The following is a 141,676-nucleotide window of genomic DNA, read 5'->3' as shown; positions in this document are numbered from 1 at the left end:
GGTCAGGAGTTCAAGACCAGCCTGGCCAACATGGTGAAATCCCGTCTGTACTAAAAATACAATCAGCCGGGCATGGTGGTGCACACCTGTAATCCCAGCTACTCGGGAAGCTGAGGCAGGAGAGTCGCTTGAACCCAGCGGGTGGAGGTTGCAGTGAGCCAAGATCACGCCATTGCACTCCAGCCTGGGTGACAGAGCGAGACTCCATTTCCTAAAAAAAAAAAAAAAAGATCACGCATAATTCATGGAAGGTCACAGTATCAACATGAACAGGAGTTTGAAAGAAGTTAATTCCGGCCGGGCGCGGTGGCTCAAGCCTGTAATCCCAGCACTTTGGGAGGCCGAGACGGGCAGATCACGAGGTCAGGAGATTGAGACCATCCTGGCTAACCCGGTGAAACCCCGTCTCTACTAAAAAATACAAAAAACTAGCCGGGCGAGGCGGCGGGCGCCTGTAGTCCCAGCTACTCCGGAGGCTGAGGCAGGAGAATGGCGTGAACCCGGGAGGCGGAGCTTGCAGTGAGCTGAGATCCAGCCACTGCACTCCAGCCTGGGTGACAGAGTGAGACTCCATCTCAAAAAAAAAAAAAAAAAAAAAGAAAGAAGTTAATTCCAACCCACATGGATTACCATGAGGGGTTCAAGACTTCAGTGGAGGAAGTAACTGCAGATGTGGTGGTAACAGCATAACTAGAATTAGAGGTGAAGCCTTGAAGATGTGACTGAATTGCTACAATTTTATCATAAAACTTAAAACAGATGGGAGTTGCTTTTTTTAAGGGACGAGACTGGGTCTTGCTATGCTACCCAGGCTGGCCTTAAACTCCTAGGCCCAAGGGATCCTCCTGCCTTGGACTCCTGAGTAGCTGGGGTATAGGTTCGTACCATCACATCTGTCTGGAGTTACTGCTTATGGATGAGCAAAGAAAGTAGTCTCAAGATAGAATGTACTCCTGGTGAAGATGCTGTGAACTTTGTTGAAATGACAACAAAGAAGAATATTACATAAACCTAATTGATAAAGCAGTAGCAGGATTTGAGAGGGCTGACTCCAATTTCTAAAGGAGTTCTACTGTGTGGAAATGCTATCAAACAGCATCACATGCTACAGAGAAATCTTTTTTGAAAATAAGAGTCAAATTAATGCAGCAAACCTTATTGGTGTCTTAAGAAATCACCACAGGCCGGGCGCGGTGGCTCAAGCCTGTAATCCCAGCACTTTGGGAGGCCGAGACGGGCGGATCACGAGGTCAGGAGATCGAGACCATCCTGGCTAACACCGTGAAACCCCGTCTCTACTAAAAATACAAAAAACTAGCCGGGCGAGGTGGCAGGCGCCTGTAGTCCCAGCTACTCCGGAGGCTGAGGCAGGAGAATGGCCTAAACCCGGGAGGCGGAGCTTGCAGTGAGCTGAGATCCGGCCACTGCACTCCAGCCCGGGCTACAGAGCAAGACTCCGTCTCAAAAAAAAAAAAAAAAAAAGAAATCGCCACAATAGGCTTGGCGTGGTGGCTCACGCCTGTAATCCCAGCACTTGGGAGGCCAAGGTGGGCAGATCACGAGGTCAGGAGATCGAGACCATGCTGGCTAACACAGTGAAACTGTCTCTACTAAAAATACAAAGACTTAGCCGGGCGTGGTGGCGGACGCCTGTAGTCCCAGCTACTCGGGAGGCTGAGGCAGGAGAATGGTGTGAACCTGGGAGGCGGAGCTTGCAGTGAGTTGAGATCGCGCCACTGCACTCCAGTCTGGGAGACAGATCGAGACTCTGTCTCACAAAAAAAAAGAAAAAGAAATTGCCACAGCCACCCCAGCCTTCAGCAACTGCCACTCTAATCCATCAACAGCCATCAACATCGTGGTGAGACGCTTCACAAGTGAAAAGATTACAATTTGCTGAAGGCCCAGATGATCGTTAGTGTTGTTTAGCAATGAAGTATTTTTAAATTACATACATTATTTTTAAAGATTACACACAACAGCGTAAACATAACCTTTTTTTTTTTTTTTTTTTTTGAGACAGAGTCTTGCTCTGTCGCCCAGGCTGGAGTGCCGTGATCTTGGCTCACTGCAAGCTCCGCCTCCCGGGTTCACGCCATTCTCCTGCCTCAGTCTCCTAAGTAGCTGGGACTACAGGCGCCCGCCACCATGCCTGGCTAATTTTTTGTGTTTTTAGTAGAGACGGGGTTTCACCGTGTTAGCCAGGATGGTCTCGATCTCCTGGCCTTGTGGTCCACCCACCTCGGCCTCCCAAAAGTGCTGGGATTACAGGCGTGAGCCACCGTGCGTGGCCTAACATGACTTTTATATGCACTGGGAAACCAAAAAATTTGTGCAACTTGCTTTATTGTGATGTTCACTTTATTGCGGTTGTCTGGAACGGAACCCACAAAATCCCCAGGATATGCCTATACACACGTTGTCAACCAGAGGAACAACCTGGTCCTTTTCTCTCTGAAAAGCACAGCTTAAGCAACAGTAGGCTAGAAAGGCGGCAGGAGGGCTATGGGTTAAACTTAGGAAAAATCTTGGTGCCAGCCACGGGGAATACTAGGAATGACTGCTATGGTAAAATATGAACTCTCCCTAGGTAGAGCCCCACGCTACTGCTCACCAAGACAAAAAGGCCACAGGCAGCCCCAGAAAGCTCTCTGGAATGCTCCTGCACTTCCTAGGGAAGGAGAAGGTAGCTCTGAGCAGTAGCCATCAGCCTCAGGGATTTTTCAGCACCTCTAATTCTGACAAGCCTAGTGCTGCGTGCACTCTGCTTGGCCGACATCACAAGGATCACCCATTCCCCGGGGCTGGGTCATCAGATCCTATTGGGGCATATCAGGAGTCACATGAGATGGGAGAGGGAGTGAAAAACACCAACCCAAAGAACATGAAATAATTTCTAAACATTTTTATTTCAAATCTCTTTTCACCCCTCCCCAAAAAGACATGGGTAGGTACAGCAATCATAAAAAGGAGATACAAACACAAGAGTCAAATGTCTCTCGCACTGACACTTACAAAAAACTGGGAATTGTACATGGGGTTTCCAAACAGGACCTGCAGCAGCTACTAATGTCCCTTTACGAGAGTCAAACATGCCTATTAATACAGTATATACAGACACCCCATTCTGGAACTAATCTACAGGGACATCCCTAACCCCACCCCCTCTATCCCCAGAAAAATACCAAAACACACCCAAAGTGCATTTGTTTTGTTTATATCAAAACCTCTTTCCCTTTCCCCATCCCACCCTCAGACCCCCCACCCCATTTAAGATTGGCCTGCAAGTCTATTTTAACCATTTAGTATTTTTTTATAGTTTATGAAAATAAATTATACAGCAACTATTTTAATAAATTAAGCACAAAAGGAAGGGCAAAAGAGGAAAACTAAACGGGAAGACAAAAGCCAGGCCACGCTTTGGCTTGGAGGTCAGAGGGGGGCTAACGGGGACAGAAGTGGTTGCAGGGTGTGGCTCCCTTTCTGGTGAAAAATTGGCAACCACCCCGAGCCAAGAATGACACCCCTCTTCATCGAGTTTCTTAAAAACAACCAGAAACGTACAGCAGTGGCTATGCCACAGGCAGCACCAGTTTGGGCATTCCAACAGCCAGCTATCCAAAGTGGCACCTGGACCCTACCTGTCCCTTGGACAAGGTTCTGGGCCTAAGAGTGAGGGGCAGGTCCCCACCCAAGGGAGCACCAGAGATGGAGGAGTGAGACCAGGCTTCTGCTCCACCTGAGCTGGTTAGGGAGCTCAGGACGAAGCTCTGAGCGGGGCAGTGTGGTATGTGATGATCCCAGAGTCTGAGGAAGAGTGTCCTAAGTTCCTCACACTCGATCTCCAGGAGGAACTACGATCGCAGTCCAGCTGCAACCAAACATGCCCGTCTTCCCGCTGTGGCCAGCAGCTTTCTGTCTGCCCCTCCAGGCCTCTTGGCATTGAGGAGGAGCGGGTAGGAGAGGGAAAGGGAGCAGTTCCAGGTCCCCTCTAAACCCTCTAGAAATGAAATGGGAGTGAAGCAGATCATGAACTAAGCATGCAGGGCTGGCTTCCCGGGAGGTAGATGGGAGTGGGACAGGATAGCAGGTGTGGAGAGGACAGGAAGGAAAACAGGAAGAAACTGAGCGACACCTACCAGGAAGGTCAAGAACCAATGAAAAGGACAAAGACAATATGAAATCTGCATGTAAAGAAAAGTCCTTTTCTGGCAGACTAGAGAATCATCATTTTCAGTACAACTCATTACGCTACTTTCCTAACTGCAGTACCCGAGTCCCCAGTGCCTGTCTCTATGATCCAACCCCCATTTCACTGCTCCCAAGACTTTGCTCTCCATTTTCTCAAGGCCTCCGATTGTTTTGTGCTGAGCGAGAAGGCTCCAATGTGAAAGCAGGGTCTACCACAGGGACGTGCAGACTTGACCTTTGTGGCCCAACCATTCTATAGCTATCATGGCGAAGGAGGGGGGCACACTTTTCTTCTTTTTTTTCTTTTTCTTTTTTTAGTAAAAAAGGTTTTACTCCCCAGGAGCAAATAAATCATTTTCAACTACTGATAAACACTGCTGCAGTGAAAAGAAAGATGGCTACATGTATGCAATAGCACAAATTCAGTGGAAGAACAGCTGTGTTGACGATTAGAGATAAAAATCACTTCTCCATTCCCTCCTTTCCCACAAACCAAACCCAGGATTCCCATAGGGAAAATGTCTAACTCAATAGCTCCTCCCTTACATGACAGGGGGCGTGTCATTCTCTTAAAAGTGGAAACAAATGCCAGGTCTCCGCCCAGTGGAGATGCTCTTAACACCCCAACTGGTAGCAAGACTTCTGCAAATGACATACACACACACACACACACACGCATACGCATATGCACACACAGACTCAGACGTTCCAGCAGCCGTAGAGCTTTATCCCAGTGTCTTGTCCACTAACTTTAGGGCTCCAAAGCTAAGGGAGAGAGGCAGCAGGGAAGGGAAAGCTCTAACTGAAGGAAAAAGCTCCTCCTCTCCCCACTTTCTGCAGGGAGCAGAGGGCTTCAAGCATGCCATGCTTTCCTGGGAGCCCCGGGGTGAGGGCTGACAAGGCTGGATTCCAGGGCACTTCTGGTTCTACTCCCACCTCTCACCTCTAGGCCTGAGAACTAGAATTACCCCCACTCCCCAATTCTTCCTGGATGTCTGTTACAGGGGTGTCTGCAGCTATCTCCACACCATCCCCAACCTCAAGGGGGGCTTACATGATTAGCCCAAGTGAAATGTAGGGAAGTGGAAGGAGCAGGAGCCATGCGGGAGCTTCCCTTGGTCACACCTTTCTCCTCAGGGAGGCGGTGCCACCTCCACGGCTCAGGTTCCAGGATGTAACATTCACTTTACCTAGGTAAAGTAAAAGGTGACCAGGCCAAGGTCAGCACCAATGGTTCCAAAGAGCCAGCTGCCACCCACTTATCTAGTGCCCACAACAAAACCCCCACCCGCCTACTCCTATGCTCCTAACATAGCACACAAATTTCAAGTAACAGCAAGTTGTAGCAGTAGTTGTCACTGGCTCACACTGGCTCTCAACCTGAGGAAGGTTACAGTAGATCAGTCATAAACAGGTGAGGGTTATATAGGCACTGAAGCCACTAGTCTCACCCACCCACAACTTAGAAATCAATAGTGGGTCTCTAGATGTAAGCCTTTTCCAATTTGTGACTTGAAAATACAACCAGAAAGGAAATTTTTTTTTTTTTTTGAGATGGAGTCTTGCTCTGTCGCCCAGGCTGGAGGGTAGTGGAGCGATAGCTCACTGCAACATCCGCCTCCTGGGTTCAAATGATTCTCTTGTCTCAGGCTCCCGAGTAGCTGGGACTACAAGTACAGGCCACCATGCCCAGCTTATTTTTGTATGTCAGTAGAGATGGGGTTTCACTATTTGGCCAAGCTGGTCTTGAACTCCCAACCTCGTGATCCGCCCACCTCAGCCTCCCAAAGTGCTGGGATTACAGGCGTGAGCCACTGCGCCCAGACCTAGAAAGGAATACATTTAAATGAGCTCTACACAGCACTGGAAGGAGGGGTGGGCCTGGTCGGGGAGGTGAAGGGCAGGTGCTACCCCAGCTGCTGCACCTGTTCCTCTGCTCCATTTACTCTCTGACCAGGCTGCATCCCAGAGAGCTGGTCCAGCCCCATGCCTCCTCCTCATCTTCCTCTAACTGCTCTGTGCAAGGCCACCCATGCAGGCACCAAACACCCACACCTGTCTCCTCTTGCACTGCTGTTTTGCAGCCCACTCCACAGAGGAAGGACTAGGCTGCAGCCAGGGCTGGGACCAGTGCACCGACAGATCAGACACAGTTCAACATGACCCTCCCCAGGAGAAGAAAGGTGGGTGGTGAGGTTGGGTCACACCTCCTCAGTTGGTTTGTTTTGTACCTGAGTGTATGAGTTCTCCAGAAGAAACCCCAGTAACATAAGGTGTGTGCAGGTTCTGCCTCCCTCACATGGCCTGAGCTGACCATAGTGAGGCCCTGGCAATGGGCAGAAGCCTTGCTGACTCCTTTGGGCTTTGGGCTCCACCTAACCAGCATAAACCCTCGGCACTCAGGTCTGCCTGGTGGCTGAGAAGCTTCCATCTAGACAACTGCACTGGAAAGGATGCTTTAACCATGTAGCTCTAACAGGGCTGTGCACTGTTCAGTACATGCCATGCAGATTTCTGTTTCCTTGCTTTTGTTCATGTGTTTCTCATCTCACTGTCTGTCCTGCCATTAACTACAACCCAAAACCTCAGAGGCACAGAACTTTCCCAGACCATCTGTTCTACCCTGATCTTATCCACTACAAATGTCTTTAGATGGTCCTTGATTTTCTGCTTGATGTGCAGCAGTCACCTAAAAGCTCCCTTAGGCCACAGATTACGTCTTTTACCTTTTTTGTTTTCTATAGTATCTAGCACAAAGCCAGGCACACACACACTAAAAAATAATCTTAAAATTATGAGTGGTTGAAAAGGAACAAAAAAAAGAAAGCTCCCAGGCTGCATATCCGCCACCCAAGGATCTCAATGGATTCCAGACTTCAGGCTCTGTATCAGGGTGGCACTTCCTGCAAGATGGCGAGTTATATCACTTGTACTCTCAAGAGGCAACACTCACATGCTAAGCCAATTTCTGGGATCATAATCTTGCTTAATTGGTAATAGTTGGTAATACTACCATGGAAGCCAAGAAAAGAAAAGGTACCATATGACAAATCAGAGGTGGGCTGTGTTTATGGTGCAAAGCTCATCTTGTGGGCCGCCCCTCCATGGTCAGGTAATGGTGCAAGTTTCCTCCCTGTTCAGCTACAAGGAGGAAGACTGGTCATTACATGCAGGACTAAGGAAGAAGGCAATGCTCCCAGATGACGTGGTCCTATAAATTACCAAGACACTGGGGCCCCACCCAAACCATCAGGAAGCCACAAACCTGACATTAGTATCTTGTGAGATGAGGCAGCTATAAGCATGGGGAACCCAGAAAGAGTCTCACAGAACACACGCAAAGGAGTCATGAAGACCCAACAACTCCACTGTTACATCTCAATAGCAAACCTCTCCCCAGAGCAGCTCTACAAGAAAGCAAACTCACAGCGTCATATGAATTGGCCATGGCCAGCTGCAGAAACCATTAAAGACCATTGGAGTTTTTCTGCCCGCTCCTCCTGAGAGCCAGAAGACAGGCAGCTCTCAAATCGGCACCTGACAGACTTTCCAGTGAGTGGAGACCAGCAAGCTCTGATCTGGAAATGTCTGGGTTGCTAGAATGAACACAGGAAAATATAGAAGCCCTTGCTACCTCCCATCTCAGAAGTGGGACAGCAGTGATAAACCTAAAAACATGAGATGCGATGCTCTCCTCTGACCTAAGGAAATCCTGTGAGGGCTGCGTTCTGAGAGCTTTCTCTAGGAAGAGCACAACTGTGGGAGCTGCATTTCTCACCTTCCTCCACATTCCCCCTCATAAGCTGACAGGCACATGGAAATAACACTGACTCCTAAGTCATGAGTACAGTGCCATGAAGAACCTGGAAGCACGCTCCATTAAATTCAGCAGCCCATGATTGGCTCTGAACCACCCAGGTGATGAGAAAAACGATTGCCTTGACAGCCGGCAGAAGCAATAGGGATGCCGTTACCATGACCAGAGTGACATGTACAGTTATCTCAAGGGGGAATGGGTTGAGAGCAGAGAAAGAATGGGTTAACTTCAGGTCATGGAACTTAAGGAATTAAGTAAATGACAACTAGTACAGCTTCCATGAGAGGTGTTTCTGAACTCAGATTCCTAAACCTTAAAAAAGGATGCAGGAGTCACTACTTCCCCCAGCTAAGGCCAATTGCCAGGTTTTGCCCAATATTCTTTTCGAGACCACCTACCCTCCTTTCTCTCCTGCTCCTACCACAGCTGCCCATGGCAACAAGAAGCAGACTCCCCCTCCCTCAGGAACTCTCAGTCCTTTGCAAACCTCAGGCCCTTCCTCCCATCTTCCAGGCCCACGGCACAGACTCTAACTCTGCCTTTGGCACCAGCTGAATGGCCGTCCCGTCCCCTCCTCCCACCCCTTCTTTGGACCTGCTCACCCTTCATACCACTTTCAATCTAATGGGCACAAACCCCAGCTGCCTTCAAGGTGAGTTTTCCATACCAAGTAATACAAATATCAAAAACAAAACTTCTGAAAAAGAAACAGTGTTGAGACTTCTTCCAGTTTTCCAAGGAGCCCCTCCAGTCCCAAGATGCCCAGGGGTGGGTATGAGGTGGAGCCCCACGCAGAGTACGGTCATGTGCTTCTTCCAAGCCCCAGGGCTGCGTGGGGTACCGAAGTCTCTGAACAGAGAATCCCAATCTTCCCGTTCCCTCACTTTTCCTCTTCTTTTCATGGTAGCTTAATTTGGTTCTTCAAAGCTGGAGCTTGGCAACCAAATGCCTAGGTAAAAAAGGAAAAAAAATTAAAACAGTTAAACAGAATAGAACCAAAATGGAGTGAAAGAACAGCCAGGCACTGAAGGTGGAGCAACACACCTCAAAAGGAGAATGGAGCCTGGAGAGCTGAATGCTTCCACGAGGGCCACATGTGACTAGGGATGCAGCAGTGGCCTTTGTCAGGGGACCTGAGCAGCCTATGACTTGGATGACAAAACAAGGTCCCGAAATAACTAATAAATATATCCTACCACATTGCATAAATTCTCTCTTTCCCTTTCCCTTACCCCTTCATTTCCTACCCACTTTTTCTCTGAGGCTGAATTGCTCTAGGGACTGAAAAGGGAAGTGAGCCCCTGGAGTAATCCCTTTTGAACCTGGCTAGAAAGAGTTCTATATTTCTTTTTTTGTTTTGTTTTGTTTGAGACGGAGTCTTGCTCTGTCACCCAGGCTGGAGTGCAATGGCATGATCTCGGCTCACTGCAATCTCTGCTTCCTGGGTTCAAGCGATTCTCCTGCCTCAGCCTCCCAAGTAGCTGGACAGGCGTGTGCCACCAAGCCTGGCTAATTTTTGTATTTTTAGTAGAGACAGGGTTTCACCATGTTGGCCAGGCTGGTCTCAAACTCCTGACCTCGTGATCTGCCCGCTTCAGCCTCCCAAACTGCTGGGATTACAGACGTGAGCCACCACACCTGGCCAGAGAGCTCTATATTTCTGCAGCTTCTGTCAACTGGACAGGGTTGACACAGAATCACAAAGGCCACTGTTGCGTCCACCTTCCGACTTGAGACAGGCACTGTTCTCGCCATTACTCTGTAGCCTGACTCCAAACCCCCTGGCATGAAATTCCAGAGGTAACAGCACACATAGACCAAGCAGGCCATTCAGAACTCCCAAATTAAAATCAGTCTGAACAACCAGAAGTCATAAAGACCAAATTTCATACCCTAAAGACCTTTCCTGACGGGGCACAGTGGCTCATGCCTGTAATCCCAGAACTTTGGGAGGCCAAGGTGGGTGGATCACTTGAGTGAGGTCAGGAGTTCGAGACCCACCTGACGAACATGGAGAAACACCATCTCTACTAAAAATACAAAATTAGCTGGGTGTGGTGGTGCACACCTGTAATCCCAGCTACTTGGGAGGCTGAGGTGTGAGAATTGCTTGAACCCAGGAGATGGAGGTTGCAGTGAGCCAAGATCACACCATCGCGCTCCAGCCTGGGCAACAAGAGCAAAACCCCATCTCAAAAAAAAAAAAAAAAAAAAAGACCTTTCCCTTGGGAAGTGTTACATCCCCCCTTTCCAGGGCTCCTAGGGTCTACAGCAGGAGCAAGTTCAGCATTACACTTATTTTTTGCTACAGGCATCAATCCTGATGTCACAGCAAAAAGGGATCCTGGGAGTTCAGTTCAAACCTTTGCCAATATATGACTGCCCCCAACACTCAAGACAAATGGCTACCCACTGGCCTGTTCCTGATCATGCCATGTCCCTCTCAGCTGAGGCAGGGCCTTTATACCTCTAGGTCCCCTTGCCCAGAATGTTCTGCTCCAAGGCACTCCCATGGCTGGCTCCTTGATATTCGGGTTTCAGCTGAAATGGCACCTCCTTGCAAGTCTCTCCCTGACTATCTAAACTTGAGGAGTACCCCTCTACTAATCACTAAACTTTACCCAGTTTTATTTTCCTCACAACACTGTACAGTCACCTGAAATTAGCCCATTCATTTATGTTCGTGTTTGTTGCCTGTCTTTCCTTAGAAGGGAAGCTTAGTGAGAACAGGGCCTTTGCTTTGCTCAGCGCTCTATTCTCAATTCACACTGGGTGCCGAACAAACACAAATATACAGCTATCTGCTGAATGGAAGCTCTTGAGGAAAAGCATCCCAGTTTTGGACTTCTCTGCTAAAAACGTTCTTCTAAAGTTGGACTGAAATCTAGTTCCTTGTAACTTACATTCATTTTGGTCCTTGTCCACGTCTCTTTTTGCTGTGATATGGGAAGGCCTTGGAGCAGAGCATTCTGGGCAAGGGGACCTAGAGGTATAAAGGCCCTGCCTCAGCTGGAAAGGGTGTGGCATGATCAGGAACAGGCCGGTGGGGAGCCACTTGTCTTGAGTGTTGGGAGCAGTCATGCACTGGCAAAGGTTTGAACTGAACCCTCAGGATCTCTTTTTGCTGTGACATCAGGATTGTTGCCTGTGGCAAAGAATAAGGGTAATGCTGAACTTCCTCCCCACTGGAACCACAGAGAGGAAGTTAATCACTCTCTTTCTCAGGAAAACCCATCAAATGCATCTTTCAGCTATCCCTCCCTAAAACCTCCATGCTCCCGGTTAATCACATTTCTTTCTAGGCCATTTATTCCTATATGATGAAGTTTGAGCTCTCCAATGCTACAAGGCCCTTCTCTGAATGTGCTCCCTGTTTATGTGGGTTCTTCTACAGCACTGCACCCACAGACATGGTCCTCTAACTGAATGGCCTAATTACTCTTCAAGGGTAGTCAGGTAGGTGGACCTCCCTAGTGCTCTCTCTACCTCTCAGCCTAATCTCAAGTGCAAAGCCATCATGCAGAGAAATCCACCTAGACACCAGACATTAGATGTTTAGTCACTTCCAAAGGCATAGAATTTGCATATAATTGAAGAAATGATGAGACTGTACATCTACTCCAGGATTCACACCAGAAGAAAGCAGTCATTGCACACTGGCAGTCAATCTTGCTTTTCACCACCACCACCAAAGTCACGGCTCCCTGGCAATTGTGTTCCCTACTCAGGAACTTGGCCCCACAATGTTCACTTTAGTGCAATTTAAAAGACTAATTGGAATTCATCTGCACAAACCAGTATTGCAAGATATTTTATGGGAAAATAAATGAGTAGAACTGTGTAATGATGGGAGAAGAGCCTCGTAGATAAATGAATTCCTTAGTTAATTCACTTATTCTCTTCAACAATTTACTTTGTAATGGCCCAAATGGAACTCTAAATAGAAGAGTGGGCTGTTTTTCTTCATCCCCATATTCCAAGCTGTGGGACATGGTGGAGTCTCACTCAAGTGCATGCCTGTTGCAATTAAAGGCATGTTTGTGTTCTCTTTGATGAAGTTTCCTTTCCCTTTAGCTTCCTGCTTTATATGCCAATTGTGTGGTATCAGGGAGATCAGCCCAAGTCCGTATGAGAGGAGGCTGCACTCTTCTTTTTATTTTTTTCAATTACCCTCTCCTTGCCAGAGGCCGCACTCTTAGCTACACTTGGGTGTCCCCCTCCTTGCTCACATTCAGTGATTAGCTTGCACATTTCCTGGCAATCTGCTTTCATGTCTGTCTGCTTTCCTCCCAAATGGGGTGTGTGCCCCTTGGGGACTCCACAGTCAGATCTTGTCATTCTATGGGCAAATGCTTGGATCGGGGCTATCCATGTTGGGAGATGCAGGGAGGGGGCCCAAGGCTCAATGCATGATGATGACTGCCCAGTAAGAAATGTGGCTGGGCAGTGAGGCGGAGAGCTCATACCCTTGGTGGCGACCAGCAGGGAGCCCCTCGCTACGTGGAGGGTTCCACCTCTTGCTTCTGTTTGGAAATGAGCTGCGCTTCCTTTAGAGACAGGTATACCTCTTCCTGAGGATCATAGTAGTAGAACTTTCGGATATAAGAGATCAGAGGTCTGTGAAAAACAAATGAGGGATATACACAAAAGGTTTTTATGCAAAATATAAAAGAAGTAACTCCTTTGTTCAACTCTTCTTCATTCCCTACATGGTAGAGACCTAACACAATTCCCATTTTCTCAGTTATTATAGTTCTGTCTTCCTTACCCTTACCACTTCTACTCTATTCTTCACAGAGACTGCAGAAGGGAGGCTGACACACACACCTTCCTCCCTCTGGCTGCAATATGACAGTTCTAAAGTTAGGTGCTAAGACACAAGAAATGTGAAAGAATGATGTCTGCAAATATTTTATGCCAGACTCTGCCTGTGAAGGTAGCTTGCAGGCCTCACTGACATTTGTTACCTCCCCACAACCCCCTTACTCATTCCTGTCCCAACCCTAAGAACCCCATTGTACTTAGGCAGTGGGAGATCTGGGATGTGATCTATCCTGACGAGCTGTCGTATCCGGAATCTGCAAAGGTGCTGGAGGGATTTGACATTGCTGAATCGGGACACTGGATAGAGCAGCTGGACAGGAGTTGGTGGCAGTCCTTCAAGAAAGAAAACAAAGAAAAATATTCAGAGAAACAATGGAGCTAACTACCATTTCTTGTATGAAGAGAACCTAGGGAGGGGAAATGGGACTTCTTTATGGTTCATATATGTATTCTGTGCAAAAGCCCCTCCACAAAGGGCTGTTGATTTCCATTTCCAGAAGAACCACCACCACCTTCACACTTAAGGAAGTCTATTCTCTGCCAAAGGCCTCCCTAGCATCACTTTTGTGTGTGTGTGTTTTTTTTTTTTTTTTTGAGACAGAGTTTCGCTTTTTTTTTTTTTTTTTTTTTTTTGGTGAGACAGAGTCTCACTCTGTCACCCAGGCTGGAGTGCAGTGGCCGGATCTCAGCTCACTGCAAGCTCCGTCTCCCGGGTTTACGCCATTCTCCTGCCTCAGCCTCCCGAGTAGCTGGGACTACAGGCGCCCGCCACCTCGCCCAGCTAGTTTTTTTGGTATTATTTTTAGTAGAGACGGGGTTTCACCGTGTTAGCCAGGATGGTCTCGATCTCCTGACCTCGTGATCTGCCCGTCTCGGCCTCCCAAAGTGCTGGGATTAAGTGCTGGGATTACAGGCTTGAGCCACCGCGCCCGGCCTGAGAGTTTTGCTCTTTTTGCCCAGGCTGGAGTGCAATGGCGCGATCTCGGCTCACCGCAACCTCCGCCTCCCGGGTTCAAGCGATTCTCCTGCCTCAGCCTCCCGAGTAGCTGGGATTACAGGCATGTGCCACCACCCCGGCTAATTTTGTATTTTTAGTAGAGATGGGGTTTCTCCATGTTGGTCAGGCTGGTCTTGAACTCCCGACCTCAGGTGATCCACCTGCCTTGGCCTCCCAAAGTGCTGGGATTACAAGCGTGAGCCACCGCGCCCGGCCTGGGTTTTTTTTTTTTTTTTTTTTTTTTGGAGACAGGGTCTCGTTCTGTCACCCAGGCTGGAGTGCAGTGGCCCAATCTCAGCTCACTGCAGCCTTGACCTCCCAGACTCAAGAAATCCTCCTGCCTCAGCCTCCTGAGTAGCTGGGACCACAGGTGCATGCCACTGTACCCAGCTAATTTTTGTATTTTTAGTAGAGACGGGGTTTCCCTGTGTTGCCCAGGCTAGTCTCAAGCTCCTGGGCTCAAGCAATCCACCTGCCTCAGCCTCCCAAAGTGCTAGAATTATAGGCGTGAGCCACTGTGCCTGGCTCCTAGCATCACTCATAACAGCTGAGAGTCCTGCTCCTTGGAGTAGTCCAATGATGCCAAACTAGAGACACTGCTTGGACCCAAGTGGCCAGTCCCAGGCCTGAGGCTCTTGGGAAGGCCAAGAATCAAAAGGATCCCTGCTGGGAATGGGAGATACTTGTTGGACATATCTACTAGTATCCTGAGAGTGAGGACTCAGAAAAGCCGTTCAGAGGAGTCCCCACCAAATTCCAACTGGTTCAGCAGAGAGGCTGGTAAGTAGAAGGTAACAGCTGGGATCAAAGTTGACAAGCCTATTATTCCCGCTATTACTTCAAGCCAGGACACTCAGGTTTAGCCCCTCTTATACTCACCATCCACAACCCCCACTTCCTGCTTCTGAAATTTTAGGCCAGGAAACCAAAAAAAGATGATGCTTTTAAAAGAACAACCACCACAATAACTTGAGCAAGCTGGGTTTAGTACTACTCAGTGCAAACCTGCCTGCTGATTGATGCCAAATAGACTCAATGGGAGTACCACCTCCTTATGTATTAGCAGGCTATGTGCTGGGGAATCTCACCCCAAAAAGGGCCCCACGCCACAGCACAGAGACATCCAGAATGGCAGGAACACTGGGGTTCAAGGGAACTAAGAATATTTTGTTTTCAATAAACAAAGGGGCTATGGAAGGTAAACAAGATTCTTTGAGAAAGAATCTGAGTTGTAAAACCTGTCAAAGAATTCTCAGCCATTGTCATATCAAAAGACATTCTGTAGACAATTCTGTAGACACAACTGATTGGAAAATAAAATATCTACTATTATTGGGGTTTAAGTTCAAACAGGTTTTTTGTTTATTTGTTTGTTTAAGACAGCATCTTGCCCTTGTCGCCCAGGCTGGAGTGCAGTGGCGTGATTTCGGCTCACTGCAAGCTCCAACTCCTAGGTTCAAGCGATTCTCCTGCCTTAGCCTCCCGAGTAGCTGGGATTACAGGTGCCCACCAACATGCCCAGCTAATATTTGTATTTTTAGTAGAGACGGGGTTTCACCATGTTGGCTAGGTTGGTCTCGAACTCCTGACCTCGGGTGATCCACCTGCCTCAGCCTCCCAAAGTGCTGGGATTACAGGTGTGAGCCACCATGCCCGGCCCAGATAGTTTTAAAATTTTGTTTGAAGGCATGAAAACAAAACAAATGAAAGCTTGCACACTGCATCCCAAAGCTTTTTCATGATCACTGACAACAGACTTTCTGGGGGGGGAAAAAAAAAAAGAAATCAAAATATATTATTTTATTGTTACTGAGCAAGTAAGCTCATCTTAAAAACATACTCAGGCTAGGTGCAGTGGCACATGCCTGTAATCCTAGTACTTTGGGAGACCAAGGAGGAAAGATCACTTGAGGCCAGGAACTCGAGGCTACAGTGAGCCAAGATTGCACTGCTGCACTCCAGCCTGGGTAACAGAGCATGACCCTGTCTCTAAAAAAAAATAATAGTAATAATGATAACTTATTTAGTCTTTAAAACTATACTTTGAGGCAAACACCACCATCCCCATTTCACATATAAAGAAACTGAGGCCCACTGAGCTTAGAGAACTTGCTGTGGCAGGGAGCCAATAAAGTCGGCCTGCCTTGAACACCTGCCCTAAGGAAGAATTATCGGTGGCTCTACCATAGCTGAGGAACCTCTCAGCAGGGTTCTCCAGGAGGGTCTCTAGAGTGCCTACACCTCTGCCCATCTAACAAGGAGGTTGTCCAGGACACAGCACTCTGGTTCATGACCAGCCTCTCCTAGTCCTCTGCCTGGCACTCCCACCCCTTCAAAACTAAGTCTTGTATTTTGAAGCCCTACTGCTCTCCTCCAGCCACATGGTTGGTCCTCTCAATTAAAAGAAAAGAAAAAGAACTCATACGTGAATTTTTCCTTGAATATATTTAACTCAAGCGGTTTTAAGAAATAATTTTGGGTTCAAATGCCTCTTTGAATTTGTCCTGTCCCTCACTGGTATTTATATATTCTTTAGTAAATTAAACTATGGCAAACAGAAAGCTTTGGAGGGTTGGCTGTAATATTGGTAAACTCAACATGATGTTTCAGAGATAAAAGTAATTTATATATCTAATAATTTATTCCCAAAGATAACACTGTGCTGAAAGAGATCACGATAATATACAACATACAATTATCTGATTGTTTGCCTACTTAAATTTTAATGACCACATATACTTGCCTATTTAATCATATTACTTTTAGCCTTTAGGTTTACAAATAGCAATTTGAAACCTGTTAATTTTCTGATATTCTCTGGTGTTTATCTGACCATTTACTGTTTGCCCACAAGCGCAGAAAACGATTAAAACTCTCACATTTAAAGCATGCTAACAGAAGCAGTTAAAAATAGAAAGAATCCAGGATAAGACCCAACTGGGGTTAAAAGAGTAAGGGTAAAGTCAAACATTAATCATCAGTAACTTTCTTCCAGTCCTCATGGGCACAAACCTAGTCTGTAGCCATGCACTATTTTTCATTTGTCTCAACAAAGACCATGTTAGGGGTAAGAAATCTCTTCCAGGTATAAACACCCAAACACCCACGTCTTTCTGCCACACCAAAGGTTTTTCTGTCCCCTGAAGACAGAATCAGATCAGGAATCACATCTGTTTCACATTCCAAGTCTCATTTTCTTAACAGTATAAGTAAAAATAGAATAAACTAGGGAGTCTAGTTGACTTATATATAATCCTTCAAAAAGAAAAAAATAAGCACAAGGGCAATAGTAAAAGGCGGCCCAGTGCGGTGGCTCACGCCTGTAATCCCAGCACTTTGGGAGGCTGACGTGGGAGGATTGCTTGAGCCCATGAGTTCAAGATTGGCCTGGGCAACATAGGGAGACCTTACCTCTACAAAAATTAAAATTAAAAAAATTAGCCAGGCATGGTGGTGCACACCTGTGGTCCCAGCTACTCAGGAGGCTGAAGTGGGAGGACTGCTTGAGCCCAGGAGGCTGAGGCTGCAGTGAGCTATGATTGCACCACTGCCCTCCAGCCTGGGTTATGGAGTAAGACCCTGTCTACAAAAAAGATATTTAGCTAACAGTGAAGTACTGTTTTTTAATATCCCACTCCTTTCTTCAGCTTGAAACAGCTTAAGAAAAACTAAACAATAGTTTAGTTTAGTGGGAGCAGGGGTGAGAGGGCAGAAGATTCACTTTTCCTTATATTCCCTTGGGTACTATTTGACCTTTTTATCACATACATGTTATTTCAAAATTTGAAAAGAAATACATGTTATAACTAAAAAATGAGTTATGCAAGGTTACAGGATATAAGATGAATATGCAAAAAGCAATTAAATTTCTATATTCTAGCTATAAAAAATCCAAAATTCAAAAATAATTAAAATTAAGAAAGCAATTTACAATAGGATCAAAAACAAATGCTAAAAAATAAATTTAACAGAAGAAGTACAAAACTTATATTATGAAAAAATACGGGCCAGGCACAGTGGCTCATACCTATAATTCCCAGCACTTTGGGAGGTGGAGACAGGTGGATGGCTTGAGCCAAAGGGTTAGAGACCAGCCTGGGCAACGTGGTGAGACCACATCTCTACTAAAAATATAAAGATTAGCCGAGCATGGTTGTGTGCGCCTATAGTCCCAGCTACACAGGAGGCTGAAGTGGAGGGCAGATTGAGCCAGGGAGGTAGAGGTTGTAGTGAGCCATGATGGCACCACTGCACACCAGACTGGATGATAGTGGGACAAAAAAAAAAGACTGAAAGACAGAAAGAAAGATAAGGAAGGAAGGAAGGAAGGAAGGAAGGAAGGAAGGAAGGAAGGAAGGAAGGAAGGAAGGAAGGAAGGAAAGAAAGAAGGACAAACAAAAGAAAAAATACAAAACATTGTTCAGAGTTTTAAAAAGACCTAAATAAGCAGAAAGACAGCCTATGTCCATGGATCAGAAGACTTAATATTGTTGACATGTCAATACTCCCCAAATTGATGTACAGACTCAACTCCACACTCTTGCCAACACCAGGGTATTAAAATCTCAGTAGGCTTCTTTGCAGAAATTGACAATCTGATCCTAAAATTCATATGGAAATGCAAGAAATCCAAAATAGCCAAAACCATCTTGAAAAACAACAAAGTTGGAAGACTCACACTTTTCCATCTCAAAACTTACTACAAAACTATAGGAATCAAGACAGTAATGGCATAAGGATGGACATACAGCTCAATGGAATAGAACTGAGTCTGGAAATTAACCTTCACAGTTACAATCAACTGATTTCAACAAGGATGCCAAGACAATTCAATGGGGAAAGAATATCTTTTCAAAAAATGGTGCTAGAACTGAATAAAAAGAGTAAAGTTGGACTCCTTTCTCATGCCATACACAAAAATTCAAGGCTGGGTACAGTGGCTCACACCTGTAATCCCAGCTCTTTGGGCGGCTGAGGTGGGAGGATCACTTGAGGCCAGGAGGCAGAGGTTGCGGTGAGCCAAGATTGTGCCACTGCACTCCAGCCTGGGTGACAGAGAAAGAGTCTCAGTCTCTCTCTCTCTCTCTCTCTCTCTCTCTCTCTCTCTCTCTATATATATATATATATATATATATATATATATACACACACCAAACAAAAAAAAAAGAAAAAACAAAAATTAACTCAAAATGGATAGTAGACCTAATGTAAAAGCTAAAAGTTTAAGTCTCCTAGAAGAAAATATAGGCATTAAGCTCCATTGCCTTTGGTTAGGCAAACTTTTCTAAATATAACAAGCAAAAAAAAAAAAAAAAAAAAAAAGGTAAGTAAGAATAGGAACTCATCAAAATCCTTCATGCTTCAAAGAATACCATCAAGAAAGTAAAAAGACAACCCACAGAATGGGAGAAAATATTTGTAAATCACATCTGACAAGGGACTTGTATCTAGAATATATAAAGAACTTTATTTATCTATTTATCTATTTTGAGATAAAATAAAAGCTGGAGTGCAGTGGCGTGATCTTGGCTCACTGCAACCTCCACCTCCTGGGCTCAAGCAATCTTCCCATCTCAGTCTTCCAAGTAGCTGGGACGACAGGCATGCACCACTACACTGGGCTAAGTTTTAAATTTTTTGTAGAGACAGTGTCTCCCTGTCTTGCCCAGGCAGGTCTTGAGCTCCTGGGCTCAAGCAATCCTCTTGCCCTGGCCTCCCTAAGTACTGGGCTTATAGGCACCATGCCCAGCCTGTGAAGAACTCATAACTCAATAAGAAGACAGCCGGGCGCGGTGGCTCACGCCTGTAATCCCAGCACTTTGGGAGGCCGAGGCGGGCGGATCACAAGGTCAGGAGATCGAGACCACGGTGAAACCCCGTCTCTACTAAAAATACAAAAAATTAGCCGGGCGCGGTTGTGGGCGCCTGTAGTCCCAGCTACTCGGGAGGCTGAGGCAGGAGAATGGCGTGAACCCGGGAGGCGGAGCTTGCAGTGAGCCGAGATCGCGCCACTGCACTCCAGCCTGGGCGACAGAGCGAGACTCCGTCTCAAAAAAAAAAAAAAAAAAGAAGACAAACAGCTCAATTACAAAATGAGCAAAGGATGTGAAGAGACACACAGTAGCCAATAAGCAGATGAAAAGATGTTAACATCATTAGTCATTAGGGCAATGCAAATCAAAACCACAATGAAATACCACTTCATACTCACTAGGATGGCTATATTCAAAAAGATGGACAATAACAAAGTCTTGGGTGCAGCTGTTTTGGGAGTCTGGCATGGGGTTAAACATGGGATTACCATGTGACCCAGCAATTTCATGCCTAGGAATATATCCAAGAGAAGTGAAAAGATATTCACATAAACAGCTGTACATGAATGTTCAAAGCAGCATTATTTATCTCATAATAGCCAAAAAGTGCAAACGAACTAAAGAATGGAGAAACAAAATGTGGTATATCCAGAGTGGAATGTTACTCAGTCATAAAAAGGAATGCAGTGCTGACACATGCTATGACACTGGTGAACTTTGAAAACATTATGCTAAGTAAAAGAAACAAGACATAAAAATATTGTATGATTCCATTTATGTGAAATGTACCAAATTGTCAAATCCATAGAAATGGAAAACAGATCAGTAGGGGCCAGGAGGTAGAGGGAATAGGGAGTAACCGCTAATAGTCTGAGGTTTTCATTTTGGTGTGATGAAAACATTCTAAAATTGATTGTGGTGATTGTTGTACAACTCTGTGAATATACTAAAAACCACTGAATTGCACAGTATTTTTTCTCTTTCTTGAGACACAGTCTTGTTCTGTTGCCCAGGATGAAGTGCAGTGGTGTGTTCTCAGCTCACTGCAACCTCTGCCTCCTGGGTTCAAGCAATTCTCCTGCGTTGGCCTCCTGAGTAGCTGGAACTGGGACTGCAGGTGCTCACCACCGCTCCTAGCTAATTTATGGTTTTTTTATTTTTTTTTTAATCAAGATGGGGTTTCGTGCCATGTTGCCCAGGCTGGACTTGAACCCTTAGGCTCAAGCAATCTACCTTCCTTGGCTTTGAATGACACATTTTAGATGGGTGAATTGCATGTTATGTGAATTATATCTCAATAAAATTGTTAGATAAAAGCAAGGAAGGAAGGGAGGGAGAGAGGGAAAAAGAAATACCCCAACATGAAGAGCCTTCTGCTGGCCAAAGGTGAGACAATACGAGCTTCAATAATTGTAACTGTAATGAATTAAAAGCCAGTAAGTGGGCCAGGCACAGTGGTTCACACCTATGCCTATAATCCTAGCACTATGGGAGGCCGAGGCAGCTGGATCACCTGAGTTCAAGACCAGCCTGGCCAACATAGCGAAACCCCATCTCTACTAAAAATACAAAAAAATTAGCCAGGCGTGGTGGCACGTGCCTGTAATCTCAGCTACATGGGAGGCTGGGGCAGGAGAATCACTCGAACCCGGGAGTTGGAGGTTGCAGTGAGCCGAGATCGTGCCACTGCACTCTAGCCTGGGTGACAGAGCGAGACTCTGTCTCAAAAAAAAAAAAAAAGAAAGAAAGCCATTAAGTATGTTTAATTCCATGAATTTTATATATATTTATATAAAATATATATATACATATTTTTGAGACACAGTGTCTCTCTGTCACCCAGGCTAGAGTACAGTGGCGCGATCTCGGCTCACTGCAACCTATGACTCCTGAGTTCAAGCGATTCTTCTGCCCCTGCCTCCCAAGCAGCTGGGATTACAGGCACATGCCACCATGCCCAGCTAATTTTTTATATTTTTAGTAGAGACAAGGTTTTGCCATATTGGCCAGGCTGGTCTCCAACTCCTGACCTCAGGTGATCCAACTGCCTTGGCCTCCCAAAGTGTTGGATTACAGGCGTGAGTCACTGCACCTCGCTGAATTAATCACATATATATATATGATAAAAAATATATATTATTTTTCTTTTTTTTTTTTTTTGAGACCGAGTCTTGCTCTGTTGCCCAGGCTGGAGTGCAGTGGCATGATCTCAGCTCACTGCAAGCTCTGCCTCCCGGGTTCACGCCATTCTCCTGCCTCGGCCTCCCGAGTAGCTGGGACAACAGGCGCCCGCCACCAGGTCCGGCTAATTTTTTGTATTTTTAGTAAAGACTGGGTTTCATCGTGTTAGCCAGGATAGTCTCAATCTCCTGACCTCATGATCCACCCGCCTCAGCCTCCCAAAGGGCTGGGATTACAGGCGTGAGCCACCGCGCCCGGCCATTAATTATAATTTTTTAAATGATCACCTTCAAAGGATGATAGGGAACCAATTCATTATCTTGAAAATTAGTAAATAAAGAAAAAGAATCAAGCATTTATCCTGCTTTTTCTATATGAATTTGGTAAATAATAGTTGAGGAGAAATGTCTCTAAAAAACTATTCCATCTAATAAATAAAAAGTGATAAAATCAGAGTATCATGATTTTGCAACTCCCAATGAACAGCTGCTAAGATCACAAAAAGAGACACAACCAGACATCATGTGTTTCCTATGGGCATGCCAAATACTGCCTATATAATCTTGCTAAAAGGATCAAGCCTGTTTTTTTGTTTGTTTTTGAGATACAGTCTCATTCTGTCGCCCAGGCTAGAGTGCAGTGGCATGAACATAGCTCAGTGTGGCTTTGACATCATGAACTCAAGCGATTACCCTGCCTCAGCCTCCTGGCTTTTTTTTTTTTTTTTTGAGACACAGCCTCCCTGTTTCACCCAGGCTGGAGTGCTGTGGCGCAATCTTGGCTCATTGCAATCTCCGCCTCCTGGGTTCAGGCAATTCTCCTGCCTCAACCTTCCAAGTAGCTGGGATTACAAGTATGGGTCACCATGCCTGGCTAATTTTTATATTTTTAGTAGAGACGGGGTTTCTCCACGTTGGCCAGGCTGGTCTCAAACTCTTGACCTCAGGTGATCCACCTGCCTCGGCCTCCCAAAATGCTGGGATTACAGGCCTGAGCCACCGCGCCTAGCCTCGGCTAATTTTTAATTTATTTTTTTGGTAAAGACAGGGTCTTACCATGTTGCCCAGGCAGGTCTTGAACTCCTGGGTTTAAGCGATCCTCCTGCCTCACCTCCCAAAGTGCTGGGATTTTAGGCATGAACTACTATTATATGTTCAGCCAAGCCTGAGTTTGAATCAGACTCCTGCTAATTTGTAAGAAATACAGAAGACAGGACAACATGCTAAACTCCAACAAGAGTATGTAATTAGTAAAATCCAGGGAAATTCTCCAGGTCAAATAGCCCAATTATTCAGTAAGTAAATTGTAAGGAAATGAAAGAAAAATCCAAGAATAAGAGATTTAAAAGATATGAATTTTTTTTTTTTTTTGAGACGGAGTCTCGCTCTGTCCCCCGGGCTGGAGTGCAGTGGCCGGATCTCAGCTCACTGCAAGCTCCGCCTTCCGGGTTTACGCCATTCTCCTGCCTCAGCCTCCCAAGTAGCTGGGACTACAGGCGCCCGCCACCTTGCCCGGCTAGTTTTTTGTGTTTTTTAGTAGAGACGGGGTTTCACCGGGTTAGCCAGGATGGTCTCGATCTCCTGACCTCGTGATCCGCCCATCTCGGCCTCCCGATATGAAAATTTTTTTAAATGAGCAACATCAAACTATAGTGCTCAGGGATACACATTTGGGTGATAAAAGCATTCATGGAAAAATGAAAGGAAGTGATTATTATAAAGACAGTTGTAGAGATTAGTATGGGGAACACGGAAGGATTTCTGGAGCGTCTGGAAAAGTTTTGGTTCCTTTGCCTGAGTGCTATTCATCTTATAATAATATTAAACCAGCCGGGCACTGTGGCTCACGCCTGTAATCCCAGCACTTTGGGAGGCCGAGACGGGCGGATCACGAGGTCAGGAGATTGAGACCATCCTGGCTAACACGGTGAAACCCCGTCTTTACTAAAAAATACAAAAAACGGCCGGACTCGGTGGCTCAAGCCTGTAATCCCAGCACTTTGGGAGGCCGAGACGGGCGGATCACGAGGTCACAAGATCAAGACCATCCTGGCTAACACGGTGAAACCTCGTCTCTACTAAAAAATACAAAAAACTAGCCGGGCGAGGTGGCGGGCGCCTATAGTCCCAGCTACTCCGGAGGCTGAGGCAGGAGAATGGTGTGAACCCGGGAGGCGGAGCTTGCAGTGAGCTGAGATCCGGCCACTGCACTCCAGCCTGGGCGACAGAGCGAGACTCTGTCTCAAAAAAAAAAAAAAAGAAAAAAATACAAAAAACTAGCTGGGCGAGGTGGTGGGCGCCTGTAGTCCCAGCTACTCGGGAGGCTGAGGCAGGAGAATGGCGTGAACCCGGGAGGCGGAGCTTGCAGTGAGCCGAGATCGCACCACTGCACTCCAGCCTGGGCAACAAAGCGAGACTCCATCTCAAAAATAATAATAATAATAATAATAATAATAATAATAATAATATTAAACCATGCATATGATTTTTGTGGTTTTCTATTTTCTTAAAAAAAAAAGAAAGAAAAGAAATTCAGATGAAGTAGTGCTGTCATGCCGCTCCCCCTCCGCAGCGTATCCAAATTGGGTGAGCCTTTGGATTCAATTACCATTTTACAGAAAATTCAGAGGACAGAGAAATATATTAAACAATGCCATGGAGATGCAATAGGTAAACTCCAGACAGAACAATATTTTAAATATATAAATTGCAAGAAAAAAAGGGAAAAAGAAATGGAGGAAGAAAACTACAAATTAAAAAAGAAGTGCTGCGGGGCCTGGTGGCTCACACCTGTAATCCCAGCACTTTGGGAGGCTGAGGCGGGTGGATCACAAGGTCAGCAGTTTGAGACCAGTCTGACCAACATGATGAAACCCCATCTCTACTAAAAATACAAAAAATTAGCTGGGCGTGGTGGCGGGCACCTGTAATCCCAGTGACTTGGGAGGCTGAGGCAGGAGAATTGCTTGAAACCGGAAGGCGGAGATTGCAGTGAGCCAAGATTGTGCCACTGCATTCTAGCCTGGACAATAAGAGCAAAACTCCGTCTCAAAGAAAAAAAAAAAAAAAAAAAGAGCTGGGTGCAGTGGCTCACGCCTGTAATCCCAGCACTTTGGGAGGCTGAGGCGGGTGGATCACGAAGTCAGGAGTTCAAGACCAGCCTGACCAACACGGTAAAACCCTGTCTCTACTAAAAATAAAAAAATTAAGGCCGGGCGCGGTGGCTCACTCCTGTAATCCCAGCACTTCGGGAGGCCGAGATGGGCGGATCACGAGGTCAGGAGATCGAGACCATCCTGGCTAACACAGTGAAACCCCGTCTCTACTGAAAATACAAAAAAAAAATTAGCCGGGTGCGGTGGTGGGCGCCTGTAGTCCCAGCAGACGGGAGGCTGAGGCAGGAGAATGGCATGAACCCGGGAGGCGGAGCTTGCCGTGAGCCAAGATTGCACCACTGCACTCCAACCTGGGCAACAGAGCAAGACTCCGTCTCAAAAAAAAAAAAAAAAAAAAAAAAATTAGCCAGGTGGTGCGTGCCTGTAATCCCAGCTACTCAGGAGGCTGAGGCAGGAGAATCGCTTGAACCCAGGAGGTGGCTGGTTGCAGTGAGCACCACTGCACTCCAGCCAGGGTGACAGAGGGAGACTCCATCTCAAAGAAAAAAAAAAAAGAACCTGGGCATGGTGGTTCATGCCTGTAATCTCAACACTTTGGAAGGCTGAGGAGGGAAAATCACTTGAGCCCAGGAGTTTATGACCAGCCTGCGCAACATAGAAACACCTTGTCTCAACAAAAAAATTGAAAAATTAGCCAACCATGGTGGCCCATGACTGTAGTCCTAGCTACTCGGGAGGCTGAGGTGGAAGGATCACTTGAGCCTGGGAGGCCAAGGCATGACTGCACTACTATACTCCAGCCTGAGTGACAGAGACCCTGTCTCAAAACAAAACAAAAGTATATTTAAAAACAAAACACTAGTATGCAATGAAGAAGTGGACAGGTATACAAACAGGGCAGGAGTGGCCATGGGCTGATGGTTGCTGGGGCTGGGTGATGGATACATAGGGTTTATTACATCATTCTGCATACCAAACAAATAAACATAAAGAAGGTAATAATCCAGGAATAAGTCTAGTTTGCAAATACACTCAAGGGAGTCTTACAGTGTTGCTGGAGGGGGTCATGCAGCCAGAGCAAGGAGGGGAGCCCAATCAGTGGCATGACCCTGTACCTATAAAATAAGGACAAACCACTTACTGGGGAGATGCCCAGGGACACTGGTCACAAATCCCCAGGAAAGGACTCCTGGCTTCCTTCTTTCACAAGCATAAGTGTAATAATCTCTTCTTAGTATGCCTAATACCTCATCAGCAAATGTTTGAGTGTTCTAATATACAAAATAATATAGAGCAGGCTGGGCGCGGTGGCTCACCCCTGTAATCCCAGCACTTTGGGAGGCCGAGGCGGGTGGATCACCTAAGGTCAGGAGTTCAAGACCAGCCTGACCAACACGGTGAAACCCCGTCTCTAAAAAATACAAAAAATTAGCCGGGCGTGATGGTGGGCGCCTGTAATTCCAGCTACTCAGGAGAATTGCTTGAACCCAGGAGGCAGAGTTTGTGGTGAGCCGAGATTGCGCCACTGCACTCCAGCCTGGGCACTACAAAGCAAGACTCCATCTCAAAATAATATAGAGCAAAGGAAAGACAGTTCTTGCTCTGGATGACCTGGCAATCAGATAGGTAAGATAAAATAACGACAAAGGGCATCTCAAAGGATATCACAAGGATATCTGAGGGGCCACCCAGAGTATCATTCAACACATATATCTTGAGTACCACCTTTATAGGGCCAGGAGAACAGCAGAGATACCACCTTAAACACTTCCTATGCACCTACATCTTAGAGACCACTGAGAAAAGTAACATCTGTTGAGTGCTTACTCTGTGTCAGGCATTGTCTTAAATATTTTACATGAGTTAATTCTTGCATTCCTCTAAACAACCCTATAAGTTATGTACTATAATCATCCCCATTTTACTGTTGAGGAAACTGAGGCAAGAGAGGTTCAGTTCATGCCTAAGATCACAGAGCTAATAACTGGCAGGACCTGGGGTAGCACTCGGTGCTCTGGATCCAGAACCCGTACTTTTTAACCACTATGGTATATAGCAATGGTTCCCAACTGGGTATGATTTTGGCCCCCAGGGACATATGGAGACATAATGTGATTGTCACAGCTTTGCGGGGGCGGGTGAGTGCTCCTGGTATTTAGTGGGCAAAAGTTAGGGCTTCCTCCAATACACAGGACAGACCCCACAACAAAAAACTGTCCAGCCTAAAATGTCAATAATGCTGAGCTGAGAAACTCTGATAAACAGGGAAGACATGTCACTGAACAAGTAATTATAAACTTAACAAGCGTTACAAAAGAGGAAGTAACCAATTTCCTTAAAAAGCTGTCCAATTCGGCCGGGTGCGGTGGCTCACACCTGTAATCCCAGCACTTTGGGAGACCAAGGCAGGCGGACCATGAGGTCAAGAGTTCAAGACCAGCCTGGCCAACATGGTGAAACCCCGTCTCTACTAAAAATACAAAAATTAGCTGGGCATGGTGGCAGATGCCTATACCATCCCAGTACGGGAGGCTGAGGAAGGAGAAACGTTTGAACTTGGGAGGTGGAGGAGGTTGCAGTGAGCCGAGATCATGCCACTACACTCCAGCCTGGGTGACTGGGGGAGACTCCATCTCAAAACAAACAAAAAAGATCTGTCCAACTCAAAGCGTGTTTTTTTTGTTTGTTTGTTTTTGTTTAAGATAGGGTCTCACTCTGTCACTTAGGCTGGAGTGCCGTGGCGCAATCACAGCTCACTGCAGCCTTGACCTACCAGGCCTAAAAGATCCTCCCACCTCAGCCTCCCAAGCAGCTGGGACCAAAGGCGCATACCACCACGTGTGGCTAGGTGTTTTTGTTTTGTTTTGTTTTTGTAGAGATGAGGTCTCTCTTTATTATCCAGGCTAGTCTAGAACTCCTGGGCTCAAACAATCCTTCTACCTCTACCTCCCACAAGTGCTGGGATTACAGATGTGAGCCAACAAGTCTGATCAAAGTATGATTTTTTAAAGACATTTTTTGTTCATGAACTTTACAGATGAAGATTCTCTCAATTAAAAAGGGTATGTTTGCTTTTAGCCTGGCTCTAATAGGATCAGAGGTTTTGTGTGAAATCAGTCACACTCTCACTGCTGTCTGGTGTTAGGGGTTTAGTTTTTTTTGTTTTTGTTTTTGTTTTGAGATAGTCTCTGGAGTGCAGCGGCGTGACTTGGCTCACTCCACCTCCACCTCCCAGGTTCAAGCAATTCTCCTGGCCTTAGACTCCTGAGTAGCTGGGATTACAGGCACCTGCCACCACGCCCAGCTAACTTTTGTATTTTTAGTAGACACGGGGTTTCACCATATTGGCCAGGCTGGTCTCAAACTCCTGACCTCGTGATCCAGCCACCTTGGCCTCCCAAAGTGCTGGGACTACAGGTGTGAGCCACTGTGCCCAGCAGGGGTTTAGTTTATAATTGTGAAATGGATGAGGCCAGACTGAGATGTAATCAGTGACCTCAGATCTGCTGGGACCAGGATTCAGTATTACAATAACCCCAAACTTCAAATTTAAAAAAAAATTATATATATATTTACATTAAAAAAAAAAAAACAGGCCGGGCGCGGTGGCTCAAGCCTGTAATCCCAGCACTTTGGGAGGCCGAGACGGGCGGATCACGAGGTCAGGAGATCGAGACCATCCTGGCTAACACGGTGAAACCCCGTCTCTGCTAAAAAATACAAAAAACTAGCTGGGCGCGGTGGCGGGCGCCTGTAGTCCCAACTACTCGGGAGGCTGAGGCAGGAGAATGGCGTGAACCCGGGAGGCGGAGCTTGCAGTGAGCTGAGATCCGGCCACTGCACTCCAGCCTGGGCGGCAGAGCCAGACTCTGTCTCAAAAAAAAAAAAAAAAAAAAAAACAACAATGAGAAAGGATAAGGTCAAACCAAACTCAGGCACCATTATTTTACCAAGGGTTCCTCCCCCAGATGCTAATTATTCAATTTATTCTATTCTACTTAATTTATCTCTGTTCCTTATTTGTCACCACTCAGAACCTTCCCATTAGTCCTAGCTTTGCAACTCCTGTGATCCCTGGTATCCCTTTGACACCAGTCTTTTTTTTTTTTTTTTGAAATGGAGTCTCACTCCGTAGCCCAAGCTGGAGTGCAGTGGCATGATCTTGGCTCACTGCAACCTCCAATTCCGGGGCTCAAGCAATTCTCATGTCTCAGCCTCCCAAGTAGCTAGGACTACAGGTGTGTGCCACCATGCCCAGCTAATTTTTTGTATTTTAGTAGAGATGGGATTTCACCATATTGCCCATGGTGGTCTTGAACTCCTGAGCTCAGGAGATCTGCCCACCTTGGCCTCCCAAAGTGCTGGGATTACAGGCATGAGGCACCATGCCCAGCCTGACACCAGTCTCAACACCTTCCTACTGCATCCAGCTCTGGGAACTGAGCCAGAAAAACCTGAGATCGCATCCTAGCTCTGCAACTCACTGGACCTCAGTTTCTTTTGCTTTTCCAAAAAGAAAAAAAAAAAGGAGACTGTACTATCCCCTCAAAGGATAAAAAAAAAAAAGGAGACTGTACTATCCCCTCAAAGGATAACACTTGGTTAAATGGAATAACACCTGGCTCCTTGTAGGTGTTCAGTTTTCATCATTCCAAAGTTTGAACACACAGGATCCTTTCTGAATCGATCAAGTTAAAATCCTTGACGCAGACTAACAGAGCTCAACCTAAATGCTAATACCTACCTCCTTCCTCACCCCAATCCTCTCCTCTAATAAAGTCAAGCTTATATAATGCCTTCCCCTTTATGATAAGCAAAAGAGGGCAGCAAACAGTGGTAAAGGCTTTGTCTTCTTTGGCCCTATCCTTCAAAGTGAGGTCACTTAGGGTTGAGAGGCAACAACTCTGCTTTGCCCTCTCAACTTGATTACAATTTTAAGTCTACACAGATCTTTAACTGGAGCATTTGCACCCTCCTGCCCCCAATAAACATGGTTCTACCTTCTTCAGGTAGTTTCCATAAATGCCAGCAAACTTTCAATCTGATTACTACTACCTCTTCCAATAACAGACTGGTGGGAAATAAAGCCAAGGATTTGTAGTCGGGCCCAGGTTTGAATTCTGGCTTCAGCACTGATCAACTGAGTTAACTTTAGAGTACATAATCTAACTTTTGAGCCTCAGCCTCAGTTTTCTCACTGGCAAAATGAAGTCTTATGTATTATTTTATTTTTAAATTTATTTTATTTTATTTTTTTGGAGACAGAGTCTCCCTCTGTTGCCCAGGCTGAAATGCAATGGCGCAATCGTGGCTCACTGCAACCTCCACCTCCTAGGTTCAAGTGATTCTCCTGCTTCAGCCTGCTAAGTAGCTGGGACTACAGGCACCCGCCACCACGCCTGGCTAATTTTTGTATTTTTAGTAGAGGTGAGGTTTCACCATGTTGGACACATTATTATTATTATTATTATTTTTGAGACAGAGTCTTGCTTGGGGGCCCAGGCTAGAGTGTAGTAGCACAATCTCAGCTCACTGCAACCTCAGCCTCCTGGGTTTTAAGCGATTCTCCTGCCTCAGCCGCTGGAGTAGCTAGGATTACAGGCGTGTGCCACCACGCCTGGCAAATTTTGTATTTTTAGTAGAGGCAAGGTTTCACCATGTGGGTCAGGCTGGTCTCGAACTCCTGACCTGAGGTGATCCACCCACCTCGGACTCCCAAAGTGCTGGGATTACAGGCGTGAGCCACCGCGCCAGGCCATATTATTTTAATAGATTGATCTGTATTACCTAACTTTGAGGTTGTTGTAAAAATGTCAATATCTTTAAATAAAGAACCTGGCCAGTACCTGGCATCTAACAGGCACTCAATATTAACAGTGGCAAACACTATACACTCTAGCCCTTAATACAATGCTAAGAATCTTGGTTAAAATATCTGCAGACAGGGTACATTTGTAGAATGAAATAAGCTGTATCTGAGGAGTCCAATATTCCACAAAGTTTCTCAATATTCTACCAGTAGAGTGATGCTCCAGAGTCCAGAATACTCTCTGAGATTTTCCAGACTTGCCCACAGGCAGAGCTGACTACCCTAATCTTGCTGGTCACCGCCACATGCTTTATACTGACTTGAACATGTGCTCTCACCTTTGTCTTCCTTCCTGTCCCCTCTTTGAGACTATGACTTCTCTGAAGGCAGAAATGTAGCTTATTTTTTATAATAAATTGCAAAACAAATGTTTGTTAAATAAAAACCCCCCAAAAAGCCAAAAACTTTAAAAACTGCTAAGCAGAGTCAACTCTTATATGGAAGGAATCTAACTTTTCCCTTTAAGCAAGTCAACTGCACAAGACCCAACTGTGTTGACAGCACTGAGGCAAAACTAAATGAAGTGAGAATTAATACAGTTCACACCCTGTCATGCCTGATTTAAATCACCAAGATTACAAGAAACATTCCTGTCACCTGGCTCAATCCTGTTTCTAGTCTTCTGCCTGAGGCTCCCCTGAGCTCCTACAGTTTAGACCAATTTCTTGGCATTCTGTTTAAGAATCTTAATTTGATTCAATGGTAAAGCATGAAGTTCTCATTTTAAATTGTTTATTTTTTTGTTTTGTTTTTTTTTTTTTTGAAAGAGTCTGGGCTCTGTCACCCAGGCTGGAGTGCAATGGCGCAATCTCAGATCACTGCAACCTCCGCTTTCCCAGCTTCAAGCAATTCTCCCTCTTCAGCCTCCCGAGTAGCTGGGATTACAGGCACCCGCCACCACGCCTGGCTAATTTTTGTATTTTTAGTAGAAACGGGGTTTCACCATGTTGGCCAGGCTGTCTCGAACTCCTGACCTCAGGTGATCTGCCCTCCTCAGCCTCCCAAAGTGCTGGGATTACAGGTGTGAGCTACCACCCCATGCCTTTTCTTTTTGAGACAGGGTCTCACTGTGTCACCCAGGCTGGAGTGCAATGGCTTAATCTTGGCTCATTGGAGCCTCTGCCTCCCAGGCTCAAGTGATCCTCCCACCTCAGCCTCCCAAGTAGCTGGGACTACAGATGCCCGGCATCACACCCAGCTAACTTTTATGTATTTTGTAGAGATATGGTTTCACCATGTTGCCCAGCCTGGTCTTGAACTCCTGGACTTGAGCAATCTGCCCGTCTCAGCCTCCCAAAGTACTGGGATTATTAGTGTGAGCCACCATGCCTGGCTTAAGTTGTTTGTGTCTTACAAGTTCCTCATATTAATGTCCTTGTCATTTTGTCTTACCAACACTATAAAGGCAGATTGCTCCAAAGAATCCCCTCTTGCCCTCCACAAACTATACAGACACCTCCCTAACTTAGTGGGCAGGAAGACTATACAATCACACCAGCAAGAATAGCAACTGCCCAGTGCTCCCAAATGGAGAGAGGTCTTGTATTCATCAATGGTAGGGACGGCAAGATACAAAACAAAGAATTTACTGTTCAGCAGCAAGTTTAGTACAACATGGGCAAACCCACAGCAGATACTTCCTAACAGAGCGCAATGTGCAATTGGATTTGGCCCTTGTTTTTTCTTTTTTTGGGGGAGACAGGGTTTTGTTCTATCACCCAGACTAGAGTGCAGTGGCATGATCACAGCTCAGTGCAGCCTTGACCTCCTGGGCTCAAGCGATCCTCCCATCTCAGCCTCCTAACTAGCTGGAACTACAGGCATGTACCACTATGTCTGGCTAATTTTTTAAAGAGATGGGGGTCTCAAATTCCTGGGCTCAAGCAATCCTCCCACGTTGGCCTCTCAAAGTGCTGGGATTACAGGCATGAGCCACCATGCCTAGCCAGACTGAGCCCTCCTGATACTCGCCCTGCCTTTCTGGTAAACATTCTCTTACCTTTCCCATTCCTATGGGTAGGACCTGAGAGCTCTCACCTTTCTCCTTCACTTATAAATGTTGACATGCCTAGATCAGGGACACCTCCAAATGTCAAATGTTCACATGATGCCTGGACATCAGAGGTGGAAGCAGTTTTCTCATTCACGTGGTCAGAGAAGCAAAGATTCTTCCTCAGTATGCTGAGAGATTAACGTACAAAGGCAGGGGATTAACCACAGGACCAGGAGTGGTGGCTACAACAGCCAGGGGAAAGAAGCTTAACCATGGCCTTTTGTGGCGGTGGTGTTTTTTGACACTAAACTGGATCATACCGAAGTTAAGTTAAATAATTAACAGAAATACAGCCTTACCTGGAACCCTGGATCTTAAGAAATAGAGAAACTTTCCATTCTTGGAGTGCATAATGGCTCTCTTAATAAACTCTACAACAGATTGACAGCGGTCCTCAAACTTAGGATGACACCACAGGCTGAAGGTTCCTGCCATGGAAAATTAAGAAGTAAAAAATTTAAAACTTACTTTAGAAGATAGGAGAGGCTGGTTTGAATATTTTAACAATGATTCTCACTTTTGGGAGGGCAGTTTGGGGGCAAGCTGGCTCAAAAGTCTCTGAAGCTACCTGTTCCTGCTTATCTCACAGTTAACTGTAAAAAGATGTTGCCTTTTGTAAGACATAAATTAGATCTTACAAAGTTTTTGTTAAGTAAATACAAGTTAAGTACTCCTTATCCGAAATGCTTGAGACCAGAAGTGTTTCAGATTTTGGATTTTTTTCAGATTTTGGAATATTTGCATTATACTTACCCATTGAACATCCCTAATCCAAAACTCTGAAATCCAAAGTGCTCCAGTGAGCATTTCCTTTGAGCATCATGTCAGTGTGCAAAAAGTTTCAGATTTTTAAGCATTTTGGACTTCAGTTTAGGGATACTCAACCTTTAATAATTTCAAATCAGAAAAAAAGATATGAAATTTTTCATCAAGTATGAACATTAATGTTTAAATCACAGACTTCCTCTCTCTATATATATATGTACTTATGTATATTAAGTATAGGTACAGTCATGCATTACTTAATGAGAGGAATATGTTCAGAGAAATGCATCATTAGGCAAACATCAGAGTGTACTTATCCAAACCTAGATGGTATAGCCTACTACACACCTAGGCTATGTGGTAGAGCCTACTGCTCCTAGGCTACAGACCTGAATAGCATGTTACTGTGCTGAATACTGGAGGCAACTCTAACACAATGGTAAGTATATGAATACTTAAACATATTTATGTTTAAATATGTATCTAAACATATTTAAACATAGAAAAAGTACAGTAAAAATACAGTAATATAATCTTATGGAACCACCGTCATATATGTAGTCTATCATTGACCAAAATGTTGCTAAACAGTGTATGACTGTGTGTTGTGTGTACACATATAAGCAGGTCTTTGAATAACATTTTGTTCAGTGTTGTTTCCTTATAACTTTTTTTTTTTTTTTTAGACAGGATCTTGCTCTGTCACCCAGGCTGGAGTGCACTGGAGTGATCTTGGCTCACTGCAACCTCCACTTCCTGGGTTCAAGTGATTCTCCTGCCTCAGACTCCTGAGTAGCTGGAATTACAGGCACCTGCCACCACGCCTGGCTAATTTTTGTATTTTTAGTAGAGATGGGGTTTCGTCACATTGGTCAGGCTGGTCTCGAACTCCTGACCTCAAGTGATCCACCTGCCTCGGCCTCCCAAAGTGCTGGGATTACAGGTGTGAGGCACCATGCTTGTTCCCTTATAATGTTGATAAGAAAAAAAAATTGATTTCCGGCCAGGACCACTGTCTGTGTGGAGTTGGCACATCTGCATGGGTTTTCTCTGGGTATGCTGGTTTCCTTCCATATCCCAGAGATGTGTGTGTAAGGTGAAATGGCATGCTAAGCTGTGCCAGTCTGAGTGAGTGTGGGTGTGTGGGTATACACCCCCCGATGGAATGGTGTCCTGTCCAGAGTTGTTCTGCCTTGCATCCTGAACTGCCATGATAGGCTCCGGCCACTTGTGATCCTGAGCTGGAATACTTGGGTAAATGATTATCTAATTTGTTTTCATTAATCTTTCTTACATGTGTGTATAGTTTACATATATTTCACTGTTTAATATTAGAAGTGTTTTGGTCTTTTTTTTTTTTTTGAGATGGAGTCTAGCCCTGTCACCCAGGCTGGAGTACAGTGGCGAGATCTCAGCTCACTGCAAGCTCCGCCTCCCGGGTTCACGCCAATTCTCCTGCCTCAGCCTCCTGAGTAGCTGGGACTACAGGCGCCCGCCACCACGCCTGGCCAATTTTTTGTATTTTTAGTAGAGACGGGGTTTCACCATGTTAGCCAGAATGGTCTTGATCTCTTGACCTTGTGATCCGCCTACCTCAGCCTCCCAAAGTGCTGGGATTACAGGCGTGAGCCACTGTGTCCAGCTGTGTTTTGGTCTTTATGTAGAAGTTTGGTCTTTATTTCAGCCTGACCAACATGGAGAAACCCCATCTCTACTAAAAACACAAAATTAGCCGAGCTTCGTGGTGCATGCCTGTAATCCCAGCTACTCGGGAGGCTGAGGCAGGAGAATTGTTTGAACCCAGGAGGCAGAGGTTTCAGTAAGCCAAGACTACACCATTGCACTCCAGCCTGGGCAATAAGAGCGAAACTTCATCTTAAAAAAAAAAAATTGGTTTTGTTATGCGTCATTTTGCTTAAAGTCAGTTTCTAAGAACCTATTAATGACCTTTAAGTGAGGACTGACTGACTTATGTACGTACACTGACCCTTGAATAATGTCGGGGGGGGGCATGAACCCAATCCCAATGGCCCAACATCCTCCTCAACCCCACCAAAATCAAAAATCCACATATAACTTTTGACTCCCCAAAAACTTTACTAACAACCTACTGTTGACTGAAAACCTTACCAATAATATAAACAGTTGATTAACATATGTTTTGTATGTGACATGTATTATATATCGTATTCTTACAATTAAGCTAGAAAAAGGAATACTATTAAGAAAATAAAATATATTTACTATTGATTAAATGGAAGTGGATCATCATAAAGTGATCATAAAGTGGATCATCATAAAGGTCTTCATCCTCATTGTCTTCAAACCAAATAGACTGAGGAGGAAGAGGAAGAGGAGTGTGTCTCAGGGTTGGCAGAGGTAGAGAAGGTGGAAGGGGAGGCAGGAGAGGAAGGCACACATAGTATAAATTTACAGAAATGTTATAATTTGTCTAACTTTTTTTGCTTTTTCTATTTTTTAGAAACAGGGTCTCACTCTATCACCCAAGCTGGAGTGCAGTGGTGTGATCACAGCTCGCTGCATCCTCGAACTACTGGGTTTAAGTGATCCTCCTGGCCTAGCCTCCTGCATAGCTGAAGCTATCAGCCCAGGCTGGTCTTGAACTCCTGGCCTCAAGTGATCCTCCTGCCTTGGCCTCCCAACTGCTGGGATTACAGGCATGAGCCTCCACACTCAGGCTTGGTTTTTCATTTCTCTAAAAATGTTTCCATATGGTACCAATTCTTCTTCCACCATTTGCTTTGGTTTTAGTGCTCATATCATCGAAGGGTCCAAGTCTAAAATAACTCAAAAGCAGTCTCAAATAACCTGAACCCTTCTGCCAGATTGCCTGACATCAATGTTTTCTGGCACTGTTTCTTCTATGTCTTCTTCCTCGTCATCTGGCACTGGCTCAGAAGAACTCATCTCTATCAAGTCATCTTCAGTTAATTCCTCTGATGTGCTGTTCTTGAATTTCTCTAAAATCCCTCTCTTGAAATCTTTCACCCCTTACCTTCTATTTTTGCCATATCTCTTTCATGATTTCCTTGATTGGCTCTGTCACAGATCCTATGAAGTCACACATAATTTCTGGACACAGTTTTCTTCAGCAGGAATTTATTGTTTTCGGCTTGATGGTTTTCACAACTTTTTCTTTTGAGACAGGGTCACACTCTGTTGCCCAGGCTGGAGTGCAGTGGCATGATCACCCGCTCACTGCAGTTTTGACCCTCCCAAGTACCTGGGACTAGAGGTATGCATGACCATGCCCAGCTTATTTTTGTATCTTTTGTGGAAATGTGGTTTCACCACATTGCCCAGGCTGGTCTCTAACTTCCAGGTTCAAGTGATCTGCCCACCTCGGCCTCCCAAAGTGCTGGGATTACAGGCATGAGCCACTGCACCTGGCCCACAATTTCTTCTATAACAACTACGGCATCTTTTTTTTTGAGATGGAGTCTCACTCTGTCGCCCAGGCTGGAGTGCAGTGAAGCGATTTTGGCTCACTGTAACCTCCACCTCCGAAGTTCGAGTGATTCTCCTGCCTCAGCCTCCCAAGTAGCTGGGATTATAGGCATGCGCCACCAGGCCTGGCTAATTTTTGTATTTTTAGTAGAGACGAGGTTTCGCCACATCGGCCAGGCTGGCCTCACACTCCTGACCTCAGGTGATCCACCCACCTTGGCCTCTCAAAGTGCTGGGATTATAGGCGTTAGCCACTCCACCCGGGCAACTATGGTATCTTCAATGGAAAAATCCTTCCAGACATTCATGATGTTCTATCGGTGTCTTCTTCCACAGCACTTAAAATCCGTTGCATAGAGTACCAAGTGCAATGAGTGTGAAAGGTCCTTATGACCCATCTGATCTAGAGGCTGAATTAGAGACATTGTGTCTAGGGGCAAGCAGACCACTTTGACACCTTCAGTGTTGAACTCATGGGGTTCTGGGTGGCCAGGGGCATTGACCAATATCAAAAGAGCTTTAAAGGCAGTCCCTTACTGGCAAGGTACTTCCTGACTTCAGAGACAAAGCACTGATGAAACGAATCCAGAAAAAAAGGTTCTCATTGTGCATGCCTTCTTGCTGTACAACCAAAAGACTGTAGCTTTATAGGTAAAGGTAGTCCTGATTATTAACCCAATTGCATTTGCACAAAACGAGAGAGTTAGCCTACCCTTTCCTGCCTTAAATTCTGGTTCTTACTTCTCTTCCTTACTAATAAATATCCTTTGTGGCATTTTCTTTCCCCCAGAATAGGGCACTTTCATCTTCATTAAAAACCTGTTCAGGCAGATATCCTTTCTCCTCAGTGATTTTCCCCATGGTGTCTGGGAACCTGTCTGCTGCCTCTTGGTCAGTAGAAGCTACGCCTCCTGTTATCTTGACATTTTTCAAGTCAAATTGTCCTAAAATTATCAAACCATCCATTGCCGGAATTAAATTCTCCAGCTCTAGTTCCTTCACTTTCCTCTTGCTTTAAGTTGTCATATAATGACTTTACTTTTTCCTAAATCATATTAATCTATAGGTATGCTTTGCTTTTCTGTTTTCTTTTTTGAGACAGGCTCTTGCTCTGCCACCCAGACTGGAGTGCAGTGGAGCAATCATGGCTCACTGCAGCCTTGACCTCCTAGGCTCAAGTAATCCTCTCACTTCATCCCCATGAGTAGCCAGGACCACAGACAGGCATCACCATGCCCAGCTAATTTTTAAATATTTTAGATCTCACTATGTTGCCCAGGCTGGTCTTGAACTCCTGCCCTCAAATGATCCTCCCGACTTAGCCTCCCAAAGTGCTGGGATTACAAGCATGAGCCACTGTACCCGGCCAAGGTATCCATTTCTTATAGTAGCAATCTGGCACCCATATAAAAGCTGCATTTTCACTATGAGATTAAAAAGTATTTCACAATAAATGAAAGCAGAAACAGTGGCTTCACGAACGAATGTCTTTTCCTTTTCTTTCTTTTTTTTTTTTTTTTTTTTTGAGACGGAGTTTCGCTCTTGTTGCCCAGGCTGCAGTGCAATGGCATAATCTCGGCTCACCACAACCTCTGCCTCCTGGGTTCAATCGATTCTCCTGCCTCAGCCTCCTGAGTAGTTGGGATTACAGGCATGCACCACCACATCCGGCTAATTTTCTATTTTTAGTAAAGACGGGTTTCTCCATGTTGGTTAGGCTGGTCTCGATCTCCCGACCTCATGTGATCCGCCCGCCTTGGCCTCCCAAAGTGTTAGGATTACAGGCGTGAGCCACCACACCCAGCCTTTTTTCTTTTATTACAACAGTCCTTATGCTGAATTCACTTATCTTGAAATGGTGAACCACCACAGCTGCAGACCTCAAACTATGTACAAACTGAGCAATTTTTTTTGTGATGTTCTAACTTTTCTCTGCTTCTTAGGAGAACTTCCAGCAACACTAGTGGCACTAGTGGGTCCTACAGTATTATTCAAGGTTTACTGTATTGCACTAAACACAATGAAAACTATACAAGAACCATGAGACATCAATTTTTACTGTGATACACAATTAGCTGGAGAGATAAACGCTCACGTGGTGATGACTAGCGTCACACAGCATTTTAAGCGGATACTTGCAACACTTGAGCTCACCACAGTAGTAACAGGGAGTTGGCTATGAAACATTACAGTAGTACATCCAGTATGTAACAGTTAATTTTATGCAGTTATGATTTAATACTGCACCTTTACATTTGTTTACATTTTCTCTCAACAGTGAATGGTGCCATGTACGGTTTGTGTGCATAAGTTTTGATAAAGTTTTAACTTTTTATAATAGATTTGTATTTATTTCATGGTAGCAAATGTTAAAATAGACTAGTATCCACATATATTTTATTCATTCATAACATACCTTTTTAACTTTTTTGATATTTCTAGGCTAGTTTATCTGTAAGATTTTACAAACTGTCACAAATCTCCTAAATATTTTCCAATGTATTTATTTTTTTAAATCCATGTATAAACAGACCTGCACAGTTCAAACCCAGGTTGTTCAAGGGTCAACTGCATATACTTCTTAGAGACCATATGGGATAGTCGAGGAAAGACAGGAACAGCAGTTTTGTGGGTCTCATTCATTCATGTGTGTGTTGAGTGCAAAAAATAAATCTTTCCTTCTTTAACTGTAAAACCCCATGCCAACATATTATAAAGATCCCACCTCAAACTTTAAAATCCCAAATGGAAAAGGGAATTTGAACTCCTATGACTTAAAAAAATAAAACAACAAAAAACTCAAAAAAATGAAGCACCAGATTCCAAAGGAATCACCCACAAAAAAAAAAAAAAAAAAAGAAAGGGCCAGGCGCAGTGGCTTATACCTGTAATCTCAGCACTTTGGGAGGCAGAGGTGGGCAGATAGCTTGAGCGCAGGAGTTCAAGACCAACCTGGACAACAGAAAAATCCCTGTCCTGGCCAGGCACGGTGGCTCACGCCAGTAATCCCAACACTTTGGGAGGCTGAGGTGGGCAGATCACCTGAGGTCAGGAGTTCAAGGCCAACCTGGCCAACATGGTGAAACTCCGTCTCTACTAAAAATACAAAAATTAGCCAGGCGTGGTGGCATGTGCCCAGGAGCTACTAAGGAGGCAGAGGCAGGAGAATCGCCTGAACCCAGGACGCAGAGGTTGCAGTGAGCCGAGATTGTGCCACTGTACTCCCCTGGGCAAGAGAGCGAGACTGCCTCAAAAAAAAGAAAAAAAAAAAAAATTAGTTGGGCATGGTGGCACCCATCTGTAATTCCAACTACTCAGGAGACTGAGGCAGGAGAATCGCTTGAACTCAGGAGGTGGAGACTGTAGTGAGCCGAGATCGCGGCACTGCACTCCAGCCTGGGCACAGAGCCAGACCCTCTCTTTAAAAAACAAAACAAAAACAAAACAAAACAAAACACAAAAAAGGGATACTAATCAGTCAAGAGAACTGCAGATTTGAGGCTCTCTACCTACTCTTATAGTATAACTTTAAAAAGACAAAGACAAATGCTCCACTGCAAACTGGTAACTGAAAGGCCCATAAGGTTTCCATTAAAAATTCCAGTTATAGGCCGGGCACGGTGGCTCAAGCCTGTAATCCCAGCACTTTGGGAGGCCGAGACGGGCGGATCACGAGGTCAGGAGATCGAGACCATCCTGGCTAACACAGTGAAACCCCATCTCTACTAAAAAATGCAAAAAAACTAGCCAGGCGGGTTGGCGGGCGCCTGTAGTCCCAGCTACTCGGGAGGCTGAGGTAGGAGAATGGCGTAAACCCGGGAGGCGGAGCTTGCAGTGAGCTGAGATCCGGCCACTGCACCCCAGCCTGGGCGAAAGAGCAAGACTCCGTCTCAAAAAAAAAAAAAAAAAAAAAAAAAAATTCCAGTTATAGGCCAGGCACTGTGGCTTATGTCTATAATCCCAGCTCTTTGGGAGGCCAAGGCAGTAGAATTGCTCCAGTCCAGGAGTTCAAGACCAGCCTGGGCAACACAGTGAGACGGTGTCTCTACTAAAAAAATATTATTTTTTAATTAGCTGGGCATGATGATGCATACCTCTAGTCCCACCTACTAGCAAGGTTGAGATAGGAGGATCACTTGAACCTGGGAGGTTGAGGCTACGATAAGGAGTGATCTCACCACTACACTCCAACTTCCAACTTGGGCAGCAGGGTGAGACCCCGTCTCAAAAAAAAGAAATTCCACTTATTCAAGGAAGCAAAGTCCCTTTAACAAAAAATAACTGGTGGTCAGGTGCAGTGGCTCACACGTGTCATCCCAGCACTTTGGGAAGCCGAGGCAGGCAGATCACATGAGGCTAGCAGTCGAGATCAGCCTGGCCAACAAGGCGAAATCCTGTCTCTACTAAAAATATAAAAATTAGCTGGTCGTGGTAGTGCACACCTGTAATCCCAGCTACATAGGAGGCTGAGGCAGGAGAATTGCTTGAACCTGGGAGGTGGAGGTTGCAGTGAGCCGAGATCATGCCACTGCACTCCATCCAGTCTGGTGACAGCGAGACTCTGTCTCAAAAAAAAAAAAAGAAATTGCTTGAACCCAGGAGGCGGAGGCTGCAATAAGCCGAGACTGTGCTACTGTACTCCAGTGAGATTCCATCTCAAAAAAAAAAAAAAGGAATCAGAGAACCATTTGAAAGACCTCTCATTCCTGGCATCTTACCTATCAAAAACTTAAAGGTCAAGTATTTATTTATAATTCCCATGGCCTAGTCATTTGAATAGGTTTAACAAAATACTTCACTCTGAAAAGCTTTGCTTCATATTTTGTTTTTTGCTTGTGTATTTTAATTTTTACAAACAGCAGAACAGCAGGCAGTCCCCCTCACCTACCCCACCTAGTTCATTTCCAGGTCATTGAATTAAAGTTCCTTTCTCTTCATGTTATCTCTAAGGTAGAAGTGGGTACAGAGGAAACCATGGACAAAGCTATGCTGACCTAAACAGCTACTTCCTGCCTTACAAGAGAACCAGGCAGTATGGGCTGAGAATGGGGAAGATGCTGTGGTGCCTGAGAAGAGGCAGGACAGAGGCTCTTACCTCAGATGCAATGTCTCAGAGCATTCATTTAAGGTTGACCACCATGGGAAGATTGTGAGGGATGGGAAACAAATCCCTGAAACACCCCAAAGAGCTCTATGCTTTTTAAGTTTGTAGCATACACAGGTATTTTGACAAAGGATGTATTACCCAGCCTCAGAACCAATGACCATCACAAGTTTCTGGCCCAAGTTAAATACAGAATGTCTCGATACCAAGTCAATCCAGAGAGCTGTGTTTAACAAGTCGGCTTTTAGGTATGACTGGCACATGAAGTACCACCTGATCACAAAGGAAGAGGTACCACTAGGAGGATGGCAGATAGTCTAAAGCATGTTGATCTCACAAACTCTTAGCATTTTAATGAGTATTTCCTAAGAGACTACAACACTGACAAAAAGAGGAAATTATCACCATGCTGCCTGGGAGAAAGGGACTATCAGACAAAGAAATTCAGACACGCCTGTAATCCCAGCCCTTTGGGAGGCCAAGGCAGGTGGATCACCTGAGGTCAGGAGTTCGAGACCAGCCTGGCCAACATGGTAAAACCCTGTTTCTACTAAAAATACAAAAATTAGCCAAGCGTGGTAGCACAGGCCTGTAATCCCAGCTACATGGGAGGCTGAGGCAGAAGAATCACTTGAACCCAGGAGGCGGAGGTTGCAGTGAGCTGAGATTGTACCACTGCACTCCAGACTAGGCGACAGAGCGAGACTCCGTCTCAAAAAAAAAAAAAGAAAAGAAATTCAGAACAGAACAGTTACAGGATCAACACTAAATTCTCCTCTTTGTATATGTGATTTAACAAAGTATCTCTAGATGATAAGTTTAATTCCAAACAAAGCTTGTGAGAATTTGCCTAATGGTCCTAGGTTCTTTTTTCCTTTTACCTAAAGAGTTTTACTGGCTCAGTTCTTGGCAGCCTCTCCAACAGTTTTGTTCAGGCCCTCCTATTTAGGAGACAAGATGCTGCTGACAAGACTTTTAAATGGAACCCTTACTCTCCCTTCCCTATCCCCTCCATTTCTTTTAGTGACTGAAACAAGTGCCCATATCAATATTCAACTGAGTCTAAGATAATTTTTCCCCTATTCGTAGTTCCATTCCCATGAATCTCTTCCACAAAAAAGTCAGACAGCAAGGGCAGAGCAAAGCAAGTGGGGGAAGAAGGCTCTCTTATCAGCATCTCTTACCTCTGTAGTGCTCCATTCTAGTGTGGTGGGTGATACCCTGCGATCGGAAACTGAGGCTCAGGATGTAACGAGGATCAGAACTGTCTCGTACCAGGAAAGAACCATCTGGTTTCCCTTTCAGCTTCATCTCTGCATCTTCCCAATTCATTGGCCCCCAATACCAACCACACTATCAAAGACAAGGAGCAGTCCACTAGTTATCAGGACAGAGAAATGTCAAAGTTTTCAGCACAATCTATCTTAACATGGAAGAACCCTCTGCATTCTCTCCAAAACATTTTAATAGGTAAAAGCCACTTACAAGTGTCTCAACCATTAGCAATGAACATCACACTCACTATACTTTTAGCCCTCCAAAGTAACAGAATAATAATTCTGGCCGTGAGCTGTGGCTCATGCCTGTAATTCCAACACTTTGGAAGGCTGAGGTGGACGGATCACTTGAGGTCAGGAGTTCGAGACCAGCCTGGCCAACATGGTGAAACCTCATCTCTACCAAAAATACAAAAATTAGCTGGGTTTGGTGGCACATGCCAGTAATCCCAGCTATTCAGGAGGCTGAGGCAGAAGACTCGCTTGAACCTGGGAGGCGGAGGTTGCAGTGAGCTGGGATTGTACCACCGCACTGCACTCCAGCCTGGGTGACACAGTGAGACTATGTCTCAAAAAAAAAAAAAAAAAAAAAGGCTGGGTGCAGTGGTTTACACCTGTAATCCCAGCACTTTGGGAGGCCAAGGCAGATGGCTCACCTGAGGTCAGGAGTTCGAGACAAGCCTGGCCAACATGGTGAAACCCCATCTCTACTAAAAATACAGTAATTAGCTGGGCATGGTGGTGGGCGTCTGTAATCCCAGCTACTCGGGAGGCTGAGGCAGGAGAATTGCTTGAACCCAGGAGGCAGAGGTTGCAGTAAGCCAAGATCACACCATTGCACTCCAGCCTGGGCGACAAGAGTGAAACTCAGTCCCAAAAACAAAACAAGACAACAACAACAACAAAAAAAAAAACAACAAAAAAGAATAATAATTCTACAATTATGTTACCAAAGACCCTACCAAGAAAAGAAGAGGGAATTGGGTCCGTTAATCAATCAAAATCAGCTTAGACTGTAAACATTTCTCCAACAACCTTTATCAGGTCCAGAATTTTTTCCCCAAATTCAATTTTATTATATCTCATGGAATTAACAGCAGTAGCACACTGCTTTTGTCACTGTAAATATGGAAGAAAGTAAACTATTCTTCCTCTAAAAACAATAAATAGGGGCTGAGTATGGTGGCTCATGCCTATAATCCTAGAGTTTTGGGAGGCAGAGGCAAGAGGATCCCATTGAGCCTAGGAGTTCAAGACCAGCCTGGGAAAAAGCAAGACCAATCTCTACAAAAAATATAAATAAATTTTAGCTGGGCTTGGTCATGCGTGCCTGTAGTCCTAGCTACTTGGGAGGCTGAGGCAGAAGGATCCTTTGGCCCAGGAGTTCGAGGCTACAGTGAGCTATGATTACGCCACCACCCCCTAGCCTGGGCAACAGAGCAAGACCCTGTCTCTAAAAATAAATAAACAAATAAATAAAGGTGTGCCCAGGTACAGAATTTAGCTAATGGGAGAAGTGATCCGCCAGTCCTTAGGTACCACCTACCTTCTCCAACTCTCGAAGGCTGGCTGCAAAGCTGCTCGAGTCAGGCCGATAGAGAGGACACTGGAGGTGCTGTGGGGGTTGGCTGTGCAGGGATTCAGCTGCTCGGATGGGAGCAATCCGGGGAAATGCATCTGCAGGGCAAGAGAGTGGTGGTCACTTGTTTACCCTCACTGCTCCCAACCACAAATAGACCCTCCCCCAAAAACAGAAATGCTAACTGAAGAGGGCAAGGCATTAGAAGCTAAGCTGGAAAGGGTAGAAGCCAAAGCAGTGGGAAAGAGCTGGATGGGCTGGAACAAAAAGCTGTGTGGCCTTGTGTAAGCTGTGAAGGATGGGTGGGGGCAGTTAACCCCAGGAAAGGGGAGGGGAGCTGCTCACTAACCTGACTAAGGTGACTACTTCAGGGGCTTCACCAGCCTAGAGCGATTCCAACTTCTCCCACCTCGAAGTGAAGTGCCGATAAGGCAGCCTTGGAAATAGTGACTCGCTTACTTGCCCAGGAAGAGTAATGATTTTGCCAGGCAAGTAGAAAACAAAACTGATTTCATTCATTTTATTCCTTGGGTACTGGTAGCTGGCAAAGCAGGTGTGGGCTACTGAATGCTTGGTACTTATTTACAAGGCTGCAGTAAATACTAAAAGCTTAGAATAACCACAGAACCTTGAAAACCAGCAACATATTAAACCTCACTATCCTGAAATTAAGGCAGTTTCTTAAGTGATATCTACTCAAGGATTGCAAAACAGTCTCAGCAGCAAAGAGATGAAAAATTCAGTAGTCTTTTATCCCTAACAAAAATCAGTTTGACCTCCATAAAGAAAACGGGTTAGGAAAACCAGTTCTCGGCCTCATTTCCAAGGAGTCTGGTACAGCCAAGGGGAAAAGAGTTAAACTTTCTACTAAGCTATTATTTCCATAAATAGATTTCTCCCATCCTTCTATGGTACAAAGTATCACTCTGTACTCCCAACTCTTATAAGTCTTGCCTCTAAACTAAGCTAACCTGGGGCATGGGGTGGAGGAGGCGGAGGTAGGGGGAAAGACTGCAAGGAAGACCCCATCGGAGCCACAAGGACAGATGTAGGCAGCGTCCCACTGATATCATCTAGAAGAGAGAACAAAAGCAAGAGGTTCAGAAATGTGAGCACAGAATGAGCACGGTGAAGGCAGAGGAGAGGGAGAAGGACTATCAGGCTGCCCTCTGGGGCAGGATGGCCCAACCTTCACCCAGTCTTTTTGGACAGAGGGCAACAATCACCTTACTCTGGTTTGCTTTTGGAAAGCAGGGTAGTAAGGATATTCCTAATGCAGCCCAATAGCAGTGGGTTCAAGGCAAGATAAATGTAAATCGAATTAATATATGCACAGTATTACAGCATGCAGGTGAGACCCATTTAATTGCTTAGGGAGATGACGGGGTACTGAGAAAGAGCTAGGAAATAATTAAGTCATCATCGGAAACACAGAAGCGTGGTCAGCCCCCAGCAAAGAACAAGTCCCTGGAGCTCACCCTCCCACTAGGCAAGAAGGAGGAGAGGGGAAGAAACTATACCTAGCAGGCTGAGGCTTCTTCTTGGAGGAGGAGGGGGAGTTGGAGGGTGTGGAGAGGTCAGGCCCCGCTGAGAAATGTCCACATCCACAAGCGACACAGTTTCACCTGAGGGATTCATGGAGCAAGCAAGTTACAGAAGCGCCTTGCTCAAAGCTGACACAGAAAGCAAAGGGAAGCAAAGGGCAAGCAGGCGAGGCTGGGAGTCTGCTGCTCTCAGAAAGCTCAAAACCTAATGCCCCGAGGGCTGAAATCACCCCAACACCAGGAAGTCAATTTTTAAATTCTATCATTAAACCTTGGCCCTGTTAAGGGTCAAGGATTCTTTAGGACAAAACCATGGGACTGACAGTGGAAAACCATCTAATTCTGATTCCGTCACTGACTTACAACGTACCCTCAAACAAGAGGTCTTCTTTATCCAATAGAACCCACACCATTTATTTTTTCAGAACTGTGTATCAATTTCTGCCTTAGGAAGCAAGCCAAGTGGCTTGTTATATGCCCAAATAGACATGGAAAGCAAGGGCCAGAAAACCTAAGAACTGCACGGTAAGCGGAATACAGATAAAGTTCCCAATGTTAGTCCTAACTTCTTCCTAGAGGGCAGTCCATATCTTAATTTTCCAGAGTATTCACGCATAAGAGAATCTACCTGAATAAGATATCTGTTCTTAATATTGAGGCTACAAAGGCCGAAAGTACAATTTATATTCCTAAAAATTAACTACTTTCACAGTCAGACAAAAGTCAAGTAATCTAAGAGGCAGCTTCTCCATAGGAAGTTGGTGGGAGGAGGCACATGGCCTCTCTTCTTCCCAGCATGTCATGCAGTTCTGTTCCCTGCCATATATAAGACTCCTTGCCACCCAACTCTGTCTATTCCCTCTCCACTTGAGTCATGAGAGGATGAAGGGTATTTTATTAATATTAACACAAGCTGATAGCCAGGAATAGGGTTATTTTGGCAGGCCTGATCCACAGGTCAGAACTCAGAATTTCTCTAATTTAGCCCTTAGGGTGTTCCTTCCAACACCTTTTTTTTATTCAGGGCTGAATGAGTCCCTCGGCTAGTATTTTAATGTTTCCCCATTAAGAAAATGAGGTGACCAATATTTACCAAAAGGACAGAAACTGGATTTTCAGAACCTAAATACACAGTCTTTTTTTACAAAGGTCTTAAATATTAATTAAGATAAACAGAAAAGCTCTTCTAAAAGTCATCAGTGAGACCCGGTGCAGTGGCTCACGCCTGTAATTCCAACACTTTGGGAGGCCAAGGTAGGCGAATCACTTGCACTCAGGAGTTCAAGACCAGCCTGGGCAACATCGTAAGACCCCGTCTCCACAAAAATAAAAAAATTAGTCAGGTATGGTGGTGCATGCCTGTAGTCCCAGCTATTCTGGAGGCTGAGGAGGGAGGATCATTTGGGTCTAGGAAGTTGAGGCTGCAGTAAGCTGAGACTGCACCACTGCACTCCAGCCTGGGAGACAAAATGAGGCCCTGTGTCAAAAATAAACAAACAAAACTCATCAGTGGAAGTTCTAGAAAACTGGTACCAGACTCACCACACAGCTTGGTAATTGAGAGGCTGGCTGTCCAGAGCAATGCAATGGGGCCAGGCAAGCATGTTTCCTGACAGGCCAGAGCAGTCTAGACTGTTAGTAGGGCACTTAACATAAAGGATGTCATTCCAGAGGGCTGAGGCTGACCTGAACCTCAAACCACAAATGTAGGTAGTGTTCCTTTTTTTTTAAGACGGAGTCTCACTCTATCACTCAGGCTGGAGTGCAGTGGCAAAATCTCTGCTCACTGCAACCTCAGCCTCTCAGGTTCAAGCGATTCTCCTGCCTCAGCCTCCCGAGTAGCTGGACTACAAGGTATGTGGCACCATGCTCAGCTAATTTTTTGTATTTTTAGTAGAGATGGGGTTTCACACCATGTTGGCCAGGCTGGTCTGAAACTCCTGACCTCAGGTGATCCACTCACTTCAACCTCCCAAAGTGCTGGGATTACAAGCCTAAGCCACTGTGACCGCGACCAGCCATGTTCCTTACTTTAAGGAGGAAACAACTATTAACTAGAAAGACATGCTATCACAACATAAGATTTTTAAATTCTGGGCTTGGATAAGAACAGAGACCTCCTTCTCCACTACAGTAGATGTCTATACAGGTACCAATTCACTTGTTTTGACAGTTCACAGCAGTCTACCCAGCTGCAGGTCTCATTGGCCTGCTTAACATTTTCCTGGAAGCATCCATTCCCAAATCATATGTCTTCCAATCACCTTTTTGAGGGACATTATATCCAAAGGAGTTTGAGACTGAGATTTTTTTTTAAAGGCTTCTCAGTCACAACCAATGAGAAGTACTCAGTTTCTGAGACACAGGCAGTGTGGCAAAGCCCCACTTTTCTACAGCTTATTCATGCAGGAGCTTCACATGTGACTGACATAATAGAAGGTCTCCATCTCTGAAAAAGCTCCCTACGAAATGAGAAGGCAGTTACCCATCATCCAAAGGAGATTCTACAGTCTTCCTAGTTTAGCAACTGTGTTCCCTGCTGCAAGAGGGCAGACTTAAATTAGATACAATAAAGAACTCTAACAGCTGCAGGAACTGCAAGCCCCTAAAAAGACAAGAGCTCATGTAATCCCCTCTGCCCAAAAAAGTCTTCAAAAATAGACCAGATAATCATGGATCATTTTTATGAGATAACCCATGAACTCCCTTGGAAGCAGAGACAGAAACTGTATGACTTCTAGAGAGTCTTTTATGCACTGTAAGCCCATAAATTTGTAATTCCTAGTTTTAATTTATATGTGATGACCCTGAGCTAAGCACTGCATAACTGCTAGGGCCACCCAGGTCACCCAATTACCAACAAGCAGCCTCTACCTCCAACTATAAAGCATCCAAAGTCAAGAACACATTCCATACCATAAAAATAGCCTCATCTCAAACCCACTAAGCATGGAATGAAGGAAATAACTGCAGACACGCCTACAGCTCCCTGTGACACATCTGCAAGTGTTTCCCAACAGGTCTCAGAACACCCCTGTTTTCAGATGTCAGAAGACAGAAAGATATTACCCTTACCTGTGAACAGGGGGCTGAAGGAGACTGGAGAAAAGGCACTTTGAGTTCTTGTCAACCTGGGTTTCCTAGGGAGTGAGAAAGCAGAGAGGGAATAGAGGGGAGAAATGAACACATACGCATTTAAGTCACCACAACACTCAGTTCCAGATGCACTGAAAAATAAAGCAAACCCTAGTCGTTGTCAGCAACACTCTTGTAATAAAGCATAAAATAAAGGGGAAGAAGGAAATAATTAAGGCAATTCCTTAAATAGCTTTGGCTACAGAATTCACCAGCCTACAAAGCAATGAGAAATCCCTTTGGAGCTCACCATACCCAGTACATTAAAAGAGTAAAACACCTTGAGTGGTAATTAGCAAGTCCATTTCAAGAGGAAGGAAGTCTGATGCAGAGCTGACTTCCATCTGGGAGCCAAGAAAAAGGCTCTTGACCTGAACAGGCACCAGCTCAGAGCAGATTTTCTCTCTGGGCTTGCCTGTAGGATAGGTCATTCCAAAGTGAACCAGGGAACAGATTCTGACCTGAGAATAGCACTGTAGGATGCACATGCAGTCTTCAACCTTGAAGACCTCTGATTTCCGCACAATTGCCCCAAGGCATGAGTCAAAGCCATCAGCTAGCTACTAAGTGGGCCTCCTCAGATTAGGGGCTCTGCCTAGCACCCAAGAAGAGGGCCCATTCCTCTCTCTGAGCTGCCACTCACACGGCCCTCCCCATGACTTCTTGATGCTGTTCCAGGGAACCAGTCTGAAAACCCAGATCTTTTGGTTAATATACCAAAGATCACTTCTTACCACACTTTCAAGTGGCTTTTCAGCAATAAATGAAAGAAACTCAAAAGACTCCAATGAACACATTATGGTCGGAAGTGTGTTAAACTCAAAAAACTCACCTCAGAATGACTGAACTTGTCGAGGTGATAGAAATATAATATATGCTGGCCGAGCAGTGTCTCACAAGGTCAGGAGATCAAGACCATCCTGACTAACATGGTGAAACCCCATCTCTACTAAAAATACAAAAACTTAGCCGGGCGTGGTGGTGGGCGCCTGTAATCCCACCTACTTGGGAGGCTGAGGCAGGAGAATGGCATGAACCCGGGTGGTGGAGCTTGCAGTGAGCTGAGATCGCCCCTCTGCACTCCAGCCTGGGCGACAGAGTGAGACTCCGTCTCAAAAAATAAAAATAAAAATAAAAATAAAAAATAAGAAATATGCTATATGCTGGCTGGGCACGGTGGCTCACACCTGTAATCCCAGCACTTTGGGAGGTCGAGGTGGGCAAATCACAAGGTCAGGAGTTCGAGACCAGCCTGGCCAACATGGTGAAAAACCCCATCTCTACTAAAAATACAAAAATTAGCTGGGTGTGGTGGCGTGCACCTGTAATCCCAGCTACTCAGGAGGCTGAGGTACGAGAACTGCTTGAGCCCGGGAGGTGAAGGTTGCAGTGAACCAAGATCACGCCACTGCACTTCAGCCTAGGTGACAGAGTGAGACTCCATCTCAAAAAAAAAAAAAAAAAGGAAATATGCTATATGCTGATTATGGTAGAGATTATGATGACTATATATAAATTTGTCAAAATGAATAGAGCTGGACACTTAAAAGGGTAAATTTTGCAATATATAAATTATACCTCAGGCCCAGTGCAATGGCTCACACCTGTAATCCCAACACTTTGGGAGGCTGAGGTGGGCAGAATGCTTGAGCCCAGGAATTCGTGACCAGCCTGGGCAACATGGTGAAACTTTGTCTCTACAAAAAATACAAAAATTAGCTGGGCGTGGTGGTGTACACCTCTAGTCCCAGTTACTCAGGAGTGTGAGGTGGGAGGATCACCTGAACCTGGGAAGGTCAAGGCTGCAGTGAGTCATGATTGAGCTGCTGCATTCCAGCCTGGGTGACAGAGTGAGACACTGTCTCAAAAATAAATAAATAAATAAATAATAAATAAATATTATTTATTTTTTTATTTTTTATTGTTAACAATAAAACAGACTTAAAGAAAATCCTACCCCAGAATTAAGTGTCTGTCTCCTAGCATTGTAGCTGGCTCACCTTCCAAAAATACTCTTACCCAAAGGTCTAAATAGAACTTAAACTCTTTTCAACTATAAATTGCACCAATAAAGAGGGGCAAAAGCAAAGAAAATCCAAAATGAAATTCTATTTTAAATTATTTGATTTCAGAAGATGTTTATGCATTTATGTTTTAACATTGATGTCTGAGCTTCTCAGAATTCACTTCAAACAAAATTTTAAAACCATACCATGAAGATCTTATTCAGAAAGAGCTGAAACCCTGGTCCGTCTTTCTCTTGACCTAGCTTTACATTCCCTTGGCAACCTCTTCCGTACTTGAGGGGTCTGATGATCACGCTCACTATGAATATTCCACCCACAGCACCCACAGGAGAGGTGGCTACATAAAAATAAGATACGGCCACACAGTTGCTTTGCTCATAAAAGTGGCTCATGACTGCAGCTTAGTTCCAACGATCCAGAGGACTGGAATGCAATGTTAATTCCACTGGACATGAACTTTAGGACTGCTGAAGAGCTTCCAAGCTGATTTTTATTTGATAACTTGTGGGTACAACATTAAACCCAGCAAGTAGAAACCTAAAGCACTGGCCTTTCAAAAGGTTCACACCTCAGCCATTTGGCCGTTTGCCTCTTTTCAAAGGAAGCTGCATTACTCTGCCATCTGCCCATGCTGGGGACGAGTCTCTTCAGTGCCAAGCACTGAAGAACGGCAGGACCCAAATGCACACATCTTGCGGAGGCCTTCTCACTTCAGCTCATCTTCTCCCCCACCCCCGGCATTTTGAAGAAGAAAAATCATAGTTTCTAGGATCTAGAAAAAGAAAAACAGCTGAATCCAGGGAGAGCTGTTCGAGAGTGCCAGAATGGTTTTTCCTGGCAAATAAGGGGGCTTCATAGCTGGATGCTTGGAAAGGTAAAAGGTCTAAAGTCTAGGAGGCTAAAAGGCTACTAATAAATAGGCATGCTTCTTTCTCTCTTTGGGAAGACAAGCCTAACTACAAACCCAAAGCAGTATCTGTCTCAAGCGTCCTGAGAGCATTCTAATGGCAGTCATTCATGAAACAACCAATCTAGATGACTATAAAAAAAAAAAACAAACAACAAAGCAAGGTACTGATTAACATAAAATTGAGGATGGTGGTTACCAGGGGGAGGGATAAGATGTAATTAGAAAGCAACACTCTTCAAAGGTACATTCTATTTGTTAAGTTTAGTGAAGGTACCTATGCTTGTATTTTATTATTATTAAAAGACATACACTTTATACATCCCCTTTTGTACACATGAACCATTTGGAATGATAAAAGGCCATTCTAAGCTGACACACTATATTTTGGAGAGCAATATAATGGAATTTCAGATAATATTTTAAACTAACCCTCTATACTACATTCCCATGCTATTTATTCTTCCCCAGATCACCTCAACAAGCATTAGGGTGCAAAGTTATACCCCTGTAACTTTGCCAGTAGGCCACTTTCATCTTAGCAGCAACAAAGACTGGAGGAGTAGGGTGGGATAAAACAGCATTTGGTGGGCTGTGCTTCAGGTGACATAAAAGGACAGGGCAGAAGGCCTCAGGCAAAGGTCTTTGAGACTAGCCGTCCTTTGTGTCAGCTAAGTTACTGCCTATGCTGTAGGTAACAAAAAAACAGGATGCCTCTGTCCATTTCTACCCTGCAAATTATTAACTGTACTACAACAGATTTATGGGATAAAGGAGTTAAAAGCATTAGATTAGACAGAACAACAACACATAGACGTAACCATTGGCCGGTTTTCAAATTCCTTGAAACCTAAAATAAAAACAGTGAAATAATAATAACCTATTTGCCCATAAGTGCCCTGTACTGATGCCCTAAGACTTACACGTCCTTTTCTAAAGTAACTTCCAAATTAGGATGTCCAAATACCAGATTTTACGGCTCCAATGTACCTCTGCCCCTGCTAAAGCACACAGTGCCAAGACAGCCAGCCTGTGCCATTTCCAACACGTCATAAGCCAGTGTCTGTTCATGTGCTACAGGCACAAAAACCATGTGTTCATTTTTAGTTCCAATACACAGACATCTGTGCAGCAAGGTCAGATCCAAAACTCCATCATAAACCCACTAAAGAACCTATAGAGGGAACTTCCAGGGAAAAGCCAAGAGGCACGGTCCAAGGTCTAAAACCTTAGAAATGACGTTGGCAGAGAGAATGTTAAGGAGTAAGAAGCACGGCACGGGACTCAAATGGACAGAGATTTTTTTTAAGCCCAGGAGTTCATTATAAAAGAGAGCTGCCAACCGCAACCACTTCATGGAAAAAATAGTTAAAAAGATCAATATTGTGTGGACCCAAAACCCAAACATAAAATCAGAACTTCCTCAACACACCATAAAATCATTTTGCTCTCAGCATATCATGCTATTACTCAAAAAGACCCCTTTAGACCTGAAGACCCAAGGATACAGTGAAAAAGGTTTCTCACGTCTGCCAGGTCTGTCCACGACAGCAGGGCCCCAAATGGATGCCAAAGCAGCCTGCCTCTCTTTCCAGAATTCTATCTTTCCATCCCCCACCAAATACATAGATAGGAAACCACTACAGAACCGTCCTCCATTTCTCTACCTCACTACCATGAAGACGGCCAGTAATAGCCTCATTTGTTAACTTGGTAAAAAACTAATCTTGAAAAGTGAACAAGGTACCTATTTCCAACCAAGTGTGTATTACATGATGATTCAAAATGGTCAGATCAAATTAGATCTCTCACCAAATCCAAAGGAAGGCAATCAGTTCAACATATGAGAAACAGACATGGGAACTCCACTGGTTTTCCTGAAATAGCAATGCTAGATTACACTGAGGACCACAGGCATCAAGCCCAGCTCTTTGAATTCCAACATATGTGTGTTATAAGCCCTAGCCCAGTTCCCCAGAACAGAAACCTGATTAGTTGCTGGGCCCATTTCTTTCTTTCTTTCTTTTTTAAAGAGATGGAGTCAGCCGGGCGCAGTGGCTCTGGCCTGTAATCCCAGCACTTTGGGAGGCTGAGGTGGGCAGACTGCCTGAGCTCAGGAGTTCGAGACCAGCCTGGGCAACACGGTGAAATGCAGTCTCTACTAAAATGCAAAAAATTAGCCAGGCGTGGTGGCATGCATCTGTAGTCCCAGCTACTCGGGAGGATGAGGCAGAAGAATTGCTTGAACCTGAGAGGCGGAGGTTGTAGTGAGCCAAGATTGGGCCACTGCGCTCCAGCACGGACGACAGAGCGAGACTACGTCTCCCAAAAAAAAAAAAAAAGACAGATGGAGTCTGGCTCTGTTGCCCAGGCTGGAGTGCAGTGGCACATCATAGCTCACTGTGCCCTTAAACTCCTGGGCTCAAGTAATCCTCCTGCCTCTGCCTTCCAAGTATTGGGACTACAGGTGCGTACTACCACACCCAATTGGTGAACCCATTTCTTACCTCGCTTAAAAAGAGTTATCTAAGTTGGCCCGGGGGTGGTGGCTCATGCCTGTAATCCCAGCACTTTGAGAGGCCAAGGCAGGCAGATCACCTGAGGTCAGGAGTTCGGGACCAGTCTGGCCAACATGGCAAAACTCCAGCTCTACTAAAAATTAAAAATTAAAAAATTAGCCGGGCATGATGGTGTGCCCCTATAATCCCAGCCACTGGAGAGGCTGACGCAGGAGAATCGCTTGAACCCAAGAGGCGGAGGTTGTAGTAAGCCAAGATTGCACCACTGCACTCCAGCCTGGGCCACAGAGCAAGACTCCACCTCAAAACAAAAAACAAAACAAAAACAAATCTCTAAACTAACTCATACTACACTGAAGACAATATATCCATGTAGGTCCACTTACTAGACTCAAAAGCAACTAAAAGGAAGTTTTGCTTAGTGCTAAAATGTGGGAATTGTTAAACCTTCTAAAATGATTGTAGGAAGGGAGATGTTGAGAATAGCAAAGGGAATTATGCCCAGAGGTTACTGTAAAAGTCCCAAATTGTACAGCAAAGACTGTAGAAGCCCATAATTAACTCCAATCAACAATGAGGACAAAGGCATATACCCTTTGGCAAAAGACTGAAATTTCTCACCACTTCCAGGTCCTACCAATCAAAACAAGAGAAAAGCTAAAAATCCAACCTCATCCTCCCACTATTGCGGACTTAGGAGGTGCAGATCCACAGAAATCACAACTACCCTGGCCAGACTCACCAAGTTTCTCACAGCTGCGAGGCTGCCAGCAAGACTGGCACATAGTAAGCTGTGGAAAAGCTCACAAGCAGCACCAAATCCTAAGCATTAAAAAATTTACCAGCTCAGTCTTATTACTTATCTTCTAAAAAGCACAAACTATTCCATCTAGATTTCTTCTCAACAATCTATTCTTATAAGGACAGGAACAAGACAGTCAACACTCACCCATTTTACAGATAGGGGAAAAAGGGAAGCATGAAGACAACAAATTTGGTCATCTCCCAGCTGATGTTGGAGTTTACATGGAATCTAGACTTTCACATTCTCTATACAGCATGCTGCCTCCAAACAGCAGTCAACTAAACGTTTATACACAAATACCTAGCTCTTCTCCAATTCATCAGAAAAAGCCCTTGGACCAAAATATGTAATTCTCCAGTGCCCTGAACTAAGCTTCTTTGCAAAGCTACAGCCCAATTTGCTCTGCGGCAGAAATCTGTATTGTGCTTAGTGTGAGGGTTGGTGGCAGAGCAGCCAATGACCATTAAATTCTGCTTCCAAAGGCAAAAAACCGTATAATGTTATATGCCTTTTCCTCTTCCTAATCTGTTAGACGTAGCAGCTAATTTCACGCCACACCTCGTATTCGGCATCTCTGGAATCTCAGATGAACTCCTGGTCAACGTGGAACAAAGGCAAGACAAACCACAAGAAAATTAGCAACCTATCCTGTGTCATTACCCATAGCTTTAATCCCGCCCTCCCCTGCATCTGATGAAAATTTCATCTGTGCTGGTAAGTGGAGCATTGAATACAGAGCCTACCACAAAAAAGCTGTTTCAGCAGCCACACACCAAGATCTGAACTCCCAGCATGAATTCACTAGGAGGCAAAGGCAGAAACACTGGCCTACCTAAAGGGGCAACACACTGATTTCTTCAGAAAGTTTGGATTTGGCCTGATCTCCAAGACGAGTCCATGGCACAGCTGTTCAGAAAGGGCAAGAAAGCCAAATCCACCCAACATTTTCTTCTTGGAGTATCCAAGTTCTCTTGAAAAGAGAAGTCCATGAATGAGTGGTTCCCAGTCAGGATCAACTGGGGAGCTTTTAAAAAATTCAAACTCTTAGGCTTTTCAAAAAGCTCCCCAAGTGATCCTAGTTCATGGTAAGGTTATCAATTTATACCTGTTCTTTAGCTTTGGTTTATGGCTGCCAGTATGTCTCAAGAAGAATCCATCACGTAAACCACAACAAAACCAATTCCAATCTTTCTGAGAACCCGCTCAAAGAAGTACAAACCACAATGGCAGTTACCACAACTGTTAGCAATTTCACTAACACCAAAGTTGACAGTTTTGTAAACCAACGCTACAGATCTAACACTGGATGCCAAAGATCAGTCCACCCCTCAGAAATGCAGGAAAAAAACTCAATGTCTACTTTTGGAATTTTCATCAACTGGCCTAGAACTCATGTACCTGTCTCTACCTTGTCTATGTCTTACTGGTAGTTAGAATTCTCAAATGGCCTTGAGAGAGCACAGAACTATTTTCTCGAGACAGGCTCTCACTCTGTCACGCAAACTGGAGTACAGTGGCATGATCACTATTCACTGCAACCTCCGCCTCCTGGGCTCCAGTGATCCTCCTCCCTCAGCCTCCCAAGTAGCTGAGACCACTCCCGGCTAATTTTTTATTTATTTTTTGTAGAAATAAGGGATTTTTTTTTTTTTTTTTTTTTTTTGGTAGAGATGGGGTTTCGCATGTTGCCCAAGCTGGTCTCAAACTCCTGAGCTCAGGTTATCCGCCATCCTCGGCCTCCAAAGTGCTGGGATTACAGGTGTGAGCCACTGTGCCCAGTCTATTTTCTATTCTCACAGACAGTGGTCAGCACCCAAATTTGATATGCCAAGTTCATCTAAGGGAACAACCAGGAAAACATTAAAACTTTGAACAGATGTCCAATTGATTGCTGGCCTACAACTGCATTTGAAGATTCTCCTGTCATTTGCATGCATGAGTGTGAAGGGGGGTGCGGTGCTGCTACACAGAATAAGCAAGGCGGTCAAGATGCAACACCAGCTTTTTGCCCCAAAGGCCAAACATTTCCAGCAATCTCCCTTCCAGGGATAATGGCACACAGCCGCCTTGGAAAAACTTAAAAAGCTATGCCAGGGTGGGGATGGGGGGATGGTCTGAAACCATCTTCCAACAAGAGATGCAAACCAGCTCAGAAGTGTCATGGAGTGTGCACTCTTTAAGAGTGAAAGCTGTTTCCACAATTAGCTCTGACCTTATGTGAGATGTTATCACCTTTGGTACCAAGTCTCTGCCTCCTCCTGAAGACCCTATCTTAAGAACTGTCAGGATCGCGGTAGCAATAGATAAAAAGGGAAACCTAACAAGAAAAGGAAGTTTGTCGGCCAGCCCCCCGCCGGTCTCACCTCCCCGCGTCCAGCTCCCGGCCCGCAGAACCTCCCATGTCTGTCAGGCTCGCAGCTGAAGCAGCCAGCTCTCCAGAAGGCCTCTTGCCGGTCCCATCCCCACCGCCGGAGCCACCGTTGCAGCTCTTGGTGCGAAAGAGGCGACTGAGGCGGATTTTGAAGGAGCCCTTCCGAGAAGGACCCGCGAGTGGCCGGAGGGGCCCGGGAGGAGGCGGGGGCGGGGGAGGTTGCTGCTGCTGCTGCTGCTGCTCCCCTCTACTCAGGCGCCCCAGAGGGACCAAGTCCTGCAGCGGGAAGGGCACCGGAGGTAATTCAGGGCCTGGGGGCTGCAGCAGAAGCCGGCCGCCCCCTCCTCCTCCGCGACCCGGGCTGCTGAGCTCCTCTTCCGAGCAGCTGTTAGTCTCCAGGCTCTCGGCCTCCGATTCCAAGCCCTCCAGGACTAGCAGCGCGTCGCTCGTTTCCGTGGGGTCCTCCCCGGCCTGCGGGGCGACAGCAGGCGGCTGGGGCTGCGGAGGGGGCGGCTGGGGGGGACACGGGCACGGGCAGCAACCCCCACCGACTGTCTTGACCCCCGGCCCTGCCGGCTGCCCGAGCCCCAGAGCCGCCAACTGCGCCTCTAGTCCAGCCGCCGGGCCCCAGGTCCGCTCGAGCGCCAAGCCCGGCGGCAGGGCCTTGGGGTCCAGGGCACAGCGGTGCCGGGGACACAGCAGTTCCGAGGGTCCCGGCTCCGGGGCCGCCTCCACGTCCTCCTCCTCCGGCGGCCGACCCACGTTGCGGAACACCATCAGCTGCGGCGGCCGGGAGCCCCGCGGGCCGGGCCGCGCGAGGAAGGGTGGCGGCGGGGGGCCATGGCCCGGGGGCGGCGGCGGCGGGCCTGGCTCGGGGGCCGCCTCTCCATAGCCAAGGAGGCGGCTCAGGACGCGGTACGAAGCGGCCGCCGCCGCCGCCTCGCCATCCCGGAGCTCGGCCCCCTGCATCGGGGAGAGGGAGGGAGGAGGGCGGGCGGCTGGAAGCCGGGCTGGGGTGGGGACTAGGCCGGGCCCGGCCGGAGCCCCGCCCGCCGCGGCCCCCGGAGCGACAGCGCTAACGGCCGCCGCGGCCTCTGCCTCATAGAGGGGGGCGGGGGACGCGCGGAGCCCAGCGCGAGCCCAGGCCGCGCTCTGCCACCGCCGAGCACCGCCCCCCAAGGCGACGTCACTTCCGGAAGGGCTTAGCCACGCCACTTTCCCCAGGGCGTGCTCGCGCTGGCCTCCACGGCGAGTGACGTCGCGCGCGCCCCCGGCCGCTATTGGCGGTGAACTGTCTGTCGGCTGGCGTTGGTCTCCTTTCCCAGCGCTTGCTTTTCACTTCCTGGGCGCCCAGGCCCAGGGCATCCCATTCGGTAGAATGGAGAGGCCTTGGAAACCATGGTCTGGTCCTGGGAGAGAGCCGCTGGCCTTGGAAGCACATATGGTTCTCCCACCTATGCCGCTTTGCGATGTGTGACCTTGGCTGAGTCATTTCATCATTAATCTGTATCTCCCTCCTGGCACCCAGTGAATGTTTGTGGAATCACTACATGAATCGTGTTCTAGACCCAGTGCTGTACTGATAAATGTGTAACAACCAGCCGTCTGGGGGGAGAAAGGGAATGTATGCACATATATAGGTACATAAATTTGTCGTTAAGTTTTACTGACATAAAGGATGTGTAGTTCACAATTTACAAATAATAGCAAATTGGCAAATTCCATATAACTTTCTCACAGAATGCTTTCATTGATTTTTGCCAAACTCTGATATAGGTAGACGAACTGTGATTGCAGTTGACCAAGGAGTGTAATTGTAAACGTGAATGTTGGTTGATACAAGTGAAAAAGACAAAACGTAACCGGATTGTCAATGATGGGAGCAACTTCTTTGCTGAGTCAGAAAACAGTTTCAAATACTGGAAGAATATTTACTCAATTTTTGTGCTATTCATAATGTAACGGGTACAGACAACACATTAAGTTTTTGTTGTTGTTGTTGAGATGGAGTCTTGCTCTGTTGCCCAGGCTGGAGTGCAATGGCGCGATCTTGGCTCACTGCAACCTCTGCCTCCCGGGTTCAAGCAATTCTCCTGTCTCGCTCCAGGTAATTTTTTGTATTCTTAGCAGAGACAGGGTTTCACCATGTTGGCCAAGGTGGTTTTGAACTCCTGACCTCAGGTGATCCACCCGCCTCGGCCTCCCAAAATGCTGGGATTACAGGCATAAGCCACCATGCCCGGCCTTCTTATCTGTTATATAGGGATAAGGATTGCAACTTTGCTTACTTGCAGGCATGTTGTGAGGATCAAATAAGGTCAAGCTTTTTGTGTGGAGGAGGTGAGACTGGAGGCAGGGAGCCCACTGAAATAGTCCCAGTGGGAGATATTGAGAAATACAAGGGAAAAGGAGGAAGGATTAGCCGCAGAACTCAGTGACTTCAATACCTGAGGGTGCATTGAGGGGAAGAGGGTGGAGGGTTGAGTCCTGCAACCAGATGGACCTTTTCAGAATGGAAGTGTGTTCATAGCCTGTGATTATAATTGCTCATGGTTTCCCAATGTTCTTAGGCTAATGTGTGATCTTGTGATCTGACCCCTGTGTGATCCAACTCCTGCCTCTCTAGCCACATCCCCCGCTAAGCTCCACCTTGTTCTCTCTTCCCTGCATTCCCATCAGCCTTGCGGCAGGCTCCCACACATGTGGGCATTGCATAAGCTATTTCCTTTTCTTGCAAGACTTTTCTCTTTTTGCTTAGTAAACTCCTACTCATCCTTCAGATTGAACTCACTCCTCACTACCTTAGGGAAATCTCCCTGCCTGGGCACTTCTTCCTCCCCAGGCTCTGAGATCATTCCTTTTTTGCACTTACTTGCACAGGTGTAATTTGCAATCTGTCTGTGGGGTCAGTTGATTAAAAGCAGTCCTCCCTACTAAACTGTAAATTCTATGAGGGCAGAAGCCATGTTTGCTTTTTGCCCCTTGTGGACTCTCCAGTGCCAAGGACAGTGCCTCGAATTGTTGTTCAACCTTAAGCCCTGTGAGAGGCTCCTGAGACAAATTCTGCACAACAGAATTATCTTTCCTCACACATAAAGAGACAAACTGAAACTCACTGAGTTATTTAGCTAGAGTCACTCAGTTCAAAAGGATGCAGTGAAAATCAAAACCAGTTCTGACTCCAGAGAGTTCATTCTCTTTCCCTGGCTGCCTCTCAGGTGTCACTCAGGTTTCTGAAGAAAAGAAGAGTGATTGAGAGGGGCATGTTTACTCACGTCTGTAATTCCAGCACTTTGGGAGGCCAAGGCAGGTCGTGGATCACTTGAAGCCAGGAGTTTAACGCCAGCCTGGGCAACATAGCAACACTCTGCCTCTACAAAAAAATTTAAAATTAGCCAGGCATGGTGGTGTGCCCAAATGTGGTCTCAGCCACTCAGGAGGCTGAGGCAGGAGGATTGCTTGAACCCAGGAGGTAGAGACTGCAGTGAGCTGAGATAACACCACTGCACTCCAGCCTGGGTGACAGAGCAAGACCCTGTCTCTATATAGATAAATGAATAAAATAAGAGAAATTGCTATAGAATCACACAACACCTGAGGCCTAAGAAGACTACCCAAGATCCCTAGCTTTCTGTCTGAGAAATTCTCTGGCCTCAGAGCCCATTACAAGCCGATTACAGGCAAAGTCCGTGGCTCTTCATCGCCCTCTGCTGTCCAGCTGCTTTCCTGGCCACAGAAGAAGTGGACTATGTCGGTTATCTGGAGTATCTCTACTTGCACAGAGTGCACAGAGGTACAGGGGAACACCCCAGAGCTCTTTCCAAGGCAGGGCAAGCCAGGGGGTAGACTTTTCCCATTTCCATAATTGTCCGTTTCCGTAGCCCAGATCCTGGAAAAAACATTGAAAGTTAAATTCCGAGCAAAGAAAATGTATCTTTGCATTTGTATGACTTGAATTTGTGTTGGGTTTTTTGTTTGAGACAGAGTTTCATTCTTTTTTTGTTGTTGTTTAGATGGAATTTTGCTCTTGTTGACCAGGCTGGAGTGCAATGGCGCTATCTTGGCTCACTGCAACCTCCGCCTCCCAGGTTCAAGCAGTTTTCCTGCCTCAACTTCCCGAGTAGCTGGGATTACAGGCATGTGACACCACGCCCAGCTAATTTTGTATTTTTAGTAGAGACAGGGTTTCTCCATGTTAGTCAGCCTTGTCTCGAACTCCTGAGCTCATTGATCCGCCTGCCTGAGCCTCCCAAAGTGCTGGGATTACAGGCGTGAGCCACCGCGCGAACCTCAGAGTTTCATTCTTGTTGCCCAGGCTGGAGTGCAATGGTATGATCTCGGCTCACTGCAAACTCCGCCTCCTGGTTTCAAGTGATTCTCCTGCCTCAGCCTCCTGAGTAGCTGAGATTACAGTCTCATGCCACCAGGCCCAGCTAATTTTTTTGTTTTTAGTAGAGACAGGGTTCCACCATGTTGACCAGGCTGGTCTCAAACTCCTGACCTCAAGTGATCCACCTGCCTCAGCCTCCCAAAGTGCTGGGATTACAGGCGTGAGCCACTGCACCCTGCCAAATTTGTGTTTATTGAGCTGACTTTATGTCTAAATATACCTCTTTCACTGAGCACTATAAAAGTGGTCCTCAGCCGAGCATGGTGGCTCAAGCCTATAATCCCAGCACTTTGGGAGGCCAAGGTAGGCGGATCACTTGAGCCTGGGAGTTTGTGACCAGGTTGGGCAACAAAGAGACCCAATGTTGTGAGGATGTTGTGAGACCTCGTCTCTACAAAAAATAAAAAAAATTAGTTGGGCATGGTGGCATGCACCTGTAATCCCAGCTACTTGGGAGGCTGAGGCAGGAGAATCTTGAGCCTGGGAGGCAGAGGTGGAGTGAGCTGTGTTCATGCCACTGCACCCCTGCCTGGATGACAGAGTGAGAGACCCTGTCTCAAAAAAGTAAAAATAGAAAATAAGTTGGGCACAGTGGCTCATGCCTATAATCCCAGCACTTTGGGAGATTTAAGTGCTCAGATCACTTGAGCCCAGGAGTTTGAGACCGGCCAGGGCAACAAGGCAAAACCCCATCTCTATCCCTCGCCAAAAAAAAAAAAATATATATATATATATATATATATATATATATATGTATTTACCCAGGTATGATGGCATGCACCTGTAGTCTCAGCTACTTGGGAAGCTAAGGTGGAAGGATCCATTAAGTAAGTCCTGGAGGTGGAGGCTGCAGTGAGCTGTGATTGTGCCACTGCACTTTAGTCTGCGTGATAGACGCTCCAGCTTGGGTGACTGAGCAAGACCCTGTCTCAAAAAAAATAAAAAAGTGGTCCCTACAGAGGAGTACTAGTTAAAAACTTTTATGAAGGATGACGTAGAGAATTTAAGGTCTTGGCCAGTCACGGTGGCTCACGCCTGTAATCCCAGCACTCTGGGAGGCTGAGGCTGGTGGATCACCTGAGCTCAGGAGTTTGTGACCAGCCTGGTCAACAGGGTGAAACCCAATCTCTACTAAAAAATACAAAAAATTAGCCGGGCATGGAGGTGTGTGCCTGTAATTCCAGCTACTCAGGAGGCTGAGGCAGGAGAATCGCTTGAATCCGCTAGGTGGAGGTTGCAGCGAGCTGAGATCGTGACGCTGCACTCCAACCTGGGTGACAGAGTGAGACTCCATCTCAAAAAAATAAAGAGAATTTAAAGTCTGGCACAGTGGCTCACACATGTAATCCTAGCACTTTGGGAGGCCAAGGTAGGAGGATCACTTGAGCCCAGGAGTTCGAGACCACCCTAGACAACATAGTGAGACCTTGTCTCCATAAATTCTTTTTTTTTTTTTTTTTTGAGATGTTCCGTCTCTCTGTTGCCCAGGCCGGAGTGCAGTGACGCAATCTCAGCTCACTGCAACCTCTGCCTCCTGGGTTCAAGCAGTTTTCTGCCTCAGCCTCCCGAGTAGCTGGAATCACAGGTGTTCACCACCATGCCTGGCTAATTCTTTTATATTTTTAGTAGAGACGGGGTTTCACCATCTTGGCCAGGCTGGATCTTTTCTTCTTTTCTTTTTTTTTTGAGACGGAGTCTTGACCTGTTGCCCAGGCTGGAGTGCAAGTGGTGCAATCTCGGCTCACTGCAAGCTCCAACTCCTGGATTCATACCATTCTCCTGCCTCAGCCTCCTGAGTAGCTGGGACTACAGGCGCCCGCCACCATGCCTGGCTAATTTTTTTGTATTTTTAGTAGAGACAGGGTTTCATTGTGTTAGCCAGATGGTCTCAATCTCCTGACCTCGTGATCTGCCCGCCTCAACCTCCCAAAGTGCTAGGATTACAGGTGTGAGCCACTGTGCCCAGCTTTTTTTTTTTCAATTAGCCAGGTATGGTGGCACATGCCTGTAGTCCCAGCTACTCAGGAGGCTGAGGTGGGAGGCTCACTTGAGCCTGGGAGGCTGAGGCTGTAGTAAGCCATGATCTCACCACTGCCCTTCAGCCTGGCGATAGAGCGAGACCCTGCCTCAAAACAAAAAAAAATGATAAAGAATCCAAGGAATTTCTGAGATTCATTTGGTCATTCAACAATGGGCTAGGTTTGGGGATGCAGTAATAAATGAGACAGACACAATCCCTGCCCCTCTGGACTTTGTGGTTGGTCTAGTTAGTCTTAATCATGCCACTTTCTGAATATATGAGCAAACGCAAATAATTAAACATCTCCAAACCTGTGTTTCATTTGTAAAAATGGGTCAGTAATAATCCCCCCTTGACATGGCTATTGTGGGGAATTAAATGAAAACTTACATGTAAAGGTACTTAATAAATTCTGCAGTGCTATACAAATGTTAGTTAATACATTTTTTCCCAAGAAGCTTTTCATGATAATAACTTAATACATTTTTTCCCAAGAAGTTTTTCATGGTAATAAGTTACTATTGTCTTCACCCAGTGTGAAGTAACCAGTAATAAATAACAGTAACCAGTAATAAATACCAAGAAATGGAATAAATCACTCTCAGAAAGGCCAAAGAAAGAGCTATGGATGTGCAATACAGGTTTCTGCTCCCAGCAGTACCACTAACTGGCTGGTTGACCTCATGAATGTCACTTTCCCTTCAGTGTTTTAGTTTCCTAATTTGTTTTTTAAAAAAAAAAAAAAAACCGTCTGGGCTGTGGGCCCTGCTAGTTTGCCATCATAGAGATTCCCCTGGGGGCTTGTCCTCTAGCCCCCCCCTGTCCCCACAGCCTTGGCACTCCCACTCAGGTTGCACAGCACAATTGTTCTTTGCAAGGCTGGGCACGGTGGCTCACACCTGTAATCCCCGCACTTTGGGAGGTTGAGGCATGCAGATCACCTGAGTTCAGGTTTCAAGATCAGCCTAGCCAACATGGTGAAACACCATCTCTACTAAAAATACAAAAATTAGCCAAGCGTGGTGGCACACGCCTGTACTCCCAGCTACTTGGGAGGCTGAGGCAGGAGAATCACTTGAACCTGGGAGGCAGAGGTGGCAGTGAGCTGAGATTGTGCCACTGTGCTCCAGCCTGGGCAACAGAACAAGACTCTAAGAAAAAAGAATTGTTGTTTGCAGAGGTCAACTGGAAAGCAAGGGACATTTTTGGCAACCACCACTCATCCCTTCCTACATACACTCAATGATCTTGGACATCAAAGGTTCAAGACATTGGGGGTTTGGAGGGGGCTCGAAGGGAAGAAGCCAAGAGATGGCCTGTGCCTGCGGGGCCAGATTGCCTCGTGAAGCAGGAAGCCCATCATCGATGGAAAAGTGATGGGTGGGCAGGCAGGAGCTTTGTTCTGTGGCTTCCCCAAGAATCCATGCCCTTCCGGATCCAAGGAGGCTGGCTCAGACAGCACTGACTCGGGGCCCCCCAGTTACTGTGCCTAGCTGCAGGAAGGAGGTGAGGGGTAAGAAAACAGGAAAAAGCAAGAGAGAGTAGCCACAGTTTTCATGAAGAAAAGGAGAAGGAGCCAGGTGCGGTGGCTCACACTTGTAATCCTAGCACTTTGGGAGGCTGAGGCAGGTGGATCACTTGTCAGGAATTCGAGATCAGCCTGGCCAACATGGTGAAGGCCCCGTCTCCACTAAAAAATACAAAAAAAAAAAAAAAAATTAGCCGACCATGGTGGCACATGCCTGTAGTCCCAGCTACTCAGGAAGCTGAAGCAGGAGAATCGCTTGAACCCAGGAGGCAGAGGTTGCAGTGAGCCGAGATCACGCCACTGCACTCCAGCTGGGTGGACAAAGAAAGAATCTATCTCAAAAAAAAAAAAAGGTAGAACTTAGAATGACAAAATGAAGGTTTAAGAAGTAGAGGCAAAACTGTGTTCACTGTCTTCTCCATGCCCACCTCTCTCCCGCCACCATTGCCGCTGTGCTTGTCGACTTTGTGGTTCAGAAGGAGGCCTGGGTTGTGGGGCGGACACCTGGGTGGAGTCTCCAGCTCTGTCACAAACAACACCACTGTGGTTCTAGGGAAGTCCCTTGACCCCTCTGCAAGGAGGCTTTGTTATAGTCCCTGAGGCTGAGTAATGGTGATGGTGGTGGTTTGGGTGGGCAATGTAGGGGAGTCAGAGCTCTGGGTGTAAGTCTCTGAGTGAGCTGCTTTGTGACCTTGGGTGAGTCTCAGTGTCTGCATCTGTGAAATGGGGATAAGAAATTCACCTTACATGGCTGTGGGGAAGATTCATTCAGATAAAGCACATGAAAAGCACTTTATAAGCTGCCTCAGTCTGTACAAAGACCGATTACGGTACTATTAGGCTGTTTTTCCTACCCTCGGCATCCCCATTCTGAAATCCCGGCTCAGCAGCACGGGGTCACGGGGGTGCAGGCAGCCAGAGCAGACTGCCAGGAGATGCAGCTTGGCCCCTTAGTGTGCCTGTTGCAGTTGCTGCCAGGAGCTTGAGTGGAGCAGAGGGGTGGAGAGAGGGGCACAAGCTCATCTATGGTTGCTATGGCGCCCCATCCTGGATTTGCCCATTTCTCCTAATGGAGCAAAGGGCAGGCAGAGGGAGGGAGAGAGGGAGAAAGAGCACAACTGGTGCCTTCGTCTCCCCTTCCCTCCCCTCTCTCTCTCTGGAGCAGATGTGGGTGGGGGATGGAGGGAGCCTGGATACTGGATAGGAGGGGAGGAAAGAGTTGGGTGCCAGGATTAAGAGGTTTGAGACAGTGGGCCGCACTGAGAGAGGAGGGGGCAGGGCCCTCATACCTACATCCAGAAGCCAGCTGGTGACGTTAGAGAAGAAAAAAGCAGGCGAGCCAGCACCAGCGTGAGAGGGAGAGGGAGAGAGGAAAAGGGAATGCCAGCATAGGAAGCGTGGAGGCAGACAGCCCCCAGACTGCAGCCAGCCTCTGCCTGGGCTCTCCTGAGCCTGGATCCCAGGGTCCTGAGAGCTGTCCCAAGGATGGGCACCAGGGGAGCGGTCATGCCCCCTACTGTGTGGGGGCTGCTGGGCTGCTGTTTCATCTGTGACTGGGCTCTGGGGGGTCCGCGGCCCCTCCGCTCTCTGCCCCCTCTGTCTTCCCAAGTCAAGCCAGGATCTGTGCCCATGAGGGTACCCCCAGAGGGGGCTGAGGCCGCCCTCACTTATCTCTACTCCGGAGATGCCCAGCAGCTGTCACAGGCGAATTGCAGTGAGCGCTATGAAGCGCGTGGGGCAGGAGCCATGCCAGGGCTCCCCCCAATCCTACAGGGAGCAGCGGGCACCCTTGCCCAGGCCGCCAATTTTCTTAACATGCTGCTGCAAGCCAACGACATCCGTGAGTCCAGTGTGGAGGAGGATGTGGAATGGTACCAGGCACTGGTCCGCAGCATGGCCGAGGGGGACCCAAGGGTGTACAGGGCTTTGCTGACCTTTAACCCTCCACCAGGGGCCAGCCACCTACAGCTGGCCCTGCAGGCCACCCGGACTGGGGAGGAAACCATCCTTCAGGACTTGTCTGGGAACTGGGTGCAGGAGGAGAACCCACCTGGGGACCTGGACGCCCCTGCCCTGAAGAAGCGGGTGTTGACCAATGACCTAGGGAGCCTCGGCAGCCCCAAGTGGCCACGGGCAGATGGATATGTGGGGAACACACAGCAGGTGAGGCTGTCTCCTCCTTTCCTGGAATGCCAGGAAGAACGGCTCCGACCTGGCTGGCTGATCACACTCTCTGCCACCTTCTATGGACTCAAGCCAGACCTAAGCCCAGAGGTCAGGTAAGTGGGTTTGTGCAGGATTTGATGTGTGTGTGGGGATGTAGGAGAAGGAAGTACAGGTCCCCTCAGCTGTGCATGGACCATTTGGCACAAACATGTGCATGCCTGGAGGGCACACAGATGTGGGTGTTTGTACTCAGCTGTGTGTACTCACAGTCGGCTCTGGGAATCTGTAACTATCTATTAACACATACAGGTATGAGTGTACATGTGTATAAATCAATCCATATTTATCTGGGTTTATGTGCTTGAGCACATGCAGGAATGTCTGTGAGCCTGTGCATATACAAATAGGTATACATATGTAGCATACATCTATATGCAGGTATACACATGTGTGTAGCGATATGTCAGTATAGCCGGGTGTGGTGGCTCACGCCTGTAATCCCAGCACTTTGGGAGGCCGAGGCGGATGGATCACCTGGATGTCGGGAGTTCGACACTAGACTGACCAACATGGAGAAACCCCGTCTCTACTAAAAATACAAAATTAGGCAGATGTGGTGGTGCATGCCTGTAATCCCAGCTACTCTGGAGGCTGAGGCAGGAGAACCGCTTGAACCTGAACCCAGGAGGTAGAAGTTGCGGTGAGCCGACATTGCACCATTGCACTCAGTCTGGGCAACAAGAGCAAAACTCTGTCTCAAAAAAAAAAAAAAAAGAAAAGAAAGAGATGTGACAGTATAGACAGGCAGAGGTCTTGGCCCCCCAGGCCTGAGGAGGGAGTGTAAGAGGTAGGAGAGGTCTTGGTGTGGATGACAGTGACAATCTATGCACCAGGCTTGTCAGAGGAGAGCCGGGTGGGCACTCCAGGGGTTCAACCTGCTGCTGTCTAGCAATTGAGAGCTGTACAATGAGGCTTCCCAGGAGAAGGAAAACTCTTTTTTTTTTTTGAGACAGAGTCTCGCTCTGTCACCCAGGCTGTAGTGCAGTGGTGCAACCTCAGCTCACTGCACCCGCAGCCTCCCAGGTTCAGATGACTCTCCTGCCTCAGCCTCCTGAGTAGCTGAGATTACAGGTGCATACCATCACGCTTGGCTAATTTTGTATTTTTAGTAGAGACGGGGTTTCACCATGTTGGCCAGGCTGGTCTCAAACTCCTGACCTCAGGTGATCTGCCTGCCTCAGCCTCCCAAAGTGCTGTGATTACAGGCATGAGCCACCATGCCCAGCGGAAGGAAAACTCTTGAGGGGGCTTGGAATCAAAGCTCTTTCTGCCAAGGAGCTGGCTGAGTCCCCAGGGCCAACTCTTTTTTTTTTTTTTTTTTTTTGAGACGGAGTCTCGCTCTGTCGCCCAGGCTGGAGTGCAGTGGCCGGATCTCAGCTCACTGCAAGCTCCGCCTCCCGGGTTCACGCCATTCTCCTGCCTCAGTCTCCCGAGTAGCTGGGACTACAGGCGCCCGCCACCTCGCCCGGCTAGTTTTTTGTATTTTTTAGTAGAGATGGGGTTTCACCGTGTTAGCCAGGATGGTCTCGATCTCCTGACCTCGTGATCCGCCCGTCTCGGCCTCCCAAAGTGCTGGGATTACAGGCTTGAGCCACCGCGTCCGGCCAGGGCCAACTCTTTACACCAAGCGGCCCTACTATCCTGCCAAGCAGAAGCTTGTGATTCTCCTCCAGTAACTTACCTCCTCCCTCAACCACAGGAAAGAAGGATTGAGGGTCCTATTGGGAAGGGAGCAGCAACTGAGCCCAGGACTGCAGGGCATTCAACAGTCAACACTGCTTCTCCAGCTCTGTGTCCCCATTCATTGTTCCCAGCAGGATTCCCCTCCTGCCAGCATGCAGCCTGGCTCCTTGCCAGCTCAGCCCAGAGCAGAGACTGGGGAGCTGCTGGTCCAGGCAGTGCCAGGTCAGGGCTCCTCAATTTCATATCTCCTTTGCTGTGATCAATTCAGACCTGGCTTGGGCAGAGAGAGGAGATGGTTAACAGCTGAGCTGATCTCTGTGTGTATGCATGTGTACATGCATGAGGAAGTGTGAAAATCCTCTTCAGAGATCATCATGGCTCCTGCCATGTCTTGACATGTGCCCTCTCTCTACTCCTTGATAGAAACCAGGAAATGATAGGATATCAAAAAGCTGAGGGGTGGAGAGAACAACCTGGTAGAAATAAAATTGTTGTCCACAGAGACAGTGAACATTCATAATACTGGAGAAATGGAATGCACGCATGCCCTTCGCACACACTGCAGGAGCTGGGCTAAAGTTTGCAAAGACTGCGTTGTCCCCAGATCTAGTGCCTGTAGGGGCAGAAAAGTGTGATCCCTTTCCTCACTCATCATAAGGGTCACAACACTCCTATAACAAAAGACAGATTAACAAGAGAAAGGCATGACGAATTTATTTTTTTTTCCTTTTGTTTGAGATGGAGTCTCTCTCTGTTGGCAGGCTGGAGTGCAGTGGCATGATCTCAGCTCACTGCAACCTCCGCCTCCCGGATTCAAGCAATTCTCCGGCCTCAGCCTCCTGAGTATCTGGGACTACAGGTGCATGCCATCACGCCCAGCTAATTTTTGTATTTTCAGTAAAGACTGGGTTTCAGCATGTTGGCCAGGATGGTCTCGATCTCTTGACCTCATGATCCACCTGCCTCGGCCTCCCAAAGTGCTGAGATTACAGGGGTGAGCCACCGCTCATGGCCGTTTTTTGTTTCGTTTTGTTTTGTTTTTTTGAGATTGCCTCTCGGTCTGTCACCAGGCTGAAGTGTAGTGGCGCAATCTTGGTTCACTGTAACCTCTGCCTCCTGGGTTCAAGTGATTCTCCTGCCTTAACCTCCCGAGTAGCTGGGATTACAGGCATGAGCTACCACGCCCGGCTAATTTTTGTATTTTTAGTAGAGACAGGCTTTCTCCATGTTGTCCAGGCTGGTCTCGAACTCCTGGCCTCAGGTTATTTACCCACCTTGGCCTCCCAAAGCGCTGGGATTACAGGTGTGAGCCACTGCACCCCGCCTATTTAGCCAAAGTTTTACATGACACAGGAGCCTTCAGAAATGAAGACCCAGTGGCAGAGGCTCAGTGGCTTACACATATAATCCCAGCACTTTGGGAGGCCCAGGTGGGAGGATGGCTTGAGTCCAGGAGTTCAAGACCAGCCTGAACAATATGACCAAAACTTGTCTCCACTAAAAATAATTTTTAAAAACTAGCCAGGCATGGTGGCACAAGCCTGCAGTCCCAGCTACTTGGGAGGCTGAGGTGGGAGATCAGCTGAACCAAGGAGGTGGAGGTTGCAGTGAGCTATGATCATGCCACTGCACTCCAGCCTGGGCAACAGAGCAAGATTGTGTGTCTAAGAAAAAAAGAAAAAATAGACTCAGGGAAAATTGTTCACTGTTATGCTTAGATTCCATGAAGCATGGTCAGCCCTGTAGAACTGTGATTGGACAAAAAAGGCTATGATCTAATGGTGGTAGACTAAGTAGGGAAACTCAGCCAGGCCTCTGTTCAGCTTCCTCTTGGCCTGTCTATGTAGCATCCTTCCTCCCAGGTAGAGGGCAGGATCCCTCTGGAATGAGGGTCATATGACCTATTTACTATCAGTCAAGGCAGGCCAGAGAATTTCTTTATGACCAGCTCCTACACAGAAAGGTAGGGGAAGATGAGAGTAATACTTCTTGGTTTTACATCTCGCTCTGGGGGAGGGGGATTCTAGTGTCTATGACCTGCCTTGGGGAAGGGGAATTCTGGTTTCTAGAACTCACTTCAGCGGGGAGAAAGAGGGATGTGAGACAAGAGGGAAGGAGAAGGTCGGAGATACCTTACTTCTGAGCCCTTCTAATCTCCTTTAGTTCAAAGTCCTCAGCATGCCAAAGTGCCATAATTTGGAGCATCGTTTTCTGGGCCCCAACAACGCCCAGGGACACACATCCACTTTGGCATCCATCACTGTGCCCCTAATTGTCAATTCACTGCCGTAGGGGGCAGGTGCAGATGGACGTAGATCTCCAGAGTGTGGACATCAATCAGTGTGCAAGTGGCCCAGGCTGGTACTCTAACACACACCTGTGTGATCTCAACAGCACCCAGGTAAGGATGAGGAGGATGGGGGGGCACTACTAGAGTCCTGCCTCCCTCCCCTTTTCCCATCACTGCCACCACGCAGCTCCCAGGAGCAGCAGACAAAGCTACCCCAGCATCTCAGGGCTAAGGGGAGTTCCTAGTGATTGGCAGAGGTGAGATACCAGGCTTTTAAAAAGTCAGGTTACCTACAGCCTGCCCTCCCTTCCCCTATTCCCCCTACTCTTGCCCTCACTCCTTTGAAGTTTCAGTGTTCCTTCCTGTCTGCTCTCCTTTCTGGTACTCAGTGCTCCAGGACCCCTCCCCAGGGTGACTTCCTGAGCCTCAGTTACTTATCTCCTTTCCTTCCCCGGGAACACATTCTTCATGTAACACAGCTCTGGGCTCCTCTTGGCCCACAAAGGATGTTCCATTGGTCTGTCTACGAAAGGATATTCCATATTGCTGAAATAAATGGAATTGCTGGTTGGGGTGTAGGAGGAATCTAACCAACCAAGGAGCTCGAAGAGGCCTGGGACCGGTGAATGTGATGGAACCTGGGCCAGATGCAGGTCAATTCAAAGCTATGGGTGCAGGTGACTCACAATGATGGAGAGCACTGGCTGGTAATCACTGGGAAACTGGGAGGCCAGTGAATTCACCCACTCCATGGTTACAATCACTGCATGCTTGTTCCTGAGCTGAGCTGAAGCCAGAGCGAGCCCTGTGACCTGCTGGGGCTGGCAGGCATATTGTTCTGTGTGCACAGGTGGTCCTACTGCTCTTCAGGGAACATGTGTCTGCAGCTAGAGGTGGAGGGATGGAAAAGGACTCCCACCATCCAGTTCACTGTTTAACCCAGACACATGCACTTCTCTAGGTGTGTGTTTGTCTAATTGTACAGACTGTGGCAGGAACAGAGTGTAGTTCGGTGGTCCAAGCAAGAGGGGAAGTTGGACCACAGCTTCACAAGCACCACACACTAACCCTACTAGGTGAGGTCAGGGGCTTGATATAGAATCTTCCAAGGTTAACCCCTTCCTTTGCGTCACTGATGTCTGTTCCCAGCCACTCCCTACAATAGATCTGACCTCATTTGCTCATATTCCCTGCCTGGCTCTGAGGTCTGCTCTGTCCCCTGCCGGGCAAACATCAATAGGAGGAGGTGGAATAAAGGCTGGCCTTGGCATCCCACCAGCCTGGCATTAGCCTGGCATTAAGGCTGGGAAAAACAGTCCTGTGCCAAAGCCAGATGGTCCCTGATGAAGGAAGCTGCTCCTCTGTGGGGGCCTTTCCAGTCTATTTGTGTGCCAAAGATGGAAGCTGATGGGGACCCTTTGAAGTAGGATGTAGGCACACCAGGCGTGGCTGGGCTCAGAACTTTCCCTACTTCCATCTCCCGCAGTACCTTGCCCTAGCAAGAGCTGGGCACTAGGAAATGGGTCTTATGAGGCTCCTGTCACTGCCGGTCTGAACAAAAGGGTGATTTCTCCCTGGGCTCTTCGCTTAGGATCTCTTTGGGAAGAGAGAAAACAGCAGGGGCCAGGTAGGGTTTCCACAGAGGGAAGGCTTCCCAAGAGCTAGAGAGGGCTTCTGGAGGGATTCCCTAGTGTGGACACGAGTCCCATGGATAGGGAGGTAGATGGACCCTCCATCTCTCCCAGGAGGGAAATTTCTTCCAGAGATAGCCCCACATAAACACATACTGTGTTTGTTGTCCCCATAGTGTGTCCCCCTGGAGAGTCAGGGCTTTGTTCTTGGCCGCTACCTCTGCCGCTGCCGACCTGGATTCTACGGGGCAAGCCCCTCTGAGGGTATGTAAGTGTGATGGGGGCCAGACATGCGTTTTACAGGAGAGGCTGGTTGGGTGGGTACATCTGGGGAAGAAAGCCAGATTGGGGTGAGACACTGGGAGGGAACTTGTGGGGCAAGAGCAGAAGGTTGAGAGAGGCAGGAAAGGCAAGCAAGTTGCAGTGTGGGGGTGTCTGCACCTTCTGAGTATGAGCTTATAACATGCAAATATGATGCAAGTTGACCTCTCAAGGAGCCCTAGCCTGGTGTCACCTCTTCCTGGTACTCTTCCATCCCAAGGAAGCACCCATTCCCACTTGTCCCTGGAGCCCCAGATCACAGGAGAACAGGGAGAGGGCTGTGGTGACTATCAGGAGAAAAGGCTGGGATGTCAGGATGCTCTAGCTGGGCCCCTCTCCCTGCACCCATCTTATTCTTTATAGGGTTAGAGGAGAGTGCTTTCCAGACTACCGGGCAATTCGGGTCCCCAGAAGACAGATCTGGGAGATTGCTGCGGTGCCTGCCATGTCCTGAGGGCTGCACCAGCTGCATGGATGCCACACCGTGCCTGGTGGAAGAGGCCGTGGCTCTGCGGGCTGCCGTGCTGGCCTGCCAGGCCTGCTGCATGCTGGCCATCTTCCTGAGCATGCTGGTCTCCTACCGCTGCCGCCGGAACAAGGCAAGGAAGGCCCTACACCTCCTGCACACATGTCCGACCCGTCTCAACAGGAGACCTGAGATTACCTAAGACCAGAATTTAGGAGAAATTGGTTCTAATCTCGATTCTAAATCTAACTCACTATGTAGCATGATGCAAATGATTTCTCCGCCTTGGACCTGCTTCCTCATCTGTAAAATAAGGGCATTGAACTTGATTCAGTAAATGCCAGTTGAGTATCTACTCTAAGCAAAACACTGCCTAGGCTCTAGAGGAAGTGATCTGGGCTCGCATGGAGCTCCCAGTTTAATGGAGGAAGCAGACATGTAAATAAAATGACAGCACAGTGAGATGGGGGCAAGGATGGAGGTGTCTGTCAGCTGCCATGGGAGCTTATAGAAAGTCATTCTGCCTGAGATGGCATGGGAAAGACTTTCTGGATGTGACATGAGCCAGGCTTGAAGGTTAACTGGACACTTACTGGGCCAAGAAGGGGTACCCTGTTCTAGACAAGGGAGCAGCCTGACGCAATGCTTGAGGAATGAGTAAGATCCCTTCCAGCTCCAGCAGCCTCTGATTTGAGCCTAGGTCTGCAGCAAGGCCCTAAGTGGGACTGGGAGGAACACAGGGATGTGTGTGGGGGGATGATGTGAAACCTTGGCCTTAGCCATGTTTAGTGCCAGTGGAGTTGAGCCTGGGGTGACAGGGGGCATGGCTATGGGTAGAGAGGGCAGAGCCAGTGTTACAGGGTGAAGCCTTAGCTCAGGGCCACTGAGTTACCCTTCACATAGGCTTGAGAGCCTCTAGAACCATCGTCCAGACTCTGCTCATATGCCTCTCTCCTTGCTTCACAGAGGATCTGGGCATCTGGAGTGGTCCTGCTGGAAACTGTCCTTTTTGGATTCCTGCTGCTTTACTTTCCTGTGAGTCTGTGGCCAGAGGCTGGCCCCACCTTCCAGCATCCCCCACAGCCAAAACCTGGCACCCTCCAAGCCCCAGAACCTTTCCTCTTCTCTGCCCTCTGGAGGGGATTCAGAGACCACAGATTTCCCCTACTCATACCCACAAATGATAAGCTCTATGAGCTCTGGAGCCCCAGGCTTAAAAGAGCTCTGTGACTTGCAGTGTGATTTAGGGCAAGTTACCTAACCTCTTTGACACTTCAGCTGCTCCTCTGCAGAATGAAGGTGGTGATGGCCCTATTGCGGTGGTGTTGGGAGGATCCACAGTGTGCTTAGCATAGGCCTGGCCCACAGCAGAAGCACAGTGGAGAGCAGAGATTTTTGCCCCTTCCCACCAGGTCTTCATCCTATACTTCAAGCCCAGTGTATTCCGCTGCATCGCTCTTCGCTGGGTGCGGCTGCTGGGTTTTGCCATTGTCTACGGCACCATCATACTCAAGCTTTACAGGTACGGCCTGGGACAGACTTTGCCCTCATGCTGCTCATTCCAGACCACCCCAGCTCACTCATGGAATGGTGTTTTTCAAAGCCAGACTCTTGCCAGCCCCACTCCCCTGTACCCCCCAGGCCAACTCCCATCACCATAGCCTTGTCCTCCATGTTACTTTTTGCTGGGGTAGCAAGAGGCAGCAAATCACAAAAAGGATGGAAGGACAAGTACCTGTGTGGAGGAGAGGGCAGCAATGGACAGACACCAGGGTGCTGGTGCCCTCTTCGCAGTCCACCCAGGTCTCTGCCATCCACCCTGTGTATTCTAACCCTCGCAGAGTGCTGCAGCTCTTTCTGTCTCGAACGGCCCAGCGGAGCGCCCTTCTGAGCAGCGGGCGGCTGCTGCGGCGCCTGGGGCTGCTCCTGCTACCTGTGCTGGGCTTCCTGGCTGTGTGGACCGTGGGTGCCCTGGAGCGAGGCATCCAGCACGCACCTCTGGTGATCCGAAGCCACACTCCCACTGGCCGCCATTTCTACCTCTGTCACCACGACCGCTGGGACTACATCATGGTTGTGGGTGAGCTGCTTCTGCTGAGCCCAGCCTTCCGCTAGTCCCTGACTCTGTGCCTCAGGGATTCTCTTGTTCTGGTTCTCCTGTCTTTTCCCCAGACCCCTGGCCCAGGCTCCCCCCAGCACATCCTTCAGAGAAAGGGGTGGGACGGCTGCTGAGGCAGTGCTGGCTCTCTCCCTCCCTGCAGCTGAGCTGCTGCTTCTGTGCTGGGGCAGCTTCCTCTGCTACGCCACACGGGCTGTGCTCTCGGCCTTCCACGAGCCACGCTACATGGGCATTGCCCTGCACAATGAGCTGCTGCTTTCCACTGCCTTCCACACGGCGAGGTGAGGACGGACCCCCCTACCCACACCCCCTTCCACTCTAACACCACTCCTCACCTCTCACAGGTGAGGTGCCCCCATCCCATGCCATCCTGGCGACACTGCTATGCCTCAGCACTTTGAGGAAGGCCCCCACTTCTGGTTTTCTCCCTACCCCCCAGATGTTCCTTCTGTACTCCATGCCTGGCCCAGGTGAGGAGGCCCCCAACACACAAGAGGAGGAAGAGGACCTTCCTCCTAACTCATCACCCCTCCCAAAGCACCTCTCCAGCACCCCAACATACCCCTTTCCATGCATGCTCAGTCCTCCCTGCCTTCTCCCCTTACTCCTCAGCCATAAGAGCAGCAGTGTGTCCATAAGGACCAGGCCCTGTGGTGGAGGCAGTTAACCCACAGAGTGGGCCTAAGAGTCTGGAGCACAGGTCCGTGCTATACACAGCCAAAGAAAGTGAGCTGGAGTAGTCTGGGAGGGCTTCTTGGAGGTGGGGATTAACAGGATTGAGGTGGGACCTAAATCCTGGAGACAGCAGGAGAGGACAGAATGCCCCCTCATCCTAAGGATATCAGGGCTAGGGCTGGGGTGAAACGCCAGTGAGAAGGCGAAGTGGAAGAGGCCATTCCCACCTGTAGTAATGACCTGTGCCCCCATCCCACCCCAGGTTTGTGCTGGTTCCCTCCCTGCACCCGGACTGGACCCTCCTCCTCTTCTTCTTCCACACCCACAGCACCGTCACCACCACGCTGGCTCTGATCTTCATCCCTAAGGTAAGGCCCTCCCCTCCTGCCTGTGAGGCCAACCCCAGCCCCTCTGTCTGGGGCACTGTGGAGCTGTTGTCTCGCAGTGCCCTCTGCAGGCCAGGGTGAGGACGACAGAAGTTGCTGGGTGAGTGAGCAGAGTGCCAGGGGCCCTAAGCTAGGAGCCGACTTGAGTGGAGACACTCTCTGCTTCCAGTTCCTGGACAAGGGAAAGAAGAGCCAGGGCTGGAGGGGCTCCCTCCTGCAATTGGAAGGTTAGCGCACACTGAAAATCTACTCAGAAGCAGGTACACAGAGAGAGGTGGGAGAGCTGAAGGACCCAACTAGGAATTGCAGGGTCAGGGACTTGGAACCACCCCGCTCTCTGAGCTAGAGAAGGTCAGGGAGGATGAGGGGAGTAAAACTCTAAAGATCCCCAGAATTCCAAATCAGAGAAGGGGGTGAAGTGTCATAAAGTAAGGATGCGTTCCACAGGGCTGGTGAGTGCAGGAGTGGACAGGGAGCCAGGGTGAGTCTTTTTCCCACTCATATGCTCCCCTGCCAGTTCTGGAAGCTGGGGGCTCCTCCCCGAGAGGAGATGGTGGATGAGGTGTGCGAGGACGAGCTGGACCTGCAGCACTCGGGCTCTTACCTCGGCAGCAGCATCGCCTCAGCCTGGAGCGAGCGCAGCCTGGACCCTGGAGACATTCGGGTATGTGCCACCCTCCCTGCCTCCTTTCAATGCTAGCTTTTAGCAACGGGGCAGAGGAAGGACTGGGCCCTGCCACCTGGGCTATGTGCCACTGCAAGTCCTCTTCCCTCCAAGACCTGCCCTCTCCCTTCTCCACCACTGGCCTAAACTGATTCCCCTGACTCTATTCAAAGGAGGCCACACACACCCAAGTGAGAAGACCCCAAAGCTCCAGAATGAGATCCTGGAGGCTCAGGCCATGTGGCAAGCCAGAGGCAGGGCCGAGAGTAGAGCCCTACTCCCTCACATCCTTCACTCTCACTCAGCAGGGGCATCAGGTCGGTAGCAGACTAAGAAATCCCTCAGCTGGCCGGGCACAGTAGTTCATGCCTGTAATCCCAGCATTTTGGGAGGTCGAGGTAGGCGGATCACTTGAGGTCAGGAGTTCAAGACCAACCTGGCCAACATGGCAAAATCTCGTCTCTACTAAAAATACAAAAATTAGTCGGGCATGGTGGTGCATGTCTGTGGTCCCAGCTACTCAGGAGGCAGGATCACTGGAGCCTGCTAAGTTGAGGTTGCTGTGAGCTAAGATTACACCACTGCACGCCACCCTGGGTGACAGAGCAAGACTCCGTCTCAAAAAAAAAAAAAAAAAATCCTCAGCCCCCAGCAAAGCAGGCTGGTTGGTACCTAGGGACAGCTGTGGGGTTGGGTAGTTCAGGTGGCCACCAGGATCCCCTTTCCCTGGACCTGACAGGTCTTAGAGAGAGGAAGTTCTTCCTGGGTCTACACTGGAAGAGCATGCTTATTTTAATTTATGTGCTCAAGGGTATCATTATAGTCACCAGAACCCTAACAAGAGGCTCAGTGGGTAAGATATAAGGAGAGCTGATAATCTAAGCCCATTGTTTTATATAATCCAGAGTCTAGGAACCATTGTGGTGAACCCCTCCACCTCTACTGGGGCCCTCTTCACACCTGACTTGTTTACAGGCTCACAAAGCAGAGTCCTCCGCATCTCCCGAGTCCTTCCTTGTCCCAGCTGCCTCTGCCTGTTTCCCCCTTGTGTCCTCAGCCTCTAAGCTCTGCCTGCCCTGCATCCTGAGACCCCAATCCAGCTGAAGGGCCAGGGAGTATGGAGGGACAGCTCCACCTCGACTCTCCACTTTCTGGAACACAAGCCAATCTGTGGCCCCTATGCTGGGTCTGGGGAGAAACCCAGAACAGAAGACTTTTAAAGCCCTGTTCCATCACTTACACCTGAACACTGCACATTTCACACCCACTAGTCTCATCAATCTTATATAATGCTCTTAAGGAAGTTAACACTGGTCACCCAGGTAACATTGCTTTACAGAAGATCCAGAGGCTCAGAGGGAGGGGTCATGAAAACAGCCTCCAGGCACACAGCATATTGAGGGTCCCCAGGCTACTGACTTCTCACCAGACCACAATGCCCCAGAGAAGGGGGTACATCTGAGCCCTCTGAGCTGACTGGATCTGGCTGGGACTCAGGTTGGCAACTGGTCTCACAGGAACAAAGAGGTGAATTCTGAGAGTTTTAGAAGCAGGGATGAGATACAGCTTGATGGAAAGAGATCCCTCAGGGAAAAAGGTCTAATTAAGGGCAGACTAACAGACAGTCAGAGGATGGAGAGAGCTCACCTGCAGCCCTGCTCTCCTTCCTGCCGCCCCACAGGACGAGCTGAAGAAGCTCTATGCCCAGCTGGAGGTCCATAAAACCAAAGAAATGGCTGCAAACAACCCCCACCTGCCCAAAAAGCGTGGCAGCTCACGCCAGGGGCTGGGCCGCTCCTTCATGAGGTACCTGGCGGAATTCCCCGAGGCCCTGGCCAGGCAGCACTCCCGGGACTCAGGCTCCCCAGGCCGCGGCAGCCTGCCTGGCTCCTCCCGCCGCCGGCTCCTCAGCTCCAGCCTCCAGGAACCGGAGGGGACACCGGCTCTGCGCAAGTCCCGCAGCACCTATGACCAGCGCAGGGAGCAGGACCCGCCTCTTCTTGACTCACTGCTGAGGAGGAAACTGGCCAAGAAGGCCTCTCGAACAGAGAGCAGGGCGGTGGAGGGGCCCCCTGCCCTGGGCTTCAGGTCAGCCAGCGCCCACAACCTGACGGTGGGAGAGAGGCTACCCAGAGCCCGGCCCGCCTCTCTGCAGAAGTCGCTCAGTGTGGCTGGCTCCAGGGAAAAGGCCTTGCTCATGGCCAGCCAGGCCTACCTGGAGGAGACCTACCGGCAAGCAAAGGAGCGGGAGGAGCGGAAGAAGGCCGAGGCGGCCATGGCCAGCCTGGTGCGGAGGCCATCGGCCAGGAGGCTGGAGCGGCCTCGAGGGGCCCCCCTGTCAGCTCCACCTTCCCCTGCCAAAAGCAGCAGCATGGACAGCTCTCACCCCTCTGGGAGGCTTCATGAGGAGGCTGGGAGAAGGCTGCCTCACCCACCTATCCGGCACCAGGTCTCCACCCCCACCTTGACCCTGTCTGGGACCTGCCTGGGAGAGCCAGGGATGCTATCTCCCACCTCCACCTTGGCACCAGCTCTGCTGCCGGCTCTAGCTCCAACCCCAGTCCCTGCCCCAGCACCAGTCCCAGTACCCCCTCAAAGCCCCAACTTACTCACCTACATCTGCCCCTGGGAGAACGCAGAACTGCCAGTCAAGAAAGGAAATGTGCCCCAGGAAGGCCCCTCAGGGCCAGAGCAAGGCCACCACTCCCCTGCCCCAGCTCGAGCCAGGCTCTGGAGGGCCCTCTCTGTTGCAGTAGAGAAAAGCAAGGCTGGGGAGAATGAGATGGACGCAGAGGACGCACATCACCAGAGGGAAGCTAACGATGCGGACGAAGACAGGCCCAAGATCTTCCCTAAATCCCACAGCCTCAAGGCCCCTGTTCAGCAGGGTTCCATGCGCAGCCTGGGGCTGGCGATTAAAGCTCTGACCCGTTCTCGGAGCACCTACAGAGAGAAGGAGAGAGTGGAGGAGAGTCCCAAGGGGCAGAACAGCGGGACTGTGGGAGAGAGTGTGGGGGCACCCTCTCGATCACCCAGGCTAGGCCGGCCCAAGGCAGTGAGTAAGCAGGCCGCTCTTGCCCCCTGTGATGATGAGGAGTCCCTCCAGAACCAACAGAATGCTCACACCAGCAGGATGCTCCAAGTCTGTCAACAGGAGGGCAGCAGGGAACAAGAAGACAGAGGCAGGAGGACATCCCAGGGTCTAGGGGAGCAGAAAGCTGAGAGAGCAGGTAAAACAGGGCTTGCCGCGCTGAGGCAAGTTTCCAGGGACAAAAATGTCAAGCAATCAAAGGACGCCCCTGTTGGGTGGCAGGAACTGCCCAAAATTGGCATCCAGTCCCTGGGCAGTGTTGACCACAGGGTGGCAGAGGTATGCCCCTGGGAGGTCACTGAATCAGAAACACGTCAGCCAGATAGTGGCAACAAGGCCGAAATCTGCCCCTGGGAGATGAGTGAAGGAGCCCCTGAGTCGAGGGCACTAAGACAAGACCCAGGTGACTCCCAAGAAAAGAGCGGGGAGGCCCGCGGAAAATCGGAGCCCACGGATGTGGTTCCCATGATGCGGAAAAAGCCAGATAGGCTGGTGAGGGAGCAGGAAGCAGTGTGTCCCTGGGAGAGTGCCGATCAAGGAGGTCTGTGCCCTGGGTCAGCTCCTCAGGACCCTGGCAGAATCAGAGACAAATCTGAGGTTGGGGGCAGTGTGGAGGCCAGGAAGGTGGAGAAGCCTGGGTGGGAAGCTGCTGGCTCAGAAGCTCATACATCTGACATCGCCAAGGCAGAGCTGTGTCCCTGGGAGGCAAGTGAAGGAGGTGAGGATGGGAAACCGGCCCTAGAGGTAGTGAAGGATCTCCCTCAGGAAAAGCAGAAAACCAGGAAAGCAACCTTTTGGAAAGAACAGAAACCGGGCGGAGACTTGGAGTCTCTTTGTCCATGGGAGAGTACAGATTTCCGGGGCCCCTCAGCAGTCTCAATTCAGGCCCCGGGAAGTTCAGAGTGTTCAGGGAGTTTGGGTAGTGGCATTGCTGAAGTGTGTCCGTGGGAGGCAGGAGATGCTCCTGCTATCCGGAAAGCAGAGATCTGTCCCTGGGAGCTGGATGATAACGTGATGGGGCAGGAAATGCTGAGTCTGGGGACAGGTGGAGAATCTCTCCAAAAGGAAAAAGCCTCCAGAAAAGGAAGCTTTGGAGAGATGGGGGAACACACTGTGAAAGCAGTGCAGAAATTAAGTCAACAGCAGGAGTCAGTGTGTCCCAGGGAGAGCACGGTCCCTGGGCCCTCCAGCCCATGTCTAGACAATTCCTCATCCAAAGCTGGTGGCCAATTCCTACGCAATGGAGGAAGCAGAGCAACACAGGTGTGTCCACAGGAAGATCTCAGGCCGGAGGCACAGGAAGCAACACCTGCCAAAGCGGAAATCTGTCCCTGGGAGGTAAATGAAAGAACAAGAGAGGAATGGACATCAGCACAGGCACCAAGAAGAGGAGACTCTCAAAAGGACAAGGAGAAAATGCCTGGAAAATCAGAAATCAAAGATGTCACAGCTTGGGAAAAGCCTGAGGGGCAGATCCAAAAGCAAGAAGCGGTCAGCCCCTGGGAGAGTGTGAACCCTGGCAGCTTCTCCCCACAACCACATCCTCAAGACACAGAGAGACCCCAAACCCTTCTCCAGATATCAGGCAGTGTGGGAAGCAAAGCTGCCGACATTTGCTCTTTGGATGTGGAGGAAACCCTGACTGCGGGGAAGGCAGAAATCTGTCCCTGGGAGGTGGGTGCTGGAGCGGGGGAGGAAAGGGCTTTGGGAGCTGAGGCCATTAGGGTATCTCCAAACGATACAGGAAAGGTTTTTGCAGATCTTGGACCCAGGGAGACAGCTGTTACTGTTCCAGAGAAGCCACAGAAGCCAACCCCACAGTGGGACGTGGCTTGTCCCTGGGGGAGTGTGGGTCCAGATACTCTGGATGCTGATGGACCAAAAGCTGGGTTCCAGGAACTGGACCATATGGGGTGCAGGCCAGGTGAGGTGTGTCCCTGGGAAGCACAGGAAGCTGCTACCAGTGAAAAAGCCAAGATGTGTCCCTGGGAGGTGAATGAAGGAACTACTGGGAAGGGACTGGACCAAGAGACAGGGAGTGAATCAGCAGAGCAGAGGGAGAAAGCTCTAGAAAAGGGGAGACTCACTTCCCTGGGAGAAGACGCATCAAAACGGATGGCAAAACTGTGTCAAGAACAGGAAGCTATTTGTCTTTGGGAAAACAAGAACCTGAGGGAATCCCCTGCTCAGGCGCCCAAGATCTCAGACTTGCCCAGCAGCATGAGAAGTGAAGTGGCAGAGGGACATTCCTTGGAAGCAACAGAGAAGGCAGACCTGAGACAAGACCCAAAGGTAGGTTCCTTCCCAGAACACATAACCCAAGAAAAAGCTCCAGCTCCAAACGCAGAAGAATTCACCACCGAAGATGGGGAAAAAACAAGCCATGAGCTACAATCTGTCTATACATGGGCGACCACTGCCCCAGCAGTTTCCTTCTCCCACCCAAACAGACAGCGCCCTGACCAACCTAAAGCCAGTTCCCAGAGACTGGTCAGCACTGGGGGCAGGGCCGCTGATGTGTGTCCATGGGATGTGCCTGATGCAGGTGTATATAAACCTGACAGAAGTGCCAAGGCCGAGACCTGTCCCTGGGAAGTTACTGAAAGAATCCCTGTCAAAGGGGTGTCAACGCAGGATGGAAAAGGGGACTCTCAAGAAGAGAAAGGCAGAGCCCCAGAAAAATCAGAGCCCAAAGGTGTGCCAGTTCAGAAAAAGCCAGAGATGGCAGACTTCAGGCAGCAGGAGGCTGTGTGTCCCTGGGAGAGTCAACATGGCAAGGATCTGTCCCCACAGCCAGCCCCAGATGCTTCTGACAGCAACAGAGGAAGTTCTGAGGCAGCAGGCAGTGTGGAGACCAGGGTAGTGGAAGTGTGTCTGTGGGAAGTGGAAGAGGCTCCCTCTGCCAAGAAAGCAGAGATCAGCCCTTGGGAGGTGGGTGGAGGAGCAGCAGAGGAAAGGGAACTGGAACGAGAATCACAAGGGCAAGGAGAGATGTTTCTTCAGAAGGCAGGACCTGGAGGGACTGAAGAACACTTCTCAAAAGCAGCAGCAAAGCCCAGAGAGCAGGAGGTAGTCTGCCTTGGGGAAGGCACAGGCTCAGGAGGGCTCTTGCCCCAGTCAGGTGCCCTGGACCCAGAACTCAAAGTCAGCCCCGAAGGAGCAGGCAGCATGGGGAGCAGGATGGCAGAGCTGTGCCAATGGGAAATCACAGATCCAGAAGGAAATAAAATAAAGGGTACCATGGCAGACATCTGTCCTGGGGAGGAAACTGGAGTCCCACCTGAGGAATCTGGCCTCCTAGCTTTAACAGCAACTCAGAGAGAATTTTTCCCCACAGCTCCTGAAAAACCACTATGCCTTTTAGTCCATGGGCCTCTGGATCACTTCTTTCCAGAAAGCAAAATCCCCTGCCCCAAGGTAAGCAGGCCAGCCAGTACTTTCACTCTTGAAGGTGTCAGAGAACTACAAGGACCTTCAGGGCTTGAGCCAAGGACCAGCTTAGCCCCAGAGCCAAGTCTCCAGGAAGCTGAGGCTCAGTCTTCCTCCTTAACTGAAGACTCAGGCCAAGTGGCTTTTGAAACTCAGTATGAAGAATTCACCCCTCCAACTGTCTATCCTTGGGATTGGGAGTAACAGCCTTATTAGGTGAGGTCAAACACAGAGCTAGCTTTCAGGAGCCAAGGCTCTCTCCAAGTCCAAGTGTTCCCAAAGAGCTGAATCAAAGACAGCCTGGCCACTTCCCCTCCTTGAGAAGACCAGAAGTCAACTCATCCCAAAGACAAATTGTATGAAAAGGGTACAGCTTGGACCCCAATGGGAAGGCCCATCCTCTCTTTACTTCTAACTTTTCTTCCTGTTCGAGGAAACAAAGACTGGACACTCTGCTTCCAAGGACTCCTCCCATCCACCTATAGTACTCACAACACAAACCACCCAAGTCTGGACACTCACCCACAAAGCCGGTGTTAGGGACGAAAGGAAGTCAGCTGTGCCCAGCCTGCCTTCTCTCACAGGGAGACCCAATTCTCTGAAGTCTATGACGGAGCATTTTTTGAGAAGAAACTAAACCATACAAAGTGTTGGCAACATAGGGATGGTGGACCATAGAAGGCTATAAAGGCCACCATAGGAAGCTGAAGAGCCATTTAGTTGAAGCTGAAAGATAAATTGGGGGAAAAGCTAAAATGACTCAAAATAGGTGCCTGAAAATGCATTAAGGACCTTGTCATTTTGACTTTGAATCTCCTGTTTCTGCTTTATTGCTTCTCATACCTGCCTTGCTTGACTGCTGAAGCAGAAACAACTAGGCACGCTGACATCCTTACCAACATCTGGCATCCAAAGCAACGTGAGAGAGAAAGAACACAGAAGAAAAGCAATTTCCCCAGGTCCTCCCCACAGTCAAGGGAGCTCTTCCTTCTAGACATCCTTGTGTGCCTCTTGCTAGTTTTTTAGGGGGTCTCCCCCTCTTCCTGCCCCAACTCTCACCAGTCTCCAGAGCTCGCCTCACTGGCTCATTTGTCTCCCCCTAGCTTTTCAGCGCTGCCATCAACAGGACCTCTCTCTTTTGTCAAAGCAACTGGAGTCAAGGGGAATCTCTGGTTCTGATGCAAGACCCACCCCCCGCCACCCCCACCTCTCCCTGCCCAGGAATCACTTGCTCAGTAACAAGAGGCCACATCAATCTCCTTCCAGAGGAGCTCAAGAAAGGCGGTCCTGTACACAGCCAGCACTCTAATTCTTCTGCCCTCTGAAAGAGGAGTGCTATGGGGCAGGTTAGAAGCCTTAGGGGTGGGAAAAGGGCACTGTGGAAGACAAAGCCTTCTTTCTTAGGGAGCTCTTTCTTGGCTTGGCTCTCTTGTCTCCTCAGTTCAGGCTACCCTTGCTTAAACAGTACTAGATTACAAAGTGCTGAGATTAGATGATAATACCAGAGGAAAATGAGGAAGGAGAAAAACATACAAAGAAGTCCCAAGATTGGCAAAGGGAGGTGGGAAAGCAGGGAAGGGGCAGCTAGAGATGGCAGAGCTGGACAGGGGCACTAAAGATGGCAGTAAGTCACACCCTCTAACAGTACAACAGTACCGACACTGATGTCATTCATGGGGAGAAAAAGATGAAACAGGGAGACCAAATACCCAAAGGGAAAATGAGCCGTTAACATCTAGTCTGCATATAAATATGCTGGGTGGTTATGGGACTTCACAGAGAAAGTAACAAACTACTCCATTTCTAAAAGGGAACAGAGGAATGGAGTAACCTACTCTCCTTTGGGGACCAGATGTCCTCATTCCCTTACCTAGGGCCCTTATTCTGGGCTTTTAGAGCAGTAATTTAAGTGTGGTGTTGTTCTGGGCTCTGGCTAGTTAGCCTTACAGTTTCTGAGCTAAGGTGGATTTCGCTGTGCACCCCAAAACAATCCCGTTGGGTCTGGTCTAGCTGGAAACAGCAAAGTGGGTTTGCCGCCAAACCCACTCTTGTGAAATAAACCATGGGGAGCGGAAATAAAGAGTGCTTTTTCTTGACGCTGCAGTTGGCTCTAGCTTATTCATAATGATGATTATCTTTTTTAACATTTTTAAACAGTAACAGAAGATAGATAAGGAAAGAACAATGCCTGCTCCAAAGCTCAAGGTAGTAACACTGCAGCCTTGGGACTTTCGGTTATCTGGCTAATGCTCTGCCAGTGCCTAGGTCAGTGCTGACGCTGCAGATGGTCTCTGCCTGGTCCTTCTAGCGAGCCCCTCACATCTGGAGGCCATTTGCTCAGCTGGATTTAATCCCAAGGGGAAATGGAAATTGCACTCATCCTCTGGCTCTCTGGTGGCAGCTACTGCTTAGCTGCTATTTAGGATTATCTAGAGAACCCCGAGATATCCAGGGGAGTGGGATGAAGGTTTATTTGAAGCATTGTTTTTACATATTCAAAGGAATCAATGTATTGTTTGCCCACTAATGTGTTTTTTTTTTTTCATTTCTTTGCTTCCTTACCCTGCAAGGATTATTTCCCCTTCCTCCATATTCCCTGGCAGTGGGTCCTGCTCAAAGCACGTCCCTTCTCATTTTGCCTTAATCCAGGGCTCAAGCGAATAGGATGTGATCAAACCTCACTTGGGCAGTAATTAAAGTGATGTACACTTTAAGCCAAAAAGGTTGGGACTAAGTAGCATGATGAGAGTGGTTGATGAGAGACACCAGGGCTGTCTCTTCCCTAAGCATATATATCTTTGTTTCCATAGTTAACACTTAACAGGCTGGGCATGGTGACTCACACCTATAATCCCAGCACTTTGGGAGGCCAAGGCAGGGGATCACCTGAGGTCAGGAGTTCGTGACCACCCTGGCCAACAAGGTGAAACCCTGTCTCTGCTAAAAATACAAAATTAGCCAGGTGTGGTGGTGCATGCCTGTAATCCCAGGTACTTTGGGAGGCTGAGGCAGGAGAATCACTTGAACCTGGGAGGCGGAGGCTGCAGTGAGCTGAGATCGCACCATTGCACTCCAGCTGGGGCAACAAGAGCAAAACTCCATCTCAAAAAAAACACAAAAAAACATTTAACAGCTGCTGTGAAAACATCAGTCTTCCTTAGTGAAGCCTGGTTTGCTGCTTTGCTGAGGTAGTAGCTTTATAGAGACTGGAGAGTTAAGTTATTTATCATTGACCAGATTCCAGTTTCTTTGGACTCTACTCTCAGGACAAGGTCAGTACAGATTAATCTTTACTTTAAGTGACAGATTTCTTCAAAGAAAATTCTAAGCTTGAGAAAGAGAAGTATGAGAATTTACGCCCTATTTTTCTTTTTCTTTTTTTTTTTTTTTTTTTTTGAGATGGAGTCTCGCTCTGTCGCCCAGGCTGGAGTGCAGTGGCCAGATCTCAGCTCACTGCAAGCTCCGCCTCCCGGGTTCACGCCATTCTCCGGCCTCAGCCTCCCGAGTAGCTGGGACTACAGGCGCCTGCCACCTCGCCCGGCTAGTTTTTTTTTTGTATTTTTTAGCAGAGACGGGGTTTCACCATGTTAGCCAGGATGGTCTCGATCTCCTAACCTCGTGATCCACCCGTCTCGGCCTCCCAAAGTGCTGGGATTACAGGCTTGAGCCACCGCGCCCGGCCGTAGGCCCTATTTTTCAAGAGGAGCCCACACTGGACTGATAAAAGCAACAGTACTACAAGCTAAGTTTATTGCTGGTACAAAGTAGTTCCTCTGGCTGGGCGGTATAGTGGCTCATGCCTATAATCCCAGCACTTTGGGAGGACGAGGCAGGCAGATCACCTGAGGTCAGGAGTTCGAGACCAGCCTAGCCAACACATAGTGAAACCCCATCTCTACTAAAAACAAAAAATACAAAAATTAGCTAGGCATGGTGGTGCATGCCTGTAGTCCCAGCTACTGGGGAAGCTGAGGCAGGAGAATAGCTTGAATCTGGGAGGTGGAGCTTGCAGTGAGCTGAGATCGTGCCACTGCACTCCAGCCTGGGCGACAGAGTAAGACTCCATCTCTAAAAAATAAAACAAAACAAAAACAAAGTGATTTCTCTTGTCACGCTCAGATGACCTAGGACACATGGGCATGTGAGATCCCACACCCTTCTAACAGCCCATCTGGAGCTAAGGAACAAGGAGGGGCTGGCCTATTTTCCTCTGCACAGGTTCATACTCTTGTACACTCACCTTCAACACTGGGCTGGAAAGAACAGTCCCTATCTCCAAGTGGTGCTAGAAATCAGGGAACCAAATACTGCAGATAAATTTTCCAAATGTAACAATCTCTCCATGGTCCCTCCCTCCCCCAGTGCTTCCTGATACAGCCAATAATTAAGAACACAATCAAAGGCTGAGGGACAAATTATTTTTTTGGATTTATATTTTTCCATAAAATACAAATGCTGATTCATCAGTGAGTCAGTAAATGAAAAAGGGCCTCTTAAATATCTTATAAACACTAATTATTCTTTCCCAGTCTAGATTTCCTTAAAGTCACATCACTCACAAGCAGGCTTATCTTCCACTTCTGCCATTTGAAGGCCGGTCTATGCCCAGCCTGAACCAGGGGAAATGTACAGAACTCACCAAAATTTTACCAATACTCTGACAGCGTTTTATTTCAAACTCTGATCCCTGCCCTGTGATTACAAAGAGGATGCTGCTGGTTCTCTCTCTTAGTCCCTGCTGTGGAAAAAACTGGTATCCAATGTTCTCTGAAACATACTGTCTTTCATCTAGACTCAGAAGCTAGACAAAAAATTTAAAAAAGAAGAGTGTACATGGCCATGTTATACCTGCCACCTGCTAGGGCCCAGCCATCAGCCATGGTTGCTGAGGATGAGACTACTGAAAAGACCTGAGCAGGATGGGAGAGAACAAAGGTAGTTCTTTCTATAGCATGATGGGAATGGGAGACTTCAAAGCTTCCAGCAGCCTCATCACCCAGGCTTCACCCCAGAAGTCATTTTTGTCATCAGGCTAGCTGAGGCTTCTGGGCCTCTCCTTGTGCCTCTTCATATTCTTCTTCTGGTTTCAGCTGAGGGCCAGGGATCATCACCGTCTGAAAGAGTAGGATGCCAAGTTACCCACCAACCAAGCCCATGGCTAACCCAGAAGAACTTCATCCCCTGCTCCCACCCATCCATCCACCCACCCACCAAGCTTTCCCTTTCCCGGTGGTGCATCACCCCCTCTTGCCACTAGGGGGAGCCCAACAGAGTGGCTTAGCAGACCCCAAGTACTGCCTCAGCTCTCTTTAAACCATGCAAGCCACCTTACCTTAAGGATGGGCTGCTTAGGGGGTGCCCATGGCGGAACGATCTTGCTATGCATTCTCCAGCTTCCATATGGGTTTGTCAACTGCTTTTCGAATACAACATACTCCAGGACATCCTTGGGTACATCTTCCTGTCCATACATCAACCGGCCAAACCGGTCATAGATGGCCAGAGTCTGCAAGGATAAAAGCAAATCTGGCCTCTTAGTTTTTTTGGTGTGTGAGTGTGAGTTGTTTATTTTATTGTCACACAATCTTTTTTTTTTAAGATGGAGTCTCACTCTGTTGCCTTGGCTGGAGTGCAGTGGTATGAGATTGTCTCACTGCAACCTCCGCCTCCTAGGTTCAAGTGATTCTCCTGCCTCAACCTCCTGAGTAGGTGAGAGTACAGGCACACACTATCATGCCTGGCCAATTTTTCTATTTTTAGTATACACGGGGTTTTGCCATGTTGGCCAGGCTGGTATTAAACTCCTGACCTTGTGATCTGCCCGCTGTGGGCTCCCAAAGTGCTAGGATTACAGGCGTGAGTTACTGTGCCCAGCCAGAAAAAAATCTTTTTTTTTTTTGAGATGGAGTCTCGCTCTGTCGCCCGGGCTGGAGTGTAGTGGCCAGATCTCGGCTCACTGCAAGCTCCACCTCCCGGGTTTACGCCATTCTCCTGCCTCAGCCTCCGGAGTAGCTGGGACCACAGGTGTCCGCCACCTCGCCCGGCTAGTTTTTTGTATTTTTTTTTTTTTAGTAGAGATGGGGTTTCACCGTGTTAGCCAGGATGGTCTCGATCTCCTGACCTCGTGATCCGCCCGTCTCGGCCTCCCAAAGTGCTGGGATTACAGGCTTGAGCCACTATGCCCGGCCCAGAAAAAATCTTAATGGGTAGAAAAAAATTATCTTGGAATTCTGAATCTAGGACTATCTGATCAACTACTGACACTTTACTCTTACAAGTTCTTTGACAGGGGGCAGGGAATAAGGAGTGGGGCACAATGGCTCATGCCTATAGTCCCAGCACTTTGGGAGGCTGAGGTGGGCAGATCACTTGAGCCCAGAAGTCTGAGACCAGCTTGGACAAAATGACAAGACCGGTCTCTACAAAAAATACTAAAATTATCCAGGCGTGGTGGCATGCCCCTATAGTCCCCGTTACTTGGAGGCTGAGGTGGGAGGATTGCTTCAGACCAGGAGGTTGAGGCTGCAGTGAGCCATAATCACATCACTGCACTCCAGCCTGGGTGACAGAATGAGACCCTGTCTTGGAGAAAAAAAAAAAAAAACAGGAAGGGTGGGAGAGAATATCCTCACACATGTCTTAGTAGAGCCAACATGTAACAGTGGGAAGGCGACAGCAGCACAGCAAGGAAGACAGATCACAGTGTACCTTTTGTTACTGCTTACAGTCCTGGGCAACCACACCCAGCACTCCAGAGGGAGGTGCCCAAGCTGTGTGAAGAAAAGCTGGGAGGAAGGCAGACTAGTGCCTCTACCTGCCGGGTGTGCATGCGTACGGTGACCTGGCCGTACACGTTGCCCTGGTTCATCATACTTGAACAGCGAACTTGAACAACATGGGAGGGCTCTAAAGATTCCACGAAGCTCCAGCGGACGGTCTTATATTTGATGTCCCAGGTCATGTCCTAAGGGCAGAGGAGAACAAGTTCAACTGGATTTTTCCCTCCCTTTAAGGAAGCTGGTGCTGCCACACTGCTCTTACTTCCTGCAAGACTACAGCCAACAGGCAGCACATTTCCCACCACATGCTCTCTTGTGCCTGTTTTCTCTCGCACCTTCCCAAGTTTTGATTAAGCTATTGGGCAAGTTCACCTGACAACTCTCTCTTTATCTAAATCACAACTTCAGACCCACCTTCCCCTTTGAGCACCCTTCTCCAAATAAATGAAAACCACATTCCAAACTGCCAGCATGCCCAATACACCATCATCCCTCCCATACACTTTCATAATCTGGCAATTATTGCATGTACTTGTGTTGACTGCATACATATATATTTTTCCCACTCACCTATTAACAATGAAAAGTGGGAATTTTACAGGACTTAAGGGCTAAACTGCTACGACTGGGGAAGACTTATAGAAACTGAAGTTCTATTGATAGAAACCCAAGGTTCTTTTTTTTTTTTTTGAGACAGGAGTCTCGCTCTGTTGCCCAAGCTGAAGCAGTGGCGCGATCTCGGCTCACTGCAAGCTCCACCTCCCAGCTTCACACCATTTTCTTGCCTCAGCCTCCCAAGTAGCTGGGACTACAGGCACCCGCCACCATGCCCCGCTAATTTATTTGTATTTTCAGTAGAGACGGGGTTTCACCATGTTAGCCAGGATGGTCTTGATTTCCTGACCTTGTGATCCACCCGCCTCAGCCTCCCAAAGTGCTGGGATTACAGGCGTGAGCCACTGCACCCAGCCCCAAGTTCTTATTCTTGAATCCCTAACTGAACTACAAAGTTCTTATCCTTGGGGGTCCCTCCAAGTGCCTCACATTGCTGTTACCACTCAATATAAGCCTCACGAACTCTGGTTAAATCCTTCATGATAGTGCAGGTATATGGAGATGTGGCCTCATATAGCCCATATCCAAGCCTCAGGATGCTCCTGCAGTGTCATGACTGCTGGTTGAGGGACCTCTTTTATTCGCCAGGGCCCTTACCAGAGTCCGTGTCAAGACATTATCATTCAGCTACAAGCAATGAAACTTCAGCCTGTACCTTAAACTTCCTACACTCTCAAAACTGATCCTTCTTAAGAGAAACCAGGCAGGGCATGGTGGGGCTCATGCTTGTAATCCCAGCACTTTGGGAGGCCAAGGTCAGTGGATCACCTGAGGTCGGGAGTTAGAGATCAGCCTGACCAACATGGAGAAACCCCATCTCTACTAAAAATACAAAATTAGGCCATATGCAGTAGCTCAGACCTGTAATCCCAGCACTTTGGGAGGCCGAGGCGGATGGATTGCGAGGTCAGAAGACTGAGACCATCCTGGCTAACACAGTGAAACCCCGTCTCTACTAAAAAGACAAAAAATTAGCTGGGTGTGGTGGCGGGTGCCTGCAGTCCCAGCTACTCAGGAGGCTGAGGCAGGAGAATGGCATGAACCCGGGAGGCGGAGCTGGCAGTGACCCAAGATCTCGCCACTCCACTCCAGCCTGGGCGACAGAGCAAGACTCTGTCTCAAAATAAATAAATAAATAAATAATTAGGCGGGCATGGTCCCGGGCACCTGTAATCCCAGCTACTTGGGAGGCTGAGGCAGAAGAATCACTTGAACCCGGGAGGTGGAGGTTGCGGTGAGCCAACATCGCACCATTGCACTCCAGCCTGGGCAACAAGAGCGAAAATCTGTCTCAAAAAAAAAAAAAAACCAGAAAAGAAAAGAAAAACTAGAGACGATGTCTAGAATCTGTCCACTCAGTCACCCCAAAGTTCTAAGGAGGATGAGAACTTACTGGAAAACAGTGTTCAGTTACCAAGGTATGAAGTCGGTCATGGTCTGAGCTACAAAAGAAAACAATAAATATCATTGACTACTGCTCTTATAATACCCTGTATGAAGACTGAAAATGGCCCTGAAAATGAAAAACAATTCATTTTTATAAATGTTTTTGGCACATCTTGTATAAGCCAGGTATATAATATGCTAAATTCTAGGGGCACAAAGACAAACAATAATGTGATTTACCAGAAAACCCTGAGATCTAGTAGCAGAATAAAATTATATTACAAAAAAAAAATTTTTTTTTAATTATGTTTAAATCTAAGGAGCAGGAGGAAATTTCTCTAAAATTACCATATATCCTTAAGATGGGTACCCTCACTGGGACATAGGACCTGATTTTTGCTCTAAGTTGGTATGAGCAACAAAGTTCAACACAAGTAACAATCAATAGCTTGTTTTATCTTCTCTTGCCTCTGACCTAGCATCAGTACCATCTGGCTTGGCCTTATATCTTGTTTTTTTTTTTTGTTTTTTTTTTTTGGAGTCAGAGTCTCACTCTGTTGCCAGGCTGGAGGCTGGAGTGCAGTGGCGCGATCTCGGCTCACTGCAACCTCCACCTCCCGGGTTCAAGCCATTCTCCTGCCTCAGCCTCCTGAGTAGCTGGGATTACAGGCGCATGCCATGACGCCCACCTAATTTTTGTACTTTTAGTAAAGATGGGGTTTCACCATGTTGTTGGCCTTGTATCTTACAATCTCATCTTTGAACCTAGTCAAAGATAATCATGTCTTTCCTGGTCCTATTATTTCTCCTTTATCTTGTTGCTGCCAGAGTGGCCAAGTTATGCTGACTCTATACAGTAATGGTTAGAAAAACACAAAACAGCCGGGCGCAGTGGCTCACGCCTGTAATTCCAGCACTTTGGGAGGCCGAGACGGGCGGATCACGAGGTCAGGAGATCGAGACCATCCTGGCTAACAAGGTGAAACCCATCTCCACTAAAAATACAAAAAAAATTAGCTGAGTGTAGTGGCAGGTGCCTATAGTCCCAGCTACTTGGGAGGCTGAGGCAGGAGAACGGCATGAATCCGGGAGGCAGAGGTTGCGCTGAGCTGAGATTGTGCCACTGCACTCCAGCCTGGGCGACACAGCAAGACTCTGTCTCAAAAAAAAAAAAACCAAAAACCAAAAAAAACCCAAAAAACCCCACAAAACAGACAACAAACCCTAGCTGCTGTAGGTACAAGATTTTAGGAGGGATCCTAACTGATGAGTATCAAATCTAAGGCCATAGATTAGCTTCTTTCAGATACACACATGACTTTTCCCCAGTTTACTATGAGCAGTTTAACTCTTTGTCCCCTTTGAAAAATCTTGCTCTCTAAGCCCAGAGTGGGTAAAGGATTAGTTCTAACATGTCTATCTGCTTCCCTTTCATCTCCATTCCTACTAGGAAAGATTCCAAGTCATTTCCTCTACTGTAGGAACAGACTAGACTAGACTGAGCTGTGGTGACAAACTACCATGACTGGCACCTCTGAGTGAACTCTTCCTCCTCACTATCCTGGCATAGAAGTCTTTGGTGGAAATAAATAAACTCAATTTTCCATGAGTTCACTTACTATTTTGCAACTGAATTTACTCTGAAAAGGTAGACATCTGCTTCTGCAACATAACAGACTGAGTTAATGTAAAACTACTCCTACTATAAACATTTTAAAATGTTGGATAAAATGGGCCAGATGCGGTGGCTCACCCCTGTAATCCTGGCACTTTGGGAGGCCAAGGCAGGCGTATCATGAGGTCAGGAGATCAAGACCATCCTGGCCAACATGGTGAAACCGTGTCTCTACTAAAAATACAAAAATTAGCCAGGTGCAGTGGTACACGCCTGTAGTCTCAGCTACTCAGGAGGCTGAGGCAGGAGAATCTACTAAAAATACAAAAATTAGCCAGGTGCAGTGGTATACGCCTATAGTCTCAGCTACTCAGGAGGCTGAGGCAGGAGAATGGCTTGAACCCAGGAGGTGGAGGTTGCAGTGAGCCAAGATCGCGCCACTGCACTCCAGCCTGGCAACAGAGTGAGACTCCATCTCAAAAAAAAGAAGGAGCCGGGCGTGGTGGCTCAAGCCTGTAATCCCAGCACTTTGGGAGGCTGAGACGGGCGGATCACAAGGTCAGGAGATCGAGACCATCCTGGCTAACACGGTGAAACCCCGTCTCTACTAAAAAATACAAAAAACTAGCCGGGCGAGGTGGCGGGCGCCTGTGGTCCCAGCTACTCCGGAGGCTGAGGCAGGAGAATGGCGTAAACCCGGGAGGCGGAGCTTGCAGTGAGCTGAGATCCGGCCACTGCACTCCAGCCTGGGCGACAGAGCCAGACTCAGTCTCAAAAAAAAAAAAAAAAAAAAGAAGGACATGTTGGATAAAATGTGAAATAGACAAATACACTTTTTTTGGTTGGGGGGGATTGCACCATGGCCCTCCAGCCTGGGCGACAGAATGAGACTCTGGGACTACAGGTGCACGCCACCACACGCAGCTTATTTTTAGTAGAGTTGGGGTATCACTATGTTGGCCAGGTTGGTCTTGAACTCCTGGACTCAGGTGATCTGCCCGCCTCGGCCTCCCAAAGTACTGCAATTATAGGCATGAGCCACCATACCCGGCCAAAAAATAATTTGACAGAAACCACCGCTAAGGAAACCCAGACATTGTAATTATTAGTAAAGACACAAATCAATTGTCCTAAATATGCCCAATGAGCTAAAGGAAACCACGGACAAAGAAGTAATGAAATCAGAAAAACAATGTGTGAACACATTGAGAATATCGCTAAAGAGACAGAAATTATACAAGGGAACCAAACAGAAATTATGGAGCTAAAAAGTACAATAAATTTTAAAATTCACTAGAGGGGTTCAACAGCAGATTTGAGCAGGCAAAAATCAGTGAACTTAAGGATAAGGTAATTAAAATTACATAGTCTAAAATGCAAAGAGAAAAAAGAATGAAGAAAAACGAACAAAACCTTGAGGAACCTATGGGACATCATCAAGTATACCAAATACACATCACAGGAGTCCCAGAAAAAGAAGAAAGAAATGGATTGAAAAAAAAATTTGAAGAAATAATGCAGCCAGACACAGTGGCTCACACCTGTAATCCCAGCATTTTGGGAGGCCAAGGCAGGTGGATCACCTGAGGTCAGGAGTTCAAGACCAGCCTGGCCAACAGGGTGAAACCCTATCTCTACTAAAAAGTACAAAAATTAGCCGGGTGTGGTGGCAAGCACCTGTAATCCCAGCTACTTGGGAGACTGAGGCAGGAGAATCACTTGAACCTGGGAGGCAGAGGCTGCAATGAGCCAAGATCAGGCCACTGCACTCCAGCCTGGGCAACAAGAGTAAAGCTCCATCTCAAAAAATAAAATAAAATAAAAATAAAATGCAAAAAAGAAAGAAAGAAATAATGGCCGCAGACATCCCAAATCTGATGAAAGACATTAATATGTACCTCCAGGAAGCTAAAAAACCTCCAAGCAAGATAAATTGAAAGAAATCCATACCAAGAAACATTAAAACCAAAGTGTCAAAACCCAAAGACAAAAGAATGAATCTTGAAAGCAGCAACAGGCTGGGCATAGCAGCTCATGTCTATCATCCCAACACATTGGGAGGCAGAGGCAAGAGGATCACTTGAGGCCAGGAGTTCGAGACCAGCCTGGGCAACAAAGCAAGACCCCTGTCTCTACAAAAAATTAGGAAAAAAAAAAAAAATTAGCCAGGTGCTGTAGCACACACCTGTAGTCCCAGCTACTCAGGGGCTAAGGTGGGAAGATCGCTTGAGCCCAGCAGCTTGAGGCTGCAGTGGAGCTATCATTGCACCACTGTGCTCACTCCAGCCTGGCTGATGAAGTGAGAACCTGACAGGAAAAGAAAGAAGGAAAGAAAGAAAGAAAGAGAGAGAGAGAGAGAGAGAGAGAAAGAAAGACAGGAAAGAAACAAAGGCTAAAGGGGATCCTTCAGGCTAAAATGAAAGGACACCAGAAAGTAACTCAAAACCACAAGAAAAAAACAAAAAACACTAGTAAAAGTAACTACATAGGTAAATATAAAAGCCTGCATTATTGTACTTTTGGTTTGTAATTCCTCATTTTTCATTCTATATGATTTAAAAGGCAAATGCATAAAACAATAATTATGAATTGATGTAATGGGCACCCAAGGTATAAAACTGTAATCTGTGATAATGAAGCAGGAGAGACAAAATAAAGTGGGAGAGAGAGACATATAGGAGCAGAGTGTTTGTATATTATTGAAACTAAGTTGATATTATTCAAACTAGGTTGAACTAGCCACCACGCCTGACCGTGTTTCTCTATTTCTGCAAAAACCACTGTTGGGGACAGGCACGCTGGTTCATGCCTGTAATCCAAACACTTTGGGAGGTCAAGGCGGGCGGATCATTTCAGGTCAGGAGTTTGAGACCAGCCTGGCCACTTAATGGGAAAGGACAGTCTCCAATAAATGGTGCTAGAAAAATGAATATTCACATGCAAAAAAAAGCAAAAACATCACATACTTTTCATTACATACAAAAACTAACTCAAAATGGAGCAAAGACCTAAATGTGAGAACTAAAACTATAAAAATCTTAGAGAAAAAGAAAGGGGAAATACTTCATGACACTGGATTTGGCAATGATTTCTTCAATACGACACCAAAAGAAAAAACCCAATATGGTAACAAAAGAAAAAAACTTGATAAACTGGATTTCATCAAAATTACAAACTTTTTTGCATCAAAAGATACTATCAAGAGTGAAAAGATGGCCGGGCGCGGTGGCTCATGCCTGTAATCCCAGCACTTTGGGAGGCCGAGGCAGGTGGATCACCCAAGGTTGGGAGTTCAAGACCAGCCTGGCCAACATGCTGAAACCCTGTCTCTATTAAAAATACAAAAATTAGCCAGGTGTGGTGGCACATGCCTGTAATCCCAGCTACATGGGAGGCTGAGGCAGGAGAATTGCTTGAACCCAGGAGGCAGAGGTTGCAGTGAGCCGAGATCGCGCCACTGCACTCCAGCCTGGGCTTCAAGAGCAAAACTCCATCTCTAAAAAAATAATAAAAGTGAAAAGTCGAACCATAAAATGGGGGAAAATATTAGCAAAGCATTTATCTGATAAGGGATTAATATCCAAAATAAATAAATAACTCCTATAACTCAACAATAAAATAACAGTCTAATTTAAAAATAGACCTTTCTGGGCTGGGTGCAGTGGCTCACGCCTGTAATTCCAGCACTCTGGAAGGCTGAGGCGGGTGGATCATCTGAGGTCAGGATTTGAGACCAGCCTGGCCAACATGGTGAAACCCCGTATCTACTAAAAATACAAAAATTAGCTGGGCATGGTGGTGCATGCCTGTAATGCCAGCTACTCAGGAGCCTGAGGCAGGAGAATCGCTTGAACCCAGGAGGTGGAGGTTGCTATGAGCCAAGATCGTGCCACTGCAGTCCCGCCTGGGTGACAGAGAAAGATTTTATCTCAAAAAAAAAAAAAAAAAAAAAAAAAAGACCTGTCTTCAAAGAAGATGTACAAAAGGCCAATAGCACGTGAAAAGATGCTCAATGTCACTAGCTATTAGAGCAATACAAAGCAAAACCATGAGATACCACACTTCACACCCATGAGGATGCCTATTATAAAAAGAAAAAGGGCCGGGCGCGGTGGCTCAAGCCTGTAATCCCAGCACTTTGGGAGGCCGAGGCGGGCGGATCACGAGGTCAGGAGATCGAGACCATCCTGGGTAACACGGTGAAACCCCGTCTCTACTAAAAATACAAAAAGAAATTAGCCGGGCGTGGTGGCGGGCGCCTGTAGTCCCAGCTACTCCGGAGGCTGAGGCAGGAGAATGGCGTGAACCCGGGAGGCGGAGCTTGCAGTGAGCCGAGATCGCGCCACTGCGCTCCAGTCTGGGCGACAGAGCGAGACTCCGTCTCAAAAAAAAAAAAAAAAAAAAAAAAAAAAAAAAAAAGAAAAAGGTTGGCCATGGTGGCTCACACCTGTAGTCCTAGCACTTTGGGAGGCTGAAGCAAGAGGACTGCTTGAGCCCAGGAGTTTGAGACCAGCTTGGGCAATACAGTGAGACCCCATTTCATATATATATATATATATATATATATATATATATATATATATTTTTTTTTTTTTTTTTTTTTTTTTTTTTTTTTGAGGCAGAGTCTCGCTCTGCCGCCCGGGCTGGAGTGCAGTGGCCGGATCTCAGCTCACTGCAAGCTCCGCCTCCCGGGTTCACGCCATTCTCCTGCCTCAGCCTCCCGAGTAGCTGGGACTACAGGCGCCCGCCACCTCGCCCGGCTATTTTTTTGTATTTTTTACTAGAGACGGGGTTTCACTGTGTTAGCCAGGATGGTCTCGATCTCCTGACCTCGTGATCCGCCCATCTCGGCCTCCCAAAGTGCTGGGATTACAGGCTTGAGCCACCGCGCCCGGCCTTTTTTTTTTTTTAAAGAATAAAAAGGAAAGTGGCCGGGCACAGTGGTTCATGCCTGTAATCCCAGGACTTTGGGAGGCCGAGGCAGGTGGATCATGAGGTCAGGAGATCGAGACCATCCTGGCTAACACGGTAAAACCCCGTCTCTACTAAAAATACAAAAAATTAACTAGGCGTGGTGGCGGGCGCCTGTAGTCCCAGCTACTCAGGAGGCTGAGGCAGGAGAATGGCGTGAACCTGAGAGGCGGAGGTTGAAGCGAGCCGAGATCTCGCCACTGCACTCCAACCTGGGTGAGAGAGCAAGACTCCATCTCAAAAAATAAAAATAAAAAAAAAAGAATAAAAAGGAAAGTAATAGGTATCAGTGAGGATGTAGAGAAATTGGAATCCTTGTGCATTGGTCGTAGGAATGTAAAACAGTGTAGCTGCTATAGAAAACCATATGGTGGTTCCTCAAAAAGTTAGGGTTTTTTTTGAGACAGAGTCTCATTTTGTCACTGAGGCTGGAGTCTAGTGACACAATCTTAGCTCACCACAGCCTCAAAAATCCCTGGGCTCAAGCAATCCTTCTGCCTTAGCACCTCAAATAGCTGGGACTACAGGCATGCGCCGCCACGCCTGGCTGATTTTTTTTTTTTTTTTTTTTTTTGCGACGGAGTCTCACTCTGTCGCCCAGGCTGGAATGCAGTGGTGCAATCTCCGCCTCCCAGGTTCACACCATTCTCCTGCCTCAGCCTCCCGTGTAGTTGGGACTACAGGTGCCCGCCACCGCGCCCGGCTAATTTTTGTATTTTTTTTTTTTAGTAGAGACGGGGTTTCACCGTGTTAGCCAGGATGGTCTTGATCTCCTGACCTTGTGATCCGCCCGGCTCAGCCTCCCAAAGTGCTGGGATTACAGGCATGAGCCACCACACCTGGCCCCTGGCTGATTTTTTAAATGTTTTTGTAGAGATGGGGGTCTCACTCTGTTGCCCAGAAACAATCCTCCCACTTTGGCCTCCGAAAGTGCTGGATTACAGGTATGAGCCACCTAGCCCCTCAAAAAGTTAAACATAGAGCTACCATGTGATCCAACAACTTCAGTTCTGAGTATATACCCAAATGAATTGAAAGCACGAACTCGAAGAGATACTTGTACACCAACAATCACAGGAGCATTATGCCACAATAAAAAGTGGAAACAACCTGAATGTCCATCACTAGATGAATGGATAAACAAAATGTGGGCCGGGCGCGGTGGCTCAAGCCTGTAATCCCAGCACTCTGGGAGGCCGAGACGGGCGGATCACGAAGTCAGGAGATCGAGACCATCCTGGCTAACACGGTGAAACCCCGTCTCTACTAAAAAATACAAAAAACTAGCCGGGCGAGGTGGTGGGCGCCTATAGTCCCAGCTACTCGGGAGGCTGAGGCCGGAGAATGGCGTGAACCCGGGAGGCGGAGCTTGCAGTGAGCTGAGATCCGGCCACTGTACTCCAGCCTGGTCGACAGAGCGAGACTCCGTCTCAAAAAAAAAAAACAAAAAACAAAATGTGGTGTATATACATACAATGAAATATTATTCAGCCTTAATAAGGAAACACATGTAGCCAGGCATGGTGGCCCACACCTGTAATCCCTGCACTTAGGGAGGCTGAGGTGGGTGGATCACCTGAGGTCAGGAGTTTGAGACCAGTCTGGCCAACATGGTGAACCCCATCTCTACTAAAAATACAAAAATTAGCTGGGTGTGGTGGCAGGCGTCTGTAATCCCAGCTACTTGGGAGGCTGACAGCTGGAGAATCGCTTGAACCCAGGAGGCAGAGGTTGCAGTGACCGGAGATAGAGCCACTGCACTCCAGCCTGGGTGACAAGAGCAAAACTCCATCTCAGAAAATAAATAAGTAAATAAATAAAAATAAGGAGACACATACTACAATATATATGAACACTGAAGACATCATGCTAAGTGAACTAAGCCAATCACAAAAGGTCAAAAACTGTAAGATTCCACTTATGTGAGATACCTAGATGCCTTTGTCCATTCAGGATGCTATAACAAAAATACCATAAACCAGGTGGCTTATAAACAACATGTATTTCTCACAGTTCTAGAGGCTGGGAAGTCCAAGATCAAGATCAAGGCACTGGCAAGTCTGGTGTCTGGTGAGAGCCTGTTCCTCATAGATGGTGACTTCTTGCTGTGTCCTCAATGGGCAGAAGGGGTGCAGAAGCTCCCACGGGTCTTTTTTTTTTTTTTTTTTTTGAGACGGAGTCTCGCTCTGTTGCCAGGATGGAGTGCAGTGGTGCAATCTCAGCTCACTGCAAGCAACCTCCACTTCCTGGGTTCAAGCAATTCTCTTGCCTCAGCCTCCCGAGTAACTGGGACTATAGGTACATGCCACCACGCCCAGCTAATTTTTGTGTTTTTAGTAGAGACGGGGTTTCACCATGTTGGCCAGGATGGCCTCGATCTCTTGATCCACCTGCCTCGGCCTCCCAAAGTGCTAGGATTACAGGTGTGAACCACCACGCCCAGCCCCTCAGGTCTCTTTTATAAGGGCACTATTCCCATTCATGAGGGCTCCACTCTCATGACCTCATCACTTCCCAGAGGTCCCCCCACAGCCTATACCATCACCTTGGGAGTTAGAATTTTGACAAATGAATTTTCAGGAACACAAACATTCAGACCATAGCATCAGGATGGTTAAATTCACAGAGAAAGAAAGTAGACGGCTGAGTGTGGTGGCTCAAGTCTGTAATCCCAGCACTTTGGGAGGCTGAGGTAGGAGAATTACTCGAGGCCAGGAGTTTGAGACCAGCCTGGCTAACATGGTAAAACTCCATCTCTACTAAAAATACCAAATAAATAAATAAATAAATAAAGTAGAATGGAGGTTACCAGGTGATAAGGGAAGAGGGCAATGGGGAATTACTGCTTAGTGGGTACAAAATTTCTGTTTGGGATGAACACAATCTGGAAATGGATAGTGGTAAGAATTGTACAACACTGTGAATGTACTTAATGCCACTGAATTATATACTTCAAAATGATAAAATGGTAAATGTTATATTATGTGTATTTTACCACAAATGTGTAAAAGCTATTATTAATTGTATAATTTTTTTTTTTTTTTTTTTGAGACGGAATCTCGCTCTGTTGCCCAGGCTGGAGTGCAGTGGCGCAATCTTGGCTCACTGCAAGCTGTGCCTCCCGGGTTCACACCATTCTCCTGCCTCAGCCTCCTGAGTAGCTGGGACTACAGGTGCCCGCCACCGCACCTGGCTAATTTTTTGTATTTTTAGTAGAGACGGGGTTTCACCGTGTTAGCCAGGATGGTCTCGATCTCCTGACCTCGTGATCTGCCCGCCTCGGCCTCCCAAAGTGCTGGGATTACAGGCATGAGCCACTGCGCCTGGCCCCAATCTTATAATTTTTTTTTTTTTTTTTTTTTTTGAGACGGAGTCTCGCTCTGTCACCCAGGCTGGAGTGCAGTGGCCGGATCTCAGCTCACTGCAAGCTCCGCCTCCCGGGTTCACGCCATTCTCCTGCCTCAGCCTCCCGAGTAGCTGGGACTACAGGCGCCTGCCACCTTGCCCGGCTAAGTTTTTGTATTTTTAGTAGAGACGGGGTTTCACTGTGTTACCCAGGATGGTCTCGATCTCCTGACCTCGTGATCCGCCCATCTCGGCCTCCCAAAGTGCTGGGATTACAGGCTTGAGCCACCGCGCCCGGCCAATCTTATAATTTTTAAGATAAATGATTGTCTTTGATTTTTCTAAAATATCTATGTGTTAAAATAAAAAAATGCAGGAATACAAAATGACAAGAAAACTGTACCAACACTTTGGGAGGCCAAGGTGAGAGGACTGCTTGAGGCCAGAGTTCGAGACCAGCCTAGGCAACATAGCAAGACCCTGCAGAGATCGCACCACTACACTCCAGCCAGGGCAAGAGAGCAAGACTTCATCTCAAAAACAAAAACAAAAATGACAAGAACTAACTAAAACCCAAAAGAAACAAATAAGACGGCCGGGCGCGGTGGCTCAAGCCTGTAATCCCAGCACTTTGGGAGGCCGAGACGGGCGGATCACGAGGTCAGGAGATCGAGACCATCCTGGCTAACACGGTGAAACCCCATCTTTACTAAAAAATACAAAAAACTAGCCGGGCAATGTGGCGGGTGCCTATAGTCCCAGCTACTCGGAAGGCTGAGGCAGGAGAATGGCGTAAACCCGGGAGGCGGAGTTTGCAGTGAGCTGAGATCCGGCCACTGCACTCCAGCCTGGGCGACAGAGCGAGACTCCGTCTCAAAAAAAAAAAAAAAGAAAGAAACAAATAAGACAAGAGAAAATGGACCTATTGAAGACATAGATTTTGAAGTCATCAGACACAGATTTTAAAATAACTGTGATTAGTATGTTCAAGAAATTAGATGACAGAATAGAGAATTTTACCAGAGAAATGGACACACACACACACACACACACACAAAAATCAATGAAAATTCTAAAAGTGAAAAACAGAAAATAATATAAAATTAAAAACTCGATAGGTAGGTTAACAGCAGATTAGCTACAATTTGAAAGAAGACAGGAAGATAGATCAGAGAATATCCAGACTAAAGCTGGAGGGGGAAAAAAAAGGTTGGAAAAATATAGAAAAGAGCTGAAGACACATTTGGCACATAGTGAAAGATCTAACATATGTGTATTCAGAACTACACAAGGAGACGAGAAAGTGGAGCAGAAGCAACATCTGAAGAGATGAGTTCTGACTGAGAATTTTCCAACACTGACAAAAAAAGCACCCAAAGATTTAAGAAGCAATATGAACCCAGAGCAGGATAAAAGACACACACATGGCCCGGTGTGGTGGCACATGCCTATAATCCCAGCATTTTGGGAGTCTGAGGGGAAGGATCGCTTGAAGCCAGAGATTCAAGACCAGCCTGGGCAACAAGGCCAGACCCTGTCTCTACAAAAAAACTAAAAAATAAATAAATAAAATAAATAAAAATTTAAGAAGACATAGATAAATCATAGTAAATTGCTGAATACTAAAGAGAGAGAAAAAAATCGTTTTTGCTTTTTTTTTTTTTTGAGATGGAGTTTTGCTCTGTCGCTGAGGCTGGAGTGCAGTGGCACGATCTCAGCTCACTGCAACCTCGGACTCCCAGTTTCAAGTGATTCTCCTGCCTCAGCCCCTGCAGAGTAGCTAAGATTACAGGTATGCACCACCACATCTGACTAATTATTGGATTTTTTTTTTTTTTTGAGACGGAGTCTTGCTCTGTCACCCAGGCTGGAGTGCAGTGGCCGGATCTCAGCTCACTGCAAGCTCCGCCTCCCGGGTTCACGCCATTCTCCTGCCTCAGCCTCCCGAGTAGCTAGGACTACAGGCGTCCGCCACCACGCCCAGCTAGTTTTTTGTATTTTTTAGTAGAGACGGGGTTTCACCGTGTTAGCCAGGATGGTCTCAATCTCCTGACCTCATGATCCGCCCGTCTCGGCCTCCCAAAGTGCTGGGATTACAGGCTTGAGCCACCGCGCCCGGCCCCCTTTTTTTTTTTTTTTTTTTTTGAGATGGAGTCTTGCTCTGTCACCCAGGCTGGAGTGCAATGGTGCGATCTCGGCTCACTGCAACCTCCGCCGCCCGGGTTCAAGCAATTCTCCTGCGTCACCCTCCCATGTAGCTGAGATTACATGCATGCGCCACCACATCTGGCAAATTTTTTTATTATTATTATTAGTAGAGATGGGGTTTTGCCATATTGGCCAGGCTGGTTTCGAACTCCTAACCTTGTGATCTGCCAGCCTCGGCCTCCCAAAGCACTGGGATTACAGGCGAGAGCCACCATGCCCAGCCCGAGAGAAAATCTTCAAAGCACACAAAGTCAGCTGGGCACGGTGGCTCACACCTGTAATCCCAGCATTCTGGGAGGCCAAGGTGGGCGGATCACAAAGTCAGGAGTTCGAGACCAGCCTGGCCAATATGGTGAAACCCTGTCTCTACCAAAAATACAAAAATTAGCTGGGCGTGGTAGCGGGCACCTGTAGTTCCAGCTACTCTAGAGGCTGAGGCAGAAGAATCATTTCAAACCGGAAGGCGGAGGTTGCAGTGAGTAAAAATTGTGCTACTGCACTCCAGCCTGGGCGACAGAGCAAGACTCTGTCTCGAAAGAAAAAGATAAATAAAAGCGCACAAAGTAAAAATAAACTTTAACAAAATTTAAAAAAAAAAAGTTAATTTCTCAATAGAAACAACAGTAACGCTGAGGAGGGCAGATCACCTGAGGTCAGGAGTTCGAGATCAGCCTGGCCAACATGACAAAACCCCGTCTCTACTAAAACTACAAAAATTGGCCAGGCACGGTGGCTCACGCCTGTAATCCCAGCACTTTGGGAGGCCAAGACAGGCAGATCACGAGGTCAGGAGATCGAGACCATCCTGGCTTACACGATGAAACCCCATCTCTACTAAAAATACAAAAAATTAGCCAGGCATGGTGGCGGGTGCCTATAATCCCAGCTACTCAGGAGACTGAGGCAGGAGAATGGTGTGAACCTGGGAGGCAGAGCTTGCAGTGAGCCGAGATCAGGCGACTGCACTCCAGCCTGGGCGACACAGCGAGACTCCGTCTCAAAAAAAAAAAAAAAATTAGGCCGAGCGCAGTGGCTCATGCCTGTAATCCCAGCACTTTGGGAGGCCAAGGTGGGTGGATTACTTGAGGTCAGGAGTTCAAGACCAGCCTGGCCAACATGGTGAAACCCATCTCTATTAAAAATGCAGAAAATAGTCAGGTGTGGTGGTACGTGCCTGTAATCCCAGTTACTTGGGAGGGTAAGCAGAATTGCTTGAATCCAGGAGGTAGAGGTTGCAGTGAGCCAAGATCACGTCACTGCACTCCAGCCTGAGCAACAGAACAACAGTCTATCTCAAAAAACAACAACAACAATGTTTTGAGAAATAAAACAAGGCTGGGCATAGTGGCTCACATCTGTAATCACAACACTTTGGGAGGCTGAGGCAGGCAGATAACCTGAGGTCAGGAGTTTCAGACCACCTGGCCAACATGGTAAAACCCCATCTGTACTAAAAATACAAAAATTAGCTGGGTGTGGTGGCATGCACCTGAAATCCCAGTTACTTGGGAGGCTAAGGCAGGAGAATCGCTTGAACCCAGGAGGCAGAGGCTGCAGTGAGCCAAGATTGCACCACTACACTCCAGCCTGGGTGACAGAGCCAGACTCCATCTCAAAAAGGGAAAAAAAAAAAAAAAAAAAAATGACCAGCCTCCGTAGTCCGGGCAATGTGGTGAAATCCCATCTCTACAAAAAATATGAAAACTGGCAGGGTGTGGTGGTACACCCCTAGAGTTCCAGCTACTCAGGGAACTAAGGTGGGAGGATCGCTTGAGCCCCGGAGCCGAGGCTGCAATAAGCGTGATTGCACCACTGCACTCCAGCTTGAGCAACAGAATAAGACAGTCTCAAAACAAGAAACAAAAACAAGAACAGCCTGGGCAACATCGTGAGATCCCATCTCTATTCAAAATAAATAAATTTTTTAAAAGAAATAAAAGTAAAATTAAATAATTAATGGATTTTAGACTACAGGTTTTGGGTCCCACCTGAAGCCCAGCCACAGCAGCCACAGATCAAAGAATGCCAGCAACAGTCCATGGCTAGTACTTAAGATATTCCAGCCTCCTAATATTGATTCTTCATATTCCTAGCAGCCCTAATTTGAATGAATCAAGAAAAAGCTGGGTGGCCAGGCATGGTGGATCATGCCTATAATCTTATCACTGTGGGAGGCCAAGGGAGGAGGATTGCTTGAGCCCAGGAATTTGAGACTCGTCTAGGTAACACAGCAAAACCTTGTCTCTACAAAAAAAAATTTATTTTAATTAGCCGGGTGTGGTGGCAGACGCCGGTGGTCCCAGCTCTACTTTGGGAACTAAGTAGAGTCCCTGACAGAACCACTTGAGTCCAGGAGGTCAAGGCTGCAGTGAGCTATGATCATGTCACTGCATTCCAGACTGCACAACAGTGAGACTCCATCTCAATTTAAAAAAAAAAAAAAAAAAATGGTGGGGGGGCTGGGCGTAGTGGCTGACGCCTGTAATCCTAACACTTTGGGAGACCGAGGCGGGCAGATTGCCTGAGGTCAGGAGTTCGGGACCAGTCTGGCCAACATGGTGAAATCCCATTTCTACTAAAATACAAAAAAATCAGCTGGACATGGTGGCATGTGCCTCCAATCCCAGCTACTTGGGAGGCTGAGGCAGGGGAATTGCTTGAACCAGGGAGGTGGAGGTTGAGCCTAAATTGTGCCATTGCACTCCAGCCTGGGTGAGACAGCAAGACTCCATCTCAAAACAAAAAATTAAAAAATAAAAGTGGAGGGAGAGCTGGAAATTTTCACAGGAAATATATTCAAAATAACCAAGGAAAGGGAAATGAAGATACATAAGACAAACACACAAAAAAGATCAGGATGAATTCAGGGATCAGATGGGGTGAAAAAGGCAGCTATTCTAGCACAAGGTCCCAACACATGCAGGTGGAACTGAGACAGACCAAATGGTAGAAATTCCCAGAAGCAGAGAGGGGAGTGAAAGACAGCTTCAGTCACTAATTACTTCCAATATAGGAAGTTCTCTCACTCTAGATATCTTACCTGAAGGCAGAAAACAAATTTGTGCAAAACAAAAACAAACAAAAAACTGTGCCTAAAATAATAACTACCTGCTGAGAACAGAATGGGTAAAGATAGGAAGTTCACTTACTTGTTGAGACAAAGGTGAGCTTCAATAAAGATATCCTTAGCTTTTTCAAGGAAGTCCTTTATTTTAAAATTGGCATCATAGTCTTTTATCCTCCGGATTCTGTAAAATTAAGGCTGAGTATTACTTCTAAAGGTCTTCTCACAATTCCATAATTCACAGCTTACACTGAGCTCCATTCATGTCCATCTACTTACTCAATAATTGATTTTTTTTTTTTTTTTTGAGACGGAGTCTCGCTTTGTCACCCAGGCTGGAGTGCGGTGGCTCACGCCTGTAATCTCAGCACTATGGGAGGCCGAAGCAGGTAGATCACTTGAGGTTAGGAGTTTGAGACCAGCCTAATCAACATGGTGAAACACCATCTCTACTAAAAAAATAAAAATATGCTGGGCGTGATGGTGCATACCTGTAATCCCAGCTACTCGGGAGGCTGAGGCACACGAATCACTTCAACCCGGGAGGCAGAGGTTGCAGTGAGCAGAGATCGCACCACTGCATTCCAGCCTGGGTCACAGAGAGAGACTGCATCTCAAAAAGAAAAAAAAAAAAAAAGTAGCTGGGCATGGTGGTGCTGTCTGTAATCCCAGCTACTCAGGAGGCTGAGGCAGGAGAATCACTTGAACTTAGGCAGAGGTTGTAGTGATTGTGCCACTGCACTCTGGACTGGGCAACAGAGCGAGACTCCATCTCAAAAAAAAAAAAAGAGTCAGAATAACACTGGGCTTCTTTTTTATGAGATGGAGTCTCACTCTGTCGCCCTGACTGGAGTGCGGTGGCACGATCTCGGCTCACTGCAAGCTCTGCCTCCCGGGTTCATGCCATTCTCCTGCCTCAGTCTCCTCAGTAGCTGGGACTACAGGCGCCCACCATCATGCCCAGCTAATTTTCTTTGTATTTTTAGTGGAGACAGGGTTTTATCGTATTAGCCAGGGTGGTCTCGATCTCCTGACCTCGTGATCCACCCACCTTGGCCTCCCAAAGTGCTGGGATTACAGGTGTGAGCCACCATGCCTGGCCTTATTTTTTTTTTGAGATGGAGTGTCCGTCACACAGGCTAGAGTGCAGTGGCGCAATCTCGGCTCACTGCAACCTCCGCCTCCTGGGTTCAAGTGATTCTCCTGCCTCAGACTCCCGAGTAGCTCAGACGACAGGCACACACTACCCCGCCTGGCTAATTTTTGTATTTTTAGTAGACACGAGGTTTCACCATGCTGGCCAGGCTGGTCTCAAACTCCTGACCTCATGATCTGCCTGCCTCAGCCTCCCAAAGTGCTGGGATTACAGGCCTGAGCCACCGCACCCGGCAACACTGGGCTTCCTAACACCAACATTAGGAGTTTCAAAGACAGGCCGGGTGCGGTGGCTGACGCCTGTAATCCCAGCACTTTGAGAAGCTGAGGCAGGCAGATCATGAGGTCAGGAGATCGAGACCATCCTGGCCAACATGGTGAAACCCCATCTCCACTAAAAATACAAAAAATTAGCCAGGCATGATGACATGTGCCTATAGTTCCAGCTACTCGGGAGACTGAGGCAGAAGAATCACTTGAACCCGGGAGGCAGAGGTTGCAGTGAGCTGAGATCCTGCCACCGCACTCTAGCCTGGATGACAGAGCAAGACTCCGTCTCAAAAAAAAAAAAAAGAAGTTACGGCCAGGTGGCTCATGCCTGCTGTAATCCCAGCACTTTGGGAGGCTGAGGTGGGCTGATCATAAGGTCAGGAGTTCGAGACCAGCCTGGCCAATGTGGTGAAACTCTGTCTACTAAAAACACAAAATTAGCCGGGCATGGTGATGGGCACCTGTAGTCTCAGCTACTCAGGAGGCTGAGGCAGAAGAATCGCTTGAATCCGAGGTAGAGGTTGCACTGGGTGACAGAGCAAGACTCCGTCTCAAAAAAAAAAAAAATAAATTACAAAGACAACAGAGCAGCGCTTTTATTATTAATTCATTCATTCATTCATTCACTGAGACGGAGTCTCACTCTGTCGCCCAGGCTAGAGTACAGTGATGCCATCAGGGCTCACTGCAGCCTTGACCTCTGGGGCTCAAGCAATCCTCCCACTTCAGCCTCCCAAGTAACTGGAACTACAAGTGTGCACTACCATGCTTGGCTAATTTTCACTTTTTTTTTAGTTTTTGTAGAGACAAGGTCTCACTGTGTTGCCCAGCTGGTATTCAACTCCTGCTCAAGTGATCCTCCTGCCTCAGCCTCCCAAAGTATTGAGATTACAGGCATGACCCACCAAGCCCAGACTTTGAGCAGTACTTTTAATTGAGGAAAAAATTATTTCTATCGCAGAAGTCAATACCTGGGCAAATTATATATGAAGTGCGAGAATAAAAGAAAGACTTCTTTTTAGACTTGCAAGATCTCATTTATCCACCATGCAGCCTTTCTCAGGAAGCTGCTAGAAAATGTGCTCCATCAAAGTAATGAAATAAATTATGAAAACATAAAGACATAGGACCCAAGCAACAGGGACTACAACATAAGAGGGGGGCAAGAGGAATATTAGATCCTAAGATGTACAGTTGGCCTTAAGAGCAACTAGTCCAGATTGAAATAGGTAAGAAGACTCTAGGAAGGATTTCTTGAAAAAGATGAAATTAATAAAATATTTAATGTTGCAGGGCGCAGTGGCTCACACCTGTAATCCCAGTACTTTGGGAGGCTGAGGCGTGTAGATAACGAGGTCAGGAGTTTGAGACCAGCCTGGCCGATATGGTGAAATCCCGTCTATACTAAAAATACAAAAAAATTAGCCAGGCATGGTGGCGAATGCCTGTAGTCCCACCTACTGGGGAGGCTAAGGTAGAAGAATTGCTTGAACCTAGGAGGCAGGGGTTGCAGTGAGCCAAGATCACGCCACTGCACCCCAGCCTGGGCGACAGAGTGAAACTCCTTCTCCAAAAAAAAAATTTAATGTTTTGAATGCACAGAGAGGAAATTACATAACCCATAGTTCCATAAGCAAATGAGCAAATTAAGACACTTCACTTCAGAAAAAAAAAAAATATTATGCAGGAAAGAAAAAATATTCATAATGTACTCTATAACTTAGCCGTCAAGAGCATTTTCCAAGTTATAACAATGTAAATAGAGAATTTGATTAAATTAAAGTGTTAATTTAAGTATGTTAAAGGAATTTATCCCAGGAATGTGAAGTCGGTTTAATATTTGAAAATCAATTAATAAGACCAGGCATGGTACCTCATGCCTGTAATGCCAGAACTTTGGGAGGTCAGGGAGGGTGGATCACCTGAAGTCAAGAGTCCAGGCTGGCTAACATGGTGAAACCCTGTCTCTACTAAAAATGCAAAAAATTAGTGGGGTATGGTGGTGCGCACCTGTAGTCTCAGCTACTCGGGAGGCTGAGACAGGAGAGTCACTTGAACTTGGGAGGCGGAGGCTGCAGTGGCCACTATGGAGTCACTACACTCCAGCCTGGGCAAAAGAACAAGACTCCATTTCAAAAAAAAAAAAAAAGAAAATCAATTAATATGTCATATCAACAAAATAAAGAACAAATATCACATGATCATCTCAATAGACACAAAAAAGCATTTGACAAAATCTGACACCCCTTTATACTCTTTTAACCTCAAAGCCTTGCTTGTACTGTTCTGTTTCCCTAGAATGCTGTTCCTCACCACACTTCTCCATCTGGCTAACTCTAAAAAAATCCCAACTTTTTTTTTTTTTTTTTTTTTGAGATCATAAGGTGGATCATAAGGTCAGGAGTTCGAGACCAGCCTGGCCAATATGGTGAAACCCTATCTCTACTAAAAATACAAAATTAGCCGGGCATGGTGGCACATGCCTGAAATCCCAGCTACTCAGGAGGCTGAGGCAGGAGAATTGCTTGAACCCAGGAGGCGGAGGTTGCGGTGAGCCCAGATTGCGCCATTGCACTCCAGTCTGGGCAACAAGAGCAAAACTCCATCTCAAAAACAAACAAACAAACAAACAAAATCAAATATATGATTAAAAAAGGATTCAACACACTCCAAAGTCAACTCCCTAACTGATGTTACCAATAAACGCAGGGATGCTAAGAATCAGAAGGCCCGCCGGGCGCAGTGGCTAATGCCTGCAATCCCAGCACTTTGGGAGGCCGAGGCGGGCGGATCACGAGGTCAGGAGATCGAGACCATCCTGGCTAACACAGTGAAACCCCATCTCTACTAAAAATAAAAAATAAAAAAAAAAAAATTAGCCGGGCGTGGTGGCAGGCACCTGTAGTCCCAGCTACTCGGGAGGCTAAGGCAGGAGAATGGTGTGAACCTGGGAGACGGAGCTTGCAGTAAGCTGAGATCGTGCCACTGCACTCCAGCCTGGGCGACAGAGCAAGACTCCGTCTCAAAAAAAAAAAAAAAAAAAAGATCAGAAGGCCCATATTGGCCAGGCGCGGTGGCTCAAGCCTGTAATCCCAGCACTTTGGGAGGCCGAGGCGGGTGGATCACGAGGTCAGGAGATCGAGACCATCCCTGGCTAACATGGTGAAACCCCGTCTCTACTAAAAATACAAAAAACTAGCCGGGCGTGGTGGCGGGCGCCTGTAGTCCCAGCTACTCTGAAGCTGAGGCAGGAGAATGGCGTGAACCCAGGAGGCGGAGCTTGCAGTGAGCCGAGATCGCGCCACTGCACCCCAGCCTGGGCGACACTCCGTCTCAAAAAAAAAAAAAAAAAAAAGCCCATATTATTCTGCATTAAATACAGACTCTACTACAAAGAAAAAAATACCATCATGTTATTAAGAGAGTGATACCCAATCCAATTAACCCAAAAAGATCTCTTTGGGATAAAGTAGCAACAAGAAATTGTTACTCTAATACCAAGTCCCAACTGTGTCAGACACCTACGACATTTGCGATGCCAGAGTCTTCTTCATTCGTTCAGTTCTCTGTATCAGTCCCTCCTTTAAAAGAGATGATATGCGTGCATCACCCTCAGGAGGAATATAGGCATCAAATATACCAGCTGTAATAAGGGAACAAAAAAATTAAGAAAGCGTTGAAAGATTGAGAAAAACTCATAAAATTGAAGTAATGTACAATTGGGAAGGATTGTGGATATGAAGTAGACTAATGAAACAGACTTCCATGTAGACAGAACTATGTTACACTAGAAAAAAAACAGAACAAGGCTGGGCGCAGTGGCTCATGCCTGTAATCCCAGCACTTTGGGAGGCTGAGGTGGGCAGATCACAAGGTCAGGAGTTCAAGACCAGCCTGGCCAAGATGGTGAAACCCCTTCTCTACTAAAAATACAAAAACTAGCCAGGTACGGTGGCAGGTGCCTATAATCCCAGCTACTTGAAAGGCTGCAGTAGGAGAATCACCTGAACCTGGGGGGCAGAGGTTGCAGTGAGCTGAGATTGTGCCACTGGGTGACAGAATAAGACTCTGTCTCAAAAAAAAACAAAAACAAAAACAAAAACAAAAAACAAAACAAAAAAAGCCAGAAAGATTTAAGTCTTCTCTCAGAGCCTCAGCTTCTACTTCCACAAAATGGGGAAATTTCACTCTTGCCTTCTACAGACAGTGTGAAAGTAAGTTCAAAGAACAACTTCATGATATACAGTGTATTTAAGGCTAATCATTATTGAAGTTGAACTGACTTCATGCTTAATTAAATATCATCAATCATAGTCTAAGTCATCCCAAGTTCCAGAAGATCTCTGACAGAAGGATCCCAGGTCAGGGTCCCAGAAATACCTCACCTGTACAGGCCAGATGTATGGGATGGTCCAATTTTTCTGGAGGAATAACCAATCCTGCTTTCCGGGCATGTTCCATAAACTCTTTTTCTGTTTTAAATTTAGGTTGATAAACAGGAGGTGTGAAACGTTTTTTAGTTCTTACTGGAACTATAGCTGAGGACTGAGTCACCAGAACTGGCTGGAAGGTAAAGGAAAGGTTAGGAACCTAGAAAAAACATCTACTATCTTTTACAAACTCTAAGCAAAGCACTATAGAAAGGGCATATCCAAAGAATGCTTCAGGAACAATTATAAAACAATGAAAAATTGCATTAGGACCTTAATACTTATGGGTGTCTCTAAATAGAAGACAGTTGGCAACCTTTATTAACATCACATTTACTAAAGGCTTTCCTTTAGAACTTTCCACAGTACAGGACTATGCTAACTCTACGGATACTGAGTTGATTAAACCAAGTTTCAAAGAACTGATGGTGATAGGGAAACACCAACCCAATACTGAAATGAGCAGAATACTATTCTTTATTACTTTATTTTTATTTTTTGAGACAGATCGCTAGCCTGGAGTGCAGTTGCACGATCACGGCTCACTGCAGCCTTGGCCTCCTGGGCTCTAGCTATCCTCCCACCGCAGCCTCCCAAGTAGCTGGGACTACAGGAGTGTGCCATCGCACTCGACTAATTTAAACATTTTTGTAAAGACGGGTTCTTACTATGTTGCCCAGGCTCATTTCGAACTCCCGGGCTCAAGCCATCCTTCTGCCTCGGACTTCCAAGTGCTGGGATTACAAGTGTGAACCACCGCGCCTGGCCCTGAATGCTATTCTTAAACCATAAGCAAAGTCCTCTTGTAGGCGGCTGCTCCATATTTACTCGAGATATTTTGCTCATTCTATCGGGAGTCTCACTGGTAAACTTTATTCTGTCGTTTTAGCACCCAACTGACCAATAAACCCTTGAAAGACCAGGGAGCCTTTTCTCTCTGATCATGAGGTTTGCTCAGACAGGGGCAGTGACAATATGGGACGCCCTCATTTTTGGCTAGTCTTCAACGTAGTTCATTTATAAGAATCGAAGATTACGAAGTCCACCTTCCAACCCATTACTTGTCTCCCCTTTAACATCTCCTCGCCAAACAGACCCAAATCAGTCCGGAAAAACTTAATCCCCGTTAATTCACTCGCTCTCACGGCCTTGTCTAGGCTCTGCCCATTCGACCACTGAGCTCAGTAGCTGGGTCCTGTCCACCTCAGCCTCTTCCACGGCCTAGGTATGACTCGTATTGTCCCAGCTCACCAAGGACAATTGCACAGAGAGTATTTCCCTCGACTCTGTCCTCCTCTTCTAGCCCCTAGGGTCCTATCGACCCCGTCCCTACCCACCTGCCGAGACCACCAGCCCAAAACCCTCGATAAACGAGACAACCCTTGAGGTATGGGGGCTGCCATCTTGTTCCCGCAAAGGCCGCCGGGAAGGGAGCTGCTAGTGAAGAGCGTCGGGTACGAGAGAAGCCGCATAGGGTGGAGCTAGCACAGGAGTGGAATTTTCCAGGGAGCGCGCCCTCCGCCGAAATGTGAGCAGCGAGGACGCGCACGTGCTCGCGGGAGTGGGGGAGGGTGGAGAAGGGAGGGTGGAGTACGGCCGCGCGTGCGCAGGGAGACGACGTTGGGCGTAGGGTGGATCGCACGGTTGTCACGCGCCAGCAAGAGAGCGCTGGAACGCGAGCTGCGCCTGCGCGCGAGGCTTTCTGGCTGCCGGGGAATAGGCATTTCTGTATGCTTGGCACATTGCTGTTTATACCATTCTTTAAAAAAGGAAAGGGAGGCCAGGAGCGGTAGCTCACACCTGTAATCCCAGCACTTTGGGAGGCCGAGGCGGGTGGATCACCTGAAGTCAGGAGTTCCAGACCAGCCTGGCCAACATGGCGAAACCCCGTCTCTACTAAAATTACAAAAATTAGCCAGATGTGGTGGCACGCGCCTGTAGTCCCAGCTGCTCGTGAGACTAAGGCAGGAGAATCGCTTGAACCCAGGTGGCAGAGGTTGCACTGAGCCGAGATCGCGCCACTGACTCCAGCCACAGCTAGACTCCGTCTCAAAAAAAAAAAAAAGAAAAAGAAAAATTAGCTGGGCTTGGTGGCGGGCGGCTGTAGTCCGAGCTACTTGGGAGGCTAAGGCAGGAGAATCCCTCGAACACAGGAGGCAGAGGCTGCAGTGATCCGAGATCGCGCCACTGCACTCCAGCCTGGGTGACAGAGAAAAACTTTATCTCAAACAACAACAACAACAAAATGACTGCTATGTTTACTAAAGTAGAAGACACGTGAATTGACAGAAACATTTGTGATTTGTCATTTCGGAAAAGAGTCACAGAGCAATTACGTAATTTACTTAAGATTAGATAGATAATAACTGGCACAACTGAGATTCGAATCTAAGCAGTCTAATTCCAGAACCCATGCAGGTAACTGCTACGTGCTGCTTCACGTTCAGTTGTTAAAGGATTCGTGATGTTGGGATCATCCTGGTAAATTCAGTAGTGTAAACGTTGCTGAAAGGCAGACACTTTCCACAACTTAACCGTTGGTTATTATTCTGCCAATTAGAGCTTACAGAGCTCTTACCTACAATATTTTGCGATAAGTTGGGAGCTACAGGCTGTACATACAAGAAATTTCAGGCTGAAGTAGAATTGCTACAAAGGTCGAAGCAAAGTGCTGGGGACTATCAGAGGAACTGAAGATTGCTTTTGGGTTTGGAGATCATGTGGTGGTGGTGGTGGTGGTGTTGTTGTTGTTGTTGTTGTTGTTTTGGAGATGGAGTCTCACTCTCTCACCCAGGCTGGAGTGCAGTGGCACAATCTCGGCTCACTGCAACCTCCGCCTCCCAGGTTCAAGTGATTCTCTTGCCTCGGCCTCCAGAGTAACTGGGATTACAGGTGCATGCCGCCATGCCCGGCTAATTTTTTCTATTTTGCTAGAGACGAGGTTTCACCGTGTTGTCCAGGCTGGTCTCAAACTCCTGAGTTTAGGCAACCTGCCGACCTCAGCCTCCCAAAGTGCAGGGATTACAGGCATGTTTTAAAGCTTGACTTCTCAGTTATATTGTACATTCCTCCATGGTAAGAATTTCCCTACAAGTTCTAGCCACAGTATTGAACCTATAGCACAACACATTAATAGTGACATGAAATTAGGTGCTGTATGTGTGTGTTGAAGAGTATGTGGGGCCGTGTGGGGTGGCTCATGCTTGTAATCCCAGCATTTCAAGAGGCGGAGGTGGGTTAGATCCCTTGAGCCCAGGAGTTCGAGACCAGCCTGCTCAACATGGCAAAACCCCATCTCCACAAAAAATAAAAAAATTAGCTGGGCATGGTGGCCCCAGCTACTGGGGAGGCTGAGGTGGGAGGATGGCTTAAGCCCAGGAGGTGGAGGTTGCAGTGAGCCAAGATCCCACCACTGCACTCCAGCCTGGGCAACAGAGCCATTCAGTGCCTACAGAAGCATAGGGAAACAAGACAAAAATAGAATATATAAGCATTTAAATAAGCTATATCTGATTATTTAACAGACTCCTGTCCATCTACTCTAATCCCTAGAAAATAAAACATTAATTTTTTTTTTTTTTTTTTTTGAGACACAGTTTTGCTCTTGTTGCCCAGGATGGAGCGCAGTAGCACAATCTAGGCTCACTGCAACCTCCGTCTCTTGGGTTCAAGCGATTCTGCTGCCTCAGCCTCCCAAGTAACTGGGATTACAGACGCCCACCACCATGCCTGGCTAATTTTTGTATTTTTAGTAGAGATGGGGGGTTTCACCATGTTGGCCAGGATGATCTCAAACTCCTGACCTCAGGTGATCTGCACGCCTCGGCCTCTCAAAGTGCTGGGATTACAGGGGTGAGCCACCATGCCCGGCCAAAACATGAGTTATTTTTACTGGTATTCCCCACCAAAGTGAGGAAACCTTACTCCACGGATGAGAGGTTGTTTTGTTTTGTTTTTTTTTTTTCCTTTTTAGATGGAGTTTCACTTTTATCATCCAGGCTGGAGTGCAATAGCTCGATCTCAGCTCACTGCGACCTCTGCCCTCTGGGTTCAAGTGATTCTCCTGCCTCAGTCTCCCTAGTAGCTGGGATTACAGGCACCTGCCACTATGCCCGTCTAATTTTTGTATTTTTAGTAGAGACGGGGTTTCACCACGTCGCCAGGCTGGTCTCGAACTCCTGACCTCAGGTGATCCACCTGCCTCAGCCTCCCAAAGTGCTGGGATTACAGGTGTGAGCCCCCGTGCCTGGCCGAGATTATTGATTAATGCAGAGCATTAATATAACTTATCTTAGATTACTTGCTCCACCATTGAGTTTTATGTTAGCCTCACACAGTAACCAACACATCCCAGATCATCTCTGCCCACCCTCTGATCAGTTTCTCAGTTAATACAAACTTGTTCCATATCAGCCTGGATGAAATAATAATAGGGGAGTCAATATTATTTAATTGCTAAGAGATGAGCTATAAGTGAGTTTTGTTGTTGCTTGATTAGCTACTGTTTTGGTAAATTCATATCTTCCTACCTCATCAGCTTCATGGAAAATTGGGAGCTGGGGGCTTGGGGGGACAGTGGCTCACGCCTATAATCCCAACACTTTGGGAGGCCGAGGCAGGCAGATCACCTGAGGTCAGGAGCTCGAGACCAACCTGACCAACATGGAGAAACCCAGTCTCTACTAAAGATACAAAAATTTAGCTGGGCATGGTGGCGGGCACCTGTAATCCCAGCTCCTCGGGAGGCTGAGGCAGGAGATTTGCTTGAACCCAGGAGGTAGAGGTTGCGGTGAGCCAAGGTCATGCCATTACACTCACAAGAGCAAAACTCTGTCTAAAAAAAAAAAAAGAAAAGAAAAGAAAAAGAAAGAAAAGGAAATTGGGAGTTGTCTGCTAGAGAAGTAACACCAAAAGGATATTTCTTTTTTTTTTTTTTTTTTTTTTGAGATGAAGTTTCACTCTGTTGCTCAGGCTGGAGTACAGTGGGATGATCTCAGCTCACTGCAGCATCAGCCTCCCAGGTTCAAGTGATTCTCCTACCTCAGCCTCCCAAGTAGCTGGGATTACAGGTGCCCGCCACCAAGCCTGGCTAATTTTCTCTATTTTTAGTAAAGATGGGGTTTCACTATGTTGGTCAGGCTGGTCTCGAACTCCTGACCTCAAGTGATCCACCTGCCCTGTCTTCCTAAAGTTCTGGGATTACAGGCGTGAGCCACCGTGCCCAACCAAAAAGGGTATTTCTTAATCCTACAATCTTGGTAGTTCACATTTCAGAAAAAGCAAGATAAAAAGATCTTGTCATGATGATGGGAGCAAGAGAAGAGAACTCATTGTCCAAGTAGAGGAAGGAATCGATTGTTAGGGGCTCAGTCTTGCAAAGAACAGTCTTGCACAGAGTAGACACTCAAATATTTATTTATACAATAAGTAGATGCGAAGAATCCCAGTTAAAATACGATGAGACAGAAGGAAAAGTTGATTTCCTGTTTTTCCCAGTAAAGCAGGTTACTGGAATCCCTTGTTGTCCTACTGAAATTTCTAAATGGAGCCCAAAGAGGGCTGGGTGTGGTGGCTCACGCCTCTAATCCCAGCACTTTTGGAGGCTGAGGCAGGCGGATTGCTTGAGGCCAGGAGTTTGAGACCAGCCTAGCCAACATGGTGAAACCCCATCTCTACTAAAATTACAAAAATTAGCCAGGCGTGGTGGCATGAACCTGTAGTCCCAGCTTCTTGGGAGGCTGAGGCATGAGAATCGTTTGAACCCGGGAGACAGAGGCTGCAGTGAGCCAAGATTGTGCCACTGCATTCCAGCCTGGGTGACAGAGTGAGACTCTATCTCAAAAATAAATAAGTAAAATAAACGGAGCCCAAAGAGGATGAGACTCTCCCCATGTAAGCAGTGGAGCACATACTTACATCACTTACATTTTTTCCCCTCCCAGTGGCAGATGACATCAGAGATTGAAATTTACGAAATTTTGCATAGTAACCTACTTTCTAGGAGAAGCACAGCTGATTTGAACCAGGAAAATTCTTCTGGAGAATTGGGAAGGATCCAATTCTAAACAATATGATACTTGAATTTAAGCAAATACTAGGCTTGCCATGTGTTTACACTGAACTTCCCTTCCCTAAAGTTAGACTATGGACAGCAAAATAAGTGAATTGTCCGAAATAAGGTGGCATAGAAGAAACAAGGATCCTGACTTCTTGAGAAATATTCTCAACTGAGCTTTAGTTAGTTAATTAGTTAGCTAGAGATGGGGTCTCACTTTGTCAGCCAGGTTGGGGTGTCGTGGTACCATCATAGCTCACTGCCACCTCAAATTCCTGGGCTCAAGGGATCCTCTTGCTTCAGTCTCCCTAGTAGCTGGGACTACAAGAACATGCCACCATATCCAGCTTTTTTTTTTTTTTTTTTTTTTTTTTTTTAGTTGTAGAGACAAGGTCTTGCCATTTTGCCCAGGCTGTTCTCAAACTCCTGGGCTCAAGCAATCCTCCCCACTCAATATCCCAAAGTGTGATACTGGCGTGAGCCCACATGCTCGGCTTCAACTGATCTTTAGCTAGCAATATTAGTAGAGCTTGTTTGTCACTCGAGTTGACTGTATATGGCTTTCACATAGTGAAAGTGGTTAAGAATGCTTTAGTGCCTGAGTTTACATCTTAGCTTCACCTTTTTTCCTCTCCTATAGAAAGGGGGTTATTGGCCAGACGTGGTGGCTCATGCCTGTAATCCCAGCACTTTGGGAGGTGGAGGCGGGCAGATCACGAGGTCAAGAGGTTGAAACTATCCTGGCCAAGGGTTTAGTTGAAACCCTGTCTCTACTAAAAATACAAAAATTAGCTGGGCGTGGTAGCACATTCCTGTAGTCCCAGCTACTCAGGAGGCTGAGGCAGGAGAATCGCTTAAACCTGGGAGGTGGAGGTTGCAGTGAGCGGAGATCGCACCACTGCACTCAAGCTTGGGCGACAGAGCGAGACTCCGTCTCAAAAAAAAAAAAGAAAAAAAATGCTGGGCACGGTGGCTCACACCTGTAATCCCAACACTTTGGGAGGCCGAAACGGGCAGATCACAAGGTCCAGAGTTCAAGAACAGCCTGGCCAACATGGTGAAACCCCATCTCTACTAAGAATACAAAAATTAGCCAGGTGTGGTGGTGCGTGCTTGTAGTCCCAGCTACTCGGGAGACTGATGCAGGAGAATCCCTTGAACCCAGGAGGCAGAGGTTGCAGTGAGCCGAGATCGCACCATTGTACTCCAGTCTGGGCAACCAAGCAAGACTCCGTCTCAAAGAAAAAAAAAATAATAAGAAGAAAGGAATTGGGTTAAGTAGAATTTAAGTAGAATCATTATTAACTCATAAAATGAATTCATATATGGTCCCACTCTGGTTAGTTATAATTACTGCTTCCAAGTCCCATCATAGCCCTGAAAAGGATATAAGGAGCCTAGCAGAAACTGGTACGTGTAACTGCTCTTTGTTCTGGACACAGATAACATCTCTGCCGCCAGAGTCCACCCCAGTGTAGTGTGCCTAAAGCAAGAGAGTTCCTGCTGGATGAATGAACAAGAAGTCCACAGGAGGCCCTCAATGTTAGCTCTCTTCCCCTAGAGAGCAGTTCTTGCCTTTGTTGAAGCTAAGGCCACTGAAATGCAGGTAGCTTCCAAGCCCAAAAGTCATTCCTTATTCCTGTGCTGCAGGTCTTTCTTCTCTTAGCTGCTGTTCTTTCCCATCTATCCTTCCAGTCACCCCTGCTGCTGGGGACAAAACCTTTTCCTTTACCTCTTTCTGCTTGTCCTAGATTCCTTATTCTAAAGACAGGTTTCAGAAGAGATGTTGCTTGCTCACCTTGGCTGAGCCAGAAAAGAAGCGCATGCATCCCATTGCTCAAGCTAGGTCTAGAATTAATCCCTCACCTCTTCTTGCTCCACTTTCACCCCAGATGGCTAAATCAAGCAATAATCCTAAAAGGGAATTTCAGGCTATTTTCAACTCCCCGCACCCCCTACCTCCCACACCATGTTTAGGGAGGAGAGAGCAAAGCCCTTGGATCAGAGTAATCTGTTTCTAACCCACTTCCATTCCTAGGGATTACCGCTCCAGGGGGAGGGAGACAGAAATAAACCTAACAATTTAGTGCTAGGAACTTGGGGAAGAAGCTCCAGGAGTGCCCTTGGAGGGCTGTAGGCATGGGGTTCCAGTAGCCTGGGAACTTCTTTTCCTATGCTGGAGTACCCTGTAAAAGGATCCACAAACTTGAAAAGCAATGCCTAGTGTGGCAAGAATAGACACTCTATAAATGTGCCTATTGGATGAAAGAATGAAAAATGTGGCCAGGCGCGGTGGCTCAAGCCTGTAATCCCAGCACTTTGGGAGGCCGAGACGGGCGGATCACGAGGTCAGGAGATCGAGACCATCCTGGCTAACCCGGTGAAACCCCGTCTCTAGTAAAAAATACAAAAAAATAGCCGGGCGAGGTGGCGGGTGCCTGTAGTCCCAGCTACTCGGGAGGCTGAGGCAGGAGAATGGCGTAAACCCGGGAGGCGGAGCTTGCAGTGAGCCGAGATCCGGCCACTGCACTCCAGTCTCGGCGACAGAGCAAGACTCCGTCTCAAAAAAAAAAAAAAAAAAAAAAAAAAAAAAAAAAGAATGAAAAATGTATGGATTGTGGGCAGATGAAGGCAGAAACAATTTCCTGGTTATACCTACAACCTTTATGTCCTTGTATGCACACCAATTTATGGCTAAAATCAGTCAACCAGCAAATAAGGAAGCGTGATATAGTGGAAAGACCTCGGGATTGGGAGACAGGAGATATGGATTCTAGTACCACCATTGCCAACATTGATTTTCCCTTTGGCCTTTGGCAAATCACTTTGCCCAAAGTCACTTTGTTCTCTGATTACTAATTTTCTCCATTAAAAAAAAAAAAGTCTCAGCCAGCCACGGTGGCTCACGCCTGTAATCCTAGCACTTTGGGAGGCTGAGGCGGGTGGATCACAAGGTCAGGAGTTTGAGACCAGCCTGGCAAAGATGGTGAAACCCCATCTCAACTAAAAATACAGCTGGGTGTGGTGGTGCGTGCCTGTAGTCCCAGCTACTCGGGAGGCTGAGGCAGGAGAATCACTTGAACCCAGGAGGTGGAGGTTGCAGTGAGCCAAGATTGCGCCATTGCACTCCAGCCTGGGTGACAGAGCAATACTCCATCTCAAAAAAATCTCCCTCTAGAGTCCTAAAGGTCTACAGTCCTGTGTTATGTATATTGAGCCCCTATTAATAATGTACAAAGGCCTAAGTTCATTTATATACTGACAATGACTCATTTTGGAGGTCCCTTGTGAACCAAGTGCTTGGCACACATTTTCTGTAGTCTGTATTCCTTCCTCTACCCTTCATGACCCTGCTATACAAAAATCTACCTTCCGGGTGGGCGCGGTGGCTCACGTCTGTAATCCCAGCACTTTGGGAGGCCGAGGTAGGTGGATTGCCTGAGCTCAGGAGTTCAAGACCAGCCTGGGCAACATGGTGAAACCCTATCTCTACTAAAATGCAAAAAATTAGCTAGGCATGGTGACATGCATCTATAGTCCCACTTATTCGGAAGGTTGAGGCAGGAGAATTGCTTGAACCCGGGAGGTGGAGGTTGCAGTGAGCCAAGACCGTGCCACCGCACTCCAGCCTGGGCAACAGAGCAAGACTCCATCTCAAAAAAAATCTATCTTCCAGCTGACCATTCTTTTGGGATGCTCTCCAGTGGCTGGGTGAAAGCTTCCTTCTCAGCTCTTTGGGATTGGAACCAGGGAAGCTGTGCGAATGCAGGAAACTTCCACTAGAGGGTACCAAGGCTGCACCGGATCTCAGATTGCAGGGTGGCCTGTGCAAACCCAACAATTCCAGGATGTTTAAATACCTATGTTGAGAGATTCAGATATCTCTATTAATTCCTCATTACTGGTGGGAGGCAGGTGAGATATAAAAAACTACATATTGGGTACAATGTACACTACTTGAGTGACTGGTGCACTAAAATCGCAGACTTTACCGCTATACAAATCATCCATGTAACCAGAACCACTTGTACCCCAAAAGCTATTGAAATAAAAAAAGTTAACTTAAAAAAATTGCTCAGCCGGGTGCAGTGGCTCACGCCTGTAATCCCAGCACTTTGGGAGGCTGAGGCAAGCGGATCATGAACTCAAGAGATCGAGACCATCGTGGCTAACATGGTGAAACCTCGTCTCTACTAAAAATACAAAAACCAAAAATTAGCCGGGCATGGTGGCGGGTGCCTGTAGGCCTAGCTACTAGGGAGACTGAGGCAAGAGAATGGCGTGAACCCGGGAGGCGGAGCTTGCAGCGAGCCGAGATCGTGCCACTCCAGCCTGGGCGACAGCGAGACTCCATCTCAAAAAAAAAAAAAAAAAAAAAAGGCCGGGTTCGTTGGCTTACGCCTGTAATCCCAATACTTTGGAAGGCCAAGACAGGTGGATCACAAGGTCAGGAGTTCGAGACCAGCCTGGCTAACACGGTGAAACCTTGTCTCTACTAAAAATACAAAAAAAATTAGTGGGGTGAGGTGGCGGGCGCCTGTTGTACCAGCTACTCGGGAGGCTGAGGCAGGAGAATGGCATGAACCCAGGTGGTGGAGCTTGCAGTGAGCCAAGATCGCGCCATTGCGCTTCAGCTTGGGCAACAGAACAAGACTCCGTCTCAAAAAAAAAAAAAATTGCTCATTACCTGGTCTGTCCCTTGAAAGGCTTTTAACAAGCCTCTACTACTTAGACATCATTTTGCTTTCTTCATTTTTATTACTTCAAATCAAAGAAAGCTTGGCTTAATGAAATTCGTGGGAGCTCTGGCAACTGATGTCTTGCTCCACTATTTCCAAACTTTATTAGCCAATTACTTAAGTCCTTTGCATTTTGGTGCAAACCCATCTGTGGAATGGAGATAATTTCACAGATGGGTACACTGAAATGCAGAGAACTTACCTCATACAGCAGTTGTGAACATAAGTGAAATCATATATGGAAACATGTAACCTGGTAGATTGTAGGTACCTAAAACCGTTTTTTTTTTTTTGTTTGTTTGTTTTTCTGAGGAGCTGGAGTCTCGCTGTGTCGCCCAGGCTGGAGTGCAGTGGCCAGATGGATCTTGGCTCACTGCAAGCTCCGCCTCCCAGGTTCATGCCATTCTGCTGCCTCAGCCTCCCAAGTAGCTGGGACTGCAGGCGCCCACCACAATGCCTGGCTAATTTTTTGTATCTTTAGTAGAGACGGGGTTTCACCATGTTAGCCAGGATGGTCTTAATCTCCTGACCTCATGATCCACCCGCCTCCGCCTCCCAAAGTGCTGGGATTACAGGCGTGAGCCACCGCACCCGGTGCCTAAAACCGTTTTTGCACTGGTCTGGTCTATTATAAACTGGGAATTGAGATATTGAGGAGAGAAAGATGGATTTGCCGCCACTGAGTACCTCCAAACAAGAGACGTGACCTTTTGTCATTTTGATCTTAAGGCTTGCAGGTTTCCAGGTGCTTCAGGGCACACCCCAGCCTTATCCTTCAGCCGTGTTCTATCATCTGCAGCAGCCCAGCCATGTCGTTCTGCTGTTTTCCCATCCTGGTTACTCTGGAGGTGAGTTTAGTTTCTACTTCCTACTCGCCTCCGGAATGAAAAGTCTCATGTATGATGTTCTGCCCTGTGCTTTCTGAAGTGTCACATCTCCACCTAGCTCTGCTCTGCCCTTTTCCTCTCATCTCTCCAACAGTCACTTCTGGGGTGGAATGTGCCATCTGTTTCTGAAACTGAGCAGAAGTTTGGGAAAGGGGGAGGGACAGCCGTGTCCAGGGCTTGCGTGTCAGCAGACACGTTACAGCTGCTGCAGGGCAAACCAGGGTGAAACCACAAGCCAGAGGCCCCAGGGCAGGCAGCCGTGAGGCCCGCCCCTCGGGTTCTCTCTCATCTGTCTCACCCAGAGGTTTCCTGGCAGGAGTGGGAGAGGTTGGTATCGAGTCCTTGAGCCCTGACTCATTCCCTGACCTAGCTGGGTGTTACCCAGTTATCTCCTAAATCTCTCTCCAGGGCCCTCTGTTAGCAACACAACAGTGTCATCCTAGACAGAAGACACAGGAGGAAAGCAGACTACCTGTTTATCTCATTCCCTTCTGAGGGTCCCAACAACAACCAGGAGGTTTACAGGTTACATTACTTATAAAATGCCCAAAATCATCCTATAGAGCTACACTAAGAGATTGGCTACTTTCCAGATTTCTTTATAGAAACAATTATGCTTAACTTTCTCAAAAAAAGAATAAAATCATTATTTTATTTTACTTGGGCAGGGGAAGGGACTGAAACACTGAGCCAGGAAGTGACTGGTGATTATCACACAGTGAATCAGGGGCCTATCTAGGGACATAACTCAGGTTTCCTAACCCCACCCCAAATTCCATTCTTTCCCTCAGCTTAGTTACTTATGGACTACAGTAATGTCCTGGGCTTTCTGGACTTTACAAAAGTTCTTGTAATTGTCAAATTCCTGAGGGTTCGATAGGAAATCAATTCTGTGGTGCTTCCGGGCTTCACATGTGTCTCTTTCACAGTTTGTCCTATAGAAAACGTGAGATATATATTTGTTGCCTCCTAGATAGGTTGCCAAAAACACTTTAGATGTTATTCTTAGATTCAAAGAAGACCAATGTAGTATGTGATCCTCAGGTTAGATCTCAGAGAGAGAATATTCCATTTTTAAATCATTTGTTGCTGTTCAAGATCCTCATATCTTTGTGAGTCACTGTACCAGTAGATGCCGAAAATTATTTTCTTACCCTCTTTTTATTCAGAGGGCCCCATCTGGGCTGGGTGTGGTGGCTCGCACCTGTAATCCCAGGGCTTTGAGAAGCCAAGGCAGGTGGATTGCTTGAGGCCAGGAGTTTGAGACCAGCCTGGCCAACATGGTGAAACCCTGTCTTTACTAAAAATACAAAAATTAGCCAGGCATGGTGGCAAACGCCTGTAATTCCAGCTACTCGGGAAGCTGAAGCATGAGAATCACTTGAATTTGGGAGTTGGAGGTTGCAGTAAACCGAGATCGTGCTACTGCGCTCTGTGTAACAGAGACTGTCTCAAAAAAAAGGTCCCGGCCGGGCGCGGTGGCTCAAGCCTGTAATCCCAGCACTTTGGGAGGCCGAGACGGGCGGATCACGAGGTCAGGAGATCGAGACCATCCTGGCTAACACGGTGAAACCCCGTCTCTACTAAAAAAATACAAAAAACTAGCCGGGCGTGGTGGCGGGCGCCTGTAGTCCCAGCTACTCGGGAGGCTGAGGCAGGAGAATGGCGTAAACCCGGGAGGCGGAGCTTGCAGTGAGCTGAGATCTGGCCACTGCACTCCAGCCTGGGCGACAGAGGGACACTCCGTCTCAATAAAAAAAAAAAAGTTCCCAGTCTCTGCGGGTGCGGTGGCTCACGCCTATAATCCCAGCACTTTTGGAGGCTGAGGCGGGTGGATCACCCAAGGTCAGGAGTTCGAGACCAGCCTGACCAACATGGTGAAACCCCATCTCTACTAAAAATACAAAAATTAGCCGTGTGTGGTGGCCGGCACCTGTAGTCCCAGCTACACGGGAGGCTGAGGCAGGAGAATTGCTTGAACGTGGGAAGCGGAGGTTGCAGTGAGCCGAGATCATGCCACTGCACTCCAGCCTAGGCGACAGAGCGAGACTCCATCTCAAAAAAAAAAAAAGGTCCCAGTCTCTCCTCAACTAGGGTCATGCTTCCTAAAGACTTAGCTGGTTTCCAAGAAAGCAGATTTTAGTTTTATCCCTTGGCAGAGAAAATAGAGTCATTGCACACAGGCCAGAACATTCTTTCTGCCAGAGCTCCCCATCTGGAAGAAAAGAGAAAGAGTTTCAGAGTTTCCATAAGGGCTGCCTAAAGGGGAGGAAGAAAGAGGGAGCCATAGGGAGGGAAGAAGAAAGTTACAGGGCTGCAATCCCAAGTCTAATAGTCTGAAAAGAAAATCAGAGCCGGGCGCGGTGGCTCAAGCCTGTAATCCCAGCACTTTGGGAGGCCGAGACGGGTGGATCACAAGGTCAGGAGATCGAGACCATCCTGGCTAACATGGTGAGACCCCGTCTCTACTAAAAATACAAAAAACTAGCCGGGCGAGGTGGTGGGCGCCTGTAGTCCCAGCTACTCAGGAGGCTGAGGCAGGAGAATGGCGTGAACCCGGGAGGCGGAGCTTGCAGTGAGCTGAGATCCGGCCACTGCACTCCAGCCTGGGCGACAGAGCGAGACTCCGTCTCAAAAAAAAAAAAAAGAAAATCAGATACAGCAAGCCTGAAAACCTGGGTCAGCGTCACCACACCTCTCCCCTCTACCTAACCCTTAGTCGGGATTTCTTTTGTTCTTCACTCTTTGATCTTTCACATGTACTTATCTATCCTACCTATCTCACTTCAAAATTTTCTTTCCATTCTTTGTTCTTTATGTAGCTCCCCTCCAAATTTGTGCTCTCCCTATAGGTGATTAATAGCGGTTTGAGGTTCCAAGACTAGGTCTTTTTTGGGGTTTTTTGAGATGGACTTTCACTCTGTTGCCCAGGCTGGAGTGCAGTGGTGTGATCTTGGCTCACTGCAACCTCTGCCTCCTGGGTTCATGCAATTCTCCTGCCTCAGCCTCCTGAGTAGCTGGGGTTACAGACGCGTGCCACCACGCCCAGCTAATTTTTGTACTTTTAATAGAGGTAATTGTATATTTTTAATAGAGGCGGGGTTTCAGCATGTTAGTCAGGCTGCTCTCAAACTCCTTACCTCAAGTGATCCACCCACCTTGGCCTCCCAAAGTGCTGGGATTACAGGTGTGAACCACCGCACCCAGCCCCAAGACTACTTCTTAATACTTTTTGTTTTGTTTTGTTTTAGAGACAGAGTGTTGCTATATTGCCCAGGCTGGTCTCACACTCCTGGGGTTCAAATTATCTTCCTACCTCAGCCTCCTGAGTAGCTGGAACTACAGGTACTCACCACCATGCCCAGCTCCCAGCTACCTGATTTTCTTTTTTGAGACAGGGTCTTGCTGTGTTGCCCAGGCTGAAGTGCAGTGGCACAATCATAGCACACTGTCTCACTGCAGCCTTGACCTCGAGCTCAAGCAATTCTCCTGCCTCATCCTCCTAAGTAGCTGGAACCCCAGGCGCATGCCACCATGCCCAGCTAATCTTTTATATTTTGTAGAGTCAGGGTCTCACTAGGTTGTCCAGGCAGGCCCAACTACTTTTTAATACTTCTCAGAAAAATAGGATCATAGAGTTAGGAGGAACTTTCTCATAACCTGTGATTCTCAGAAGGAGTTTGGTGGGTCCAAGGAGCCCCTGAAATTGGATGTCAATTTTAGTACATGTATGCATCTTTCTGGCAAGAAGGCCCATAGCTTCCATTGGGTTCTCAAAGGGTTCCATGATCATACCTTCCATTCAAATTCCTGCTGTGGACCATACAGTTCAGTGTTTTTCAGAATAAGGCTGGGAACCCAAGTTAATTTTGGAATCTAGGTCATGACTTCCATTTTAAAAAATGAATAATATAGAATAGAAAATATATTGCACATCACACATAGTAAAGACATTAATTTTTTATTAACTAATTAATATTTGATTCAAAATTCATATTTATAACTTTTTGATGTTACATATATATAAAATCAAAATATCTAACCTCATTCATTTAATGAATTTTTTATTGCATATTTGCCATGCAGCAGATTTTGCTGAAATCACTGGGGAATATAAGAATGAAAGAGAAATGTTTCTGGTCCACAACAGCTCATATTTGGTAGGAAAGAGAAAAATACACCAAAAATTACAAAAGAACCATAACAGCCACTACAGAAGTAAGCACAAGGTACAAGGTGGTGCAAAGGAGAGCATGAAAGACCGTTTTGAGAATTCAGGTGGGGCCACACTGGAGCCGAGTCACAGTTGAAATGAGCAGGAATTTGCAGTGAGACACAACATTCTAGCCAAGGGGCTAGGCATGGTGGCTCACACCTGCAATCCCAGTATTTTGGGAGGCTGAGGCAGGTGGATCACTTGAGTTCAGGAGTTCAAGACCAACTTGGGGAGCATGGCAAAATCCCGTCTCTACAAAAAATACAAAAATCCGCCGGGCATGGTGGCACATGCCTGTAGTCCCAGCTACTCTGGAGGCTGAGGGGAAAGAATGGCTTGGGCTTGAGAGGTAGAGGTTGCAGTGAGCCAAGATCATGCCACTGCACTGCAGTCTGGGTGACAGAGCTAGACCCTGTCTCAAAAAATAAAAATAAAAATAAAAATAAAAATTTAGCAAGGCTTGGTGGCTCACGCCTGTAATCCCAGCACTATGGGAGGCCAAGGTGGGCAGATCACGAGGTCAAGGGATCAAGACCACCCTGGCCAACATGGTGAAACCCCGTCTCTACTAAAAATAGAAAAATTAGCAGAGGGTGGTGACACGTGCCTGTAATCCCAGCTACTCAGGAGGCTGAGGCAAGAGAATCACTTGAACCCGGGAGGCAGAGGTTGCAGTGAGCAGAGATTGCGCCATTGCATTGCAGCCTGGGCAACAGAGCGAGACTCTGTCTCAAAAATAAATAAATAAGTAAGTAAGTAAGTAAATAAATAAATAAATAAAATAAAAATAAAAATAAAAATTTGGCCAGGCGCAGTGGCTCACACCTGTAATCCCAGCACTTTGGGAGGCTAAGGTGGGTGGATCGCTTGGGGTGAGGAGTTTGAGACCAGTCTGACCAGCATGCTGAAACCCCGTCTCTACTAAAAATACAAAAATTAGGTGGGTCTGGTGGTGGGCGCCTATAATCCCAGCTATTCGAGAGGCTGAGACAGAAGAATCACTTGAACCCAGGAGGCAGAGGTTGCAGTGAGCCGAGATTGCGCCAGTGCACTCCAGGTTGGGCGACAGAGTGAGACTCTCCATCTCAAAACAAACAAACAAAAATCAAACAAAAAAAAAAAAAAAGAAAGAATATGCCTAATGAGAGATCATATTTTAAAAAGATCTCATAACTTTACCAGGTGAGAAAGAATTTGATGGAGTTTGGAGATATTATTGATGGGGAGGAGAAGACTAATGTAATAAATAATACCTGTTCTCAAACAGGTATAATAAGGCTGACAGTGTAAAACTGTCAATGTTCAACTGTTTTGATCTATAAAAATAGCAATAGATGGTGTCTCGTTATGTCACCCAGGTTGGAGTAGCACAATCTCGGCTCACTGCAATCCTCCGCTTTTGGGGTTCAAGTGATTTTGTGCCTCAGCCTCTTGAGTAGCTGGGATTACAGGTGTGTGCCACCATGCCCGGCTAAATTTTGTAGTTTTAGTAGGGATGGGGTTTCACCATGTTGGCCAGGCTGGTCTCCAGCTCCTGACCTCAGGTGATCCACCCACCTCGACCTCTCAAAAGTGCTGGGATTACAGGCATGAGCCACCGCACCCAGCCCTCAATATCTTTCTTAATATGGGACAGTCAGGGCCGGGCGAGGTGGCTCAAGCCTGTAATCCCAGCACTTTGGGAGGCCGAGACGGGCGGATCACTAGGTCAGGAGATCGAGACCATCCTGGCGAACACGGTGAAACCCCGTCTCTACTAAAAAATACAAAAAACTAGCCGGGCGAGGCGGCGGGCGCCTGTAGTCCCAGCTACTCGGGAGGCTGAGGCAGGAGAATGGCGTAAACCCGGGGGGCGGAGCTTGCAGTGAGCTGAGATCCGGCTACTGCACTCCAGCCCGGGCGACAGAGCCAGACTCCGTCTCAAAAAAAATAAATAAATAAAAAATAAAAAATAAAATGCGGCCGGGCGCGGTGGCTCAAGCCTGTAATCCCAGCACTTTGGGAGGCCGAGACGGGCGGATCACGAGGTCAGGAGATCGAGATACGATCCCGGCTAACACGGTGAAACCCCGTCTCTACTAAAAAATACAAAAAAACTAGCCGGGCGAGGTGGCGGGCGCCTGTGGTCCCAGCTACTCGGGAGGCTGAGGCAGGAGAACGGCGTAAACCCGGGAGGCGGCGCTTGCAGTGAGCTGAGATCCGGCCACTGCACTCCAGCCTGGGTGACAGAGCAAGACTCCGTCTCAAAAAAAAAAAAAAATAAATAAAATAAAATAAAATAAAATGCAGGGAGACTATTCTCTCTCTGGATCTGACAGCATGTCTTTTCATGAAACTGACTGCATTGGGTTTGGTGAGACCTGAACCCTTTTCACACAACATACTGTCAAACCAGTCCTATTCCTTCCTGTGCAATTAATTTTTTTTTTTTTTTTTTTTTAGTAGAGATGGGGTTTCTCCATGTTGGTCAGGCTGGTCTCGAACTCCTGACCTCAAGCATGTCCACCTTGGTCTCCCAAAATGCTGGGATTACAGGCGTGAGCCACTGTGCCTGGCCCATTTAGTTTAGAAAAAAAAAAAAAATTCAACTGCGCCAGGTGCAGTGACTCACACCTGTAATCCCAGCACTTTGGGAGGCTGAGGTAGGCAGATCACCTGAGGTTGGAAGTTTGAGACTCGCCTGACCAACAAAGTGAAACCTGGTCTCTACTAAAAATTCAAAAATTAGCCTGACGTGGTAGCACGCTCCTGTAATCCCAGCTACTTAGGAGGCTGAGGCAGGAGAATCGCTTGAACCCAGGAGGTGGAGGTTGCAGTGTGCTGAGATCATGCCATTGCATTCCAGCCTGGGCGACGGAGCAAGACTCCATCTCAAAAAGAAAAAGAAAAAAAAAGAAATACAAACCTCAGACAGACACAGTGGTTTACGTCTGTAATCCCAGTACTTTGAGAGGCTGAGGCAGGTGCATCACCTGAGGTCAGGAGTTCAAGACCAGCGTGGCCAACATGGCAAAACCCTGTCGCTACTAAAAAATACAAAAATTAGCTAGGCGTGGTGGCAGGTGCCTGTAATCCCAGCTACTCTGGAAGGCTGAGGCAGAAGAATCGCTTCAACCCCAGAGGTGGAGATTGCAGTGAGCAAGAGTATATCTCAAAAAAAAAAAAAAAAAAAAAAAAAAGCTGGGCACAGTGGTTCACATCTGTAATTTTAGCACTTTGGGATACCAAGGCGGGCAGATCCCAAGGTCAATAGATAGAGACCATCCTGGCCAACATGGTGAAACCCCACATCTCTACTAAAAATACAAAAAAAAATAAGCTGGGCATGTGTTGTGAGCCTGTAATTCCAGCTACTCGGAGGCTGAGGCAGGAGAATCGATTGAATCTGGGAGGCGGAGTTTGCAGTGAGCCGACATCGCGCCACTGCACTCCAGCCTGGGCGATAGAGTGAGACTCTTGTCTCAGAAAAAAAGAAAGAAAGAAAGAAAGAAAGAAATACAAACCTCAACATAGTAAACTTGCTGCCATTCAAGAGCCATTCTCCTCAGTAATAACAATATTGAGCACTAACATGGTTTTATCCTTATTTTTAAATTAAATTATTTTTAGTGTATTTTTGTTGTTGTTGTTGTTGTTGTTGAGAAAGAGTCTCACTCTGTCACCCAGGTTGGAGTGCAGTGGTGCCATCTCAGCTCACTGCAAGCTCTGCCTCCCAGGTTCATGCCATTCTCCTGCCTCAGCCTCCTAAGCGGCTGGGACTACAGGCTCCCCTAACACGCCCAGCTAATTTTTTGTATTTTTAGTAGAAATGGGGTTCCACCATGTTACTCAGGATGGTCTGTATCTCCTGACCTCGTGATTCACCCTCCTCGGCCTCCCAAAGTGCTGGAATTACAGATGTGAGCCACCGCACCCGGCCAACAAAGTCTTACTTCGTTGTCCAGGCTTGAGTGCGGTGGTGTGATCATGGCTCAATGCAGCCTTGACCACCTGGGCCCAAGCAATCCTCCTACTTCAACCCCTTGAGTAGCTGGGACTACAGACCCATGACACCATGACCAGTTAATTTTGTAAAAATTTTTTGTGGAGACAGGGTCTCACCATGTTGCCCAGGCTGGTCTGGAACTCCTGGCCTCAAGGAAACTTCCTGCCTCGGCCTCCCAAAGCACTGGGATTGTAGGCGTGAGCCACCATGCCCAGCCCTAGCACTAACATATTTTAACTCATTTAATCCTTTGGACAATCTTGTGATACAGGTACTATTATTATCCCCATTTCTTTTTATTTTTCTTTTTTTTGAGACAGAGTTTCGCTCCTGTTGCCCAGGCTGAAGTGTAATGGGGTGATCTTGGCTCACTGCAACCTCCGCCTCCTGGGTTCATGCTATTCTCCTGCCTCAGCTTCCCAAGTGGCTGGGATTACAGGTGCCCCCTCGACCATGCCCAGCTAATTTTTGTATTTTTAGTAGAGATGAGGTTTCACCACGTTGGCTGGGCTGGCCTCAAACTCCTGACCTCAGGTGATCCATCCACCTTGGCCTCCCAAAGTGTTAAGATTACAGGCGTGAGCCACTGAGCCCAGCCTGTTATCCCTATTTCATGAGTGAAGCAACTGAGGTATAGAGCAGTTAAGTAACTTGTGTAAGGTCAAATGGTTAAAAAGTTGCACTGACACTATTTGAACCTAGACAGTAGGTCTCTAGAGCTCACACTCTCAACCCCTACAGACACCTCTCTTAGATTAGTCTACTTAGGTTCATATCAAATTCTAATCTAACGCCAGGCAAAGTAGCTCATGCCTGTAATCCCAGCACTTTGGGAGGCTGAGGCGGCCAGATCACCAGAGGTCAGGAGTTCAAGACCAGCCTGGTCAGCATGGTGAAACCCCATCTCTACTAAAAATGCAAAAATTAGCCGGGTGTGGTGGCACACATGTGTAGTCTCAGCTACTTAGGAGGCTGAGGCAGGAGAATCACTTGAACCTGGGAGGTGCAGGTTGCAGTGAGCCAAGATCGCACCACTGCACTCCAGCCTGGGGACTGGGGACAGAGCGAAATTCTATCTCAAAAAAAAAAAGAAAACACATAAACTAATCTAACTTTCTTAGTGATCCCTACAATAAAATTCAGGCTCTGATCTCTACCCAGAACCCTATTTAATACACAGCCTGTTCTATTAGCAGCTCTGCCATGTAAAATGGCCTGGATCTGGCCGGGCGCGGTGGCTCATGCCTGTAATCCCAGCACTTTGGGAGGCTGAGATAGGCGGATCACGAGGTCAGGAGATTGAGACCATGCTGGCTAACACGGTGAAACCCCGTCTCCACTAAAAATACAAAAAAATTAGCCAGGCGTAGTGGCGGGCGCCTGTAGTCCCACCTACTTGGGAGGCTGAGGCAGGAGAATGGCGTGAACCTGGGTGGCGGAGTTTGCAGCGAGCTGAGATCGCGCCACTGCACTCCAGCCTAGGCAACTGAGCGAGACTCTGTCTCAAAAAAAAAAAAAAAAAAAAAAAATTCATAAACATGGCTGGGCACGGTCGCTCACGCCTGTAATCCCAGGACTTTGGGAGGCCAAGGCGGGTGGATCACAAGGTCAGGGGTTCAAGACGAGCCTGGCCAACATGGTGAAACCCCATCTCTACTAAAAATACAAAAATTGGCTGGGCTTGGTGGTGGGCGCCTGTAATCCCAGCTACTAGGGAGGCTGGGGCAAGGAGAATCGCTTGAGCGCAGGAGGCAGAGGTTGCAGTGAGCCGAAATCGCGCCATTGCACTCCACCCTGGGCGACAAAAGCAAGACTCTATCTTAAAAAAAAAAAAAAAAATCAGGAACACAAAGAAATGAAGCACTTACTGGAGTATACTCCAATGGCCTGGATCAGCCTTTGGGGTCGGGGGGAAGACATTCCTGGACTGCCTTAGCCTGTGGCAGAGGAGAAAGAATGGGGTGGGATCACAGGCAGAGGAGGGACATCAGTCAAACCCTCTCCCTCTGCAGAGGTGCAGCTTTCTGCCCTCTGGGTGGGTCCTCTCAGACAGGAAGGGAGCAGTTGGCTTAGTTGGTCTAATTTTCCCTGGAACTCAGCATACTGTGAAATTTAGGAGGTGCCTGAGGCCAATTTAGGCAAGTTCCATTCAACAAACATTTGTTGAGTCCCAACAATGGGGCAGACACTGTGCTGGATTAGAATAGAACATAAACATGTCACATGTTGTAAAAATAAAGATAAGCAAGTCAATGGCCAGTTACCTCTATAAGTGTGATAAGAGCCTAGATCCTTACAGACCTGAGTGTTTTGTTTGGAATAAGGGATGGCAAGAGGAGAAAGGGAAAAAGGGAAGTAGGGATAAGGCACCTATGACTGGGGTTTTTGGTTTCAAGGAAACAATCCAGATCAGGGAAGGAAAGAATAACTGAGTAAGGATTGCTGGCAGAAGGGAGGCGCCTTCAAGAGTATTGAGTTATTCTGCTGCAGGTGAGTCAAATACCTTACCTGTTTATCTGGAATGCTTGAGGGAAGGAAGGTATGAGGGCAAAGAGCAGTCAGGAAACCATTCCAAGATCCATTGTGTGTGTGTGTGTGTGTGTGTGTGTGTGTTTCGGGTTGTGTGAAATGCGAATTCCTGCTTTTTCTTGGCAGCTTTTCTGGAAATTGTGATGACAGCTGGTGGTGGGAAAAATCACTGAAATACAGAAATTACTAGTGACCACAGCTTTTTCTCTGCTCCAGGTGACTGGCTATCACCTGAGCCATTCCAGATGGCAGTCTATTATGGATTTTTTTTTTTTTTTGAAACAGGATCTCACTCTGTTGCCCAGGCAACAGACTGCTGCCTCCGCCTCCCAGGTTCAAGTGATTCTCCTGCCTCAGCCTTCCGAATAGCTGGGATTACAGGTGTGTGCCACCATGCCCAGCTAATTTTTGCATTTTTAATAGAGACAGGGTTAGCCAGGCTGGTCTTGAACCCCTGACCTCAAGTGATCCACCTGCCTCAGCCTCCCAAAGTGTTGGGATTACAGGCGTGAGCCACCTCACCTGGCTGGATTCATTTTTTTTTCCCTCTTGCTCATTTAATAAAGTGAGGGTATTATTGTTTTTCTGTTTTTGTGTGTGTGTTTTTTTGAAGTAGGAAGGGAGGAAGAGGCAGGTTCATTTTCCAAGAGCAATTAATGAGCATAACACATTCTCTACATTAACCAGAAAGCTTATTGTGGATAAAAAGTCTGGAAAAGAGACCCAGTCAGCAGAGAGATCCACTTTCTCATTTTGGATCTACTCCCACTTTCTGTGAGTTTTAGAAGTGCACGATCTAGGCGGGGCATGGTGGCTCACGCCTGTAATCCCAGCACTTTGGGAGGCCAAGGTGGGCAGATCATGAGGTCAGGAGTTTGACACCAGCCTGGCCAACTTATGAAACCCCGTCTCTACTAAAAATACAAAAAATTAGCCAGGTGTGGTGGCATGCACCTGTAGTCCCAGCTACTCAGGAGACTGAGGCAGGAGAATTGCTTGAACCCAGGAGGTGGAGGTTGCAGTGAGCAGAGATCTGTGCCATTGTACTCCAGCCTAGGTGACAGAGCAAGATTCCATCTCAAAAAAAAAAAAAAAAAAAAAAAAAAAAAAAAAAAAAAGGAGTGCAGGACGGCACGACCTATCTGTATGTCCGGTTTCTCATTTTTGGTGGATGAATAATACATTCTTGTCTCTCAATGACATTGTGAGAAAAGAAAACATTCAAAGTAATTAGGAAAGAGTACTCTGTAGAGATGTTATTGTTTTTAATAATTTCCTTGGCTGTGTTAGAAAAGTAAAAAGGCCATGGATGATATGCCATTTTTACCTTTTTATTAGAAACAGAATCTTGCCACGTTGCCCAGGCTGGTCTCGAACTTGAAGGCAAAAGTATTCTGCCTGCCTTGGCCTCTGGAAGTACTGGGATTACAAGCATGAGCCACCACACCAGGCTGGGAATTTCCTAAACTTTTCAAACTGTGGAGTGCAGCCCTCATTAGCCAAAGCTGATGGAGCTGAGCATAATCATTTTTTTCCACAGAAAATTAGTAGAATAAAATAATTTAAGAGCCAGAAAGAACTTTGAAGATGATCTAATCCATTACCTAATTTTACAGATGAAGAAACTGAAACACCAAGGGGTTCTAGACAGATAAAGGATTTGGGTGGCACTGTTGGAAAATCAGAGGATTTTGATAACCATCAAGGGAAAATAATGTTTTTTAATAGTTCTTAATATTTAAACAAAACAGGTGATGGAAACTCATCTGCTCTTGAATGGGCTAAGTTATGTACCACCTGTTAGGGAAGAGCTAAATGGAAACTCAAGCTTTATTTACCTTTGTCTTATTCCAGTTTATTCTTTGGGTTATATTACATCAGCCCTGGGTTTTCCAGAAAGAGATCATGGGAAAACCAAGTATTAGGAAAGAGTGCCTGTTCTGAGTCAAGGTAACCTGACTTCTGCCACTGGCTCTGCCACTTAGAAGCCACTGAGTGGCACACACTAGGTACTCAATAATTGCTTGATAAACAAGTGAAGACTGAGCATAGTGGTACATCCCTGTAGTCCCAACTACTCAGGAGGCTGAGGCAGGAGGATCACTTGAGCCCAGGAGTTTGAGGCCAGCCTGGCCAACATCATGAGACCACGTCTAAAACAAGAAAAATCACATGAAGAGGAAATGATATTTCTTTTTTCTTTTTTTTCTGTTTTTTTTTTTTTGTTTTTTGAAACGGAGTCTCGCTCTGTCACCCAGGCTGGAGTGCAGTGGCCGGATCTCAGCTCACTGCAAGCTCCGCCTCCCGGGTTTACGCCATTCTCCTGCCTCAGCCGCCCGTGTAGCTGGGACTACAGGCGCCTGCCACTGCGCCCGGCTAGTTTTTTGTATTTTTTTTTTTTTTTTTTTTTTTGAGACAGAGTCTCGCTCTGTTGCCCAGGCTGGAGTGCAGTGGCCGGATCTCAGCTCACTGCAAGCTCTGCCTCCCGGGTTTACGCCATTCTCCTGACTCAGCCTCCTGAGTAGCTGGGACTACAGGCGCCCGCCACCTCGCCCGGCTAGTTTTTTTTGTATTTTTTAGTAGAGCCGGGGTTTCACTGGGTTAGCCAGGATGGTCTCGATCTCCTGACTTCGTGATCCGCCCGTCTCGGCCTCCCAAAGTGCTGGGATTACAGGCTTGAGTCACCGTGCCCAGCCAGGAAATGATTTTTCTAAAGAACCAAATTATTAATGATTATGGAAAAGATTTCCCTCCTGTGAGTTGTGGTAAAATGTGAAACTCTGTTGGGGTACTTTTTTTTTTGAGACAGAGTCTCGCTGTGTCACCCAGGCTGGAGTGCAGTGCAATGGTGCAATCTCGGCTCACTGCAACTTCTGCCTCGCAGTTTCAAGCCATTCTCCTGCCTCAGCCTCAGCCTCCTGAGTAGCTGGGATTACAGGCACATGCCACCACGCCCGGCTAATTTTTGTATTTTTAGTAGAGACGGGGTTTCACTATGTTGGTCATTGCTGGTCTTGAACTCCTGACCTCATGATCCGCCCGCCTCGGCCTCCCAAAGTGCTGGTATTACAAGCGTGATCCATTGCACCTGGCCAGATACTTTTTTTTTTTTTTTTTTTTTGAAAGGGAGTTTTACTCTGTCACCCAGGATAGAGTGCTGTGGCGCAATCTCAGCTCACTGCAACCTCCATCTCCTGGGTTCAAGTGATTCTCCTGCCTCAGCCTTCCCAGTAGCTGAGATTACAGGTGCCTGCCACCACGTCTGGCTGGTTTTATTTTATTTTTTTTGAGATGGAGTCTTGCTCTGTCGCCCAGGCTGGACTGCAGTGGCACGATCTCAGCTCACTGCAAACTCCGCCTCCCGGGTTCGCCATTCTCCTGCCTCAGCCTCCCAAGTTGCTGGGATTACAGGCACCTGCCACCACGCCAGGCTAAAACGTTTTGTATGTTTAATAGAGGCGGGGTTTCACTGTGTTAGCCAGGATGGTCTCGATCTCCTGACCTCGTGATCCGCCTGTCTCGGCCTCCCAAAGTGCTGGGATTACAGGCTTGAGCCACCGCGCCTGTTGGGATACTTCTGGATTAAAATCCTATGAATATTTATACTTCACAGTGTTTTTTTTTTCCTCCCCATTAAAATGTTTAAGCTTTGATATTTGCAGGAGTGGCAGAATGAGGTTTATAATGTCTGCCTGCATCATTTTCAGGTGAGTGGAAATACTAAAAGTATATTAATATAGTAACAGTGGCAAAAGAAAGAAAGAAAAAAAATCATTGGTTTGACAGTGTGGTATATCAGCCTTTGGCTGCTACTTGACATAATCTTGCCAACATCACTCTCAAAGTAATTTCTCTTATTAAATATGGCATAATTACCACCATATTCTGAACATGGATATTTAATATTGGAAAAAGTATTTAAAGTATTTAATATATTTAAAAGGACAAGTTGATTTTTATGGAGCCAGTTGATATTTACCTATGCTGTTTTTCACTAAAGTGAATACCCTAGGGAATGAGAAAAGGAGAAGAGAGTTAGATAATCCTTTTAGCAGTTTCATAGCCTAAAAAGTTAAACATGACAGAATGTCATTCAACTCTCCAGAAAAAGATATTTGCCAGCACACAAAGCTATTTTAAAATCCCT

At 47.2% G+C, this 141,676-nt stretch overlaps 3 protein-coding genes and 1 long non-coding RNA gene across 7 annotated transcripts; 2 read left to right on the top strand and 2 right to left on the bottom strand.

Annotated features, from left to right (window-relative positions):
* Positions 1-2,890: 2,890 nt before the first annotated feature.
* On the bottom strand, positions 2,891-59,537 carry LOC105472282 (suppressor of cytokine signaling 7). 4 transcript variants are annotated; one of them, XR_003015936.2, is made up of 11 exons: positions 58,354-59,475; positions 49,673-49,737; positions 46,574-46,678; positions 46,025-46,126; positions 45,021-45,151; positions 43,382-43,550; positions 33,160-33,288; positions 13,030-13,165; positions 12,475-12,625; positions 10,912-11,153; positions 2,891-8,957 (listed from the first exon to the last, which is right to left on the bottom strand). XR_003015936.2 is itself a non-coding variant. In XM_011725388.3 (10 exons), the coding sequence occupies exons 1-9, from the start codon at positions 59,328-59,330 to the stop codon at positions 12,505-12,507; spliced, it is 1,935 nt and encodes a 644-aa protein (XP_011723690.2). In that variant the 5' UTR covers positions 59,331-59,537; the 3' UTR covers positions 2,891-8,957; positions 12,475-12,504. The 4 variants fall into 4 exon arrangements, 3 of the variants coding, with proteins under 3 accessions (XP_011723690.2, XP_024645668.1, XP_024645669.1); XM_011725388.3 differs by lacking the exon at positions 10,912-11,153 and having other exon boundaries at positions 58,354-59,537; XM_024789900.2 differs by lacking the exons at positions 10,912-11,153; positions 46,025-46,126 and having other exon boundaries at positions 58,354-59,471.
* Positions 59,538-67,501: 7,964 nt separating this feature from the next.
* LOC105472283 (G protein-coupled receptor 179) lies at positions 67,502-87,434 on the top strand. The gene is made up of 11 exons (XM_011725389.2): positions 67,502-68,578; positions 72,501-72,609; positions 74,306-74,393; positions 74,814-75,049; positions 75,883-75,951; positions 76,329-76,438; positions 76,758-76,996; positions 77,178-77,316; positions 77,973-78,078; positions 78,614-78,760; positions 80,442-87,434. The coding sequence occupies exons 1-11, from the start codon at positions 67,785-67,787 to the stop codon at positions 85,482-85,484; spliced, it is 7,080 nt and encodes a 2,359-aa protein (XP_011723691.2). The 5' UTR covers positions 67,502-67,784; the 3' UTR covers positions 85,485-87,434.
* A 2,250-nt stretch (positions 87,435-89,684) lies between these two features.
* On the bottom strand, positions 89,685-116,631 carry LOC105472284 (mitochondrial ribosomal protein L45). The gene is made up of 8 exons (XM_071083035.1): positions 116,456-116,631; positions 115,074-115,251; positions 114,214-114,331; positions 109,349-109,447; positions 94,068-94,116; positions 92,095-92,244; positions 90,613-90,786; positions 89,685-90,394 (listed from the first exon to the last, which is right to left on the bottom strand). Exons 1-8 carry the CDS (start codon positions 116,588-116,590, stop codon positions 90,308-90,310), a joined length of 990 nt encoding a protein of 329 aa, XP_070939136.1. The 5' UTR covers positions 116,591-116,631; the 3' UTR covers positions 89,685-90,307.
* Positions 116,577-141,236, top strand: LOC105472289 (uncharacterized). The gene is made up of 3 exons (XR_981509.3): positions 116,577-116,646; positions 126,642-126,760; positions 141,192-141,236. It is a non-coding gene; the product is annotated as an uncharacterized lncRNA (long non-coding RNA).
* Positions 141,237-141,676: the final 440 nt, after the last annotated feature.

Source organism: Macaca nemestrina, chromosome 17 (assembly GCF_043159975.1).
Source record: "Macaca nemestrina isolate mMacNem1 chromosome 17, mMacNem.hap1, whole genome shotgun sequence".
NCBI classification, from domain to species: Eukaryota; Metazoa; Chordata; class Mammalia; order Primates; family Cercopithecidae; genus Macaca; species Macaca nemestrina.
The sequence above is the reverse complement of the archived record's forward strand: the minus strand, read 5'-3'. Positions and strand labels throughout refer to the sequence as shown.

Excerpts from the sequence above, each read along its gene's own strand:
- LOC105472282 (XM_011725388.3), bottom strand. The coding sequence starts at position 59,330 with ATGCAGGGGGCCGAGCTCCGGGATGGCGAGGCGGCGGCGGCGGCCGCT. Across the intron at positions 46,127-46,573 it reads AAGAAGCCTCAGCCTGCTAG|ATGATATCAGTGGGACGCTG; the intron begins GTATAGTTTCTT and ends TCTCTCTTCTAG. Across the intron at positions 45,152-46,024 it reads TCCTCCACCCCATGCCCCAG|ATGCATTTCCCCGGATTGCT; the intron begins GTTAGCTTAGTT and ends CTTGCCCTGCAG.
- LOC105472283 (XM_011725389.2), top strand. The coding sequence starts at position 67,785 with ATGGGCACCAGGGGAGCGGTCATGCCCCCTACTGTGTGGGGGCTGCTG. Across the intron at positions 75,952-76,328 it reads TCCTGCTGCTTTACTTTCCT|GTCTTCATCCTATACTTCAA; the intron begins GTGAGTCTGTGG and ends CCTTCCCACCAG. Across the intron at positions 77,317-77,972 it reads ACTGCCTTCCACACGGCGAG|GTTTGTGCTGGTTCCCTCCC; the intron begins GTGAGGACGGAC and ends ATCCCACCCCAG.
- LOC105472284 (XM_071083035.1), bottom strand. The coding sequence starts at position 116,590 with ATGCGGCTTCTCTCGTACCCGACGCTCTTCACTAGCAGCTCCCTTCCC. Across the intron at positions 90,787-92,094 it reads TACGCATGCACACCCGGCAG|ACTCTGGCCATCTATGACCG; the intron begins GTAGAGGCACTA and ends TTATCCTTGCAG. Across the intron at positions 90,395-90,612 it reads CTAAGCAGCCCATCCTTAAG|ACGGTGATGATCCCTGGCCC; the intron begins GTAAGGTGGCTT and ends CTACTCTTTCAG.